The sequence below is a fragment of the Cygnus atratus genome, chromosome 2 (assembly GCF_013377495.2).
Source record: "Cygnus atratus isolate AKBS03 ecotype Queensland, Australia chromosome 2, CAtr_DNAZoo_HiC_assembly, whole genome shotgun sequence".
Lineage (NCBI taxonomy): Eukaryota > Metazoa > Chordata > Aves > Anseriformes > Anatidae > Cygnus > Cygnus atratus.
In genome coordinates, this window is record NC_066363.1 from 148,260,532 (window position 1) to 148,375,045 (window position 114,514).

Here is a 114,514-nt window from a genome sequence, read left to right on the forward strand (position 1 = left end):
GTGATCAGGAATGCATTTTGCTTGGCTGTTTCCAAAAATCCGTCCCTCAGTAAATAATAACTCTGAGTTCTTGTTCATCTGCAGATCCCGAGTAACATTTCTAAGAGAAACCTTTATCCTTGAAATTAAAAAATCACTTCTTTCACATGCTTTTCAGAAAAAGGATGTACATACACTTCACATGCAAAATTATTTCTAACCACCCACACTAACTTCAGTAACCACATATTCCAATTTCCATAACCCATTTTCTTCCCTACTCTTTCTCCTCACTGAACTGTCAAATCTTTCGTTGCATTGCAATCTCTTTTTTCCATACAATTTCCTTTAAAGAAACTCTTCTGTCTTCAGGTGCTATCAAATAAATAATCATTTCCCAAATTGATCATTGAAGCTAAAGTCTGGGCTTGCTGTTGCTGGCATTCTGCGTGTAGTTCACAGTCATATATACATGCATGCACAGACATGAAGAAAATTTGGATAACTCTGGCACTAAAATAAGAAACTCAAGGGACCTACGGTCTTGGCTTTTATATACTCCTAAGGTTATATTTGCTGCATGAGGTGGTAGATATTCTTCTATCTCACTATTAATAACCTAAAAAGAAGCCATCAAGTTGCATACTTCTATCTCACAATTTCAGCACACCCAAAACACTGTGTCCAGCACAAAGCACTGACTGCATTCATCCAGGTGACTTAAATCCCCTGTTTCCTGTTTCCCAGCCCCACGCTGGCTTCTGACATCCCAACTGAGGTACCTGGCACCAAAATCCAGGTATAGAGTTATACAGGCAGTGCATTATACATCACACACAACATCACAAAGAAGAGACATGGCCTACTCTCCTAGAAACTGAATTATTCATTTCCTTATTTAACTTTTCTATCTCCATTTCTCAATCTAAATGAAGTTCCCATAAGATCCTTAATCCACTGCAGCCGTATAAATCTGCTCAGTGAGTTACAGGAGGGAACTGGAGGAAGAGAATTTCCAAAAGTACAAATGGAAAGATCCAGCCTTCAGAGCAGCTGAACTACCTTTAAAACAGTGGGGGTTTAGGTTTTTTTTGTTGTTGTTTGTTTGTTTGTTTATTGTTTTCTCCAAAGTATCCTGCTTTAATATATTAAAGCACTTAATTATTAATACACTCTGCTACTGTTCACTTGCTTTGATTTCAGACTCACCAGGTGCTTTTGGCAAGCCCATTCCAGATCTGCCTGGATGTTCAGCCCAAGGGTGCTCTTGCGGTAGCAGCTGATTGGAAAGATTTCATCAAAGTATTTGGGGGGCCAAAAAAGATCTGGTTTTGTCATAATTCATGCATTTTCAAAAAAAAAAAAAATCTGTTGATTTTGATGGCATTTGCCCTTGAAAGAAAATAATTGGCACATTGTGAAGTTCACATATCCTATTTTGTCCTTTTGGAACAGCAGTTTTGATCTTCTTTCTCCTGAAATGGACTTTCAAAATAAAATTCAGTTAGCAACGTTATAAGAGATGGAAATTAAGACCAAACATTTTGTCTCATTTAACTGCCTTCCTGGAATTTCATTTACTGGGAAAGGATAGTTTTTCCTTTCCAGTTGGGAATGGAGAATCAGAGTTTCCTTGAAACAGAAGATCTGGTCTCCACCCATACCATTTGCCATCACATGTGCTTATAAACATGAGGAAAGGATTTTCAAATAATCAAAACCATATCAAAATAGCCCAAAGCTTCATCAGCGTAACACAGAGGAAATAGCACTGTGATTGCTGTGATCAAGTTAAGTCCCACAGTGGAGCAAGTGGATCCAAGTGGTAGGTTTTTCCCAGTGGCTTCCCCCATTAGAAGACCCTCAGACCAACCAGCAGGTCAGAAAGTAACACTTATCTTTCACAGAGTTAGGCACCAAAAAATTGATCACATCCAACAGTGGCAGAAGGAGAAAGCAACTTTTGCAAAGGGTCAGTATTGGTGAGCTTTAATGAAAGTGTGATCCAGAACCCTAAAAAATTTCTCCAAGCAGAGTGGCTGGATCAGGATCATTTCTCCTTTCATGTGATGAAACTCTAACACGTTGCATAAAGACACACTTCCAAAATTCACTTTTACCAGAATCCTGAAAGTGTAGTTCCTAGAGCCATCACAGAGGCTTTTAAACCCAGACAGTTTAGAAGGTTGGATCCACTGCACGACTAAGTTAATGGACTCATAGATACGGATAGACTTTGGATCAGGAACACAGTGCCGAAACTGTGGGCTCAATCTTCTCCTTACTCAACCAGTAAGGGCTTATCCTATTAGGTGACATATCAGATTTTTTTTTTCCATCCCCAAATAATTACAAGGAAGACAGGAAATCTCCAGTGGGAGAAAATTAATGCGTGTAAGTAGGCAGGGAACTGAGAGGGTTGTTACTACACCCAACGCAAGTGAATCACGGGAGAACACTTTGAAGAACGCCGCATTTTACAAAATAAGATTCCCGCATTTTTCTGAAGTGTTTCAGGAGGAGAAAAAAAGTGCCCGTGATGTCACCAGGCCTGCTGGGCGCTTCCAATCTGGGCTTGCTCTGCCAAGTATTCCCAGAGCGGTGATTTAATTTTGGCTGTGTCACTACTGCTATGTCAGCTGTGCTGCTGCGAAAGCAGCTCTCATGTCATTCCAGCTGGGCTGTTGCTGTCTTTCAAAATCCTCATCGTGTGTGACACTACAAATGGACAAGTCAGCAAGGTACTAGCTTGTAATAATGAATTCTAATTGCACATATGGGTAGGATCGGCAGTGCTTCGGGATGCATTAACACGGTTGGCATTTGTCGTGGGGCGTGATCTGAGGCTAACAAAACTAAATAGCAGCCTGAATAAAATGAGCTTTTTGCAAACTCATGCTAGCCAGGGATGTAGATATTTGCCTGCTCCAGACCTCGACAGAATGGCTCCATGGACAGAGGCCATCGGCAGGTACTTTGCCTGTGAGAATGGGGACTTTCTGTCCTGATGTGGATCCTCCTAATCCAAAATAAAGGTTATTTCTCTGCATTCCATTACTGCAATTAAAAACAGACCAAACAGGGCTTCTCACCATGTGATGGACATAGAAATATGCGTTTGCCAACTCCTCATTGAAGCAGAGGCACAGCAGTTTTCCCTTTGTAGTTCCAGTAGATGGAGCAGCTCCTGTCCCCACCCAGCTCCCCAGGCTCTCTGCTGCAGCTTTTTTGCTTGTTCTGAGCTTGTCCTGCTCCTGAGCTTCACAAGCAAACTGCGTGTCAGAAGGAAAACGATGAATAAATAGGTAAAAGACCAATACACATCCATGAGCCTAAAATTTCAAATGGAGAAGTAGAACCAGTGCTGGAGAGAAAGCAGTTTGACCAAAAAATTAAAATAAATAAATAAATAAATAAAAGAAGGAAGAGAAGGGCTGTGGTTGGGTGCACAGCTGTCCCATGAAAGAGTACCCTTTCATCTACTTAATACCTCTTTCCCTGCAGGGACATGTGAAAACTTAACCACTGGCTGTGCAGTAAACTGACACTTGTTTTTTTAGCTCACACAAATCACCTGACGTCATTCAGCTCCTTGGTGGGTGAAACGGAGCCGGGGTGCAAATCCCACAGAGGCAGCCCCCCCAGACCCCATCCCAGCAGCTCACGTTGCAGCCTGTCACCGCTACAGGGCTCTGGACCAGCCGGACTAGCACTCAGCCAGGCCCTACAGTCCCACCTCCATGCCACGGTGCAGACACAACCCTGAGGACCAACCTTCACGTTCCTGAAGCTCCACAAATTGGTGTCCACAAAGAAGGAACCAGAAGCTGCAACCTCCTGCTCATTCCTTCTCTCCAGTTCATGGAAACAGGAGGCAGCAGGAGGCAGAAAACACCACATGGTAAGTCAAGAGCAAGGAAATCATCCATGTTATCCTGAGAGAGGAGAGGTGGAAGATGTCTCTAAGAGAAAAAATATCAACTGGATAGCCTCCAAACTGCACTGAGGATCAAACCTCCTCGTATACACTGATCTTACACAACTGAAGTCAACAAATATTATATGATATATAAATATAATATAATATAAATATAAAATCCATTAACTAAACTGGCAGAATAAACTCTTTCCAGCCAGAAGTGAGCCACTTACATGGAAACAGTAGAGATAAATCTAAGACTGCAAACTTAACCACTGACTAAATGCAAAAGCAGGAAAGCTATGCTCTAGCTGTCTTCTGATGTAGTGAGGCACACATGTCAGTAGGACGTTTACTGGCCTGTTTTGGATAGCATACACAACGCAACTGGGAAAGAAGTGAAAATCAGAAGAGTAAGAAGTGAAACCAGTTAGAGAAATTGTCATAGGCCCATAATAAAACCAGCTAACCAACAAGGCAATAGTGAAAAAGCAACCATCAAATCTACGAGAGGCAAGCCAAAACTGATGCCATTGCAGTCAGACTTCCACATAGCTTTTTTATGATTATTTACAGGATAGCTTTATACTGTATTTCCTAAATAAATGAACTAGAAAGGCAAAACCAAGCTTGAATTGAGGCTGCGGTTGAAGATGACAAAGTGAGGCAGGGTGTCCTGGTTGAAGGAGACAGGTGATGGCTGTCAAACGATCAGTGTTAACAGAGGAAGAGCCAGTCTTGGTATAGCAAGAACCTTATTAGTATCACTGATCCTTCTTCTGCAGTCAGTGATTTCTCTGATTAGACTGGAAGGACAGTGGTTTTCCCTCCGGATAATTTCAAGAGTATTTTCCTTTCATCCATAACAGATGAAAATTTATGTACCTGGGGAGACTTCCAGATTGTCTCTGGAGCTGCATGATAACAAACCGCCACAGCCTGCTTTTGAGCTGATCCCAGATGGCAGGACTTGCCTTTTGCTCCGTGCAGATACTCACCGGAGATCTCTCACAGGTGTAAATCAGGGCAGCTCAGTGATTTCAGTTCCTGAGGAGGATTAGCTAGATCACCAGTTTTTAATCACTCTAAGATTTTAGGGCAAAGAAAATTATTTTAAATGAGTCAGAGCAAAATCTGTCATCCCTTCAGCACTGTGCATATTTCTCTCTACTCTGTAATTTCAGCTTTGGAAATTCCAGCAGTGTCAATCAGAGCAAACTGAGAGTCCCAAGGAATAATGAAATAAAACGAAATATTCAGCGTTACATCTCACACAACTTAGGAATGATTTAAACACTAAAGTGGAACTTTTACAAAACCCCGAGGAAGTTTTACATTTTGTAGTGTCAGCAAAGACAGACTAACCATCCCCCCTTCCCCTCCTCCCTCCCTCTCTCCACAAAATTCCCAGAGAGCTATAAACACCTACAATAAATCTAAGGCTTGTGACCACTTCCTAAATTGAATGTGCTGGAGGATTTTTTATGCAAATCCCAAGGTACCCCCAGCATTATTATATTTTATTATACTGCTAAAATAAGCTTTAAAACATATACATGGGACTAGGTATATTAACTTCCATAGTAGCTGTCATCTAGTAAAAAATGGTTTACAAAAGGAAAAACCTTCATTAAAAATTCTTATATTGTTGTATATTTCAATATACAAGCCAATATTGATTATTTCAACCTCAGTGTTATATGTGAGATGAAAAGGTCTCTAAAAATGATTCACTGATTTTCTAGGAGTTGTAATAAAATAAAAGTAAAAACAGGGTCCTTCATGAGAATGGACAGCTGAAAGAATAGCCACCTCCAGCCTACACAGGGCACATGGCATCACCTGAGAAAGAAGCACATAGGCGAAAAGTTTCTACTTGCTATTCTTCAGTGCACATGCATATTTTAAACAGACAAACAGGGAGATCAAAGGAAAGAGAAATGCAAAGGATACAGCTTGAAAAAACATCACCACTGTGAGAAGGTAAGAAAGCAAGCCTTAAGCAGACATGCTGGGGAAAGGGCATGCAGCTTGCAAAGGAAAGTCGCTGCCCCTTGTTGCCTGAATAATTTTCAGGAAAAAAAAAAAAAAAAGTGAATTTTGTATGTTGCTGAAAATTAAACACAACTGTCTGAGAGAGGAACTATTCCCTCCTCCGTTTCTCCTCGTCACTGCTGCAGCCTGGCATACATGCCTGGTAATGCCCACATCCCAGTGGGATCTCCATGGAGTCACTGCATCCCCACAAGCAGGAGAGTCCACAGACAAAGCTCAGACCATGAGGTCAATGCACTTGCAGGCTCAGTACATGATTGCTGTGCCCCCCATGTGCTTAGTGTTAACCCATTCCACTGAAATCAGTGGGTCTGCTCACATTTGTACTCTTATTCACAGCTCCGTTAAATATTGCATATTTGGATCCTAATTTTGAAAGTCAAAAAATGTCGTCAGTATGGTGTTATGATCACATTAGTGTAGGATGAAGGAGAAAGTGGTGTAAAAAAGTAAAAGAAGAGAGAGGAGAGGAGAGGAGAGGAGAGGAGAGGAGAGGAGAGGAGAGGAGAGGAGAGGAGAGGAGAGGAGAGGAGAGGAGAGGAGAGGAGAGGAGAGGAGAGGAGAGGAGAGGAGAGGAGAGAAACATAATGTTTAAGTCAATTATTATTCATTAACATTGAGACTGTGACAGGACTTAGAAGCAGACTATGCTGGCATTCATTGAGTGGTCAGTCTGGAGGCTCCCCCACCACAGAACACCCCAATTCAAACAAATGTCACAGTTCAAATACCCTCATGCAGACTGCACAGAGAGACTCTCTGGGAGAGGCTTTGGGAACCCACAGGACGCAAGACTAAAGCAGAAGCAATCTGCCTAAAAAGCCTCCCAGCTAATCTTGATCTGACCTATTTGTGAAAAGTCCCTGGTGGAGGCAGCTCTACAAGCTCCCCGGGCAACCCGTTTCACTGTCCTGGCAGAGCATCCCACCCACAAGCACCTAGTGCTAGGACTCTGCTAAATCTGGCTTTGGCTCCTGTCTGAGGCTCTATTTTTAATGTTAAAACAGTTATCATGCAAAAAAGATATCAGGTAAAACTGAGTAAATACACGGAGTACATCAGTTCTATTCTCAGCTCCCTTCTATTGACAAAAAGGTTGTTTATTTGCATATTAATGCCTGTTTAGATTAGAAGGTTTGTCTCTAAGAGAGAATAAGAGTTTATTTACAAAGCTATTCTCTTGTTTCCATCTCTTGAGTGCTTGTTTCATTGGAGCCACCTGGGTGTCTCTCAATCTGTTCATTAATTACCCCAAGGGGTCACCCAGACCCCATGTTTTAACCCCATGCAAAGTGCTGTGAACCATATACGGATGGGCTGGGGCTTTGGGGTCTGTTCTGTGCTAATCAAAAGTGGTGAACAGATTACAGAGCTGCATAAAAGTCACGTTTTTATGTTAAGATATAATGGTGATATATAAGGGAGTTTAGTGGGGTAGCCAAAAATTGTCCTAGGGTTGCTCTCCTGGATCAAAGCAGGGATCCATGTAGCTCACTATCCTGGTTTCCTCGTTGCTGTTTTTTAACACAGCAAGTCCCACGTACTTCAGAAGAAAGCTTTTCAAATGTTGCACAATGGTTAGATACAGATTGAACTAAACTCTGCATTAGAGCTCAGTGTTAAACCTAATTTTTAGAGATGGAACCCAAAAGAGCGAGACTTTGTAATAAACTGCAAAAATCTCAGAGCCAAAAATAAATGCTAAAATAGCTTTAATGTAGAAACTAATTTAGTAGTGATGGATAAAGATAGTATTAGCGGGAGACAGGTGAGCTCCATCTGTCCTCCTTTCTCATCTCAGATCCAGATCCAAAGAAGCATTTGCATTCCTAACTGCTCTGGAGGTACAGAAATCTCAGTGAAATCAGTAGGATCTCAGCACCCAGAGAGAAGCCAGGTACAGCTCTTACAACCTTCTTTCTCCTACACCAGTTCACAGCAGCTTTGCATCCCACTTCAGCCAGACTAGGATGAATCCTGACACAGGGTACTCACTGGATACCTAATTTTGAACCCCAGCTGTACTGACCCACTGCAGTCAGGCAGAGTCCAACTCTATATAATCACAGAACCACAGAATGGCTGAGGCTGGAAGGGACCTCTCGAGGTCATCTGGTCCAACCCCTGCTCAAGCAGGGCCACCTAGGGTATAGTCCACCTCTCTTCAAAGACCACTTGCATGGGACAAAGCTAACTGTGTATATCTTTGCATTCAAGAGCCTCCAACAGATCCTAAGGGAAAAATTATGCTCTTATTGTAGTATGTTTAACTCCAAATCTTCATCTTAGAACAGACAAATAATCATAGAAGTGGCAATTCCGAGTTCTCTGGTGAGTCACCACCAGAGAATGACTGCAGGCATCTCTCCTGTGGAAAAGATATGTCAGTAACACCATGTCATATTGAGCTCCACTAGCAAACAGCCGCTTACTTAAGTAAGATCAACGGGATGATCTCATTCATAGCTGGTCCTAAACAATAACCAGCTGTGATAAAGATTGGGAATTAGAGGTACCTAACTTTGGGGGCAGAATTGATCTCCAGAGGCAGAGGCAGGAGCTTAGCTGTCCACATGTGCACTAAAAGCGTAAATTCACGCTGCAGTCAGCTCCAGGGCTGGGTTTTGTTGGACAAATATAACTGCCTAATGTTGCTTTATATGCCCCAGGGGATCCAAGAGATCCACACAGAGCTGGATGAGATGGCACTGTACCAAGAGAAGCCTAGTTCCTCCCTGAGCAGCATCAGAGTCCAAGCATGATTTCCTAAGCTGATATCCCTAAAAGCCTTGGATCATGCTCATGCAGGCTGTTACTGACTCAGTCACCTAACACAGGCACCTGGTGCCACCAGAGATGCCTGGCTCCAGCCACGTTTCCAGAAGGGTCTCTTTGAGGTCGTACACCATATCTGCCAGCCCCTTGCAGGTGTGCTAAATGCACTGCCGCATCTGAAATGGCAATTGGTGCGTACTCACAGCCAGCAGATATCCCTGATATCCCTTTACAGCCCCTTTGTCATGATACAAATCACATCGGATGCATCTATTGCTATTTATTGAGTATACAGAGACACTCGATGATGAGCTGATACAGGCATTAGCTGTAGACATCTTCATCTGGTCAGGTGAGAAACACCCCAAGGAAAATACTTCTTCACATTACAGGTTTTTTTTCCTGGGGAATGTTATTCTTCCTTTATAAAACCAAAAAGAAAAAGTGATTTTTGCATGGCTGATTTAAACTTTAATATCCTTAACCATGAAAAAAGTTGTGAGTACCTTTAGTTCTGCAGAATGCTTTCCCGTCAGTAAATAGTGCAACAGCCCATTTCAGGAATGAAAGTCTTCAAATTTTTTATAAAATATAACATCTCAATTTACTAAATTAAGTTACAATCAAGGGTGAAAGAGTTGGAATTATTAGATCCTCTAAACTGCAGAAATAGATTAAGGGATGAACATAAATAGAATTACGTGCCTCCTTACAGCCTTTACCAATGAATATTCTATCCAATCAAAGTGAATACATGCTTGATAGGATCAAGACAAAATGAGTGGGATGGCTAATTATTGAATGGAAGTGGAACAAGTAATGACATCTCATCACTAGCTCATCAAAATGGGCATTTCAATGTTGAACTGAAACCTGTAAATAAATAATTTAAGACACTTTAACAAATTCTATATTCCAGGAAGAGAAGTTATCATAAATACCTAACGCACATTGCAAGATCCAGTTTTGATATTTTTACAAGTGGAAAGTATTTTAAGAACAGTCTTTCTGTCATGAAGAGTATCACAAAAGCAGCTCACACTCTCCTTTTCTTTATTTACTTATGTGAGTTTGGCATGGGCCTTTATACACTGCAAATGTTGTGTGTTTATGTACTCCTAAGAGGTGAAAGATAATTACTGAGGAGAATGGCAAGTTAACCATTGTTTAAATTTAATGAATAACATTAGTTTTACTGAGCAGAAAAGAACAACAACAAAATAGAGAGAGATTTGTTTTTAATTTCTAAACCAGGAAGATGCAGGTACAGTTATTTGTCCATACTAGGCCAAACAAAATTGTCTAAAAATTTGAAATCATATAACATTTTTGCTTCCAGATTTTATGTCAGATTATAGTCCACAAATTTGTCCCCTACCTGATTAGTGAGAGTAGCAAAAGGTTTCTCAATATATATAAACTTACTGCTTTCCTATAGCACAAAGGGTATTTAGGACTTTATCCTTCCTGGGGGAAAAAAAAAATACAAAGACCCTACCCTTGATTTCTGTTAAAGCTCTGGAGCAGCTCAGACATAAGACAGACATTTTAAACTACTGGAGCAAGTTCTATCAGGAGTTCTGTTTAGGAGTCCGAGCAACACATGCACAACCAGAGGCCACAGTTCAGCTGAGTGGCAATGTCCATGTTGTGACCAATTCCATCATCAGCTGGACAGCAATAGCACCCTGCTGGAAAGGACCCAAGGGTTATGGTGGACACCATTTGACTAAGAGCCAGCAATGTATTCTTCCAGGGAAAACTGCATTTTGGGTTATATTTGGAGCAGCAAGGCCAGCGCATCAAGGGAATTCATTGTCCTTAACATATTGGATTACTAGTTTTGGTTTCTGGCCCTCCAGTTGAAGAGGGATGTGGACAGCCTGGAGGGTACATACTAGTGGGCAACCTCACTACCTCAGGAGACTAGAGAACAAGACCTAGAGGGAGATGCTGAGAGACATGAGCTTCTTCAGTTTGATCAGAAAGGGTCTAAAAGATGATCTAACAGAGGTCAGCAGCTACCTGATGGTTAGTTACAGGGGTAACAGGCTTGGGAGGAGCTGGTTGGACAGTGTTTCGCTAGGCAGGTAGGCAGCATGGGTGAATACTTCCCAGAGAAGTCATGGCACCTCCATCCTTGGAGGTTTTCAAGGCTCAGCCAGACAAAGCCACAGCTGATCTATGCTAAAGTTGTCCTGCTTTGAGAGGGACTTTGGACTAGACACCTCCAGAACTTTACCCCAGTGACTTGTTCATGGCCCCTTGCTTCGATGACCACACACACAGATTGTTCTTCCAGCCTGACCCACTGCACAGTTCGACGGCTGAATGGGTCCCAGGGAGCAGGGGCAGAAGAACTTCTGAAATAAAAACTTCCCTGGATGGATCCAGGCTTCCCTCTGCACTGGGAAGGATGGTAGCTTCCCTAAAGAAACGTACAGCAAAATAAAAGCAGTACCACCGCTCTAAAGTCATTTGTCTCAATTGGTTGTGAGTAATATGAGCTGGTAATATTTGTCTTTGTTTTGGTGAGGAAGAAAAGGCAGGGGGAAGGACTGGCAATCAGAGAAACAGCTATTCTGGCATCAGTGGGAAGGCACTATATAGCTTCAATCTTTTCAGCAAATTGGTCTTCCTAGGAAAGTGCACCTAGTGACAGCTTGAAATTATGCCTTTGAAAGGGAAAAGTAACTTTAGGTATGTGAAATGAGGACGAGAACAATTAAACACTGTTCTTACCTCGTTCACACCTGCACAGAGCTCACAGAAATGTACTTTACTCTTTCCCCTTCCTTATGTGAAATGTCTCCAGATGCATATTAAAGCACAGCCTCCTCATGTGCCTGCTGCAAGATGCTGAGCAGAGAGCAAAGAAAGTTTCCAGTGTTCAAAAAACCTTGCAGTTCATATACCTGGCCCTTCTGATTCCCTACATTGTAGGGAGTGTTCCCTACATTGCTGCTTGAACATCAACGTAAGGGGAGGCAGAGTCGAATATGCAAAACACCATTCAAAACTGCACAGTCTGCCCTTGTTGTTTTGTAGATGCAGACTTCAGGTGATGATAAAACTCATCTGATCCAACTTGCAACATTGCACGAGGCTAGACATGTCCTTGCTGCTCGTGCAGCACGCCTGCTGATCCATGGTGGAGCTTTGTAATAGCCCCTGCTTTCTTTTTAGCATAGAAAAAGGAGGGATCAGCAAAGCACAGTTGCTGGAGAGTAGTAAATGCTCCGTTCTTAATCTCCCCCACGTGTATGAGAAAGTAAATGAAAGCCACGTAAAGAGAATGGGACACAGAGGACCATATTTTCAAAGTGCAGCTCTTAAGCTGTCACCCATTACAAGCCCCATGCACATTAGACCCATTTATGTCACATTTGCACTTGCAGATTGAAGGCCTCTTGTGCAATAACTGTACATTTTACACCAGTAGAGCATTGACACCTGAGGCCAACATGGTCCTGCCAGGAGCAGAGGCAGCTCTTTCACCAGAATTAAAGCAGGCCTCGGTGTTTATCAGACATGATCCCTGTGATGTGTCTGAGGTGACTTTTAATGCATCAGAAAAGCAATCCCTGCGCATGCAGTGCAAGACAGGCAGTTGTGCTGGGGAGGTGGGGTAGAAGCAGAACCATCTCTCCTGGTAGCAAACCACAGTCCTAACATGAAACTCTGGCAGCTGCTTCACAAGTTGTCGCAAATGAATTGCCACCATTTACAAGTAGGGTATTACGGTAAAATGGTTTTGATTTCAGGAATCTTTAGTATATTGGGCTGTAGTATCGGGCAGTTCAGCTGCCATTGCACAGGTGACTGAGCCATCCCTGCAAAAAAAGTGATGGGATGGGAACCATTGTAAATGTTTGAAAATAAGCAGGACACCAGAAGGACCATTGCCAGCTTGGCCCTATCCCAAAATGCCACAGGGAAACATCTTCCTGCACAAATGCACATTTCAGACACTGGAAGTGACTGAGGAAAAAATCAGAGATTTATATTGACACAAACAAGGGAAAATAAATAACAACCATAAACAGAGTTACCAGGTCTGTACATGTCCCAGATGGCAGAAGGCATAATCTATCAGCATTACAGGAAAGAGTGCCTGGAATACGGATATTTGTAGTTGAAAACTCAGAATACGGAAAAAATAGTCTTGGCCATATTTTGCCCATTAAGCTCCGTGAAGTGCTCTGGGATACGGAAATGAGTGAGAGAATCCCTGGCCAGTTTCCACCTTGGCTTCTGTCTACTGCAACCAACTTCGCAGCTAATTCCTGTGCACCCCTCGCTCCAGCAGAGCATTTACTAAATAACTTTAAGTACATAATTATCCCCCTTCCATTTAGGCATTAAACAAACACTCAAGTTTTGCTAGAGCAGGGCCCCTGGTGAGTAAGAATAAGCATGGATACAGCAGCAGCCAACAAAATCAATACCTAATTCCCTGCAGCAGGGCCCCTCGCGTGAAGGACTCTTGTCCAGCGTAGGACCGGGAGTGGAGTTTGCTCAGACACAGTGGTGGGGTCAAGTTTACCAATGGCAGATACTCCCAGTGTAGATGTTGACATCTGCTCATCACTTTAAAATCCATTTATGGAGAGAAATAATGTGCCTCTGAACCGTTCTTCACCAGATCTCTTTAGAGGTCTATCTGGCAGAGGGCACGATGCATCCTATACCCTGCTGAGCAGCATTGACTATATAGAGGCCAGTTTGGGGTAGACATGGTCTTTAAGGGATGAATCCTCTCACCTATCTGCAGAAGACAAGGGCTGACCGCCCCAGGCGCTTATGGGGAAGCTGAAACCTGGCCCAGCCATGAGGGTCAATGGGAAGCCCTGACTGGGCCCAGCAAAGCTGTGGCTGGCCCACCTCTTTCTGGGGAGCAACCTGAGCAAAAATTCCCACTTCTCATCAAAAGCTGGGCTGAAACTCAAGAGAAGCCAGACAGCTTGGTCCCAAATGGGTGTTAATCCCGTCCCTGGATGTGCAAAGCAAATGCTCCACAAGAGGGCTCCCAGATGACGGCAGTGCCTGGTAGCCACCTCTGCCCCTTGGGACTGCCCACCCAGCACTGAGGTGGAGACACCCTCCTCCTCGTCTCCTTCCCCAGTCCTTGGCCCAAAATCGGCCTCTCTCAATCCCATCTGACAGAGATATGATAAGTGGCGTCACCACGTGCCACATTTCAGCATCCACATCCTGAGAAGCTGCTGAGCTGGCCCAGTATAAATAACTTCCCACAGAGGAGACAGGGACATCCTGTGGACACTGAGTCACTGATCCTGAAATGTGCCACTCCCAAGGACACCCACACCCAAAAGTGTCCGTGAGAGAGGGCAACAAACCACCCACAGCCCCATTCACTGATGGGGGGGAGAAGCAGCCCAGTTCAATGCCAATATCCTGAGAGAGGATGCAAAAATCAGCCAAGAAAAGAAATGCCTAGCCATGGTTTTCCTACGGCACAGGGACTGCCTCTGTGATTGCCAGGGCTGCAGGCTGGAGGTGGATGAGCAGAAGTGCATCCACAGCTTGGGTGGCAACCTGACCAAAGGAGTCACCCCAGCGGGAATAGCTTGACAGCCCTAACCAGGACATATCTTTAATGTTGTCAGTGCTGTGATTTTAGTCCATCAAACTCTTGCTGAGTTCCCGCTTTCAGGTGAGTTTGTTCTGTTCTAACTCCTGTGTTGTTTTTTCTCTACTGAAGTTTTATTTTCAGCTGGTTTAACTCACTTGCAGTTTCCATCCCAGGAGTAAGACTACCATCTCCATGGGCCTGGCCATATGCCCGCTGTCAAAGCTGCAGTGCAAAGGCAGAGAGCACCACCCTCTCTCCTTTTTATTGCTGGAGAGCTGAGGTCCAAAGAGACCAGCTAGGCAGTGCCATGTGTGAAGTCTGTAGCAGGAGCAGGGGCACGACCCATTCCTCCCCAGCTTTACCCTCACAGCACCTTAGAGCAAAGACTGCAGCTCACTGGCTTTCTACTCAGCTTGCAGGGTTTTGTGGTTGCTGGTGAAAGAGCTGAATCTCCTGGTGGGAGCAATGCTGACTTGGGCTGCATTAGATTTATAGTGCTTTAATCAGATGTGGACATGGCTATGCTGTGTCCACTAGAAATAATTCCAGCCTGGTTATAAGGTCCTTCATCACGCCATGCTGAATACCCACAGTGCAGACTGCTCAGTAGATGCTGGGTTTAGATGTGATCTAGCATAGAGGCTGCTGAGATGCTGTCCTAGAGGTTCCCGTAGCTGGTGTGGGGAGGCAGCCAACTGCGTTTTCCACAGGTCAGTGCAGAATTCACTCCTCATCCCAGGCAGCTGCACACAGAGGCGATGAAAGGCTTCTGGAGAGTGAGCAGTCCTCTGACGACTTCCAGGTATCTCCCCAGTGAGCAGGGAGGCCCAAATCAAGCATCAAGAGCACATGTGAACAGCTGCCATGGGAGGAAACCGCTCGAGTTATGAGGTTTGTTTTCAATTCTTTCCCCAAACTCAGCTCCATATGTTGCTACATTTTTCCAGCCTCTGCAAAGTGATTCATGTGGCATGTTGCCTAACATTGCACAAAGTGTGCCCATACGAGGTCTCGCAAGTGCGCGGGAAGACTCTGCTCCAAGGCAGGTCCTACCTCTCCAAGGACAGATGGGACTGACATCGCTGCCCGTAATACTCCTGCCCTTCTCCAGCTAAACACGGACATCCTGTGGAGCCCGGGCATTTCCCAGCCTGCAGAGCCTCAGGGCAAACCCTGTCTGAAGTTCCTGCCCCTTCTGCATCTCTGGTCAGCCCATTGCATCTAGCTGAGGGACGGTATTGCAACCTCAGCAGCAAACTCTGTCCTCTTGGCCATAGACATCCTGCAAATAAACCTCTGGTATCTTTGGCCAAACACCATGCATGATGCTCCCACGTAGATCTCTTTGTCCAAGATTTAAAGAGCAACAGAATACAAACTGCATCTTCTATTCAGAAACGTAATTGCAAATTCTCAATTGATTTTGTGCCAAAAAGGTATATCATAAAACTCAAACAGGCTATTAATGAGAGAGACATTAGCAATAAAAACCCATATAACTCTGCACATAAAGATGAGCGATCATTATGAGAGCAGAAGACAGAGATGCAAATACTACGTGTTGTTTACTTGGGATGATTTTGCTAACATTTGGAGCTCTGGTGTAGTAACCCTTCACATAAATATTACAAGACTCCACTACGTAATTATTCCATCTTGAATGTCATCGTCTGTACTTTCTCCCAGAGTACAAGTGGTTTAGATAATTGGAGGGAGTATTTGAGACTCAGTTGCTCAGGACTGGGTTCAATTGTTTTTGCAGCAGCATGAGCATATGTTAAAGGTATGTCAACTCCAGGAGACACAGATAAACTGAATTAATTTGATCCACGCTAACACCACATCCTGGAGGGTGGAGGGAGGGCAGTACAAAGCTGGCTGAACTTGTGTCTAAGTTAAACAGTGCCTGAGCCAGTAAAAATCTGCTTTTGTTGATGAGGTGACTGGCACTGTGGACAAGGAGAGGGCTGAGGATGGTATACACCTTAAACTTCTGTGAAGCCTTTGATGTGGTCTCCCACAGTGTCCTTAACATCAGATTGGTGCAATACAGGTTGGATAAGAGGACAATAAGACGTCTCCTCTTCACATCTCCTCTAATGACCTTCACATCACCTCTAATGACCTGCGTGATGGGACTTGACTATGCAAGCTTGCAGATACCAAATCAGGGAGGGAGTGAGACGCTGGAGGGCAGGCTGCTGTTCAGGGGGGGCTGGAGAGGCTGGAAATTGGGCTGGCCAGCTGTGGGACTTGCAGATGAGGGGCCCTTCCTCAAGCTGTGTGCTCCCAAGGATTCTATCCAAGTGTTTAAACACCTCTCACACAAAGTTTTAGCTGCCTCCTGTGCCAAAGCCCTTCTGTCCCAAGCATAACATTGCTGATACTTTACCTTGGGCACTGGGAGTCTAAATGTCTTCGAGGGTCTCAGGCTGAGCTCCTTGGCCTGAGACCTTTTTGTTTCAACTGGCAGGTTCAAGAAGAAAAGAGTCAACTAAGGCCAATCCATTAAGAATAATGAATTTTGGAAAGCAAGAATTTCCTTTCAAACACAACTTGGTACGAATGAGGATGAAATTCCCCATTATCCAGCACTCCAGTCTGGCTTAGTATTCAACATGTAGCAAATCTGCCCAGTGGATAAGCTCAGAAAGACAACCATGCAGGTGCGTTCACCTTGTCCAGGCCACGGGAGCCCTTGGACAGGCTCCTTGGTGCATGCTGAACTAGGGCCAGCCCTAAGCAGTGACAGAAAAAAAGGAGGAGTGAAACAAAATGTGGGAAGAGGGAAATCAAAAGGCTGTTCTGCACATGTAAGTAGCCCTGATCCTGACTATTTTCCTACCTTGGGTAGTCATTTTGGGTATAAATTTGCAAGAAATGAGAGTTCTCACCTACCTTTTAGCAGTGATGTCTAACATTCAGGTATTCCTGGCACTCGCTCAGCCTTTGCCTTCCCTGAAGTTTCCCTGCTGAAGCTGGATTGCTCCATGTCCTGTCCATGCATGGTATTTTGTCTCCTGCCAAAATGCCCTTTGCAAATGCAGGAGGTGAGGGTAATGTCTGGTCTGGAAGTCCCCTATGGAGTTGCATACACATTTTGGGCTGTTTAGGGTTTGAGTGAAAAGAGGCTTCTCACAAGAGCACAACTCAACACCTTGGCATTTTCCAACAGCCGGGAGGACTTCTGTGAATCCCAGACTCAGGCTCCTACCCCCAACATGAATTCTCATATGGGAGGTGTGAGTTCACAGGACAGCAGGTCACCTAAAAACAAGGCTCACAGGTACACAATGATGTGGCGTTTGAGTCTTGGTGTTGAACCTGAACATTCCTGTCTTGGTACATCCACCTGTAAATAGGAACTATAGGATTCACTCCACTCTACTGAGATCTTGAGAGAGCGTGAGTCTGGAGCCTGGGGTGCTGAATTCACATGTGAGCTTCCCACCTCGCACCTATGTATGAGAGAGCAGCTCCTGCTAAGGGTATGGGGTAGTTTGGGGTGCTGAATCAGTAGTGGGAGGAAGGAAGGCAAAGTCTCCCCCTCTGCCCTCTCCAAAACACAACATTCGTTTTTCTGCAGTGCTGAGTTCTCAAAGAAACTACTTGTTTAAGGCAACAAGCTGAGGCATTTAATTACAGTGATGCCATTCATAACACGACAGTTAAGCATCTGTTGGCTTTTATAGCATAATCTTTATTCTAGACCACGAAAAAAAAATCTCTGAGTTAATTTGGGTGAAGAGCCCTGACCCCAGAGCCCAGGAACAGCAAATCTCTCCTTCCAGTAACTCAGATTTGTTGTCTCTGCACCACACACAGTTTGCATGATCATCTACAACTTTAGGAGTCCTGCAGGGTCAAAAACAAAGGAAACCACCACTACATATCAATTTTTCCTCCTCACATGTGGCAATTTTGGACATATGCTAACAGATGTTGCTATCCCAGCAACAACCTCTAGTCTAATCCAGGGTTTTCCAGACATTCTGGACTATTTGACATTCAAGATGCTTCCTTCACCCCCACCTATGGCTTGTACTGACAGGGATATTTTCTCAGTCAGCTTTTCTCAGTTTTTCAGTGGGAAATGGTAAAAAGTGCTGTGGTTCTGCAGGTTAGTTGGACCTCTTACAATGGCCTTAAAGATGGATCCAGACACAGTTTAGGAACATTGAATGGGTGCTGAGAACAAACTCTATGGACATCCACAACTCTCAAATGCCCCTGCCTCTGTTGAACACTTTCAGGAAGAAGAACTGGGCATTGGAACGGGTTTCCCAGGGAGGTGGTGGAGTCACTGTCCCTAAGGGTGTTCAAGGAAAGGTTGGGTGTGGTGCTTAGGGACATGGTTTAGTGGGTGACATTGGTGGTAGGCAGATGGTTGGACCAGATGATCTTGGAGGTCTCTTCCAACCTTAATGATTCTGCGATTCTAAGAAACACCCAATGCGTTGCACAATGAGACTGCATCAATAATGCTTTAACCAAGCCACTAACCTGAACCAGCTCTATCCCTTCATCGCCACCCCTGCAACATACCTGCAGAAAGAGTATTGTCCTTTAATAAGCAATTGTTTCCTCAACCAACTAAAATTAACTTTTGGTGAGATGCGTCTTCAAAACCAGGTATTTTTAAAAGCTTCCTGAAGGGATATGCTCAAGCTATAGAGTGATCTGAAAGTTTACAGAGGCGCAAAGAAAAGAAGAAGCCACTCCTCAGAATCCAGCAGCAAACAACAACCAGGTTGGCTGCTGCTCCCTGGAGCCAGAGTTTCACCCTCAGTAGCAGAGCAGTTCAGCAAATGCATACTCTGGGAAACATGCAATGAAAACACCAAGTCAAAGTTCAGCTATTTTGGAGTCGTTAATGGGAAAAAACAATACTTTACTATAGGAAAAAATCCCAGGAGACTTCCTCATACGCATTCATCACTCAGAACAGCTACAAGAAGCTTATTCAAACTTTCCATCCTGGCATTAATTGTAGCAGCACCTTGGAGCCCCACCAAGGAGAGCCAGGCTGCAGCGGGCACTTTGCACGTATATGATAAAGGAGACAGTCTGTTCTCTGGGAGCTGACAAACAAGCAGATAACAGAAATAAATAGATCAGCTTCAGAAGACTGAGCAGCATGGAAAGCATCAGGCAAAATTATAACACTTTGAGTAAGCTGTGAATGGATGGAAATTGCTTTCTAATTGACTTTTTTTCTGAAATGCAAACTATACTGCTCGTCTTCAAGTGGACAGAGCAGTATCACAGAAACCTTCGGTACATTCAGCACGAGCTTGACAGCTACCAATTAGACCAACCATTAACTGAACAGTTCGGGGAAGAAAAAAGGGCCAGAGCATCATGATCCTCAGTGCTATTGTGCTGATTAATGTCCCTCTATAAATTACGTCTGGGTCACCTGTACCAGTATTCTTCCCTGCTGTTTAAAGTTTCTTATTTTTCTGAGCTTAAGTTCTAAAAAAAAAAAGTATTTTCTTACTTCAATAAGACACAGAAGGCTCTCAAGCTCATGTAGTGGTGAAACTAAGCAAGTTTGGAGAAGGGAGGCCTACTTTTATGCCATTTGCTCTACTGAGATAAGGCTTGCATTCACCTTCAGAGGTCAACGAAAGCTCTCTGATGGATCTCACTGCACACAGCTTTATAAAGTAATGTGGTCCTGAGTATTAGTTGTAAAAAAAAATCTGTCATTGAGTCCTGGATTCACTTTGTCACACTGACTTCTAGACCTGTGTATGAAGCCTTGCATTCAAGTCCTCCAGCTCATGAAGAGTAGTAATGAAGAACTGGCAGCAGACTGCACTTGCACTTTCAACAAAAGCAGGTATTGTAAGAAAGAAGAAGGGAGAGGAGATGAGGAAGAAATCCACGTTCCTCTTCTTTATAATGCAGAACTCCAGAAAACAAAGGAAGAGAAGAAACCTGGGAAGGATAGGATCAATTTCAGAAGGAAAGGAGATTTCTCAGAGAAGACTGCAAGTCCTCAGAACAGTAGGAGTGAGAAGCAGGTGTGCAGCACAGAGGACCTGGGTACATCCCTCAGCTGAATACCCATCGCACAACAGGTTTAGTGAGGTGGCAACCAGAGCATTTCAGGCCATGTCCTGGGTATGGTCCCCACAAAACCCTCTGGGTCTCTTGAGAACCAGATCACAGAGCATCCCAGCAGCAGGGAGCTCAGAGTCCACACACTCTTAATACTCACCCTTTTCTACCCGGTAAGCATATCCAGAGATGCCAGCAAAGAGGTCAGAGCCTATCACCACTTGAAGTCCCACCAGATGAACGTAGCGTGCTCCAGGGCTGCTCGCTGGGGTGGTGGATGTGGTACTACAAGACTGATCCATCAGGAGAAGCCCATAAAATGCAGGAAAGGGAACTGGCATTGAGAGACTATGGATTAGCATTCGTGCCCTTATTTCTAGAGGTGCTGCAAATTTACCACCACCACAAATTTCACAGGCAACTGGCAGCTCTAAGTGCTTTCTAAAAAGCAATATATGTGATTTTTATACGCGTCTCCTGATTCAGAGCATGTGAGTTCCTCTCAACACTACATGGATGGGGAAAAGATTGCTGCCCTTTTAATGTTCTGGCAGAAAAATGGAAACCTAGATTAAAAGATATAAATCAAGTCTTTGTTAGAAACGAAATTCTTCAGTACAAAAAAAAAAAAACTTTCATTTTGGGGAAGCTGGTCACAAGGAAAGGGCATTGTTTTCTTTCTTTCTTCTTTTAAGGACATTAAAAATGGATCAAAATGAGCACACAGCCCTTCAGAAGCTCCCGGCCTGCCCACCCTCTGGGGTTCAGCTGGAAAATTGCACTTGGAAAACATCTACAAAAATGTTGGCAATTATATATCAGCTTTTCCCCAAAAGACCTCATGGGCTTCTACTATCCAAACAGATCAGATGGCTCAGAAAATCCACATCTGTACCAAGATGCCGAATGGGAAATGAGATCAAAATGTGAAACGAAGAACTTCTGATAGCTCCTTCACAAGTGACATTAAAGTCAGATGGAGGAGCAGGAGGTTCAGCTCCCCCATTTCTCCCCATTCCCCCAGTTTACAAAGCCTCAGTGGAGGGCGTGGACCAAGGGCCCCAGCCACAAAGACCCTTCCCAAGCCACCACACCAGGGAGGAACCAAGAGCTTTGGTTTCAAGAGACCATTTCTTGTGACAGTCTCAGCTGTTTTCACCACTTTAGAGATTCTTTTTCATATACAACGTCAGGGCTTGTTGGAAGGAGTGTCAAGATTAAACAGAGCACACAAGTTCCCTGCTCACACTCTTTCCCCTCTGGACAATATAAATAGGATTGCACGCTTTCTTTCTGGCAGTAACCGCTGTTATTATTTTCCTCCCTCTCTGCTGATGCTGCCAGTTGAGCATGGAAAGACACCAGAATGGAGAAAATCACCAGGAGAAAAGGCTTTTGGAGTGAAGATCGCCGTACGTCATTTAAAGAAAGTTGCTAGAATTAGCTCATTTGAATTCCTGTGTTGCTGGGAGGTGTTTGGAGGTAAACCCAAATTCATCCACGATAATAAACTCTCCATCAGGATGAATTGGGGCTTAGCTGCAGCCTTTCTGTTCCCGTTGCTGTGTTACAGCACAGAGCTCCCTGCAACCTGAGGAATCGCTGCCCACCGGGGCGTCTCCACTCGGAAACATGGGACGGCAGCTCCCACTGCACATCCTGGCTCAGGCCGGATCCCCAAAATCTATCTAGAGAGACCATTTCTGGGCTACAAAAATGAATTAGACACACGCAGCCCCTGGGCAATAGAAAATGATGTGAAGTGAGAGGATTTCTGTACGAAGAGCTGACTATTCAGATGGAAAAGCCTCATTAAAGGAGTATAAAATTTGCAACTAATCAGATCCACATAAGTATTCAGATTTGCAAAAGCCAAGACAGCCCTGAGATAAGCTTTCTATACAGTTCTCCTCTGATGTGTATCAGTGATAAAGCACTTTGAATCACCACTTTATTCCTGGAGCCAGATAACAGGCCTTACCACTGCACAAATATTTGTCTTTACCCAGTTAACAGAGGCAAAGCCATTAATGCTTGGTGCATTCCTTGTCCCTCTCTCCTTGTGCATTTTTAGGGAATGCCAACAGCAAGTGGCTGTCTTGTGGCCCAGCTGTGTTCCACCAATGTCACTATTGAACCTCACGTCAATGCCAGGGGATGCCTTGGCAAAGAGGGAACATCCCATATGTGTAAATCCTTTTAAATCCAGGCAGACACAGATGAACCATTCACACTGTACTCTCTTTATACAGAAAATGCAGGTTTCCCATGACCTATGCACATGTGACTTCTGGGTGAGTAAATTCAGAGCACAGCCAGTGCATGGAGTCAGTACGTAATGCTGCTGGGAGAGTTATCACACTATCACACTATTGCCAATGAGGTATTTGACATTTTGCTTCACTGGGACCAGGATTTCAGGCAAATTGCTCATGAAAGGTGGTAGACTGGAAGACAAAAAAAGTGCCAGCTGGACGGCCTCGGCCTACCTGTTCACTGGTAGTAAGAGAGGGTTGTAGCTCTTGCATTAAAATCACAGCTGAAATTGCTAAGCTCTCTGAGTAGAAACTGCACTGTCCCCCAACCCATGAAATTCCAAGGTTTCCCCCTGTCTCCCATGCCCTATTCAGGTACTGGTGATTTCATGTGGTGAGGAAACCACAGGCTATGCTTTGCTGATATGGTACCAATAGACCATGCTTGTTGAACATGCCGCTTGTCCTCAGACGGAAATACCACTCAAGGGTTTGGCAGGACTCAGGTCAGCTGTAGAGGGAGGTGTAACACCTTTCACACCCATCCCCATGTATTTCCAGCACACAACAATTCAGATTTGATTTCAGCTGGGGCTTCTCAGAAGACAAGTATTTCTGCGTGCAAGACCTGCTTGGACCACAGAGGAAGGTGGACTGGCTCCATTAGGCATCCGTTTTCCATTGCAGTCGTGCTGGTTTGAAATCACTTGTCTGTACTGTGGAAGCATGAGTGTTTTACCATTCGCTTCAGTAGGAATCCCTGTGCCAGAGAAGCAGATGAGGCAGTCGACCACCCCGCCCTTATCTTTGTTAATTTTACAGTACACACAAACATTGCCATATCGTCCCGACAAAGCTCCGTCTGCTGGCCCTGCGCCATCCCCTCCGCAGCGCCTCCTGTGCGGCAGCCCAGTCTCCTGGAGTTGGAGAGATGCGATCCAAATCTCTTGGCAACATTAAATCGCATTCAATTAACTTTGTTGGGGGACAAAGTTATTTTGCTCCTGATGTTTATAAGTCTGATTAGCTAGGCAATTAGGTATGGCACAACTGATGTGAGAAGACACAGCACGCTCCAGAACAGCAGAAAGAACCAATTAGCCAAAAACCCTGCCAAGTCCTCAAAAAGGCCCACAGTGGCAGCAGGTGCAGGCAACTATCTGCCTTCAGCGCCTTCTATAATGTGGTCTGCACCCATTTTGTTTCCACCTGCACAGATGCCTTCTCCAAGGCACCACAGCTTTGGTTTTGGCCCCATAGGGCATCCCCACCTTCAGAGGATGGAGGTGGACAGGTACCATGCCCTGGCTAACCATATGAGCATACATCTCCATCTGGCAGTTCCCTGTGAATAAAAGCTCATTATTGTCTCCGAAGGGATTTCTTCTGCACCTGTAACAAAGCAGGGAGGTGGTCTTCTAGGTCCTCAACCAATCGAGGAGGTGCTAGGGTGCGGTACCAGCTGGGAAGTGGTGGGTTAACACTGCAGGCCTCCCCTGTGTGTGATTTGACTTGTGCTTAGTTGCAACGCATGAATCTTTAATTACATCTATATGACATTAAAGGGAAATTAGTATAGTCAAAATTCATATTCTTTCCAGAAAGAGTAAAAAAAAATAAATAACCAAAGAGGTAGTAATTTGTTTTTACCACGCAGCAGGTGGCATTATATCCCTCATTAAATTACACAGATATGATTAATATTTATCTACATTTGAACCACTATCCATCAAATTCAGTACCCACCACACCATCCTTAGCACTGCACTTGTTTTGAAATGCATTTCATCAAAGTGGTGAGACTTAAGTAAGAGTGGTGAATAGGACCTGGACAAAGAGAGACCCTTGTGCCCCAAGGCAATACAACATTATGGATAATTTTAACACAATTTACACTTATTTTTCATCCTATTTCTGACTCCCAAAACCAGGTAGAAATAAATTCAAGGGGCTGGGGGAGAGGGATCCTTTATATTTTTTTTTTTCTGGTTTGTTTTAATATTGAAAATTGTAATTTTGAAAACAGGTGGTTCTATACAGCTCATAGCCAGCAAGATGCACCTTCACATCTTCATAAAGGTGTATGCCTTTACAAGTTGCCCTCCTGGTGTGTGTCCTCCCACTGCTTTCCCCTGTATTGCCACCCATGCATCACAGCTCCCCCCCCGCCTGCTCAGCCCTGGATGCCACACAGCTGATGGCAGCAGGATGCTAAATTTAATTTGCATCTTGTAATGCAAACGCGCCCAGAGGTTGAAGCAACAGGCAGGTTTTTATAAATCAGATTTTACATACAGTATCGTTTTTTCCCCAGCCGCTCTCAGAGTGCAGGGAAGTCAGTATTTCACAGGCAGCACTTGAGTTGAGCTTAACCACCTCTGTGGAAAAATGTCACCACAAATTTGTCACTGAACCAGGGTGACATTTAAGGTGGCTACTGTGACAAAATATTTTACACTGAGAGAGCTGCTTTTCTGAGTTTCATCAAGTTCAGAAAAGAATTTCCCTTTAGTTGTCATAAATACACTTAGCCTAGCCTGAAATTTAGCGTGTTCCCCAGCAGCTAGCTTTTCAAATCCAGTTCTCCAGAACCTCCTGGAGATATTACTAGCATGGCCTTATGGTGAAACAAAATCCTGGAGCTACTCCAGCATGCAGGGAAAATCTGTGTGCTGGGACCTAAGGGCAGAGCGTGCACTAAAAGGACATTATGAACCGCTGGTTGAGCCGTGCTAGGATAAAGGCTCCAATTTATTTCTGCAAGCACAGCAGTACTGCTTCTGTATTTCTGACGGTGATACAAGCACACTTCCCTGTGAAAGCAGGAAAATTCCTGCTGCCACTGCTAAGATACAGGCCACTCATAAATATTTACCGCGGCGCGCGGTGAGCCGAGAGCTGGGCACTCCTGCTGGGACCAGCCACGGAGACAAACGATGGCTGTGGAGCGAAGCCAGCGGGTTTACGCTCAGGAGATTCGGCTGTGCCAAAGGATTTTTTTCATGATGCTGGCAAAAGCCACAAGAGCCCCAATTCTGGTATTGATTTTTATGACCGCTCGCCCAGAGCCAAAGGCACTGGAGAGCCTCATCCCCAGCTCCCCCAGGCCCCAGCTTCACACCAGTACTTTGGGATAACCATATGGGCCGATGGTATGGGTGTGTTGTAACGCTCATCACGTTAATCTTTTAAGCATCTTGAGACCCTGGTATGGACAGCGCTACATAAGTACTGTTATTTTAAGTGTACACAGCCAAAGACCAATAAACTAATTACATCCCCCTTAGGAAAAGAGAAGATATTAATCTTCTCACATTAAATCTGTCCAGGGTAAACATTCTTCTCTCCTCCTGCTGTTAAAACATGTTGCCATAAGTGTTTAGTGCAACATCTGACCTGTTTCTCTGGAATCTTCCTAGATTAGGGTCAGGCCATTTGCACTTCAATAGTTCCAGGGCTGTACCGCAGTTTCTGGGGCTGGAACATGGCTCAGCTGTAAACACTTGCTGGAGGCTATAAAATGGCATAAACAGGCTGGGCCAGGGAATATTTTTATAGTCAGTTTTGGAAGGAGAAAATCATTGTATTTGAATCTTTTTTTTTTCACTCCTTTTTGGTTGTGAGCCTAAAATTTTATGGAGGTCTTTGAGGTCAGCTCTTCCAAAGGGCTTCAAGACAAAGCTGCAGCAAGCATTTGCCAGGTAGAGAGGTAAAGCAAACTGAAACGGCCTGACTAGTGATCCACTCAGGCTGTGTGGATGATATACCTACAAAAAGGGACAGGGGAGGAACAGATGCACCAGACCTGTCAGCCTTGTACACCAGCTCCACCATAAGGGACAGGGGAGCCTATAGCATGCTAAAGGCTGTGTGATCCTATGTCACTATGCAGATCCTGGCACAGCAGCCCCTGGATGTTACCACTATATAGGATCACCGTAATATGAAAATCTATTCTGCTGCACAGTGAGGAATTGTGCCGTTTCTCCTGGATCTTCCCCTCCCCTTTCCCAAAAATCCTCTCCTGTCACACTCAGCTTTGTTACCACTTACCATTTAATAGGCACATATTGTTTAAGTCCTCGTAGACAGCACCGTATCCACTTGGCAATGATTAAAAGAGCCAAATCAGACTGCCTGTTCACTTTCCAGCTGCCCAGAGAGGTTGCACATGGTGCCACCCATCCGCCTGCATTCCTGCACTGCCAGATATCCCCATTATTTCTGTCTGTACCATCAGTTTAAACGTGCTACATCCTAGTCCAGAGGACAGATAAAGGCACGTCCTGAAAATTCGTACTAAAGTTCAGACAAACATACAAGCTGTCTCGGTGAACTAGCTACATGTGTAAATAGCTTCCCAGAGGAGCAGACTCAGTTTAATGGTTAAAATCGGCTCCAAAATCTACAGGAAACACACACAAAAAAAAAAAAAAAAAAAAAAAAACACTACTTTGAACCGGGGGCTGTGATTCAGGTCTTTGGTTAATTGAAAATGGGTAACAGAGGCTGTGACACCTGCGGGGCAGCCTTTGGTCACTAATCCACTCCAGTTGGCCACAAAGACTTGCAACAGTTGTCACCCTTCCCGCCAGGCTCAGCAGGGAGGTGAGAGATGAATGCCCTGGGAAGCCAACCCACTCCCCCCCAGCCCTGTTATCTTCTGGATGGGGTTGGGGCAAAGCCACAGGGGAGCAGAGGTGAAGCATGCATTGCCCCCGGCCATGCAGTACCTGCTTCCCGACAGGAAATAGGGAGTTTGGCCTCCAGAGCTTTTAATCTATGGGTATAGAGGGGGGGGGGAAAACAGGGAGGGTGTAAAAAATTCCAAGGGATTGAACTAGCATCATAAACAGGTGAAAATGACTTTTCAAAGAAAGCGATGTTCTCTACGGAGAGACATATTTGGCTTCTCAAGTGGATGCCACCCCAGCCCAAGCCCTGAAGTCGGGCAGAAAGCCCCTGGGAAGGCTTCAACCCTTCAACTCCAGGGCAAATCCCCCCGGCTTGCAGCACAGAGCCCACTTTTGTTAAGGCAGAAGCTGCTTTTTGATTCCTCCTCTGAAGCATCCTGGCCTGCCTGGTCCCGCGGTGAGGTCATAACTCAGGGCTGATCACATCACAGCGCGTTGCCATGGCGATGCCTGAACTGTCACCGAAGGATGCGTGCTATGATTTCACAGCAGATGGGCTGTGAGGGAGGAAGCCCTCATTTAAATTTTAAAAATTGCTTTAGTAATTAGCAAGAGCAATGGAAAAAAAAATATATTGAAAAAGAAAAAGAAAAAAAAATCCCCGAAACTGGCAGCCTCAGCAAAGGGTAATGAATTCTGCAGGCGGGGAGGGGGGGAGTAGGGGCTGCTGCTCCCAGTTCCCCCCCTGGGGTCACTGCCCGGCTGCAAGGTGCCCCCCCCGCCTACCAGCACATTTCAAAGCACGGGGCCAGCCCCCCTTGGAAGGGAAGGCAGAGGGCTGGTGGAGGATGCTGCAGGTCTGGGGCTGGGTTAAAGCACCAAGTGCCCGGCGGAGGGGAGATGTGTCCTCCTGGGTGCACGAGTTCTTAGCAAGAAGCTGGTTCACATCCTCCCAGGGCCCTTTTTAATGCAGAAAATGAGGAGCTTGGAGTCCCAGGAATGTGCTTTTGTCCTTGCGGGGACATGGTGAAGCGTCACCCCCAAGAGGAGTGTGCAGCCCCCAGCCTCCCAGCCCAGCCACACTGACCCGTGCAGCAGCCTACGCTGGCCTGGCCCTTCATCCTCAGCATCTCTGCGGCTGAGCCCAGTTCCTCCTGTCCCCCTGCACACTGGGGACCAGCAGCAGGCCCCCTGGCCCACGGGGGACCAGCAGCAGGCCCCCCGGCACATGGGGGACCAGCAATCAAGGGGGCAGAGCAGACCAAGTCAAGCTTTCCAGCCCTGCTGCCCCTCCTCAGCAGAGGTGACCTTGATGAAGCCGAGCTCTAGGTCCCCATCCCTACAGCCACCAGGGCTCATTGCAGAGATGCTGCCATCCCCATAGCTGCAGCTCTTCCACATCACAGCTGCTCAGCAGTCTCCGGGCAGGATTAAATCTCTCCTCCGCCTGCAGCAGGCAGCACACGCAGCATCTCGGGGACCTTGGGCTGAGTCCTCGTATTTAATGGGGAGAGCAGACTTCGGTGCAGCATGTTCCTTGCTCGTTCGGTGACTAACTGTTGATCTCTCGAAGAATAAGCCAGATGGTTCCCATGATAAGTGATCAGCTCTCCTGGAGTTTTTGAAACAGAAAAAGACAGATGCCTGCGTGCCTCTTGCCAGGACCCATCTGAAAGCTCAGGCGATGAGTGCAGGCGCACCGGGAGCTTGTGTTTAGGGGATTCTCTCCATCCAGGCTCAGCAGCTGATCTTCCCCACCAGCCCTGCTGAAGGGGAAGCATCTTGCCTCCTGACAGCCTCCCCCAGCTTAAGGGCATTACAGATCATAAGGTCAGCCCTTATAATTGGATCAGATCGCAGCAGCGCTTTGCTCTTCTGCGCATTTATTTTAACATCTCATTTTGCAGACAGCACGTCTGATCGGTGCTCTCCACCTCAGCTTGTGTTTGTACAGCTCAGCGATTGAGGAAAGTGATAGGATTGACAAAGCATTTTAGCAGGGGAGAAAGCTTAATTTTGGTAGATGTTTTGCCAGGGGAAAACATATATAGGTTGGGGAATGAGTGGCAAACACAGGAGGTGAAAGAGCGCTGTTCCTCCTCACTGGTCATTGACCACAGTGCCAATGCCAGCGCCTCTCCTGCCATGAGCACAGAGAACAAGATCTCCACAAGAGAGGGAAGAAACAGCAGTGTTTATCTGCTGACCTCTTTTCAATTTGTTTTTTACCTTAATTTCTACTGCTGTCCACACCGAAAGCCTAACTCCAGCACCAATCTGTAATTAAAACACCAGCTGCGAGCCGTGGCCTCGCCGTACCTGTGTGGGTGATGAGGAGCAGGGTGGGATGGAGCCAGGAGCCAGGTGTGTGATCAGCAGCTGTAGCTGAGCCTGATTGCTCCTGCAAGCAGCTTGGGACCCCAGCCCAGAGCTGCTAAACTCCCCTGGGGGGTGGAAAATGCACCTGAAGCTCCCAGCCCACCCTCTGCTGCCGCATCCCATGCGCAAGCCTCCTCCTGGTGCCACAGCGCTAGGCCAGCAGAGACATGAGCAACGTGCAGCCGTTTCTTTCCGTGCCTCTGTTTTGGCTTCCAGAGGATGCTCGGCTCCTCCGAGGATACACACGGAGCCTCCTCGGAGCGCAGCTCTGAGCTGCACCTCCACGAGGGGGAAGGAGCTCTGTAACGCTGACTCAGCCTGCGATTTCACAGGCTTAAAACAGTCAGAAAGGAACCATCACGCTCAGTAAGACGGAAACATATGTGACAATACATATGTCAGACGCTCATCTCCTCGCCGTTAAGGGTATAGAGACACACGTATCAGCACACGGTTCATTATCTCTGACCAAGGTACTATTTCACAGGGAGGCTGCAACTTTATCTGAGGTCTTTATGGAGCAGGCGTCACCTTAAATCTAGAAAAGTGCACAGAGGAAATGAAGAGGGCACTGGATTTAAAGCAAGCCGACGTTCTGCCCTTGCTTCCCTGGGAAATTGTGCATGCACTCACGGTACTCCGTGAGCAGTGGGGCTTCCATTGTGCTAGGAACTGAAAAGAGAGGCTTTATGCAAAATAAATAAATAAAAAATACAACATATAGCGATAATAATAATGGCAAACTTCCGTTTTGCATATACTACATAAGCAATTTCCATTTCCTTACCTTGCCCTGCATCATTTTAATGTTAGGCTTCTATAAATTAATTACATTCAGAGAGTTAGCAAGAGTATTTACACCACTTTCACCAGAGATACTTCTTTTTAGTCTGATTTCCCAAAGAATTAAGACTTTTTTAATTATAAACCCTAATCACAAATACTGCTCTCCTATCCCTCAGCAAATTTTTGATCCTTTCTGTTGATTTCATTTAAATGGCAACAAAGCTGGTAAAAGGGCTGGAGGGCGTATCCTGTGAGGAGAGGCTGAGGACACTCGTGTTGTCCAGTCTGGAAAAAAGGAGGCTCAGAGGTGACCTCGCTGCTCCCTGCAGCTCCCTGAGGAGGGGCAGTGGGGAGGGAGGTGCTGGTGATGGCAGGACACGTGGGAATGGCACAAAGCTGCGCCAGGGGAGCTTCAGACTGGACATTAGGAACAATTTCTGTGCCGTGAGGGTGGTCAAACACTGGTACAGGCTTCTGAGAGAAGTGGCTGATGCCCTGTGCCTGCCAAGGTTCAAGAGGCATCTGGATAATGCCCTCATTAGCGTGCTTTGACTTCTGGCTAGCCCTGAAGAGATCAGGTAGTGGGACTAGGTGATCTTTGAAGGTCCCTTCCAACTGAGCTATTCTATTCTATTCTATTCTATTCTATTCTATTCTATTCTATTCTAATCTATTCTACTCTACTCTACTCTACTCTACTCTATCCTATCCTATCCTATCCTATGCTACATCTGACGGGGCAGGAGTCAGAGATGACCCCCCAAACCACAAGTTCCCTAAAGGAGAGCATGTAGGCAGAGGTGCCACACGGTTTGTTGGTCCCACCACTCCAGAGTCAAACAAAGGAGGAATTTGATGGCCAAACCAGATCTCTGGTTTGCTCTTCCACGTGGGAAAACGCGAAGTCGCAGAGGAGCAGGTGCCCTTAGCCTTACCCCCACAATCTCCGCAGTTGCCCTGCAGTAATGTGGAATAAACTGGCACAATTTTAAAACCCACACCCTCCTCGCCTTAAAACCGAGGAACCGTGCTCCATCCTTAATGGCTTTTCAGCTCCTAATTGCTATGACGTCATGGAGGTTTTGGGGGAGCCTCGCGAGGGCCCTGACGTAGCGCAGGGACCGCCCCGACCCGGGCTGGGGAGTGCCTTTGTCCCCAAAGCCTGCCCCCAGGCAGGCTCCCACTGGCAGCCCTCGTTTGCACTTGAAAGCCGGCGTTGACGGCAGCATCACCTAACCGGGCAAAGAGCCCTTCGCGTTTGGCAGTGAAAAAAAAAAAAAAAGAAAAAAAAAGAAAGAAAAAGAAGAAAAAAAAAAGTTAAAGAGGCCTTAAAGAAAGTGCTAATTAGGACAACCGCAAGGAGACGATTTTTCGCTTGCCTTTCCATTGATCTGCCCTGTAAAGAATATTTTACATTAACAAGTGTAGCAGTCACTAAAACGCTTTGGCTCTTCTTTGTTTTCAGTTCCTAAATCACAGAAAATTATTTAAGACTAGAAAAAAAACCGGGGGGGGGGGGGGATTTTTGCAGCAAAAATAGCTTTTTTTTTTTTTTTTTTTTTTCCGCCAAGCATTCAAAATTCGGCAATATTTCCACGGTCGAAGAGTTAAACCGCATTCGGCAGCATTTATCAGAAAGCGGAATTCCCGTTAGAAAGAACTAAATCCCCGGGGCCGAAACCCAAAGGTCAGCGAGCATCAGCAAGCCCTAGAGGTGGTCTTCGGTGCCCCCGGGGAGGTCGCCTGCGCTCGTCCCTTCCCCAGCGGCTCCCTCCTGGCGAGGAGCCGAGAAGTTAAAGCAAAGCGATGGGAGCGGAGAGAGGCAGGGATCCGTCCCGTTCTCAGCCGGAGCTCGCAGAGACTGCACTCAATCAGGCAGGCAAAAACACGCCTACTCAGCTCAGGGTATCCCCGCAAAGAAATCTCTTGACATTGCTTTGACATATTTACTTTCTCACGCGATTTTTTTTTTTTTTTTTTTTCCCAGTAGCAATAACTCCCGGCTCCTCTTCCCCGCACTCCGAGTGATGCCGGGCGGTCCCGTCCCCGCAGGAGGCTGGGGACGCCGCGGTGCCCGGGGGTGTCGCTGAGCCCTGCGGGGAGGGGGGGGGGTCCAGCCCGGCTCTGTCCCCTCTTTGGGACACGGCCGAGCCCCCCCCCCCCCCCCCCGCAGCTTCCGAGCCTCGGGGGGTCGAGGTGGGTGATGTAAATGTGAATTTAAGGGCATCTCAGCAGAGGGAGCGCACCGCAGCCAGCGTGTCCCCGAAGTTACGGGGATGCTGTGCTACTCGGTCCTGTTAGCCCGGACTTGTTGCGAGATCTGCCAGCCGGCAGCAAGCTAGGCTCGGCGAATTATTTCTTGTAATTAATACATCGTAGTCAATAGAAAATAGCCCGGGTCCTGGCTGTCTGCGTGTCTTCGGCAGAAAGGGGAAGAGACCCAAGAGTTTAACGACAGTTTTAAATGGGGGGCAGGCTTCCTGCGACGCGGCAGAGATTGCAGCATCCCTTGGAAATACCCACCACCTTCCTGCAACAAACAGCCACCGCCTGCAGCCCCCCCAGAGCCCCCCCCATCCCCAGCAGAGCCCGAAGAAATGCCTCCTGCCTCCCCAGGTGTCCCGAGGGGCAGCCTCAGGGAGGCGGCACGGCCCCATCCAGCCGCTCCAGCCCCCCGGTGCCCTCTCCACAGGGGGGGGGGGGGGGGGACCGGGAAAGGGGGGTCCTAACCCCACGGGGCGATGCTACGAGGGGGGGGGGGGGGGGTCCCGTCCTGGGGCAGAGCCCCCCACCCCCGGCGGGGTGCCACCGGCGGAACCCACGCGTGCGGCGCTGGGGGCGTGGGAAATTCGCGCGGCCGGGCCCGGGGCCGCCGGGGGGGGGGGGGGGGGGGCACGGCCCCGCTCCCAACTTTCCTCCGAGCCCAGGGACCCCGGCGGCCGCCCCGGCGGTGGTACCGTATGCAAATACGCAGGCTGACGTCAGAGATCATGTGGCTTTTGGCGTAGATCCCCGCCGATCGAGGGCTTTTTTTTTTTTTTTTCCCTTTTTTTTTTTTTCTTTCCCCTTTTTTTTTTCTTTCTCTCTCTCTCTCTTTTTTTTTTTTTCTTTTTTTTTTTTTCCCTTTTCCTTCCCTTCTCCTCTCCCTCCCTTCCCTTCTTGCCGGGGCGGTGCGTGCGGGTGCGCGTAGCGGCTGCCCGCGGGGGGCCGTGCGCCGCGGCGGGGGCGGGCGGGGGGCGCGGGGTCCCGCGGCCGCGGGCAGCCGCGGTGCGGGTGAGCGGAGCTTTCCCCGCCGCTCCCCCCGAGACACTTCGGGGACACCGCCTTGGGCTCAGGTAGGAAACTTCCCAGGCGGGGTCCCCCCCTTGCTCTCCTTCCCGAGCCCTCCTCGGCCGCCCTCCTCCTCCCTGCCCACATGCGCTTGCGGGCGCTCCCGCCCCGCTCCCTCGCACCCAACTTTTGGTCCTGGAAAAAACTGCTCCGGGAGCCGGCCCGGGGGCTGGGGGGGTGCCGGAGCCTAGAGGGGGGAGCCGGGAGGGTGCTCGGGGTGGGCTTTTAATTGATCGCTTCTTTATTTTTTAGCAATGCGGCTTCTTTCCCCCTGCCCCCCACCCCCACCCCCCCCCCACCCCTCCGGTCCTTCTCCCCGCTGTGCCTCCCGATCGCAAGTTCGGGTGAAGGGGGAAAGGAGGAGGAGGAGGAGGAGGAGGAAGGGGGGGGGGGGGGAGGAAAAAACATGTCTACGTTTGTCTATGTCGACATCAGCAACACAAAATATGGCGTCCGCTTTCGACAGGGCGTTACGTAGAGGCGAGCAGGGCGATTTTGGCGGTGCGGGGTCGCAACGGGAGCCGCTGGCTCGCGGGGTGGGGAGATGGGGGAAAAGAAAAAAAAAAAAAAAAAAAAGCGCCCGGGGGGGGGCTGCAGGCAACGGGCCAGGGGGTCCCGGGGCTGCCGCCGGGCTCCGCGCCCCGCTGCCGGAGTTGGCCGGGATTTCTTCGGCTGCGATTCGGTGGATTTGGGGGGGGGGTTGTGATTTTGTTTTGGTTTTGTTTGTGGTGTGGTTTTTTTTGTTGTTGTTTTTTTTTTTTTTTCCCCTGTCCCCTTTTTGCCGGTGAGGGGGCACCGCCAGGCCGCGGCTCGGAGCCCCCCCCCCCCCCCCCGCTCCTCCGGGGGCTGCGGCCGGGGCAGAGCCGGGGGCACGGAGCCGCCCGCCCCGCGCCGGCCGCTGCCCAAGTCCCCGCTTCGCCGGGGCGTTGAGTTCTCCCAAAACGGGATCGGGAGATTTCGGGAAACTCGGCCTTTGGCACATTGCATCCACTTTTTTTTTTTTTTTTTTTTTTTTTTCCTCAGGAGGGGGTGACTTTCTCTTTTGTTTTAGCAGCTTCCCAAAGCCTGCCCGCAACTGTCTGCTTATTAGATTTTTTTTTTCTTCCCTCTGTCTCGTCTCCGGGATGAGGGTGAAAGCAGAAGGCACGGATTTTGTCCCCTCTTTGCTAGGAATAAAACTTGGAAGCGAAGCTGGGACGTGCTGAGGAGCTCCACCTGCCTGGCTCTGGGGGTCCCTCTGCCCCCTCCTGCCGGGGGGCATCACCCTCGTCCCCCCCTCCTTGGGCTCCCCAGGCACCTCCCCAGTGGAGCATCCCCACCCTGAGGGCAGGAGCTCCTTTTAAACCCCAGGAGCTCACCAGGGCCCTGGCGGACAGAGGGAACCCAGCAAAAGTTTGTTGGGGGATTGGAAAGTGGAGAGCAGGAGGGGAAAAAGCATCCAAAGAAGCAGGGCTGGAGGAAAGAGGGGGACTTGCTGGGTGACGAGGCTCCAGCAGCTCCTGCCAGTGGTGCTGGAGCAGTGGGTGATGCTGGAGGAGCACACAGAGCCCTGCGGGGCTGCACCTCTGCCCACAGCAAAGCTGGGGGCACAGCATGAGGATGTCAGCGAGGCAGAGCCAGTACCTCCTATGTGTTTGTTGTGTCCCACCTCAATTCAGATAATGCAGGTGCCAGCATCCCAGTTCGGGAAGTTTTAGCACATCCTATAGAGGAGAAATGACAGGAACTCCAGCAAAGTCTCTTTCCAACTTGGAGCTGAAAACTAACACGTCAAATGCCTCTACGATATTATTTTCATGAAATGATTGTAAATCATTGCTGCTCTCTGCTTCATCCACTTCACCTACAAAGAGTTGTGATTATTTTAAAACCAGGGATTAAACTTCAGGCCAGTTCATCCCCTGGCTGGAGCCGGGGCAGTTTTATAGGTGCGAGGACGGGCTCGGACATCTCCAGCAGAAACCTCATGCATGTAGCCTTGCTGGGAAATGGCACATGAGCTCCCAGAGCCCGGCTGGATGCGTGGTGTGGTGGTGTTAGGAGACCGGGAGAGGAGTGATTTTGTTGTTTGAGAGGTATCTGTGACAGAAGTGCTTTGCCCGTGTAATATATTCCTGTCCCGGTGAAGCCTTTCTGATGTAGATGTGGCTTCAGCCTGTAGGATGGATGCAGTAACCCTTTGAAACACAGAATTGCAAATTGATCTCCGGGTCGGTGAAAGCCAGCTACTGGCCAGCAGGTTGGGAGAGTATAGAGGCTAAAAAAAGCCCATGCATTTTTAAAGTTGTTGGCCAGTCCTTGTTTTTCTTTAGCAGCCGCTTGTGTGTTTATCCCCTCTCAGGCTGCCACAGTGCATGTGCAGAAACGAATGGCCACAAGCTCTCCTCTGTTTTTCCTCTCTTCTTGTACCTGTGATGAACTCGGTCCCGGAAAGCGCTCACAGATGTGCGTAGCTCAAAGCGATCAGCCCAAAGTCCATGCGATTACTCCCCTTCATAAAATGACGTTTTTCCTGCCTGGCCACCACAGAAGTTCTCCCATCAGAGTTTCGTCCTGCAGCACACCTCTGCTGTAGGTGTCTGGGAGGAGGGCGCTCCTTCAGCTGCTTTCTCTGCAGGTACCACGATTTTCTTTTCTTTCCACCCCAGGGACAATCCACGATTTCGAGTCAGGGGCTGTAAAAGCAATAATCCATGGCAGGAGACATCCCAAGCTGGCAGTGTCGCGTTTTGATTCTTTTTGTCAGGGAGGTGGATTTTATGGTGTTTTAATAAAAGTCCCAAAGGAGAAAACTAGCATTAAATATAGCAAAGGTACTCACTTCTTTTTACATTTTCAAACCAGTTTCAAACTGCAGCAGACTGGAATACAGCAGATTTTGCTCGTCCTCATACAAAATGAGGCTTTTAATGCCAGGCATGACATCACTGTGCTTGTATGTGCGACATCCTCCTTTTAGCTCCGCTCTAACTAGGGTGATCCTCAGGGATATCACTTGGAGTCTCTTGCGGCTGGGGTGTTTTGACCCATATCTGAGTTATTTTTCTGTGTGTCCGCTCATCTTAAGGAACGAAAGCATCCACTGAGAATAAATAAAAGTAGTGTTTTGATTATAATTTGTTGAGAAATGGACATGGTCTCAACTGACTTCCCTGAGACTGTAGCATGGCTGTCAGCGGCAGCAAAGCTGCATTTCCTTTTTATGTGGACAGTGTAATTTGAGTTTTAACTTCCTTTCAAACATAACCATGATCCAGCAAGTGTGCTCTTTCCCTAACAGTTAGTGCAAACCGGGGGTTGTAACATGGCACAGCTCCCTGTTGGTATTCCAAGTAAGTAATGAAATTAAGCATTAAAGGCATTAACTTAAATCCATTAAATAATTCCTGGGATTCTGTCAAGGTGTGTTTGTGTGTGTCATGCCAGCTGGAACAAATGTGTGTGGTGTTAGTTTATTTTATCTCCCGTGTGAAAATTCGTAGGCCTAGAGTTTGGTAGATGTCATTGTAGGGTGATGTTGGAAGTAAGTGATAATTTGGGGGTTCTTAGGTAAAAGCTGGAAGAGCTGACCATTTCCAGAACATTGCAAATACTTTTTAATGCACGGTAGTATCTGTTAGTGTGGTGCCCCGAGGTGGGAATGATGTGAACAGGGCCCTTGAAAGATTAATCCAAGAGAGTTCAATTCCAGCATTGCTGTCCTAAGGCAGTTCAGAAATTGCCATCCCAGCCCTCCCTCCCAAAAACACCATGGCTTTACAGATCGTAAGGTTTGGGGGGGGGGGGGGGTGTTGTTGTTGTTTTGTCCTTGTTTTCTTTCTTTTGGTTTCTTTTGTGTTAGGAGAGAGACACTTCAGGTTGTTTTAAGAAACACTGTGGTTTCCAAGTTAGGACAGCACTCAGCAAGCTATTCTCTGTAACTATGAGCCCCCCAAATGGCTCTGAAACGAAAACTGAGGTCTCTGACTGCAGGAGTTGCTGTTTTATGTAAGCCAGCCAGTACCGTGAGCATGTTTGTGCAACTGGGAGGCCTGGTCCAACTGGAGCATGTAGGGTGTCCGCATGAGGTATGTGAAAGATCCTCTGTTGTTGGTTTAGGGGTTTTTTTGTTAGTGAGTAGAGGGTGAACCAATGCAGGGAAGCAGAGGAGGTTTTGGCATTGGTGAACAGGAGGGGACCTGTGGGAAGTCCTCCTGGGGATTTAATCTGGTGGGTGTGGGGAGTTGTGACAACTTTCTGCAAGGAGCCACGGCCTGTGCCAGGGTGGTGGAAGCAAGGCCTGTACAAGGAATTTGGTGTCATGCTGGTACTGATCCTCCTCATCATAGCTCCATCTCCTGCTTACATCTTTTCTTCTCTGTGACCCCTGGGCAGGCTTCCCAGCAGGGACATGATCTAGCAAAGCCGAGCCTGTTGACCATCAGCTTGCCCTTGGAGATAACTTTTGCAGACATTTCAGGTGTCATTTGCACAAGTCCATAAACCATGGGTTAAAAAGCTGTGGTCAGCACTGTTGAGCAGGGATGTGGTTGCCATCCACACAAGCTCTGAATTGATGTAGGTCTCCTCCTCAGGTTGCTTATAATCTCTTTAAGCAGGGCACCCAGGGTCTAGGTGGGCTTGAGCACTTTGGTGGGGTCAGCATCCCACAGCCATGCCAAGAATTTGCTCCTCGAATTTTCTCATCACGGGTTTATCCTCCCAAAGCCGGGCAGTGAGCTGGATGAGCTGCATAAGCACAAGATGCCCTTTTGCTTTTGATACGAGCATTTCTGCTGGTGGGACATGTGCTGCCCTGGGCTGATTCAGCATTGTGGCAAATGTCTGTGGCACTGTAGGAGCTTCTTAAGTGGTATGTGTATATATATATATATATATATAAAGTACTGCATTTCAGTGATGTGATTTATGGCATGGTCCCAGCTGGCACCAACAGCGAGGACAATTAACTTCATGTCAACAGTGGGAGGGGTGGGTTGGGAGCTTCTCCCCCTGGCTTCTGTGCCCAGGTTAGGCCATCATGGGCCTGAAGTCTTAGTTTTCCTTGCCTATTTTTCTCCCAGTCTTCCTATCCTGACCTTATTTCCCCTCTTAGATACTAAGTGCTTTTTAAACTTGCAACCTCAAGTTACCTGTGGATTTTGGCATCTCTTTTGTTGTTGTTAATTGTCTATTGTTCCCACAATTTTCTATTAAGTGCTAAAACTGCATATTTGACTTGCTGGATCCAAAAAAAAAAAAAAAAAAAAAAAGCTAAATGGAAAGAGATTTTCTTGCCTGTTTTGAGTCAATGACGGTAACTGAGGAAGCCTCAAGTTCAGAATTATTTAACCTCTTGTACAGCCTGGTGAGTAGAGGAAGAAGTCAGAAACCTGATGTGTATCTCCTACAGCAGAGCTTTATAGGGGAAAAAAAATGTGATTCCTTTCTTTTTACATGGAATCATCTTGTGGTTTTTGTTTTTAAATAGCACTCCAAAGAAGCAGGCTCTGAGCGGCTGCTAAAGGCACCATCAGAGGAGTTCAGTAAAACCCTAGTATTTCTCAAGAAGTCTGTGCCCCGTCTCTTTGCCTTCAATCTACGTGTTCCCTTTTCTCACTCTCCAAGCTTTGGAGGTCTTTTTTTTGTATCTCTCAACCTAAATTCATGCTTATTAATTTCAGTTACTTTATGTTACACTTCATTCAGACAGCAGAAGTGGGAAAATACTTGGATTTTTGTTGTTGTTGTTTGGTTGGTTTTTGTTTTGTTTTAATTTGAGGTCATAAGTTTGCTTTGTTTCGGATGCTGCAGGGTTTTGGGCACTTGGCTGGGGGATGCCAGGTCGAAGCAGACTAGGACACTGGCATCTCCCAGGTTTGCTGCCATGCTCAGGAGTGCTGCTGATTCACTCTCACAAGAAATAAAGGAGAGTCCTGATGGTTCTGGCCTGAAGTGTTTTTGACAAGATGCCTTCTCCACCCCTCTTTCTGCCTCCCACCTCTAAAGCAAATATGTTTTGTTGTGGTTTGGTTTTTTTTGTGTGTTTTTGTGTTTTTTTTTTTCCAGCATCCTCTCCAGCACGAACTGTCAGGCACTGCAGGGAGTTTTTCCTTGTCTTTTGTCTCTCCAGAAAGTGATTTATTTAAATGATATGCTCGGAGCACGCTGTCATTGCAGGCTTCAGTGCTTGTCGCCTTCCATGCCTTGTTATAGTTTCCTTGAAATCCATGGAAGATCAGCCCAAGGTGGTTAGGCAGTCCTTTATCCTGCATCTGTTCCCATGTCCCCGTCAGGCATTCCTGGGGCATCTCGTGCAGCCTGCCACGTTGACGATGCCGCTTGTCATTACTGTCGTGCGGCACTGCTAGATGTTGGGAGGAGTTGTGGCCTCACAGTTCGAGATTTTAGGGATCTCTTCCTCATCTATCGGGACAGCGTAGCCTTTTTCAAGGCTATGAGAGCCAGAAACCCTTTTACATGAGCTTTGAGTAAAGTTCCTGATCTTTCCAACCTGGGCTCAGGTACCAGCATCTTGTCAGGAAGGCACCAGCTCCACTCTGCTACTGTTTTGAGGGTTAAATTTAATTTTCTTTGAGAAGTCAGTGGTGATAAAGTGCTGAAAAAGCATCGTGTGGGGTTTCCAAGTCAGAGACAGCATCTGGGGATGCTGCATGGGAAATAGAGCACAGCCGTGCGGGGCTGGTGCTTGCTGTGGGCCTGCAGGATTTCGCAAGGAGGCTTCCAGGTGCAGAGCTGGTGATGAGCAAATCATGATCTGTGGGTAGTTTCAGAGGAAACTGCTTCCTTAGGGAGCCTCTTCTTCCCTCTGCCTGTCCGGGATCTTCTGGCCTAAGGAAGGAATAAGCTCTGCATGTGTTTTAAAGCAATTAGAGTGACAAGGAAGAGCAATGTGTTAGTTAGGAGGGAGCTGTTTTCTTCAGCTACACTTACTTGGCATCTTCTTTTTGTCTGGAGTTAATGTCCTCAAGTTTTGCCATCGCTCAAGCTCAGTTTATACAGGGCTCCTCTCCTCTGCGGATGTGCCGGAGTCCCGTCTGTGTGACCCGTGGTTATGTCAGGGGGATAGAGGTGGTTTGGGAAGCGTTCCTCGAGGCAAATACAAGTTTCAAAATCTGCAGTTAATCAGATACAGGAAAAAAATGTTAGCTTTCTGAAGCATTTTGCGTTCAAGCCTAAATGTTTTTAGACCATAGAGATGGTCTTAGCTCTCCAGCCCCATCTCTTCTCACTTAGTAGAAGATCAGAGTGCCGAGGTGGTGGATTTAAAGGTAATCTCTTGAAATCTGAACTCATTTTTTTTGCTCCACTCTAGCTCCTTTGCAAGTGGAAGTTCCTGTTCTCCCCGTAAGGCACCTGCAAGTGCCTTAAGAATGGGAGCTTTCAGCAGGGCCAGCAGCTCCAGCTCCCAGCGGTGCCAAATGCACCTTGCTGCAAAATCTCCAGGGGATGCACATATACATGCTTTTTGGGAAAATAATAATATAATAAAGTCACAAACCTCTCCTTTCATCCCCTCCCCAGTTTAGGAGGAAGTATGTTGTTCAGATCATGTTTTGCCTTTTTTTTTTTTTTTTTTCAGTATCCTCTTCCTTCCCCTCCTTTCCTTTCCCCATTCCCATAGCAGTGCAGCACATCCCTTTGGGCACAGGGTGCTGTCTGGGCAGGGTGCTCACTGCCCTCGTCCCCTACTTCCCAGGCTGTGCTTCAGGGAGCAGCAAGCTGTGAGCTGCCGGCTGGCCCGAGCTGATTTTTTCCGTAGTAAATATGAGCCAAGTTCTTTTGAAAATTCACGGTGGGGTACGGCCTGGGGCTCTTTATAATTCCACGTACCAAAAAAAGGCCACATTTCACTGTGGCACAGCATCATTCAGTGCCTGTCTTTAAATAAGCAGTCTGTTCAGTAGCTTTCTACTTCTGCGCAGGGGAAACCGTGGCAGGGAAAAAGCTTTTGTGGCACACGGTGGAGTGAGGGACCTGCTCGGTGATGTGCTATTGAATGCGAAGCACCCCCTGGAAAGTGTGCGAGCTGCATTGCAAGGAGGATATTGGGTGTTTAGTGCTAGCACTGCTGCCTCCGAAGATTGGTTGTGATGTGGTAAATAGTGTGTGGTACTTGCTGGCCAAGCTTTGGGGGCTGTTTGTGGTCTGCTTTGCTTACAGAAGGTATAGGGCAGCAGCTTGGGGATGGGAATTAGCATCTGTCTCTGCCACCTCTCTAACTTCTTTTGTATGTTTTGTGTGCAGCAGTGCAAGGTGCAGTTTGCTGCAGTGTGAAAAGGGTGTATTTGCACAGGAAGCGAGTGTGTTGATTATTGAATTCATACCTGAGCCTCCTCTCTCTGTCCATTTTCTGGGGTCACAGCTGGATCATGTACTAAAGTCTGCTGCCTTGGACCCGATGCGTCCTTCCACATCGCCTCTTGCTGGTTCAGCCCCACTGGAGGACCCTTCCTCACCTCCCTTTCACAAGGTCTGCAGGACAGAGGAAAGACCTGTGATTTGCCACAGTTTATTATGTTTTTTACAACCCACAGATACTCATCTTGAAACACTGGTCACCTTCTGCTGTGGCCCCTTGGCTTGGGTTGGGTTGGGTTACAACTTGGTGAATTTTGGGCTGGCAGTGTGATGGTCCTTGTGCCTCTGCTGTGCTTTAAAATCAGTTGAAAAGCACTCAAAAACTTGGAATCAGCAAATTTTAACACAGTATTGAAATTTTTAGAGTAGCTAGCAGAGGAAGAAAAATATCACAAATCTTGTTTTTTGGTTTTGTTTTTCGTGAAGCAGTGAGACGACTGTGGTAGAAACCCAATTAAGAAACACTTGCAATTGGGTATTTTTTCAGTCATTAACCTTTTTTGGTTTGTCAGTGATTTTAAAGTATCCGTTCTTAAATTATCTAAAACATCTGGTTCATGCCAGATGAGGAAAAGCCCAATGCACAGCTGGGTTTGGCAGGATTCTGCGCTCATGAAGTTTCATCCTTAACATGATTTAAATAGTTCAAGGTGTTAAAGTCATTAAATCAAGGTTTATAACAGCTTTCAGATGCTCCCCAGTTAAAGCAGGAAGGAATGTTACATGCTATGTGTTTTAAAAGGAAGCACTGAACGTTCTTTGCTAATTATGTACTTTTTTATTAAGTCCAAGTAGGTTGTGTGGTTTTTTTTGAGGCATGTTTGGCAAATGATAGTTTTTAATCAAATTACAGAATAAAATAATTGCTTCAAATTGAATGTAACGAACTCTTATTTTACAGGTCGTCATACAGTGAGGATCTGTTAAGGCCACCCTTGATCTGCATTGAAATTAGGCAGGCAGAGTCTTGTTTGAAGGCAAGCAAAGCCAAGGACCAGTTTTCTTAAAAACTAGAAGACATCATTCCAGGAGGTGCTTGTCCAGAAGCACAGGCTTTAGGAGAAAGCAGGGTGTTAGAGGATAGAGAAGCCTTTTGTCTGTTCAGCAGGTACCAGCAGATAGATTAGGCAAATTGTCGTTAATGGTTTGACGAAGGGCCCAATGCTGCAGCCGTGTTTGACTTCAGCACTGCTTTGCAGCTCTGTTCTGGAGGGTAGGATGAAGACTATAGCTTTGAAATTAAGCTTTCCTTTTCCTTGTCTTCTTCCTAATAAATTCTAGGCTCCTGACTGCCAGTTGTGAGTGGTACAGCCTAAACAGACGACATGCAAACTTTTGTGCTCTGTTCTGAGGCATTCGTGTAAAGTCGAGACCTTGCAAACCCCACAGTTTGTGGGCTTGCTCGTTACGGAGATGGGTCTGTGCTGTCCTTATCCACCTAGGGGTCTTCAGGGAGTCTCTGCGCTACAGACCCTTGTGGTTTTTTTGCAGGCCATTATCATTTGTTTAGCAGGAAGAGCTTCATCTGTGCCAAGCCAGTTCTGATGTGAGCTGAAATCCAGGAGACTGACTGTGGGAGCAGCAGGATTGACGTAGGCTGCTTTCCGATGGATTTGACTCTTGAGATCGGACTCAGAGACCTGCGTCCCCTTCCCTGAATGGCACTGCTCATGGGGACCCGTCCTCCTCACCCCATCTGCTTTCCTTGGCTGTAAGGCCGGAGCTGCTCCAGGCTTTGCTGGGTGAAGCTCTCTGTACGTGGAGTTAGCAAACGGGGACGGCTGAGAGACGCTCACTGTGTTCCCGTCTGGGAACACGCAGGCAAGGCGATGTCAACTCAGAGGCATGAAAGAGTAAGCAAAGCAAAAATACCTTTCCACCGAAGTCCTCGCTGTATGCAAGGCTGAAATCACAGGAGCCGTTCTTTGAAGTCAGCTGCCTAGTTGTGTTGTGAATTTGGCTTTCAAGGCACAGCTTTGAACACGTAGCTGAGGCCTTTGAAAGCCCCAAACCTCTGCTCTTTTTAGTGACATTTTTACATACATCCATCTGCAGGGCACACACATACTTGCACACACGCATTGCATGTTCCTACCTGGACATGCGTTCGGGACAGTGTTTCAGCTGGACATAGTCCTGAGTTTTTCTCCCCCCAGCAGATGTGCCTGGAGCATCGGGACAGTCAGTGCAGACTTTTTGCAGCAGTCTCCATCCCTGGGACCCACCACTGCCGGGTCCAGCACAAGGGAGCCGTCCCCTGGCTGCCACCACACGCAGACAGGCTGGGTGCAGTTCTCCTGGAGGTCTGTGTCCAGCCCCAGGGTCCTGTCCTGACGGGAAGGATCTGATGAAAGGATCAAGCCGTTCCTTTGCGCTATCACACTGTAGTGAATGGGCAAACACTTCTGTTCTCGTCTTGCCTTTGCTTCTGAGATCATCAGCAGCTGTTTCATTAACTATTAATGACCCGCTCATTAATGCTGTAAAAGGCTAGGACCAATCTCACAAATTTTCTGGACTCTTCCCCTGAAATATTTATGACTTGCTCACTATGCAGAAGGGCAAGAGCAACAGCAGAGAACATGCCTCCAAGTTTTGTTGAGCATTATTAAAGAGCTCATGAATATGAAGAAGCTGGCAGGTTCTCTCTCTTTTTTTTTTTTTCTTTTTGTTTTTTTTTTTTTGGCTTGCCAAGCTTGCACTGTGTGTCTGGCTGCAGGGGTAGGACAGACCCATAGCAGGCGCTCGCTGAAGTATCGCTGCTTCAGCTGGTCCCTTGGTGCTCCGTTACTCCAGGCAGCTTCCTATCCAGGCTGACCTACTCTTGTGTCTGGTCTTCTGCCTCCTTAGCAGAGTTTTGGCTGCTTTACTTGTGATCGGTCAGTCCTGTGGTGTTTCCTTTGCACAGTGCTTGACAAGCCCCAAGGTGTAAAAGTTACATCCAGGGGAGGTTATATTACCCTTGCTTAATAGATGGGGAAACTGAGGTGCAAAAATTGAACAATTTGTCTGGAATCAAGCAATGGAAAGCCAGAGGATGGAAATGTTTTTGCAAACTGTAATGGTATTTTTAATTGAAGTCTGGTTAGTGTGAAAGAGGGAGGATTCAGGCTAGGGAAGAGTTTGTCCCTAAACAGACAGGTGGTGAAACAAAGCCAGGAACCTCACAAGGATCACCAAGCCTCATCTGAAGCCATGGCTACAAGTCGTTCCTGGCCCACACCAAACAGAGCTCCTACGTGATCATAGAGATAAGCGCTGAGTAGTGCTTTCCCTGGGAAGGTGCCAGTTGTTTTAGCTCCCACCAGTACCAAGAAGCATGTCATTTTAATGTCTTTTCCACGTGCAGCTGCCCCTTAGAGTAAAAAGCCTCCGGTGTGTTTGGAAGATGGAGAGTATGTCAGGAATGACCAGCTTTTAGTGCTCTTCAAGCTTCTGGACTTGCAGATAGCACTGGTGTGGAGCCTGGCAGCAAGGCAGATCCGTATCAGGAGTACTCCATGGTAGAACTTTCTTGTTACTACTTTTTAGAGTGTGACTATTTTATCCCACATCATATGAAAGGACAAGGGATGCTTGGTTCTTTTCCTGGAACCATTACTTATAGCTGATGGACCAAAGTTAAAATGGATCCGGGATGGAATTTCAAAGTCCTGTCCTTCACCAGCGTCGTCTTCAAGGGTTTAGCTTAACACCTTAATTTGTACTGCTAGGACAAGGTGAAGAGCCTGCTTAGGTAGCCTGGTGGTAACTAGAAGCTCGTGGTAGCACGTGGTCATGCCATGCCCCGTATGACTGCAGCAGGCCCTGGTGGGACCCTATTGTCACATCAGACTCCGGGAACATGCCAGCAGCGTGCTGAATGCAGCTTGGTTTTGACCTCAAAACTAGCATAGTTGTCTCTTGGGAAGACTCGTGGGACTCTGCAGCTAGCATCCAGATTTTGAGTGACTCTTGTCACTCATTGAAGCAATTCCTCCACAAGCTGGAAAATGGATAGATGCAAAAATAGGGTCTCTGCACTTTTGCTGGTGCAGTTCTTCCGGGGGCAGCTGCAGTGGAGGCTGCAGAGCAGATCCTGGTCAATTTTTTTAGTTACCCATATTGCCATTACCCCTCTGTGTATAGACCTGCTCTTTTCCTTCTGAAACATCTCCGCTGTCATCCCACCCAAGGGCATAAATCTCCTAAGTTTTGGGAGCCCTTTCCTTACTTCTTCCTTGGTGGTTAGGAGGAATTATCCCAAAACAGACCCTGCTCCTCTCTCAATTTTGCATTGAATCACAGGTGAAGGATGTTGCAACATCTCTATTCCTGAGCAGAGGGAGGACCAACGTAATTCAAAACGCTGTGTCCTGTCCCTGCCAGAAGCATCAGTGATCAGGTGTCGATGATGTGAGAAAGCATGGTGATGATCAGCATTTCCAATAAGCAGAAGTTTACGGTGTCCTGTGAAATAAGCGGAAGGGGGAGGCGTCTCCAAGTGTCAGCTTTGGGATCTTGGTGTCATAACTTGAACTTAGAGAGCCGCCAGCAGCCAGAAAAATTCCAGGTGTGTCTCCTGCACAGTGCTGAGCTGCGGGTGACACTTCAAGGGAAATGTGTGTCTGTGTGCACTCTCAGGCAGATTCCTGATTTCAGCGCTTTCAGGCTGAGGACTGGACCACGCTTTGGAGGATGCTGAAACTCATCATTCATCTTCCTTTTTTTATTTTACCACTGTATTCCTGTCATGCTCCGTCAAGATGAAAACCATTGCTCGCATTTTCAAACAGTGGTGTCTGAAGTCTAGCCTTTGAAATGTCTTAGCATCGAAGTGATCACTGGAGTGCCAGTAGGTCACTGGGCCCTGTGGTTCTCCAGCATTTTTTACAAAAAAAGACCTCGTTCATTAGCTATATCCATATTTGCCTTGTGTCCCCGGGTGGGTACCCAGGTTTTGAAGTGTTACCTTAAATTGTTATGAAGCCTGATGTACATTTAGGTTGATGGGTACTCCAACCAGCAGCCACTTTGGGGCACAGTGAAGTCTTACTCAGGAAAACGTCATCAAAGCCTAAATTAAGAGGAAGAAAGGATAAAATCAGCCTCATAGCTGCAGGCTTATGGGTAGAAATGGAAGAGCTGGTCAGCTGGCTTAAATACAGTGGGTCGTGGTTAAGTCTGGGATGAAGCTGTCCTGTAGGATTTTAATCGTTCGTTGAGATGTGTTAGTTTCTCTCTGTAACAGTGAGCGTTACAGCTTCATCCTGCATGCCAAATCCTTTCCTGAAACAGTGCTAATCTGGAGTTTACAGGTCAGTGAAAACTCTCCTGTTTGGCTTTTTAATAAAACCTTGTATTTCACAGCATCAGCATCTCAACGCTTGCTTTACAGTGACTGGCAGTCGCTCCCGTGAACGGAGAGGCTCAGCGTGGAAAGGCACGAGGGCTGAATTTTATGTTTTGTAGAACACAGGTTGTAATGCATGCTGGAAAGTTAGATCGCATCTCGCTTTCTTCTGAAAATAGCTTGGGGTTAAGCCATGCCTACAGCGCAGACTTTGCCAGCAAAGCTGTACTGGCCAAAAGCGTGAAGAGGTGTGATTCCTGAGTGACACAGCCATGCTGGCACAGCCCCAAGGCAAGGCTTGCTTGCGCTGGGAAAAACCACCCTTCCTCGGCCCTGCGAGCTGGTTGTGCTGCGCTGTTGTAGAAGGTGGGCTTGTTGCAATGGCTCAGTCTACTGCATAACATTTTGACAGCACTATGTGGGTATTCGTCTGTTGCTGAAGAGCTTCTGGTGTCGTGGGGGTCTTAGTTCCTACAAAATTTTTAAAGGGATGTTTTCACATCCTCCTTAGTATCGGAGGTGAAAGGCACATCTTAATGTTGCAGGTCCTCTGCTGTCGGCTGTCTTTGTGTGGCTGGCTTTGGTGTCCCTCCACTCGCTGGGGCAGGGCACAGCAGCTGTTATTCTGGCTGTGCACGACTTAATACTGTATAACGTTGCAAGATCCAAAAATAAAAGAGGAAAAATATGCAGACGGAGGAAACAAAGCACCAGTTTACCTCTTGGACAGAGCATCTCCCTTCCCTCTTCCCAGCACAGCTTTACCCCCTGAATCCTGGAGAACAGATAACTCATTTGAGTTTTTACCACCTACTCCGTCTTTCCACAGAGTTTTAATCTTTGGCTTCCTTCAAGAGCTGATGTTGTTACACTGCTACTGCAGGTCCTTTGGTGAAGTACTGTGCCTTTCTTCCCCCCAGCATTTTAGAGTTACACATTTCTTTGCTTGAGGAAAAAAAAAAAAAAATCAAGGTCATTCTCAGCGTCATTAGGGAACCAGAGAAAAGAGCAGTTCCTCATTTTTTTTTAACCCCATCTCTTTTTTTTTTAAAATGTTGTTTTTTTTTGTTTGTTTTTTTGTTTGTTTGTTTGTTTTTTAAAAAAAGCTCCTGATAGCTGTGAGCATATTTTCCATCCATGCGTTTGTGATGCAGAAAAGTTTTCTTAGAAGAATTACGTGCAGAAGCAGCGAGGAATAAAAATGTTATGTACATTTTTCCATGGGGAATTAAAATCTCTCTTCCCATGGCCCTCACTAGGGCATTACCTTCCTGCCTGTCCTTTTCCTTCAGTGTACCCATGTCCCCACATTGCGAGTTACTATCCAAATAGCTCGGTTTCTCAGTACAATATCAGAGGCTCTGATTTCCAAACAGGTCCCTGAGGATGTGCCAATCGAGTGCGACGGATGGCAAAGGCCTCAGCAGACTTGCAAACCTCTTATTGATGTTTGTTTGTGGTTTTTAATTTACCTGTTACCTTTGGCAAAGCTAGTGCAATAACTCAGTCTGCTGGCATTACCCAGCTAAATTTCAGATCAGATAACAGTGTATTGAGATGGGATTATCAACAAGAAAACATTAAGATCCCCAACTTGGTCTCCATGGGGAACGTGGATTCTGACTTGAAACAAATATGTGGCAAGGCTGCGATTGTGGCTTGTTTTTCTCCCAGAGTAAGAATGGGAACTGTGTCATCTTTCGTTGTCTTTTCCCTGATCCAGTGAAAATCAGCATTTTTTCTTTCTGCAAAGTAGACCCAAAAATGGTTCTGCTACAGCAAATGCAGTCAAAATGCAAAGGCGCTACGGAGGAGCTGGGTCTGAAACACTGAAATGTGATTGCTCACCAGCGAGTTTCCCACATGTATATGCTGGTGCTGTTTGCAGCTGTGGAAAGCAGGGATGCTTGGCTTCCTGGGGCACTAAGTGCTCATGTTTAGCCCATCCCAACAGATCACAGGGCACAGGACCTCATTGTAATATCCTTAATCACTTCTCATTTCCCTCTTCCACCCGGAACTCACTGTTACTATAGGGATGCATACAGGCACCTCAGCACTCAAAAACAACGCTCACCATTTTTACCTGTTTATTGATTATTTTTTATTTTTCCTTGAGGCTAAACACTAAAGACAAATAAGTCAATGAGCAAAGCATTTAAATGAATATGCAGTTATTATAACTGATATCAGGGCAAAGGAATGCAAACAGGCCAGTGTGTGGCTTGATGTTTTTAGCTTCTGACCCTCCATCCAGTTTTTTATTTTGAGCACAGGAAAGGGCCAATATATGACCATATGCTTACAAAATGCTGGTTGCAAATGCATTCCAAACAATGTTGTCATAGTAATGATATGTCATGTATGTGTCACGTTTTATCACATCATGAATGTATCCGCATGACTACAAAACTTACTGTGTTTTCTTGTCCTATTCTTTGCCACAAATATTAAGAATTGTTTCCAGTATATATCTGTATCCATTCTGAATAAATTGGAAATGTGATTTCACTTTGTTCAGTACTGTTGGAAAATTCATACCCTGGAAAATTTGCAAGGGTATTGCAAGGAAAATGTTAAGCATGTGCTTAAGCATCATTGATGTTGATCAAGTTAAGTGTGCACTTAAGCCTTAGGAGCTATTGCCTCTTTCCAAGCATTGGTCTTAATGCAGGTTCTGAAAGAAGGGGAGTTGATCTCTACTTAAAAGGTTGTGAAGATGGAAGTGCACCTTGAGGGGAGCAATAATAAGCCAGAGTTGATGCAGGTAATGCTGTGAACATTATCTTGGCTGTACCTTTTCATTTTCCAAAGATAAAATCCTTTCAGCATGATCTAAAGATTCCTTCAATTTTCAAAATAAAAAATAAAAAAATCTTCCCTTGTGATTTGTTTTCCCTTATTTTTCTTGTCATGTAATCGCCTTCGTGTACTTTTAACAAGGTTTTGAAGTTAACACTACTTTGAGGCAGTGATATCTAGGCCAAAGAGGTTCGCACCTCTGTGGTGTGAGTGAGTTCTTGTGATTTTTGGGGAGGGAGGTCTTGTGATCAGGACGTGGAGGAGCAGGCAATCAAGGCTCCCAGGTCCAGATTCGATCTCTGTGGCTTTCCCTCTTGTGAGCCTTTGGCAAATGAGAGAATAATGCAGACTGCATATAATAATCTTTAAAATAGATCTCCTTTGGGGAGAGTGTGGATTAATTAACATTTCAGAGACGCTTTGAGTTCCTTTGATAGGTGTTGCAGAAATGCAAAAGTGTTGTGTTTTTTTTCTTGCTAGACGTAGGCTATCTAAAGGACAGATTTTAATGATGTTGATTTACCTCCTAAGAGTTCTTTTTCAAACGGAAGACTATTTAACTTCTTATGTATGTACCAATGTGGAGTTTTACTGCCATTGTAAGCCAAATAAAATATACAGTGCCTGAACCAAGGCTGGGTCTGGTACCTTCACTTCGTGGAGGTTCATGCTGATAATTTGCCACTAGCCTCAGGCCTCTGATAGCAATTTGCCAGATGCTATACCAAGCCTAATTTGCATCTGTATTTACATAAATGCTTTAATTAAAATTATATGCACCGAGCTGAGATAGATCAGCAGCACTGCCTGCTATTTGTTTATGTTCCCTGACAATAAAACCCTACCTTGGCTGCTGCTTACAGATCATACAACCTGACAAGGCAACTTAAGGTGTGGACTAGAAACTGGACAGATTTCTAGTTCGACTCTACTGCAAAACAAGGAGAGACCTCAATCTTCCAGAAATAAATTCCGCCTTTATTTTAGCACCAGAGGTGATTTGAACATCTTGATTCCAGCCGTCAGGTTTGGTCCAGGATGCTCTAGGTTGGGTAGTGCTGTGTAGACATGATCTGTAGCGTCTTGCAACCCATGTCTACTTTGTCACATGTGAAAAAATGTGAAACCCTCTGAGTACAGTAGAAAAATATTTTAAATACAGCTTCCGTCACGAATAAAATGTTTGCTGTTCATCTATGAGCAGAGCATTACAGAATTCTTTGTAGAGGTAAGAGCTCTAAATAAAGGTATTTCTGGGCTCAAGTAAGGTCCTGGTCCTTTCAATGGGACATGTGAAAGCTTGTGGCTGAGTTGGGATCAAGGCAGTGGAGACGCTGACTGAGGCTTTTGCTTAGACTCCACAGTTAATCTGGAAAATGCTAGCATAAAAATGCAAATAAGTCAAAGCCTGAGTTAAATTGAAACTGTACAGTTTGCATTGGGACAGCAGAGGTTGCTCTGGTGACTTGCTCTGGTCAATGTCACTGCCGCTCCACAGTTATTAGGAAATCATCACAAAGTGTCACAAAGGAGACTAATAGCAAGGCAAAGTTACTTAACTTGCTCGATACCAGGTACTTCCAAGCCACCATTTCATGTTTTGAGACATAATGTATAGATCTGAGTATCCGCAGTCTGTTTCTCAGGTGACCTGTGGCGACCACCTTGTGTAGGGTGACTTGCCATGGGACGGGTGGCTGAAACTTGCTTATTGAAGTTCATGTGCAAGAGCACAAGCATAAAAGATGGCTGTATTTGTTGCAAAGTGGCCTAAATGTCTAAATACAGAGGCCATAGGCAGGCTGGGCAGGCAGCCAGGGGTGTGAGACGTGCAGGGCAGCGAGGGGTGTCCAGGCCTGTGGCCACCAGAGATGGCAACTGGGGCCTTCTGGGGGCCATGGCAAGGCAGTGCTTTGTGCTGGGGGAACATGGGAGGTTTAACTGGGAACAATGAAGCCAAACTTCCAATCAGCCTTGCTTTATCTCGTCAGTAATAAAGGAATGAGAATACCTCCCATTTTAAGTCCGCTACCGTGGTTGGATGCTGGTAGTAACCAGGTGTTTCCAACCTAAGTGGAGCAGGAGAAGGATGGGAATGTGGCACATGGGGTTATTCTGGAGCTCGGGAGAAGAAACTTCTCCCTGTGGAAAGCATCCTGCTAGAGTAGGATATGTGTGTGGGAGGTTTTTAATTTTATGTTAATATATGCTCTGTAGCAACCTTGTTTGGCAGGGTGGCCTGGTGCTCGGCCTACCTCTCCACCATCCCTGCTGCATCGCCTGGCAAAGAAGTGACAGGAGCCCTGCTCCTTTCCTCTGCCTTGCAGAGCAAGCCCATTGCAACCCCAAAATGGTCACTGGTGGGAATCTGAGCCGATATCCCAAGTTTTTTACCTCTACTTCTCCCAGGATGATCTTAACATATTTTGCATGAAGTGGGAGCCAGGGAGCAGAGGAACACCATGTGCAGCCCAGGGTGGAGAGAAGTTTTTTTTTGAAACCACGGTATCTCTCTGATTTTAAAATTCACTACTAATGCATTGAGTTTACCAAGCACTGTAAGCCGGCCATTAATCAGCCAGCCTTGTCACAACCTGTACATATTTTAAGAATTGTGCCAACTGTTACTGCTTCAGTGATACCTAGAGATTTGGTGGAGAGAAGCCTGGCCTAATTTTTTCCGTGCAGCTAAGGAGGCGTTTTCATTTCCCTGTTTAGTGGGACTCTCCCCAACCTTCTTTTTCAAGGCATTTTCTTTGAAAGATTGCAAAGCTCAGAGCAATCAATTAATGCACAGTGGAAGGCAGAAGTCTGGGTGTAATATAGCAACAATTCTGCAATTAGACGTGTATTAAAAATTGCACTTCAGCATGGCTTGGTTGTGAGCAGAGGGGCAGCCTGTCCCAGAAGACAGTGATCCAGCCCCTTGAGCTTATTGCCAGGAGGCAAGCAGGATTTAGAGAAGCACCTCCTTGGGTGAGCCTCCTGAGCAGGAGCTGCATTCATGAGGCTCCTCAGATTGAAATGGGAGATGGTGAAGGTGGTTAGAATAAAAGTAGATGGAGCTGTAGGTGCTGGAGCAGGGTGGGGAGCACGCGGTGTGGCAGGGAGGTGCTTGGGAGAGGGAACCACCAGCCTGGTGTTGGAGTGTAGTTATTCGTGTATCAGAAACCGTAAATCTGTTAGGTTGGGTTTTGGGTTTTTTTCGTGTTACACAATTGCTGTGGTGGAAACTATTACTCATCTTTCCATCTCAACTCTCCAGACAAGGAAAACGGAGTGTAAAAATGCAACTCTGACAGAGCTTAGGGATCCATCCTGATGATCCTCTAGTGCCAGAGTGGTGTCCCAGAGCCAGGAAGGAGTTGCTCAGCTGAGTCAGATCCCTCTCAAGCTCCAAGTCATAGTGCGCGTGCAAATGTCCCCACTCACCATGTGCCTGGATCCCTGCAAAACCAGGTCTTGCCAAAGCGTGTGCCCAGCTTCCAGCAAAAGCAAGCTTGCTGATCAGGCTCTTGGGCAACATTTAGTTATTACCAGCATTGCACCACCAACAAAATATGCAAAAAGCATCTCAGAATTAAAAGGACTGCGTCCTGGAAAAGCACTTGAGAGCCAGTTCATTAGCTCTTTGTTTTTACCAGGAGTTAATTAGACTTCCCAAGTACTTTATAATTTTTTTTCAGCTGTCATCTGGAGTCGCAAGCAATTTTTTGAGTCACTGCTACTACAAACTGTGACCTGTTGCTAGGCATTGTCCTAGAAGTGCCCCTTCTCCATTTCCCACCTATTTGTGCAGATAGAGTTGATAATTCAAGATATCTGCAACAGGTCACCTCATCCTAAATCAAAATCCAGTGTTTTTGTCACCTGAGGTCAGCTCTTATTTATTATTTCTATTACAGAGCACCTCAAGACAGACATTGGGGTTGATGAGACAACATAAAGCAAAACTGAAGAGTGTGCCAAATAGTTCATAACCATGGAGCAAGACTTGACAGAGGGCAGAGAAATGGAGAGATAAATTAATGATAAAATGTGTGTGTGAGTGTTTTTCTTGTGCTTTCTCACGTCAGCTTTTCTACACATTGTCAGCTGTCTAAGTTCTGTGCATGTAACAGCAAAGATATTAAATAGTATATAATAAAAACTGAAGCAATGTGGGAAAACGGCATTTACTGAATTTAGAAATTGATCCAGATGCTCTTTTGCTATTAGACTTTTTTTTTTTAATCTACCTTTTTGATTTGGAGTCACCTAGCAAAACTAATCCTTGGCTCAGGTGGATGTTTGGCTTAAGTTCTGATACTCTTTTTTTCTTCTTTTTAAACTAAAAAAAAAAAAAAGTTTAAAAAAAATGACATGGTATTTGCACAATCAACAGAAAAGCTGACCCAGATAAAAGTGTGCAGAAATTGGTTTCATGCCCTAGAACTTTTCCTGCATGCTTTTTGATGCAATGTATCTGATCCTTCAAAAAGGAGGTAACACAGAGTGATCTCAGCAGCTTTGAAGAATTGTTCTGGAAGAATAACAAGGAGCAGCAGAGAAAGGGGTGTGCACGTGTGCTTTTTTTCTTTTTTCCCGTGTTAAATATATTGTGAGAAGGAAGGACTTAATGTCATGTTGCAGGTTATGTTGAAAGATTGGATAAATTTTGTATGAAATCCCTTTTTGTCTGATTTTTAAGTGGTGAAAGCGTTTCTCCTGAACAGCTATTCACAGTAGGATGTGAATTGCACTTTATCTTCCTTGGTTTGAACCTTTTCCTACCGGAGTGTGTGGCAAAGGCGTGTTTAAATAGTAGCTGGATTTGCTCTCAGAAATGTAATTATGCCCTGGATCCTGAGTCAGGTAGAAGGCTGTAAAAAGCATCGTCTGCTACAGACATACTCCAGCGCAAGACTCCAAATCTTAATTTGATTCAAATACAGCATTTAGATCTGTGGAAATGTATAAAAGCTCCTGCCTGAATGTATGTCTAAAAGCTCCAATGTCTGAACCTGTATTCCTTTGGCTTCCAAAAATGCCTGAGGGTGTTCGGAGGTGTGGACCTGGAGGTGTAGCAAATCAATGTTCAATACAGCCGTCACTGCCATGAGGGTGATAAGTGGATAGGACCTATTTGTGGGGCTGAAAAATTGGCGGTCTATGAGGATAAATTTTTGTTCCATCTCTTTGTATTCTCTGCTTAAAAAAAAAAAAAAGAAAAATCTAGCTGGAGGGAAAGGATGGGCCCCAAGTTACTGATTCCTAACAGAATACGCAGATGCAGTGCCCAGCCTGTGCTGGGTATTGCCCGGATGGGGGGAAAAGTCCACAAAAGCAACTGCTGCATGAGTTTTCCCAAAAGCCTTTCAGTCCTAGGGGTGAGCAGAGCCATCAGACCCTCTGAGTGCCCACCAAGCCTAGGGGAGCCACACCAGTACAGGGATTTGTGCTGCCAGAGGATGCTAGCCCTGTTAAGCTCGTCTTTCCCAGGATTTATTTTTTTCCCTCAGATGCTGCTTTTTGGTGCTTGGTGTGTGCAGGATTTCTCCTTTCCACAGCATTTCTGCAAGTGCCATCACTGGCGCTTCAGCTACAGCTTCCCAGATGTTGATACGTGCTCTTACTGAAAATAAGAGACTCAACAACACCTACTGGTGCTAGTTTTCAACAGTAGATGAAACACAAACACCGTTACTTGAAAGGAGTGAAGTGATTTCTTGCTTTATGTTTACACCCTATGCTCATTTTGTTTCTCGTACCACTTTTGCACTGACGGCTGCTGTGTTTGGCAGGAATTTGCAAACACATCGAAGCTTACAGCCAAAAGTAGGAATGGTCTAAACAGCCGGAAAAGGGAAACCCCTTCCTCTTGTATTTATTTTTATAGCAGCAAAATGTAGTTGCTGGCTGGCCTTGGTCTGTTTTTTGTTGTTGTTGTTTTGGTTTGGTTTTTTTCCCCCTTTTTTTTTTAAGTTGCCTTTCTTTTCAGCTTGGGAGTTGAGGGAAACAAAGGAGGAACGAATTAAGAGCAGGAGAAAGAGTGTCTGCTGCATGGCTGAACCTCATTTGGTGAGGAAATCAGGCTGAAACTGGAGAGACCAGGCCAAATCCAACAGTACTGGGTGGCTTTAAAATGTGTCATCCTGACGGTGAATCGAAGTGGTGAAAATAGGTAGTGATGTTTCTGGCTGCAGTCTGATTCCAATCGGTTTGTACACACAGGGAGCGATGCTGCTTGCCTGCTGTCTGCATCATTTGCCATGCATTCCTGTGGGATCCCTGCTACAGGCAATCTCGAGTGATAACCCCTGTCCTTTCCAAATCGGCACGTGTGTTTAAACCGTAAGGTCTGGCATGCGTTAGCGTAGTTTTGCTTTCTGTTCACTTCAGTTGTCTTTTCTCTGTTGATCTTTTCCTCTTTAGCACTGCCATTGTTAAAAGCTTAAATATTTGTGGAGGGTAGGAAGGAGCGTGTGGTTCTTGGCTGGGTCCCCAATGTACGACATTCTCTGTGTCTCTAAAGCAAACTCACTTGATGACACCTGGATGGATCTCAGCACCAGGGCTCGGCATCCCTTGGAGTTGAAAACTGAGTAGCAGATTGATAGCGCACAGCTCATTTGTTTAAAACTCAAATAAAAATTACTGCTGTACCTATGCTGGGCAGCAAAAGTGTCCTGCAGCAGTGCTACTGTAGCAACCACTGTGTTGGAAAACAGTTATCAGTCATGGTTTTGGCAGAGGAGAGTTGGACAACTGCTTTCCAAAGGCATTTATTACTCTGGGCGAGCCTTTACTGGCTCGTCTCAGAGGTAACTATCCAGAGGGTGGCAGTCTGAAATGGAAGGGATAAGAGGAGTAATGTGAAATAATTTGACTCTACTAAAAGCCAAATAAATTAATGATGGACTTTCTCCTGGCCAGGAAGCATTCTGCTACAGGACATCACTGAATTTTCTTACACAGACAAACATTCTTCTCTTTGCTTTAAAGCCCTTGCTGCCAATTTAAAATAGTATACGAAACTGAGATTTCTCACCCTTCAAGAAAACGCTTTGATTTGTTGAGGGAAACTAGGAACAGTTAAGAAAATAGAAAAGAAAGTAATATGTCTTTCTCTTGTGCTGACATCTTCAGCTAGGGGATGTGTTGAAAAGCGAATGTAATCGGCTTTGAGCGATGCTTTCCCATTCTTTTTCATTTGGGTTCAGTCCTTTGGTTCCCACTGAACAAAACGATGGCAAGGTGAGGTGCAAAGAGGCTGTATGACCTGAGTGGAGACACGGCATGGATCAGGAACTTGTGCTTGTGACTGTCAGGCTGCCAAGGTGGAGGGGTCCCTCGCAGGAGTCTCCTTCTCTGCCCGTGCCATGCCAGAAGCTACGTCAGCCTTCCCGCTCCCAGCCTCACCTCCGTCGCACCCGAGGAGGCTGCGGAGCCCCTGCTGTGTATCTCACCATCCCTTTCAGTGCTGGGGAAGGGCAGCCGAGTGCCCAGTGGGATAAGGACGAGGTTGCTGGGGATGAAGAGGTGCAGGGACATCCCCAGGCACCAGTCGCATGGTGTGGCACGTGGTGCATGTGCTTACAGAGACCTCCGGGCAGTTCTGTGGGGTTTTGTTTTGTGGTTTGGTGGTTGTCGTTGTTTTAACGGCTTTTTCACTGCATATTCAGTTATTTGATGGAAACTCTGGACTTTTGTTATGGGTTTGTCTTAGGGATAGGGGTGGGGATGGTTTAATTAAACTCTACGCTGAACCTTCCAGCTCTGCATTCATTATTTGCACTGCAAATAGAAAAACTGTGAGGTGGTCTGGTTTGGCCCGTGGTAGGACTTTGGCTACGCCAGGAATACTATCCATGTGTTTCCATCCCCATGTCTTTGCTCAAACTGTGCTATTCTTACATTATTTAAGCACATGTAGATCATATGGGCACACATAAGCTTTATAAAAGTGGGTAGAAGTGAAGGATCGTCATGACCATAGTCTTCCCTTTCACTGAGGGTCCCCAGACCTGGGTGAACATTCGAAGAGGAGCTCCGTGGGGGAGCAGCAGCACACAGCAGTGCCCCGCCAGCCAGCAGCTGCCGGGGAGCTCGGGACCCGCCAGGATAATGGGAATTTTCAGCACGCCGAGACAGACAACTTCCAGGAAAGCTTGTATCTGCTAATCATGCCATAATAACAGTCTGCAATCTCCAGGCTGTAAACCACCCATTTCCTACACAGCTGTGAATATTTAATTTGATAGAAGGCATTTCTATTCTAGTGCTCAAAGTAATTCGGCTCACTAAGGTTGTAATTTTTATCATGGTAGTTTTTTAGGGAAATCTAGATATAAGCTAGACGGAAAAGTTAATAAATGCCTATTGGGGTACAGACACCAGGGGGTGAGGAGCTGACTTGGACTTCGTTGTCCCATGGCCTTGATGTCTTGGGCAGGGCATGGCCAATAGATGGGGGAAGCCAAAAGCCACCAGGCAGGTGGAGGGATGAGGACTCCTCCCCATTGCATCTCTCTTACCCAACCCTTAGGACCCCCCAAGCCTGGCATTTTGGGGCAGCCAGAGATGGGAGCGTGGTGATGGGTCACCAAAGCCCCGTGGGGCTGCTTGCAGCTGGTGGAGGGTTGGCGTTGGAGGTGTGACCTGCTCCACGTTGATGCTTCGGGCAGACTGGCAGTGGGGATTAAACTACCCAGTTGGCATCTTTCAGGAAAAGAGGTTGAGGAGGAGTTTGGGTTTTATTTTTCTTCAACTCAAGTGCAGCTGGGGAAAGCAAGTGCTTTCAGGACTCCCAACTCCATTTCTCTTTGTAAAGTGTTCTTTTGCAAAATTGATAATTTCCTTAGGTTGAAAGAGTCTCAAAGGAACTTTACTGTCAAGCTGCAAAAAAGTACAGCTATTTCTCTTCTCTGCCCTAACGGCAGCTCTGGATTTACATTTTAGTTCACTAAAGATATTTCAACGATCTGTTTTTTGGGGGGAAATCTCTTGCGAACAATGAAAAATAATCCCATTTTCAGGTGGTTAGCGCTGTGATGTTTGGGTTGCAGAAACCTGCTAATGTTCGTAGAGTGACACACTTTAAAGTCTTTCTGTTTGTTTGTGGTTTTGTGTTTGTTGTCGTTGTTTTGACATGAGATGCCACTTTTTTTTTTGGAAAGCATCGAGAATGACGAAGCGGGGCTTGGGGCTGGTGGTTGGGTTGTGCCTGCTGGTTGGCAGGCGGGGAAGGAAGGAGCTGGAGTTGTCCTCCCTGGGCTGCAGGCCAAGTACAAGCACACGGAGGCGATTCCTGTGAGTCAGATGGTGCGTGGCAATTCATAAATCACCGTCACCTGTTCCGTACGGGTGCTCGCCGGGACACCACGCTGGAGCCAGCAGATACAAATCTCTCCCGTTCCTGTCCGTGACCACGCAGCTGTGTACGTGGCACACGTAGAAGGCAGCAGGTTGTGGTTCGAGGGCAGTGTGGCTACGCATGCACGGGTGCCTGTCTGTGGATGGGAGAGATCTGTTCTGCCTTCGCCTGGCCCCGTAGCTGCGACATACTTCTGCAAAATCACGTTTTTGTGGAATGAGTGCGGCTTCCCCTGACCTGAGCTGGTTTGGAGTAACGCAAGAAGCATTTCAGGAGCAGCCATTCAGGTGTAGCTGCCCGGGCAGGGGAGCTCCGGCTGAACAACATTGGGCAAGACCTCATTTCTTTGTGTTAGCAATTACCTACCGGATGCAAAAAAATATTTGGCATTTCTGTGCAAAATGTGTCGTGACTACTTCTTCCACAATCGCCTAACTCCAGACTTTCAAAAGCAGTAGCAGATCTCCCAGAACCGTGAGGCTGTTTGTAAGATCTGAGATATGTATGCGTATATATGTATATATGTATATTACCAACTCGTTTCTGAGCTGCTGTCTTAAATCATGCTCTCATAGCCACAAGGGGTAGAAACTTTTTCCGTGAATTCTGAAGAGGACTGCGTGGTGCGGCACAAGAGTGAGGGACTGGATTTAATCACCCTGGAGATTTCCTCTTGCTTTATGTTTCCTAAAGCTGGGATCCTCACAGAAACTTCGCTAGCTGAGTCTTTAGGAAAAGCACCAAAAATTGTGAGGCTCATTTTACAGTCCTAAGAAGCAATGGCACTTTATATAATGTATTTATTTCAATTGACTCTCTAACCAGAGGTTAGAAATGAGGCTACTTCGCACTACAGGCAATTTTGTTGGTGGTTGAAATCATTTTATTTGTAGGGGCGGTTTTGGTCCTGTTGGGAAGACATGGGGTCACTTTTATGCATTGGACAGAGCACTGAAAAGGCAGGATTTCAGAGAGTGGATTCAGTGTAAGATAACCAGAATAAGCCCATTAAATACAGAAACTGCTTGGCACCAGCATTGTAGCCCAGGAGGGGAGAATTGAGGGATTTTGACCCAAAGTTCTGGTGCCAAGCAGTTTCTGTCCCTTCAGCAGGTGGAGGTGTAAACATCAGTTTCTCTGTTACAATTCAGTGAAACTCGTATTTTGCCTTACTTAGAGATGGAGCAAAATGGGAAGCAGTTTCCCTTTTATCTATGAATAAACATGCAGCTTCTTCTATTCTAAGCTCTTAAAAAAACATTTTTGGTTGTGTAACAGCTCCTGGCCTCCCAGCTCCTCGACTAGCTCTGATATTCCTTCAGGAAATCAAATAGTGTCTTCCTTTGAAAAGAGCCAAAAAACACCTGACCTGCTGCTGGGAAGGAGCGAAAGACTCCCAGGTTATTTCTTTCTAATTTGCTGTCAGGTTTTCCAGCCAGACTTCCTCTGTCCAGATAACACGGAGAATGTGAAGTTTCGAACTGAAATTCCTCAGCTCGAGCTGAAGATGCAGGCGGTGCTGTGGGCACCGCTGAAGCGATCGATGAGCTGCTGTCTCGCGAGCAGGGTGTTTGGCTGGATGTACTGCTTTTGCAGCTGGATGTATTGCTTTTTTTTTTTTTTTTTTTTCAGCCTGGTCCTGTGACCACTTATTTTTCCCTCACCTTTTCTTCGCAGCCCCTCAGGCAGGGTGTTTCTCAGATGTGTGTATGCACACATGCACAGCTGCTACTGCCAAACCCTTCCCTGCCAGCTCTTGGGGGGGGGGGGGGGGAATATATAAAAAAATAAAGGAAGAAAAACCAAAGAAAGCAAACTTTAGCTTTAGGACCCAACAGGTGAGTCCCTTGAAGGAGAAGGGTGATGAGCCAGACACATTTTGTCGGAGCTCCCAGTAGCCAGAGCTGGTCCTGGCCCATGCCTGCAGCAGATGTGTCGTGGGTATTTCCAGTCCAACAGGGCAGGAGGGCAGGGCATCCCTCTGTGAGTGCTCCCCACTGTCATTTTGGCCTCAGAAATGTGGATTGTCTTTTTCCCAAGAGGCCCCCAAGGTATGTGGTGTTACTGAACGTGCTGGAGCACCAAACCTTCACATGATCTTGGTGGTCAGTGGACAGCACATTGCTGCAGTTCCTGTCAGTCAGCATTCCCAGGTCCCATCAAAAAAACTCATTGTGGGCAGAGAGTGGAAGGGTTGTTTGCTGTTTTGCTGTTTTCTCCCCATTTTTTTTCCTGACTTACAGAACTTTCCCCCTCTTTTGTAGGTATCTGAAGTTCTGCTCGCCTTCAGATGTAGAAGTACTGAATTCCCAGGATGTAAGAAACACAGTGCTGTGAGTAGCTGTTTTATTTCTATTTTCCTTTTAAGTGAGAACCCCAAGTTTGCTCAAACAGAAGGAAGCATAAAAAGAAAATTTAAAAAAAAAAAAAAAAGAAAAGACACTTTTAGAACTGTTTACAGCAAGCAACTCCAGTGCTTTGGAACCAGTTGTGTGTCTTTGGCACCTCTTTGCAACCCACAAAATATAGTCAGCATTGTATTACCACATAGGCTGAGTAATTATCTCGCTACAGATATGAACCACATGAATGCATTTAACTATGAATATGGTCAGCAGAATGGACCATTAGCACCATCTGAAGCTTGTTTGTTATTTTCAAGCCCTACCAGCCATTAAAAGACAAAACGTTGCTGGAGAGTTGAGGCAAGGAATTCCTCAGGAAGAAAGCCTGCGTGTTTTGAAAAGGGAGAAGAACATGGATTTGCTGTGAGGTGCTTCTTGAGTGTGTGTCTGTACAGCTTCCCAGCCCTGTCACCAGAACACAAAATGATCCAGTATCTAGCTCTTCCCTAATCTGGTCAAATAACTTCAGAGACACTTTTACACCACATGAGGTATCTGCAGGCTTGGCTCCCTCCCTTGCTCCAAAGCAGTTTGGCCAATCTCTTATGGAGTTGGACTCGATGATCCTTGTGGGTCCCTTCCAACTTGGGATATTCTATGATGATGAGTATATACACATATATTTAAGCAGCAGCCACACCATGGCTTTTTCCCCTGCATTGCCAAAGAAGCCGGGGCTGGTTTGCAGCTCCTGAGCTGGAAGAGCTGGGGCTGCGCAAGCCAAAACTTCCCGTGCCTCAGGGCAGCTCCTCCAGGCCGTGGGGGAACAGGGTTCGGATTTGAGTGTTTGGGTACCTCTGCTCCGGGCTTCACTGCTTTTCTGTAAGTTTTCCTAGCAGAGCAGCTGTACAGGGGTTGGGGTTTTTTGAGGTGTTTAAAAGCAGCCCAAATCCCATTCCATTTTTACCCTCTTCTGTGGTGATACAAATCTATGGTTACTTGGAAATCAGAATTTTGTTTCCATTTATATTTCAGTGGCATACAGCCTATTTTCTGTTACACCAACACAAATCTATTTGGGCTAGAGCAGAATAAAACCCCAAATTGAAGTCAGCCTGAAAAAAGAAAGGGCTTTGTTATGTTAAGAGGAAAGAAACCGAGTCCATCAGTGTTCGGAAAAAAGACGTGGTAAAAATTGCTAAATAAATACCTGGCAGGCATTCAGAAATTGGTAAGCAGAAACCCAGCAGTAGGGAATCCTGCTTCCAGCTTTTTGTGAAGGATACCAGCACAAAGTCCTTTACTGGGAGAAAAATGGCATGAGATTGTGATGGTGTTTTGGGTTTGTCCTCAGTAAGTTCTGTTGTCTGTAGTCTCCCTTTGAATCAAAAGTGTTTTCTCCCCACTCCTTGGTGTTTAAAGTGTCACATGAGGCCTGCTAATCAAGCTGTGGGGTTTATTTTTTTGTCCGTCACTTAGAAAACATTGCACAGAAGGGGCTCTGGCCTTGTTCTCTACAGCTGTGCTGGCTGCAGGGAGGTGGTGTAGGAGAATAAATTCAGCAGAAAGGTGCCACGTTACACGTTGTGTCTCACAAAGTATATCCATCCATTAGAAACGCTGTTCAAGCAACCTTCTCTTTGAGATGAGCGTTTCATTTTCTGTGAAGTAGGCAGCGTTAAAATTTGGCCTCTGCTCTGCAGGCACCTCTGAAGCCCTGACAAATCTGTGTCCTAATGCACCCATGCGGTGCTCGCTGCTGCAGAAGGAGTAAACACGGGGACCTGCCCGTGCTGTGCTCCAGCTCTTCAAAGGCAGCCCGCTGGTCCAAGGTGGATGCTGTCTGTCTTGTTAAGTCAAAGCAAAGCAGCGATGCAGGAGGCTCTGATATATCATGGCTGTGTTAAGAGGGTGAGAGATAAAACAGAAGAGCAGGCTGCTTGGAAGCTGCCCAGGTAACTCGTGTATGGTCTCAGATGGCTCTGAAATTATTGCAGTGAGAAGTAGTCATTTTTCAGCAGCGGAAGGAGACAGTAAATTCCCATTTACTTGTGTTCTAACGCTCTGGCATGTGAAAGGCTGCTTGACCAAAGCCAAGAAGAACTGGGCAGCGTGAGATGGCTGCAGCAGGGCAATGCCAAATGAGAAACAACACGTAGAAGGTAGAGGAGAAACCGGAGGTGGAACATCTGCTCTCTGCATTACTCTCCAGTGTTGTCCTGCAAAATGCTTCAGGAGCAGGCATTCAGCCTGGAGAGGTGCGATGGAGAGAGGGGAGAGCTGCTCTGCCGGGCAAGTTCCCCTCCATGGGGTTTTGTTCTTGTGGGAGAGAGAAGGGACCAAGCCCTGGGAGGATGGAGGGGGAGAGCTTTCTCCAGGTCAGATCCACTTGAGGAGAAGCATCAGCAGCTGTATCACAGTGGTGTGGCTGCTGTCTTATGCCAGGATGCTGTGGGGGGGACAAGGTGGTAACAGGGCAAGCTGCAACATTGGGCTGCTGAGACATGGCAGGTCTGGCAGGAGAGCACGAAGGGCAAAGAAGCACATTTTATGGACTGGGAAAGGTTGGAAAAGATAGCTTGGAAATCTTACCCATTTTCTGTCAGCACTCGCAGATGTGTAACTGTGAAGGAGATTCCTGTTGCAGGGGACCTTTCTCTGCCAGATGCGATTTGGCTGGATTTGGGGGACTTCAGGCTTTTTTTGGTGGTGGTGGGTTTTTTTGTTGTTCTTGTTTGTTTTGGTTTGGGTTGGTTTTGCTATTTGCAGCTTGAGCAATGAATTGACAAATACTTTCTATCAAAGCTCTGACAGCGGGGTGTCCTCTGAATACCAGCACTACGCACAGCGCTTAGGCACTGGATGGTGCCCTCGGCCCCCAGCCAGGAGAGGGTGAGGAGATTTCCTCCGTGTGACATCAAGTCCACCTCTGTCCTGCGGCCAGGGCAGGGAGGAGGACAGCTTTTCCCAAGTGCTCAGCACCTCCTGAGCTTCGCTAAGACCAGGGCTGATGCTGCCTGGCTTTCCAGCAGCCCCAACGTGGCTGTCCCTGAGGACCCAGTCCGGGAGGCATGAGGAAAGAGAAGAAAGCAGGTTTTGTTCCATTCTTCGTATTTTTTTGGTAGTGTCTCTTCTTCCTTTTCTTTTCCATTAAGCATGATGTCACTAATGACATCAGTCCAATAACTGCTTGCGGTTGTCATAGTCACAGCCTGTGACACCCAAACAAAGCAGCAGGAAACCAAGCTGCCCTACGAATGCTGTAATATTCACCACATTCCTTTTGATTAATAACTACGTGATTAGGTATTTAGTTTCCATTAGGAAAAAAAAAATAGAAAAGGAGTGGGGGGGCTAAAAGAACAAAATGAAGTCGCTGCGAAGGGGAAAGTTGTCCCTGACTCTGAGCCACGCAGCTGCACTTCTGCTTCTGGTTCCTCTTCCCCCAAATCAGCGTTGCCCTGGGACCTCGACGTTCGACTCCCTCCTGCAGCGATTCCCTTCAGCGATTCCTTCACGGTGACACCGTGGCACGGCTGAAGGCAATAGGGAAAGTCCCAGTGCCTTCAATGCGAGCAGCGTCCCCAGGGAAAAGCCTCCCAGGGCAGCAAGTGCCCGTTTGTTGTTTTGAATCTGTAAAATAAAGAGATTTGGGGTGAGGGGCAGAGCTGCTCTACACTTGCAAGGTTTCCCCTCTTCTTGGGAGTTTGCACAGTTGGCCTGAGGGTCGGAAGGCACCCGCTGCAGGACAAAACTCCACCAGTTTCTGAAAACCCTTGGCAGGAACAGATGGGGAGTGGATGCTCTGGTGGCACGATGAGAAATAGGGGGCTGGCGGGGAAGGGGCTGTTCCACCCCCTCACCGCCACCATCCACACTGCCCACACCAAGCCCCCCCTGGCCCTGGACACCCATGGAGACGTGCACACCCCCAGCATGGCTTCCCCAAAATCCGTGAGCTCGTGGCTCCCGTGCTTGGCCAGGGTCAGGAGCCAACCCCGCCAAGCCGGGGGCAGAGGCCGGCAGCGAGCGCTGCCCAGCTCCGGGGCCACAGGCACTGGCGGGGGGGGGGTGCTCATTATATAATAGCTGGAGGTTGATTAATATGCCGTGAGTCAGAAATGCTGGGGTATTTTAGCTTTCTCCAGTTGCCACGGCAACGTTATTTTAACAAATAGCTTTTTAATATTTAATTAAAACTCAGCTTTTGGCAAGCCGGGGTAGGAACTATTACAATCGCTACTACAAAGGGTTAGCCGTGGTTTTTGGTGGTTGATTTGTGTGGGTTTTTTTTTTTTTTTTCTTCCTTCCCCCCCTCCCAGAACTGTCAGTTTCGCAAAAAAACAGAACAAAACAAAAAAAATCACTGTAATTCATTAGTTGTGAGAAACGTGTGCGTGTTCCCAAGACACAAAGCAAATGTGATGCAAATCTGCAGTCGCACTTGACAACCGAAGGTTGTCGCTTCTTTGAATGCCCGGTGCCAAGCTGGCTCTGTCGGGACAGGGCGGTTTGATGGTGTTTATTAAGCGCTGCTTTGTCGCCAGACTTCCTCGCTCTACCTTTGCCTGCCGGGTGAGATCATGCCCGTTTTGTTTGCTTCCGTGCCAGGTTGGATGCTTTTTCCCTCGCCAGCTTGTAGAGGCTGGTGCTCGGGGCCAGACCGGGCTCTGGACCGCTTCCTGGTCTTTTTTTAGGTGAGCTCCTCCGCTCCCCGGTACTGCGGCGGAGACGAATGAACAGAGAACTCGGTCTCAAGAGGAAAATAAATATTTAACAGCTCTCTTTGTAAATACCTTTTATTTATAGAACGGTTGCAGGTTCTGCCGTGCTTGGTGAGCGGGGATGCTTTTTATGCAGGAATTCTGCCTTGAGGGACTCGGTGGATACTTAATGTCATTTGTGATATAATAATGAAATAAACGTGTCGGTCTCGTGGGATTCCCTCACAACCCCTATTTGCTGTGATTAATTCCAGTATTGCGCACTTCGTCTCCATTCTCATCTCATCGCTTAATCTCGTACTGAAATGTTATTTGGAAATAACACCTTTATTTCCTGGAGGGAGGGAGGGAGGGAGGGTGGGGAGGCTGTTCAGTGTTTTGACTTACGCAGAAGAGTCTGAAACTAGAGGTGCCTCCATCACGTATCACCGTCACGTCTCGCCAGGTCCCTCAGTTCCCAGAAGGCTGGCACAGGGCTGTTATCTTTCCCCCTTCCAAGTAGCATGGCTCATCTCTGAGACCTAAGGCGTTCCTTCCTATTTGTGCTGAAGGCATGCTATTGCAACAAAAATTGTAGTATTGCTGCTGTAGTCTTGCAAACAGTGCTTTGGGCAGGTCTTTGAAGCATTCTTCTGGGTTGCATCCCATATTTCTGTGCAGGCAGAGTGTCTAAGACTCTGTTTAAACCTCTCTGTCAGCTGATGGCCACCTCGAGGAGCCCAGAGGTGACCCTGGGTTGCGGTGGGAGCTGTAATTAGCACAGGGTCTCTCGATGGACAGTGGCAAGCAAGGGAGGTGACAGGGCTCGCAGCCACCCTGGTCAGCTGCTGGCTGCTGTGGGCTCTGGGGAGGAATGAGCTCTATATCCTACCGCTAAGGAACCACAACTTCCCTGCTGCAAGATCAAATTCGACTGGTTTTGTAGCAAGCATGGGTCTCAACATGGCTTGTAAAGCATCAGCCAGAGCCACTTTTGCTGGTGAATACAGGGAGGTCCCGCTGTGCCAGGGACAGCATGATGGGGAGCACAGTGCTGCCCAGGTGGAGGTGGCTGCAGAGGTGAGCAATGGGTGCTGGGGCCAGGAGCATGTGTGGGGAGCACGACCTGGGCTGCGAGTGATTCAGGGACTTCATGATGTTTCCAAGCATCGTGTTGTGCAGCAGGTCCAGCAAGTCCAATCTGCCCTGGAAAACAGCTTTTGAGGTGGGAAAAAATCAGTTTCTCTAGGAGGGAAGAAATAGAGAAGAGAAACTTCATTTTTGTTTGGGTAGATGTGTCATACAGAGTCTTCCTGAAAAGGCAGATGGGATTTGCACAGGGGATTAAAAGCTGTGCCGCAAACACAGACTGCAGTGGAAGAGTTCAACTGCTCCCCAGCAGAGCCTCAGCACCTGGGCCATGGGTGAGCTGCAGTGCAAGGTGCCATGTAGGTTTGCAATTTACACTAAGCTCGGACTGGCACGTCATTTTGGGAGGCACAGCATGACCTCCGGCAGACCAAAGCAAGACCAAGTGCCCTCCGTCCTTATGAAGGTTTAGTGTCTCTGCACACACTTTGTATTGCAAGTCAGTAATCTGGCCCAAATCCCCATCTAACCAACCCTGGAGTCTCTCCCCCTCCCCAAAACCCTCACTCCCCATGCTTAAAGCCAGCCCAAGGTTTGCTTCCTTTCCTCTCTGCTGGTTCTGGTTGATTTAAAACACACGCTGCTACCTTTATGTCTGCCTGGTAAGTGAGAACAACAAGGGATGGAGTAGAGAGCCAGGTAAATTGCAAGGAGGCAGGTGGGAAGTGACAAAAATCACAATAAACTTCCCCGGAGCTCCCTGCGCTCCCCAGGATGCAGTCCCCCCCACCTCAGCTGCCGTGGGAGGTTTTGGGTAGCGTTGTCTTCTCGGTGCCTGCTTGCTCCCTATGGGGTCTGCTGGAAATCAGAGGGAGCTGGCATCCCGAAGGCAGGAGCACTGAAATCTGCAAGTCTGCTTATGTATTGGAGAGCACGCCCTCGTCTCGCAGCCCGGCGCATGCAATGGAGGTGAGTATCACAGGGTTTGCATCCCAAGTAGCTGCCTGCGATGCAGCTGTGATACTTGCATGGGTGGTGTGTGTTCAGTCCCCATCTCGCTGCTTTCGGAGCTCGGGAGGAGCATCACGTACGCACCGAGCGCTGCGCTGGTGTCTGAGCTGTCTCAGTTCTCCCTGCCAGCGCTAGTCGTGGCTCAGGTGCAAACAAACCCGGCACGTTTCCTGTCTGTGCTCCTCAAAGCGTGCTCAGACCGGGCTGTAGCTGTGCGTGCTGCTCCCCGACACCCGGCCAGGCTCGCAAGGGACGGGTCCAGCCCCAGCTGGGTCTCAGGCGGGACAGTGAGCATGGGTGGGGAGGAAGAGCAAGGGCAGCACCCGGCAGCTTCTCCAGGAGGAGGCTCGAGGTCCTGAGGCATGGGGAAGTGTATTTGTCACCAAAGAGGTTGTTGGTTTTGTGTTTGGTTTTTTTTTTTTTAGCTTTGTTCTAAAATATTCTGTGGTCCCTATTCCTGGTGCAGCCTTATTCTCCGATGTTTGGCTTTTTTTTTTTCTGAAATAAAAGAGCCCTCTGAGTGACCATGGCCAGACCATTTCTCTGGTGTTCAAGGAGTGTGAGGAAGGAGCTGCTTCCTGCTCTGACCCTGCTTCTGGTGGAGCCGGGAGCGAAAGTTCAGAGGAATTCAGTGAGCCAGGATCAGCCCCTTCAAAAATATTTGGGCGGCACTAGGAGAAAGCACTTGTGAGCAGGTGAGAAGCAGCTTGCATCTGCCTGGGGTGGGGGAAGGCAGCACACCCTTGGTAAGGGCTGCTTTTGTAATGAGCACATGCCTTTTGGTGCGCGTTAGGGACAGAAACCTCAGCATCCTGCAGCTGCAGCGTAACGTGCAGCCCTGCCTCTTGCAGCCATACGTCGTGCGTGGGTCTGTTGCTGCAGAAGTTGTGCCGCTGCTCTTCCTAAGATCCAAAAGCGACTTCGTTCACTGTCTGTGAAAACCTGAGGGTGCGTTTCGTGCGTGTCACGAGGACGGCTGAGTATCTCTTTCCAGCCACGTCTGGCTGAGTAATTGTGTCACTTGGATCGACTCCTGACTGCGGCGTTACGCTTGGGCTAGTCCTGAGGTGGCGGGGAAGTCGGAGGGACGTGTGTTAAAAGTGGTGCAGAGCTAGCAGAGCCTACAGCACCTTGAATCATCTTGGTGGCTATCAGGTGGGTTTTGAGCCTGGGAAGCAGGCGGGGATGTGATGAAGGGAGAGGAGGGAGACGGTGACCTCCACAGAGCTGGGTTTCCAGGAGGGGCTTCGCTGTGCCTCCGGCGATGGCCGGGGTTTCCCACAGCCCCCTTCCTGCACAGGGTCTCAGTCAGGACTCGTCGGCCCCTCCTGCAGCCACCGTTTCGTGCCATGGCCGCGTTTGCAGATCCCCTTCTGCTTGGCTGCACGCTGCTTCTTGGCAACCCAGCTGCCCTCTCATCCTGCCTGCGCGTGATTTGATCGCTTCCTCAACCTGGTGGGTTTAATGGGAAGTCTTCACAGCATATAAAAAAAGTCCTAGTAGGCTTAGCTGGTGAATTACACCTGCAAATCGCAGCCCCTGTGAGCCTGTTTCTGACACCTCCCTTCTGCAATGTGTCTCTTACCTCCCAACCAGTGCGCTGCTGTGCCCATCAGGTCTCTGGACAGCAATAGATACCTATTAAAGATGTTGCTTCTCCTCCTAAAAACCTCACTGTGCTCTGTGGTGTATCCATAGCACTGGGCTCAGGTGTAGTGGCCTCCTTCGTGTCCACCTGAAGCACATGGCTGCAAATACAGTGACGGTAACCTCAATAGTGAGTTTTGAGTGATGGACAGCATCGACAGCACGACAGCTGTTGGAAAACCCCAGTCTGTTTTCCCAGCTCCTGATCCGAGTCTCCTTCACAACATCTGGAGCGTGGAGGTGACTTGATACCAACCTGGTCACTGAAACCCTCCGTTAAAGCGTGCTGCTTCTGTGGCGCTGGCAGACCCAGGAATTTCACAACCAGCAGTGGTTTCCCAACACAGCCATCCCTACCCACAGCATTGTTTCTGGTGCCTTGCCAATGTCTGCCCAGCAAAGTCTCCTGGCGTGTGATGATTGTTACAGTGTGCTCACGTTTTGTGTAATCAGAGCAATTGTTCAGCACCAGGCCCATTTCGAGGGAGAAAACACTTTCTTTTCTGCAGACCCATCAGTTGTTATCGATCAACTCATTTTCTTTTCCGGGCGGCTCTAACAGGGTTGGTCCCGCTGACACCATCTTGACTCCACTCCTTGTGCTCTCTGCCTTTCCTCCGACGTTCAGGCCTGAGATCTGCAGAGGGAGGATGGTCCGGGTGTGACAGGGATACTCAAAGGCTTCGAGTAACTAGCTGCGCTTTCCTTCTTAGATAATCTATTATCTAAGAAGGAAATTATCGAATCTATTTGAGTGAAGGAGCCCGTTGCCCTGTTTGCTTCAGCGAGACCATGCAGCACTTCGGTGTGTGTCCTGGCTTTTTCCCTGGCTCTTCCCCGTTTGCAGGAGCCTTGGCTGGGGTAGCAGTGCAGACCCAGACACCACCATGGTCAGCATATTTACAGCAGTGCTCTGTCAGACACCTGTATGCAATGCAGAGGACCTCAGTTTTTTTTCCAGGACGTTGAACTCCTGGGGGTCCCATCAAATGGTTTTGGAGACCTGGATCCTGGCCACATCTGAAAGTTAGTCTGTGGCTGCTTTGCAAATGCTGGATTTTAGTCCAGGTGATCAGAAGCCCAGCAGTGGGGGGCTGTGAATTCCTGGGAGTGAGTTTGGTGGTTTGGTTTCCATTATGATTTCGTCAAAAAGGATGACAGACAGCGTGGCTGATCCACGCACACTGCCAGCCTGTGGATCCTTTCTCACGGGGACTGCTGGGGGTGACTGGTGCTTCTTGGCCACTCCTTGCCCCAAAGCCTCTTTGGTAGAAGCTCGGTGCCAAATTGTTTTGTGGAAATTCAGCACAGCAGCAGTTGGATGGAGGTGAGCAGGTAGGAAATCTAGGAGGGTTTCCCCGCAGCAAGGGCTGAGGTCGCTGTGGTGGACACCTCTTGCCCTTTGCTCTCTGCAGGGCAGAAGCACCCTCACCTCTTTGCCTTCGTTGGGCCAAAAGGGGCTGAACAAAATCTGTCTGACTGCACGAGTGGAAATTTGTTGGGTTTAACCTTCAAGCAGAGTTGCCTGTGAGGAGCTATTAGCACAGACAGTAACGCTTGATGCCGCTTGTTGTTCCTGAGCCACCGATTGTAAAGCATCGAGCTTATTGCTCAAAATTACTATTTTTGTCGTGGTATAAATGGTTAGTAGAGAGTTTTGAGGAGTATGTGTTGACTCATGGGGACAGCAATATTTAGCACTTGCTTTTTTTTTTATTTTTTTTATCTTCAAAGCAGTTTACAGCTAATAATCCTCCTAACTCCTCTTCGAGGAAGGAAACAGTGTAAACTCTTTGGGGCAGGGATTGGCGCTTGTTTGTCTTTGTAGCACTGAAGTTGGGATTGGGGAAGAAGTGTTGGTCTGGGAAAACATTCTCACTATAAAAATCCTATCTAATTATCATACAGAGAAACCATTTTAGAAGAATAGCTCAAAAATGCTGGAGAAGATGTTGGGATCGGGACATCTCCAGTGCTAACAGTTAAATGGTATCCTGTCTTTCTCAAATTTATGAAAAGAAGTTTTATCTGTCTCGGGAGGTTTTCTTTTGTTGTTTAAAGTTCCATAAATCTACATGGGAGATCTTAAAATTGGAGGAGGAGCGTGTGACTAATTGAGGCATTTCTGAGTTAAGTTGTAACATGAAACATAAGAAAATAAAGGTTCTCTTGGCTGGTTGCATTAGTAGGATATATTTGAACCAGTGTGTTGCATGTCATTAAACATATGGTGAATCACATCTGACATACATGCCAAAAAGAGTCTGAGATAATGGGACCAAAATGTCATTCAGTATTCACATAACAGAGTAATTTCCTGGAATATAATCTACCGGGATTGTAAAATTAAATTTGAAAACGTATCCCCCTTTCTATCTTGCCCCTTGCAAAATAAAACCACCAGAAATCGTTAACCCCTTGTTTGTTCTTGCTGCAGCTTATGAATATTAAGTTTCCTATTGTGTCTTGAGAGCCTTTTTCTGCCCCAGCTTCGCCTGCCCAAGGGCAGAGTGTGTGCACATCCGTCAGCGCTGTCCCTGCGCGGCGCAGCCTGTGCTGGGTGTCTTCTGCTTTGTCCTTCGTGTCTGCCATCTGTGCTCTCCTGAAGCAGTGACCACTTTGGGTAACATGGCTGCTGCGTGTATTGTAATGGACATAAAAATGTGGTCTGGGTTTGTTTTGGCTTCACAGGATCTATTTGATTAAAAGGCGTTGCGTGTAGTTGTGCGTTGCGTGCAGTTGAGTGTACCATGAATCTATTCTGGCTGAAACAATGATGTTCTCCAGGGACCTTATGCATGTTAGGAGAAAGTATAGTCCAATTATTGCTAACCTGCCTTTATGCTAAACGTAATGCTAAACTGCATTAGGTAAACTTAAGAGATTGCTGAGGTTGTAGGGTAAGGTTTTCTGAAAGCCAGGCTCCAAATCTGCTCGGTCTGTCTCCAGTCTGTGTTTTAAGCGTTGACTCCAGCTCCTAGCAAACGTTCTCTGACTTCATCGGTGTTAGTCAGGCAACTCATTTACTGGGAGCTCTTACAGGCTCCAGTCTGTTTACACAGTCCTTATTGAATTAGGTTGGAAAAGCACTGTGGAATTTCAAAGAAAAGCAATGTGGATTCATGATCTTTCCTTTTTTGTAGTCTTTTTGGAGGAGGATGCCTGGGGTCTCTTTTCATCCACGTGTAGATGCAAATCACTGGTGAAAATGTAGTGGAGAAAAGTCTTTTATCAGCATTGTCTCGGCTGACGTGCTGAACCTTGGGAGCTGAAGTGGGCATGGGCAGCAGAGAGGGGACATGCATGTAGCTGAGTTCAGGAGAAGAGCAGGGTGCAGGGAGCTGACAGCAAAGCCATTCCTTAGTCATTCTCCCATTCCCTTCTCTCCGGGGCCTTTGTAGCCCCTGGCTGCTGCCTCTTCCTTTCTCTCCTCCTTTCCCCTTGTCCAACCCGAAAAAGACAGCTGAGGTGCAACCCAACGCCTGCTGTTTTCATTATTACTTACAAATCACCCTTTTTCCCCTCTGGAAAACCCTGGGCTATCATCCATGCCGTGATATACATGCATACACACACAAAGATAAACTTACAGCCCACCAGGATGAAATCTGTAGTAAAATCTTACATGTAACATCATCAAAGCTCTGGTTTAGGCAGGGCAGATGGAGCTGCCCTGCTGACCTAATGCCCATTAAAAAAAAAATAATCTGTAGCAGGTGTCAATGGGCTGCTTTCTTTTTCTTTCTTTCCCTTTCTTATCATTTCTGTGCTTTCTCTTTATAAGAACTTCAGTGCCACATTAAAGAGATTACAGGTTCTTTTCATCTTTACCTTTTTTCCCAAAATTTTATTTCTTCCCTGCAAGCCTCAGGGGTTTTTGTTGTTTTATTATTATTATTTTTTTTTTATTTTAAAGCGAGTGATTTATAGCTCTCCTACCTACTGGGAAAGATTGACCCGCTACTGAGCATCTTCAGACAGCCCTTCTTTTGGGTCACTTGGGACTGGAAGCAAACAGAGGTCTGGATTCAAAGGTGTTTCTTTCCTGGTGGTACTTACTCCCTACAAAAACAACAATGGCATGTGCTGTTCTTGTATAGTTTGATAGATATCGTGTGTGTATGTGCCTGCATGTTGAAATTGGACGTGGAGGAAAGACTTATTTTTCACTAATAGATTTCTTGCTTTAGATCTGGTAAAAAATCTCATATCATTCCTTTCCCCTCTTTCTCTCCTAGTATGCTTTTGGTGTTTTTTTTTTGCTGTGTGTGTTTTGGGGATTGTTTTTTTATGCAAGCCTCAGACTGTGCTTTGATTCTTCTGAAACATCAGCCTTGGATCCCATCTGAAGCTCCTTTTGGTGGGTTAAATGTTTTGTGGCTCTCCTCAGTTTCCTGCCCCTGTCTCTGTCTGCACGTCTGGAGCAGGAGGCAGAGGAGGGACGTCTTCCACAGCCCCAGCTTGTTGTGTGCCTGATGGGCCGCGTGGGCCATGCCCTTGCTCAGCTTTTGAAGCACTGAAAAAGTATCTTCGGGTAGTCTGGAAAAGGAGAGTTTTCAGTTCCTGCCATCTGATACCAACTCTAAATTGTTTCATCTTCAAAGGAAGAAACTTGAAGTGCCAGGGTGGCTGTTTTTCATCCTTCCTAAAGGATGAATCTGACAGCACCAAATTTCCTTGGCTGAGTCTATACTGGTCCAAAAACACCGACCTCAGCAGTCAGGCTGATTTATTCCACAAAAGGAGTAAAATCTGTCCTGTTCTTGTTTAAATTCAATTTTGAAAGAATGAGATCTGGAATTAAAAACAAATGATGAGAAGAAAACAGAGCATCCTTTTTTCACTCACCTTCCTAGATCTAATATTAAGGCTCCTCTCCTCACTCACTCACGCAACAACAGCTAAGACAAAAGTCCCATGGACATAGCCCCTGAACTCTTTTATTTAGTGCCGCCTCTTGTCATTAGAAAACAGCTAGAGATGCCATGTCTGAGCCTTGGCAAGTGACAAAAGAGGCAAGCAAAGATTTAGGTGCCAGCTCCGTTCTGCAGATGGCTCAGGTTCTGGTGACCTGCCTCCTTTTGCCTGTCCCTTCTTGGCCTGGCGTGGTTTGGGTGCAGTTAACCGATGTGAACTGGTGTGTGTTTGAAGAGGTTTGGGAACGGATTTCAGCAGCCAGATCCAATTTCTCAGCAGTGTTGTGTGCAATTGTGTGCAATTGTGTTATGTTTTGTCATATTCGCTTTATTTTAATAAGTGTTATGAGAGGACTCGTCTGTGATTGAGTGAGGATTTTCCATTACATTTCTGTAGCCTTTTCATGCTCCGTGGCTGTCGTTCCCATTTTGCAGTACCTCGCCTGGGATAACTTCTCTTTGGAGCTGAAATCTTCCAAAGGGAGAGCAGAGGCACAGCTCACCCAGTCCCGGGCCTGTGTGAGTGGGAAGCGGCTTTAAGGCTTCTTGTTTGTTCCCTCTCTCCTCTGATATTTACCCTTTAATTTACTGTTGTGAGGCCACAGGAGATACCAGGGGAATTGAATGCATCAGGTCATAGAGGGCACAATAGCTTCCCAAGGCAGGAGCACCCTCCCTCCTCAGGGACTTGGCAGTATTGCTAAAGGCCACACAGATCAGGAGCTCTGTGAGGAGTTTGTCCTGTTCCTTCTGACTGAGCTTTTTAACCCCCTTTGTGTTTTCGTGGGGGTGGAGAAGGCAAACGGCATCAGAGAGGAAGCAGGTCATAGAATCATTGAGTGGTTTGGGTTGGAAGGGACCTTAAAGATCATCTGGTTCCAACCCCCCTGCCGTGGGCCAGGACACCTCCCACCAGCCCAGGTTGCCCAAAGCCCCATCCAGCCTGGCCTTGAACACTGCCAGGGATGGGGCATCCACAATTTCTTTGGGTAGCCTCTTCAGCATCTCTTCTATGAGACAAAGAAATGATGAAGAGAAAAGGAACTTTATGAAGAAAAGATAAAAAGTAATTCAAGAATTCACCGGGGGAGAGAGGGTCCTCTTTCATGTGAGTAACATGCAGTAAGCCTTGATCTAATCCCCTGAACATCACAGAAGTCTTAAGACAGCAGTTGCTTTAGGAAATGTTTTTGACCAAGTGTTTCAGTGCCAGAAGGCAGCTGACCTGCGGGAGCTGAACCTTTTTACATAAATGCATGTTTCAACGATGCTTTTGTCAGGAAAGTTGCCTGAAGCCCATATTGGCTTTGAGAGAGAGAATGGTTTGAACACTCCTTGGAGATGTGGTTTCAGGTCTCTGCCATCCCCAGCCTTAACCGCTGGACTATTGTCTCTTCCCACCTTATTTGGATTTTGGGGTTGGGTGATTTCAGATAACAACATCAGCTCTTGCTTTTGTTCAGCTGTGGAACGTAGTTTTTCCTAAACCTCAGAAACTGTTGTGCAACTAAACTTTCACATAAAGCCTCAGGAGAAATAACCCTGGATGGCTCCAGCCTGGGTAATCGGAGCACTTAAGGTAGAGTCTTGCAGGTGATAAGATAGAGAGGGAATGCTGTTGGAAAGAAGGAAGGGGGATGAAGTCCTTTGGAATCGGCTTGAGTGTCAACTTTGGATCCTGAGCGGTTCAAAAAGGATCACAAAGGATTTGGCTACATGGCTAGATTGAAGAATATCCAAAGATGAGGCGTGCCTGGAGGTCTTAGCTCCCACAGATGTCTGGGGGTGCTGAATTTCTGAAGTATTCATTAAAGAGCTGGGGAGGGGGGGTTGTTTCAGAGGAAAAGTTGTGGTTGCGAAGGCGAGTTTGCAGGCGCAGCCCGTGTTTAATTGTGCTGCAGCAACGGCAGGTCGGTGCTAGCAGAAGACAGGGTGCAACCTCCAGTGATGCCTATCGGAGGCAGCGAGGGAGCTCACAAGCAGCCTGCTCGCAGGCTTGGCTGCCCACACCACCGGCCGTGTCCTCAGCCAAGGGACATCCCCCAGCGAGCTCCTTGCTGTGGCATGTGGAGACCATCGGGGAACATGGCCCAGTTGCCTTAATTCTGCTCCTTCCTGGTGCGGAGAACATTTTTGGGGCTGCAAAGGTAATTTTCTGTGACATTTGGAAAACAAAATACACTGAACGTGCTTTACAAAACAGGCAAACCAACCAACCTGCAAATGACCAAGTGGCTGGTTAATGGTTTGAGCCAAGGTTGCTTTCTTGGGTGTCTTAGTGGTAGGATCACCAGGCTGGACTTGGCCAGTGGAGGTTTTTAGCACACTCTTTCCCTGCCCTCCTTCATTTTGCAGCGAGGTCCATGCAGAAAAGCACACTCGGAGCTGGTGGGTTGCCATGGCAAGAGCTGCCACATCGCACGGAGCTCATAGCAGGGTTTTTGTTGGTTATTTGTTTTAAAGAGAGAGAAATTTTCACAAACGTTGTAAAACTGGGAGACGAACTAAATTAACGCAAGCTGGTCACAAAATCAGCGGTTCTTGAAATCATGCAGTTAAGAATCTTTCTTTTTTTTCTTTCTTTCCTCCCTTGGAAGGAGCGCACGTGTTTTGGCAAACAAATCCCGAATATTAGTGTCCCGCTGGATGTCGGTGACTGGTTGGTTGGAGCCTATTTTGCAGCACACAGGAAAGGGGGGAGGAGTGTTTGCTGAAGTCAGCGGGGATGAGCGCATGTTCTGGTCGCTGTGCTGCAGACCTGTTTCTGGCCATTTTCGTGCTTTTCGCGCTTCGTGGCCCTGGCAGGCAGCACCACGGATTAGTAACATACTTTGTCGGAGGAGATGTGAGTTCGAACTTCTCGCAAAACTTCGCTCTTAGCATGCATGGGCTGAGTGGAGATTATTTCTGTGCCAGCACCACACGATCCCTCTGAAATTTTGGGGTTCTTCTGGCACGGGCGCTTCATGAGCCGTTGCTTTCTGTGCTCGTTGTGCTCAGGGTTTTGCAGGATTTCCAGCTCAGTTTGGCTGGAGAGGCAGCCAAATGACAGGTTATTTCGGAAACAATGAGACTTAGCACTTCTGTCATCCCGTCCCTCCGTGCGGACGGGACCAGAGCCTGCATCCCGCACAGGGCATGGGCACAGGTTAACACTTTCCTTCTGATTTCTCTTTCGCCTTTTTTTGAAAAATTCAGCAAGAAGATAATCCATGAGACCGGCAGGCAAGGGAGAGCTTCGGGGTTTGAAGCAGGAGGGGGAGGTGGGCTGGGAAAGAGCACGAATCATAGAAAATAAGGAGAAAACTGAAGTAATGAGGTTTATGGGATGTTACAAACTCAAGCTCAGGTCTTGCTTTTCTTCTGTTGACCTAGATAGCAGCAAGAGTAGCCGCCTTCTGAGTTGATTCCTATTTTCGTGCTTCTGCCTTCGTATGGCTTCTTTGCGTTGCATTCTGATGTCGTCTCGTTTGGAGAATAGTGATTAGATTTTTTTGCTTTTGGGGGAGAATCAATTATGTATAAGAAAGTACTTGAAAATCATTCCTTCGGATACTTTTTAATGGAGCGAAATTGCTCAATGGAAGATTTCTGACATACCAAAAGGCAACGTGAAATAACTGATTGACCTTGTAAGAGGCAACTAAGACATGTTCCCCTAGGGAGATATTTTTTATGTGTATAAACCAGCCTTGGCTTTTTCAACCAAGATCCCTCCTACTCACCAGAACGGGAGGAGAAGAAACCCAGTTTCAAAAAAAAAAAGAAAGGATTTAGACAAATATTGCTCAGTAAGACCACTGTTGTAACGAGCAGTTCTCTTCTGCATTTCTGAGGTATTGCTCAAGAGCCATTGTTACAGTTTGTTCATCTGGACATGCTATGAAGTAGCCGGAGGGGGATCCAGGGAGACAAAAAGGCTGATGCTTGTAATGACTCCGGCTCTGTGCAGGAAGCAGTGAGTATGCCCGAATTAAAAACGTGTGGGAGGAGACAGGAGGAGGTAACTGTCAAGTACACTTCGTTGTGTTTTAAGGTGTCCTGATGGCAAACGCTTACACTGGTAAGAAAGAAATGAATGGAAGGTTTTGCCAATTCTTCTTGTTGTCGTTGGCAGTTTATTCTTTGGCATGGTAATAATCTGTCTGGGTGAAACATTGTCGCTCTGTGGTTTGGGAGTGTAAGGGGCATTCCAGGCAGATGCCAAAGCATCTGAACTTTGTGTGTTCCAAATCAGACTCGGTTTTGGAAATGGGAACTGGTTTGTTCTGCATCCCGTGATGTTTTAAATGAGAAATGGAAAAAGCAAAATGTGCCCTTCTTTGTGGCTCTCTCTGTGGCAAAAGTCTGCAAAGGTGTGGATCAGGCTAGTCTGCTCATACTTTAGGTGTGTCACTTAGCTGTTTTTAGTACGTGGTCAGATCTTATGAAACTTCATTTACTTCCAAAGATGCTTTTCACTCTCTTCTGCTTTTTTCAAAAAGAAGCACTGTTTCTTTCAAACTGGGATATTAAATAATTTGCGAGTGATCCAGTAATCATCTCTTCTGTGTATTTCATGGGTGAAATGAAAATACGGAGACACTCCGTCCTGCCAAGTTCCACTCTTCTCCAGCAGCAGCCGCTCAGTCTGTGCTCACCCTCCATCCCCTGCCCCACCACTGGCATCTTTTCCTGGAGCTCCCAGGTGCTGGCAGCTCCCATCCACAGCCCAGGCACCTTTCTTGCAAGAGACATGGCAGGGAAAGGTGGGACAGGCTGGATTCAAAGCCCTGCTCCAGCCCTGCTGTGCTGACATACACACACAGGCTGGCAGATTTAGAGCAAACGGAGAGATGTGGCGCGGAGGAATAATGTTACATCACATCTATCTGCCACGTTTCTGGCCTCGAGGACAAGAATGTACCTGGAAATCAGAGAGCCTTATGCTGGTGGTCTTGCAGCATCCAGGTAGCAAAAGTCCTGCAAAGAAGCTGTAGGCAGAGCTCCGACACTCTCAGATCTGCTATCTGTGCTCCTAGTCAGGTTGGAGTTTGCAGGAATTCGTGCCCCAGAAAGCAGTGACTGGCTCCCCTCTGTCTCCTCTGTCCCGCAGTACTCGCTGTGGGAAGAAGGAGGTAACGTTGCGGTAGCGGGGGAGTGCTTCTGGCCCAGCCATGGAAACCCGACAGTGTGTGACAAGGGGGAAGGATTGCATTGTGCACCCAGGTCCTGGCATGAACAAAGGTCCTTTGTGGCCCTGCCAAATTCTCCCAACAGCAAAGCTGTCACTGTGTGCAGAGGGCAACGGCTCTGCCCTGTGACAAATCGGAGAAGCAAAGGGTGATGTGATGAGGAAAAGGGAGCTCATTTGGTCCGAGATCCTCGGGGCAAAATGCATTTGTTTGCCATCCTGCCTAATAGGCGCCAGGAGGGACGCTTAGTAACCTGCACACACCCACCTGAAATCTCAGCGTAGGGCAGAGCAAGACAGGCCTTTTCCCCATAAGCCAGCATGGTTTAGAAAGGCTTTTTAACTCTGTGCGTTTGGGTTTTCTTTAAAAAAGTTGTATGTATAATCTGTGATTATCCTAAGGAAGGTAAATATTTATATTTAATATTAGGGTATTAGTTGCATATTAGTTGGATGACAGAAGTTAGAACAGCAGTACAGAACAATAATGTGTTATTTCGTGAATAACTTTATCTCCAAACTACTATTAATTTCAGACTTTAGATGGTGTGGACATCAGGACCATCAGTGATGGTTCTGCTGGCTTCTGCTGATGGATAACGAATACTTGGTGGCTTTGGTCTTGTATGAGATGCCTTAAATACCCAGAAGGCTGGGAAAATGTTTTGTGACTTGCAGTGGAAGGGACGCATGCAGATGTTTCCAAGGGTCTTGTCAGACTTGCTGTTTATTGTTTCTTTGCCTTTTCTGCTGAACATGTGGTAGGTCTTCTGCTTCTGCCATACCATCCATAGGATTATATAAAGCAAAGTGTTTTATATGGGTATGAGGTCTGGGTGCTTACTAAGAAAAAGAGTGATAATTAAATACACCTTGAAAACAAAATGATTAAATAAAAATTGAAGCCTATAAGGGAAAAATGATGTGCAGAGGTGATCTAAACAGTAATTGCAGGAGCCCTTTCAATTGCCCTTGACTGAAAGGCATGTGGGAAGTGTGGGTAAACTCAGAGCAGCTTTGGGACAGGACTTCCAGAGCCTTCAGAGCCCGCAAGAAATAACAAATATATTGGCAGTACCCACAGGCTTTGGATGAGAGGGGGTTGTTATGAGAAGGTCTTCAACACATGGAAAACCTCCCTAAAATACTGAATTTTCCAGAATTTAGGCATATATATATTTATTATATATTTATTTATATGTTTTAAATATATATCAAGGCAGGAGAATTATTGAGCTGTAGCATTCAAGCAAAGGAAGACCAGGAGGAATTGGTGCAGCTTTGCTAGCAATGTATGTTGCTGCAGCTGCAGAGGAAGGTAACTTCGAGCTTCTGTAAGGACAGAGGGATGTCAGAAGCAGAGGGGCTTCTCTGCAGCCTACGTGCAGAGACAGGCTTCTCTGCAGCCTGGCCTGATGAGTGATTTCTAAGGGAAGGCAGATAGTTCGGGCCTTTGATCTTCAGACTTATGCTTTTTGCAGAGAGTTGTGGCGGGTTTCCGTCTTCAGCGTTTGTTCACTAGGACCTAAACTAAGAGTCCCAGCTCCTTCTGCACTGGCTGTTAAATATTTTTAACTCGTGAGCCAGGAGGATAATCTGAATTTATGGGAGGATGGAGCAGTAGCCTGGAGCACAGACCACCTGGATATAATTTCCAGCCCTGCAGACTTCCCATGTGACTGTGGTGGGTAGGGCATGATTTTTCGCACTGTCTTTACTCCATCCCATTTGGCAGCAGCAAGCTGTAAATTGGCTTGGCCATTTAATGAAGCCTCAGCCACGATCTCTCCATGCCTTAATTGCCCATCTGAGCAATGGGGATAACGGCACTGCCTTAATTCACAGCCCTGCTGTGAGGATAGGTGCCTCAACAGCCATAAAGCCTTCAGATGCTGGGCTGCTGGGATCCTCTGAACACCGTTGGTCATTAACTACCTAAGGCGGGCTCCTACATGAGGAGAAAGGCCCTAAAAAATCTACCTGTTTTACATACTCAGTGGACATCATGTGATTGCTGTCGGAGAAGAAAAGGCTCTGAATGGGGAACTACATTTTTCATGGTGTGAGGCAAGGCCGCTCTTGAACTTTAAACAAGTAGAGCACAAGAAAATGTAATTTAAAATGTGACAGGATGAGAGTTTTTTACACCCAGATACTCAGAAAGGCCCTCAGCAGAACCATCAGCACCAGGGCTGGACGGAGACAAGGAGGTCAGGTGGATGAATGCAGAGCACTGCGTAGGCCGGTGCTTCTTTTAAGCACCTAAATCCTCATAACCAGCAGCCATCGACTTTCTTGTGAATGGGGATGTAGAGATGTGACCTGCTGGTTTTACACCTAGCATGGGCAAGCATGGGGGTCTGCAACACGCTGTCTGACCCGGCCGTGGCATGGGTGGTGGGGTCTGTCTGCACCCCCAGACCAACACGTGGCATTTCAATGTGGGGTTTTGCCTCAGGTTTGCTTCCTCAGTTCATCAGGGTATTGAACCACGTGAGTTAGGCCAAAGGCTGACTCTTCATCTGCTTAAAATTGGAGCTGTCTTGAAGTGGCTGGGGCATCACGTTTGTCTGATATCCCCCGTTCACCTGGGGGACGCTGAGTGTCCAGGTATCTGAAGACCTGGCTCGCAGTTTTTGGGGTGGTTCGGTTTTGAAGGTGTGTTGAAGTTCCTGCTTCTGGGAATCTTAAGGTGAACATTTTTGTACATTGCTGTGCAAGCCTTTGGTGTGGTGGGCCCCCAGGCACTGCTTCATACCCCAAGCCCTGCTTTGTGATAGTTTATGGCACCGTAGCTCAGGCCTTTCCATTCAGATGGAGAATATTTTTAGGTATTATAATTGTAAGCCAGACCTAATGTTTTTAAATGGGAAAATACTGTGTTCTGAAGCTTTTCTTGGTGGTTCTAACGTTCAGACTTCATAGGCAGTGTCAATCTGAATGACAAGAAGTGATAGCCATTGAATTCAGCGGAGCGTAGATGAGTGGAAAGGGAAGTGGGGGCAGGAGGGAAGAACAGGAGGGTCTGGGGAGCAAGGTTAAAACCATGCTGTGGGAGGGAGATGTTACACCAGTCTGTTTGTGGTGTTTTCTCCTCTGATCTGTACTCCTCATCTGGGAACATGAAGATACACAGAGAAGCCCTTGGGGGTGGGGGGAAAGGGAAGAGGTGCAGTGACTCACCAGCGTTGTAAATCACAACCATCTGCGTTTTTCTACCACATCTTGAATGAGTCAAAGGGGGAGGTGTGCAGCTATAGACACGCAGGTTACTAATGTTTTGTGTTAATTGTTGAGCTCCTTCCTCTCTTTTGGGAACTCCGTAGACTCCTCCAGTGCTGCTGCTGTGTTGGATGAGGCTGATGCAAGGGATGCTCCCCGTGTCGGACAAATAGTGTTGGCCACACATCCTGTAAGTCTGCCTGTATTGCCTCTGTTGTTCAGACTCAGCACTCTGGTTGCCTGGATTTCTTCTCCTTTTCCTCTCCCTCAAATCTAAACCCTGCTGAGAAGCGGTCACCAGTCGTCTCCTGCCCTCAGCCTGTGTTCCTTCCCCTCCATCAGGTCGTCTGGGCACTTTTCGCTTGGTGTTTCATGCTGTGATGTGTGCTGCCTGTGTCAGGAGGAGAGAGATTTAGGGGCTGCTTGTAGAGAAATTAAGTTGGGTTTTGTTGTGTTTTTTTTTTGAGAAAGTTAGAGCTTATTTCTGTCCTGAAGCCACGCAAGAAGAACACCCAGTATGCACATGTGATTTTTGTTTGCCCTATGCAGCTCAAAAGTGTTTGTGAGGGCCTTAATTTTACTTGAAAAACTTGCTGCTCAGCTGACTAAAGGATGGGTGCTATGGTTCCCAGGGCAGGAAAAACTGCTGAGGGAAACGAGCAGTGTGAGAAGTCCTGAAGCAGGAAAACTTCTGTGCTATTGCTTAAGTTTTGCAAGTGTGTAAAGAAGGCAAATGCCTTGATTCTGTAATCACCCACCTTCTTCTTCTTTGCAGGCATTTAACTGATAGTGTCCCTATAATAACCATAAGTCTGAACAGAGAGAATAAATAATAATAATTGAAATATATAGGAATGTATCAATATATAAAGCTGTACCCTGCCTAGGTGGAGGATCACAGGAAGGAAGAAGGGGACCAGACATTGCTGTTAAAACGTGGTTTATTTTTCCCAACAAATGGGAAATGATTTCTAGAAGTCACTAGAGGAAAGAGCACCACTTTTAACCCTCCTAGGAATTGTTCACTCCTTAAAGGCATACCTAAAAATAAAATAAAATAAAATAAAATAAAATAACTCACTGAATATTCAAACAAAACAAACTGGTTTTAATGTGTAAAATCAAATGTGGCTACATCCAGGTTTTGGCCATGTAGTTGAAGATACTGTGTACAGATAATTTTTGTTTTGTGTCTGTGAATCTCTTGTCATCCCACCACATGGTTCTACATAAAAGCTCAATATGAAGAATTATTTAAATCCAGCGACTTTAATCCACTCCAGTGATGAGGATTCAGTGAGCTGCACAGACAAGTAATTAAACTAATTAGAATGAATGTTTTTATAGTGTTTCTATTTCTCTCTTAAGAAATCTGTTGGTCTTTATTTCTCTCTGATGAACATGCAAGTACCCACCCTAGGAGTAAACATGCTGCTGATTAGAGGAGATAATTTTGACATGGTGCGTGACTAATCTCTGGAACTCGCTGCCCCTGAAAGCCATCGATGGAGGGTGTTGGGAAGAGGCTTAACCCCCGTGCAGGTATTGAACAACTGCTGATGCATCCACTAGTGTTTTGGGGGGGGGTGATTCATGTATCCTCTTGCTTGGAGGAGGTCACACTGCATTTTTCCCTCCCCAGCGGGAGAGTGAGGCCCCAGGAGAACACCCACCAGCACCTTCTGAGTTTTGAGCATGGGCAGCTGCAGACACCACAGGGATTTTGGAATCCTTCCTTCCACATGCGGGAAGCAAGGGATGTCCTCTCCCCTGCTATTAGAGAGCACCAGCAAGATGTGTGTTCAGTAGGACCCCAGGGCAGATGCGTCTTGCAGAAGCACACACCTTGAGGGAAACAAGTTCATAATCAGTGGGAGGCACGGCCCTTGTGTGCCAGTGGTGGTTGCCCACATGCCCCATTTGGTCTTCAAGCTGTAGGTTGCCAACCCATTTTCCAGAGGAGATGGCAGTGGCCAGGAAGCGAGGAAACCTGGATGTTGCCCCCATCTCCAACACAGGTGCAAGACCTGGGCACATCACTGGTGCTCGCCTGCTTCTCCCGGGCCTGTCCCATCCCCTCAGGAGCTGGAGAGGGACAATTCCTGTGGGGCCTGAGGGAAAGCAGCCATTGCTACTATACAAGTATTGAATCAGTCTGTAAGGTGGTGCTTTTCATTCTGGGTAGGTTATTCTATCACTTTCCTAGTCCTCATTTTAGCCACTAAACTTAAACCTGCATTTGAAATAGGGAATTTAAAAAAAAAACAAAAAACAGTGATTGCAGATGAGTACTTAAAATAGAAAATTCACAGCGCAAAATGTTCAACTTGCCCATTTCTGGGAGGGGGTTGGCCACTTGTGTTCATACAACCAGCAGCACAGAAAACCCGTAGCTTTTACCATGCCTTTGGCTTTGCAATGGTGTGAATGAGAACGTTTTAGTTCAAAGAATATACCATGAGCAATATACTCTGAAATACGTCTAGTGTGCGATGCTGGCTAACATAGCTCACTCCAGTAAAGCCTGTTGAGCTTTTTTTCACAACACTTGTGTTTTCCAGAATAAATTTCTCCCTCTCTTTCCTTCACACCGCGATCACGTAGACCCTGAGCTGTAAATGCAAAGAGGCAGCATTCATGTGGATTGGCTTCAGCACACCATTCTCTGGGGTTTTCTACCACTCTTAGCACCTTTTGAGCACTGCATTCCATCCCACCCTCAACTCATCCCCACCACCACCACCCATCGGTGTTTTATGTGTGTATTTTTGCCTCTTGGTGGCCGTGCTGCAGGCGTGGATTCTCCCAGGCATGGCTGCTCCTGCCCTGCTTCGCAGAGGCGTTGGCACCCAGCTTCACGAGTCATGTTGATGCGGGTCAGGAGTCTTGGGGGCACTTTGCTTTGCTATTCGCGTGTGAAAGGTGTGAGCAGCTGATTCTTAAAGCAAAGAAAAAAATATGCTTTGCTTCTTCCATGCAGAAAAAAATTCATGGCCAGCACGCGCCAGGCCATCATGACGTGCCTCAAACATCTGCATGGTTATTTTCTAATTAGAAATGTCTCCATCAACATATGTGAATTAAAAATCTACAGCATTTTCAAATTTATTTTTTCATGTCCCAAAAAACTATTGCTGTGGCAATCTGTATACCTCCCCATTAATTTTGCTTTATTCAGCTTACAAAGAACAGCAAGGGAGTCAGAGCTCTTGGCTTCTCTCACTTAAACGTTGTTTAAAAGCTCAACTCTGCAGTTCAGAAACCTTCCTTTCTTTCTGTGGTTTTCCCTTTGTAAATCATTGCAGTCCCAATCCATCATGTAGGAATTATTTGCCCTGGTTTGCTTCTGCTTATTCTCCTGCATATAATTAAGCAATGTTTTTAACTGTGTTATCACAGTGGAGAGCAACAGCATTTTTGCTGTGCTAGCTGATGTGCATTTTGATATTGCTGCAGCAGCTGCATGCTAAAAACAGTTGTAAGGAAGGAAAAACATCACCCAAGGCATGTTCGTCTTTGCACCATGAAATGTATCTCTCACCTCTCATCCTTGCATTTGTAGGAGAATAATATTGCCACAACACTAATGAATATGAGTTTGCCCTCTTTGATAGGGAGCAGGAGAGCAGTTCTGCTTTACTGTGCATCTTTGCACCGCAGCTACCTCCATCGGTGAGGGATAAATGGTCATAGGGGAGTTACAGGGTCATCCAGCAATAGCAGTTCTTGCACAGAACCAAGCTGTGGGCGTGATCTTGGTTGGAGTCAAGTGTTTTTTGATTTGCTGTGTGATAAAGCAGGGCAACATCCCGAAACCTAGGGACAGAAAGACTTGTGACCAAAAAGTCCTTTCCAGGTAGCACCTGCGGTTGCTGCACTGTCACTCCTGCTGTGTCCCCAAGCTGGGGAGGGGGAATGGGAGAGCTGCAAGGAGTAGTTGGTACCTTTGTGATAGCGAACATCATGTTCAGACATGGGTTTTTGTTTGCTTTTGGCTGCAGCCAGATGCTGGCATAGGGCAGAGCAAGTTATCCAGTGAGATGAAAAATAGAGGAGTCTGTTGGCAAATCACACTAGCGTCACTACAGTTTGTTTGGTTACAAAAAAAAAAAAAAAAAAGTATATCTGTGAAAAGCAAAGATCCATTTGCACTGGGTGGGGGTTTCAACCCCTTCGGGGTCTCTGTTGCATCCATTTCATTGAGTCCTGAGTCCTCTGCACTGGAAGTGAGATACAGTGTGAAGTAGTGGCATTTCTGGTGTGCCTTTCCGTTTCTGCAGCAGTTAAGGTTCTATCTCGTTTTTGGATTTGACATTGCTTATGTTTGGGATAGCTTTCGGACAAAGTTTCCCAAACTTCCTCATGTTTTTGGGGACCCTGCCACCAAAGCCCGGGGGGAAGAGTCCTGCGACAGGGAGTTCAGCCTCTACTTGAATATTTGCTTTTTTTCCTTTTAATTTGTTGGGAGGTAGTATAACACTGGCTATGGACACAAACAAAAAATGGGAGAAAGTGAAAAGATGGCAAAATTCAGCACAAGAAAGGTTTGTGATTTATTTTTCCAGCCCTTTGCTTGAACTGTGCTGTTTGTAAAGCCAGTCCACACGAGCAGTTCTAGTCAGCTTAGTACCACTGGCACAGACTGCCCTGGAGTTTTATTTTTAACAGCTCTGAACTGCTAAGTGTGCTAGGATAGTTACAGCTTTACCAGCATAAAAGTGTTTTCACTGCCCAAACTTACTTCGCTTGAGAAACCTATGGAGGCAGGAATTATCCTTTGCTGCTGGAAGGTGGCATTGCTACCCAAGCAAACATTTTCCAGGGACAGCCAGACCTAAAGACATGGTTTATTTTCCCTGCGTAGTTCTCTGCAGTTTCCCAGCCTGGGAGCCAGCAAGCAGCGAGGAATCCTGGCATTTCCCTGGTCATGCACCAAGTCACCAAATGAGTTGCCACTTTGTTCTCCTGCATGATGCTCCAGAGCCATTTGAACAGGGCTTTGAAAGATCAGAGGACTGTGGCTGGGTTAGTTCGTTAGCTCTTGGAAATTAAACAAAACCAGGCTGGGGCCTCTCTCATAACTGCCACGATGCACTTTTGAGCAGAGATGCTGAAAAGAACACATTGCTTCTGACCTGCGTGCTCCCGTCCTGATTGCTCTGCAGAAGCAAAGCAAATCGAAAGCTCCTGTTACTGCAGACGGGCTCTGTGGTTTGGTTTGGACCTGGTTCACGGAGGCAGCTGTCTGCTTGGAGGCGAGCGCTTTTGTTTTTAACCTGGCTGCCTTTGGCTGCTTTGTGCATCTGCTCGTTTAAAAATAAAAAATAAGCATAACAAATCTTTTTTTTCTGCCATTTTTCCCCCTTGCAGCATGGCAAGCCCAGCAGGAGATGAGGCAGGTCAGCTGCAGGGGTGAGGGCTGCCTTCTCCCACATGCCTGGGCACTCGCTGCTCGCAGGGCAGCTGCCACCAGCACCTCTGCACCCCATGCATGGTGGTGACAGCATCTAAAATGGGGGCCAGTGGTCCTAGGTCCCATCCATAATAAAACAAAAACAGCAAACGAGGCTGGCTTTAGCGACAGAGATCGTGTTATGTGCCAGGAGAAGTCTGTACCCAGTGCAGCCCTGTTTGTCTGGCACTCGATGTGAATTTGTCCCTTGGAACAAGCTGAACAGGGGCTTGGTGAAGTGTGACTTGTGTTGCCATCTCAACATGCTGCTTGCTAAGCCTTGGTTGTTGCTGAGGGGTGTCACCAAATTCGGGGAGTCGCTGCTAGCTGGAGGACCAGCCACCTGCAGGTAAAAGCCAGTGGTTTGTGCAGTCAGGTTTGTGTGTTCCCCTGCCCATCTCACAGAGATGTGGCATGGGTGGTCTATATTCATTGTGAGGAGTGACCGGGAGCTCCAGGGCAAGAGAAATGCCTTAGCAACTTTATATTTATCCTGAGTGAGGCACTTACCAAGGTCCTGGAGGAGCAGTGGCTTGGAGGTCCCAATAAACTCCTCATACACGCAGTTGCTGGGCCTTGCTTTCCTCCCCCTGTTTTGGGACAAAGGGACAAAGAGGCTCCCTCGCTGGTTGTGGTCTCCCACAAAAAAAAAAAAAAAAGCACATCTTGGGTTGAAACTCATTTTTTTTTTTACTGACCTCCTCCAAAAAGCCGCATTTGACTTGGGGTTGGTTTCTATAGTGTGCAGGGATTCTTGTGTGGCAGAAAAACTGTTCAATGTGTAGAGTTAGCACAAAGCAGCAGTTAGAAATACAGAAAAACACCGTGAAATAGAACGTAGGAAAAGAAGGGATATGTAAAAGTATCTAGTAAAATTGTAGCGGACAGAATTTTTTATCCATCCACCCACTTATACATGTTTCGGAGATACCTTGGCCCACGTTCTGTATCAGAGCAGCCGTGCCTGGGGCTGATCCTTGCATCCTTGTGAGAGGTGGGAGTTTGGCACAGCAACCCGATGTGGCAGAGAGCTTGCCGTGCTTCCAGAGAATGGGGAATTCAAGACATTTAGCCTGACTTTTAAGAAACGTTTGATTGATCCAAAGTAGTAACCTAGATGTTTCTCTTTCTACAGCCTTTCTTTCCCATCCCATTCCTTTATCTTTTTGTTCTTAGCTCTTTCTTCCTTTTTGGGGGAGAGGGGGATTGATATTCAGTGAAATATAAGTAAGCCTTTCTCTGTCTTTGATGTCTTTTCATTTTCTTCCTTTTGTTGATGTTGCCACATGAATTTTGCAGAAGGTCACACATCAGAAAAGGAGCAGACCGTTAAGTGAAGCTGTGTGGCCAGGGAGGGAGAGCAGCAGAGGAGTATCGGGGAGCTGTGGCTCCATCCTCATCCCCACCAGCCTTTCCCAGGGTGCTGCGTTGCACCTCCCTTCCCTCATCTACAAGCATCGGTGTCAAGAGTGCAGTGGGATCTGCAGGGCAGTGTGAGGTGACCCCATTACCTTCACCCCGTTTCCAGCAGCAGCCTGGCTTAGGCAGCCGATTGTACCCCCTTCTCTCACCTTTTGACCCATTTCAACCAGGTTTGATATAGCAAAGAAGCTTCTGGGATAATTAATGCTCTGCAAGCTTCATTAAAAATGGTTGGCCAGGAAGATGGGTGTTCAGACAGTTGTGTGTTTGTGTCTAACTTCTGATCCCATCTGCAGTGGGACACAGCAAGTGACAGACCACAGACAAAATACTCTGTGGGAGGATGATTGTGAAGGGAAATAGAGGGAAATTTTGAAGGAATATGTGGAAATAACAGACAATATTCAGAGTAATCCAGTTTAAAGGTCAGTCAGCACAAATCTGCAGAAAACCAGGCATCATTTGTTCCACTGTTCATCTGCTTGCTTATTATTAAAAGGGAGACAGGAAAAAAAAAAAGCAACAGAGATGGCGGAAACCCAAGGCATGGGTGGCTCGGAGGTGCTGATGCCTTGAGGAATGATAATGACAGTGTTGATGATCCCAGGTCAGAGGGAGATGTCACCATGTCATCCTGACCAAGGTAAATGCTTAAGGCATGGCCATAGAATCACAGAATCATTAGGGTTGGAAAAGACCTCCAAGATCACCTGGTCCAACCATCCCCCTACCACCAATGTCACCCACTAAACCACGTCCCTAAGCCCCACGTCCAACCTTTCCTTGAACACCCTCAGGGACGGTGACTCCACCACCTCCCTGGGCAACCCGTCCCAATGCCTGACTGCTCTTTCTGAGAAGAAATGTCTCCTCATTTCCAACCTGACCCTCCCCTGGCACAACTTGAGGCCATTCCCTCTGGTCCTATCACTGGTTACCTGTGAGAAGAGGCCGACCCCCAGCTCCCCACACCTTCCTTTCAGGTAGATCATGCTGCAGACAGACCAATCCATGCTTCACTGAGCTGAGTGAAAATGTGCCATTTCCCAGAGCTTAAATGCACCCTCAAGCATCAACCCGATGCTGCAGCGCTTCACCAAATTGGAGCAAGGGTGCAGGAGCACCCCCAGTCTTGGTCGGGCCTTTGGTGGTGGCCGTGAGCATGAAGCACCGCGCGTGTAGGCCGAGGCAGCTGCAGTGTAACTAATAGCATCTCTGGACAGCCTCTCCTCCATCCTGCATCTTTGCCATTCCACAGCTTATGTTTCAGCAGAACCTTACCTGCGAAAGTGCTTCATGAAGTGATGTACAGAGAAGCACGCTGGGTTTTGGGGAAATGGAGCTGGAAGCTGCCATCCCTGTGCTTATCCGCAGACAAAGCTGCTTCCTCTGTCAGTACATCACTTTAGGTTTCCGTAAATACAGTAGGGGTATGATCTGCGATGGGCAGACTAGCAGGAATATGCTCTAGAGGCTTTCAAAGTACTGATAAATTGCAAACAGAGCTAAGCAGTTAGCATCTGCATGAGCAGAAATTGTTTCTGGCTCTCATGCCAATGCAGAGGTGAAAAGAGCAGGCTCATGGGCAGCAGTGAGGTGGTCTGAAACTGCCCGCTGGTGTTGGATGTGCCCAGGGGAACTGCAGTGGGATTTATCTCATTTGATTTTCACTTTGGTGATTCTGCTAGGTGCCAGTCACTGCTCATCATTTACAAGCTTTACAAAAAGGTCTGCATTTTTTTTAGAGATAAGATCTCTAATTCAGATTCTCCATTTAATGTGCTTCTACAAAAATCAACACAGGTCCTACCCACATTCCATCCTCCTCAAGTCTGTAAACTCTGGTGCCCCCCACGTCCCATTCCACGGACTCCTTGATGTCAAACGATGAGTTTCCCATCAGGTCTGGAAGCGTTACAAACCCAGAGCCCGTCTGATCAAGAAGAGTAGCAAAATTAAAGTCAAGAATTGATTAGAAAAGGCATTTCATGAAATAGGAAAGAGACTTTTTTTTTTTTCCTCTTGAAACTGTTATAACAATGGAATTCCACTCCCCCCACACACACACCCCTGATGAGCATGGGTAGATTATAACACAGCTGGTGTAGTTTTTCTTTTTTTGTGGTTGTGCTGACTGATGTTGACTTCAGATCCTTTTAAAATGCATATGTTTTTATGGAATTCTTACATTTGAGAACTTCCAAAACCACTTCACCACGTGAATCGTGTTTTTAAAGTGGATTTTTTTTTTAATTCTGTAGGCAGTTAAGTGCACAGATCAGGACTCAATGGGAATGTCAGCAGGGTCACAAGAAGGGACCCTGTTTAAAAGGGATCTAAGGATGCCTGTGACCTCTGTTAGCTGCCTTTATCAATATTCAGTGAAAAGTGGTAGTTTAAGGAAACTTTTGTTCCAGAAGAGACTTGATAGGCCTCCACAGATCTGCTGCAGTTTCTTTGAACCCACCTCTCATCAAAATACAGACCTTTGAAAATGTTGACTTGCATTAAATATTCTTTCTGCCTTTACTTTTAAAAGCAAGGCAGTCCCTATAGCTTTATTTAGAAATCACCCATCATTAGTAACCACAATCATTTAGCAGACATATTTACAAGGTAAGTGACAGTGGGAAGTAATTAAGTTTAATATAAATCGCACTCAATTTCAGATCTGCATGCTTCAAAATAATAATTAATAGAAACTGCAGCTTCTATAAAAAGGTACAGTATTTATAGCAGTGTCTTCTTTCTTTTCCAGCTAAATGCATTGACTCTAGTGGAGATTAAAATCCCGTCTGTTCATCTTCCTTGTTTCAAAGTCATTTTCTACCTGTGGTGCACTTCATTGTGAATTATCCACTGCTTTTATTCTTTGTGGGCAGATTTTGCCTCTTAAGTTGATGGGGAGAGTAGCAGGGGAAGAGTTTAGCATTGTCCAAAACGGTATTTTAAATGTATATATCTTGAGCTGTGGCTTTCTGCTCAATCCACGTTTTACAGATCAGTGCCTAATGGTGTGTGCTTTGTTTCACAGGTGTCATGCAGCTGATGGGTCTGCTGTCGGAGGTGATGGTCACAGCCAGGGCTGAAATCCTTGATTAAACAAAACAGTCAAGTAATCTGGGAAGGTTGGAGCCATTTGCAAGATCTTTTGAGTTTATTGCTCACCCTGCCAAAAAAAAAAAAAAAGTAACCATTTGGGACCACAGCCTGCTGCAAACGGCTGCCATGGCTAGCAAAAGAAAGTCAACAACTCCCTGTATGGTGCGAACTTCTGAAGTGGTGGAACAGGAAGTCACGGAGCGCGTAGAAACTCCTAAAGAGAAGGGGGCTGGCACACCGCAGCAGGACGCTAAAAAAACTTGGCCTTCAGAAAGCTCGGTAAAAGATTGTGAAGTGGTCGAGGCAAAGCCCCCAGCTGAAAATCAGTCTAAGAAACCCCAGGGCGGTTATGAGTGTAAATACTGCCCTTACTCTACACAAAACTTAAATGAATTTACAGAGCATGTTGACACTCAGCATCCAAATGTCATTCTCAACCCCCTGTATGTCTGTGCCGAATGCAATTTCACAACCAAAAAATATGATTCTTTATCTGACCACAACACAAAATACCACCCGGGAGAGAGTAACTTTAAACTGAAATTAATTAAACGGAATAACCAGACTGTTTTAGAGCAGTCCATTGAGACCACCACTAACGATGTCACTGTCACGAGCAGTGGGCTAGAAAATGCAGAGTGTGAGGATTCGCTTCATGGGGGAATTAGTGTGAGTAAAACACCGATGATGAAGTTGGGAAAGCCTAAAGGGGAAACCAAGAAGGGTCCCAAAAAGCCAGAAGAGGGAGTTACGGAAAACCACGTGGATGGTGCTCTCCCCCGCATCATAACTGAAGCCACTGAAGCTATTGCTTGTATAAACGGAGACCTCCTCCATGACGTGTTAGCTCATGTTATGCCCTCTGTACAGCTACCACCAAATATTAACCTTGTCCCCAAGGTCCCGGTACCTCTGAATAGTACCAAATACAACTCTGCACTGGACACTAACGCAACCATGATCAACTCCTTTAATAAATTCCCTTACCCAACGCAAGCAGAATTGTCATGGTTGACAGCAGCCTCAAAACATCCAGAAGAACAGATCCGAATCTGGTTTGCTACGCAACGTTTGAAGCATGGCATCAGTTGGTCTCCCGAAGAAGTGGAGGAGGCGAGAAAGAAGATGTTCAACGGTACTATCCAGGCAGTTCCCCAAACCATCACCGTCCTGCCAGCTCCTTTAGCAACGGCAAAAATCCCCCCTCCCATCATCCAAACAGCTTTGCCCTGTCAGATACTGGGCCAGACTGGTCTGGTTTTAACCCCTGTGTCAAACGGTTCAGCAGTTTCCTGTTCACCAATTACGCTTGCTGTTGCCCCAAACCAGGGACAAAAGAGGACAATACAGACCCTAGCAAGTGTTCCGGAGGCCAAACGTCCTCACGTAGTTCAGGTGCCCGAGAGTCCTGCCAAGCTGACTGCCGTACCGCTGACGCCAGCCAGCGAGCGAAAAAAGACGAAGGAGCAGATAGCAGAGCTGAAGGCCAGCTTCATAGCAAGCCAGTTTCCCGACGACACAGAAGTCTACCGGCTGATAGAGGCAACGGGTCTCTCCCGGAGTGAGATCAAGAAGTGGTTCAGCGACCACAGGTATCGAAGTCAGAGGGGCATTGTGCACGTCACCGGCGATGCTTTAGGGAAAGATCAAATAGCACCTTCACTGGGTCGGCATGGCCGCTCATTCCACCCATATGCAGATTTTGCACCCCAGAAGTTCAAAGAGAAAACCCAAGAGCAGCTTAGGGCCCTTGAGGAGAGCTTCCTACGATGCTCTTTTCCGACCCAAGGAGAATTGGACAGGCTTCGAGTGGAGACTAAGCTGAGCAGGAGGGAGATTGATTCGTGGTTCTCTGAGCGGAGAAAGATAAGGGACAGCATGGAGCAAGCTGTCTTGGACTCAATGGGATCATACAGAAAAATTAAAGAACAAGGAACTCCCAACGGTGCAATAAGCCAAGCAGAACTGCTGAATAGCTCCCAGCTCCCCGGTGCTTTGTCTGGGTCCTCTGCCACATTTAAGAAAACCCAGGAGCAGATTCATCTACTGAAAAGCACATTTGCAAGAACTCAGTGGCCATCACCCCAGGAGTATGACCAGTTAGCATCTCAGACTGGGCTCACAAGAACTGAAATAGTTCGCTGGTTCAAGGAAAACCGGTCTTCGTTAAGAACGGGGTCGCTTAAATGGATTGACCAGTACCAGCAGCAGTACGCTGTTGATGGCCATCACGAGCAAAACCAGAAAAAGGGATCAAAACTCACTGAGAGTCCAAAGAATGGTAACGAGGTGTCTCGGCAGCATTACCAGGAGCATAAAAAGCTGAACGAAGAGAACGCGGGGAAAATGGTGGTGAGAGCAAAAAGGGACTGCGAGCCATTGAAAGACTCTTTGTTGGGGAACCAAGCGGAGGGTGCGGAGAGGCTGGAGTGCAACAGCCACGACGGCCACGGCAGCGAGGAGAACGAGGAGCCGGCCGAGGTCAACTGGGTGGAGGTGACAGTGGGCGAGGACGACGCCGCATCGGACTGTACGGACAGCTGGAGCCAGGCGGCGCCCGAAGGCCAGGCGGAGCTGGCGGACTTTGACTCTGAAAGTATATCTGGAGACAATGCCCACGTATAGACAGGTAATGCTGGTGGTGCCCTGCTTCTCTGGGCCGGCCTCAGGCCCGGTGTGCTTCCAGCATCCCCTAGCCCCTTTTCGGTGCAAATCCCAAAAAGCCTGTCCCTGCCGGATCCTGGTGCCTGCTGGATGCCTGAGCACAAGGGAGAGCTGTTCTGGTTGTAAATTGAAGCAGTTGCTTGCTAGGGAGGGGTTAGTGCTGTGCGCCAGGTTTCTCTTTTCGTTTTGGGTCAACTCCCGTTTAAGGGCATTATTTTACTTTTTATTTTTTTTGCAGTAAGTGCTTAAGTCCTGAACTTCTGCCTTTAAATGACCCTTGTAACCTGTGCAGAGCCTGATGTAAAACACACCAGTGGAGCCATGCAAAGAAATAATAGGTGATACTAGTTCCCAATAGCCCTTTTGCTAACAGATCACTGATCTCCCACGGACAGAGGCCGCAGCGCCTGGTTTTGCACCTCGGGTCCTTCCTTTGCGGCAGAATAAAAGCTCTCTGCGGGAAGGGCCCGGGCCAGCGATGCTGCTTTATGCAACAGCAAACAAAAAATGCTGTGGGGCCTCAAGCGGCTCATGTAAATGTGCTCTCTTCCTCTTGCAGGTGAGAACTGTCTCCAGCCTTGCTTTGTTCTGCTTGCTCACTGTAGAGGCTTAGGAAATGCTCCAGACTAAGCTGTGTGGGTGTTTTAGCAGCTCTTCTTCACAGGATCCTGAATTTAAAAGCAAGCTGCAGGGTCTTTTCTTAAGGGGGCTGGGGAGTTATGTGAGCTTTCACAACATGAGAGGATGTGTTGTTTGGAGACCTGAGGCCTGTTTCTGATCACAGTTACGCAGGTGTAAATCTGGAGCAAGTTCTGTCAGGGTTTCTTGACTTGCGTGTGGAGTTCCCCAGAGCCTTTAACATTCTGCGCATGGTACAGCCGAGATCAGAGCCCGTCTTTCCTGAGCTGGAGTCTCTTTATGCTACAACTTACCCAACAGAAAGCACAGCACCACGCACTAACAAACAATTAGAGAACTTGGATTTTAGAAAGAATTAATGCACCTCTGATGTCTAATAAGTGTAATATGCTAAAATATTAAAAAGAAAAAAAAAGAAATACAAAAGCCAGGACTAGAGGAAGTCCCTACCCTTGCACTAAGGACGTTTGCTATTGCAGCTGGCAGGACTCAGGTTGAACTGCTTTGTGTTGCAGAAGTGCAGGTTTTTGCTTAGCAATCTGTGCTGGCCAGCCTAGAGCCCTCCAGTTTCTCCTTGTGCTGCATGTATATGCAAAAGTCTGCTAGACACTCTGAGTTTAAAAAGGGTTTCCAACCCTGCAGTGGTTGCATTTTGAACTACAGTTTGGGCGTTCAAGAGATGTCACTGTGTCCGTACCACGAAGTATGTTAAAGCTCCAGGCTGCGATACAAAACTATCCTGGGCTGTGCTTGCAGAAGCCGCTGGCTGGGGGTGTGAGGAGCAGGTTGTGGCAAACACAGAGACTGGAGGAAGACGGGCTGGGGACATCACCTGGAGCTGCTGTGGCTGCTGCAGAGGCACACAGGGGTGCCACAGCTCTGCAGCCACATAGGAAACCAGACCCAGGATCTGGTCAAATGAGCAATGTAAAAGTGCACCATGGGATTTATATTTTTCTGTCAGGGTTTGTCATTCCAGATCATTTTGCAGTTCCAGCTACAAACAGTTACCCTAATGTAACCGAGGGGAGGGAGCAGGCTGTGGGCAAGGAGGGGGAATGGGGGGCAGATAGCAGGGAGGGGGACCTGGCACCACTTTCTCACAAATCTCTTGTGCTGTGAGACCGAGCCCTGCCTCAGCCCTCTTCCCAAGGGACAGGTTGGTGCCTGCATTGCAGTGCTAGCAGGATAAATTGGGGTGAAACTTCTGCCATCATGCCCTGCTGCTGCCCTCGAAGCTCCACAGCTTTGGAGGTGCTCGAGGGTCATCGGAGAGGAACTGTAATAGGAACTTCACTCTCAGATAAACTTTCACCAGTTTATCCTTTTTGTGAGGACCTTCCAAGGGCCTGCTGTAAAATACACCAGCTGAGAAAAGATGCACCAGAGCAGGGCTTTCCCTGCAATTCCGGAGGATCAGACGACCATTTTGTCCTCCAGACTTTGCCTATTTCTCAGCATCCCAACCTGGCGACTTGACAAAAGCCCAAAGCCTTTCTCTCTTTTGTTTCACATCGTCTTCCCGGCACATCTCAGCCCAGAGGTGCCAGTGCCTGGGTGGGAGGCGCTGTCACAGCCGTGGTGACATGAAAGCCAGGAGCTTTATCCCCTGCACTGATGGGACCTGTGGAAAAATCCCAGCTTCTTTTTCCTTCAGGATAAACTGTCGCTCTCATTTTTGTGAAGGCTGGCTATCTTGTGTGATTTTGAACTGAAACTTCGGAGTTGAACTAGCAAGGTGTTACCCGAGGTGACACCCAGGGTATGACTCAAAAGCAAAGACCGTGTGAGACCTGACGGTGAGCTTGTTTCTGCGTGTTCTCATGTAAAAGTCTGATTCTTCCTAACACCAGAGCCCTCGGTACCTTCGAGCGGCCGTGTCACCATCCTGGCTGCACACAGGAGGCGCTGCCAAGCGCTGAATTGCTGACAAGGGACTTTTCCTCCTCTTGGCTCTTGCACAGCTGCAGTCGTGGTGTGAAACTTCCACTGCTGCACTTCACTTCGTGCAGAAACGTGCTCCTTTGATATTCACGCTGTTGCTATTTTCTCAGCCTGACATGAGCGCTTTAAAGTCAACAGTTTTCTGCGCTCAGTCTCTGTACTTCTGTTGTGCAGCTTCTGCAAAACTTGAAGTGCTGCAGAACTGCTCAGATCCCTCTTTGCCTCCCCCAGGTAGTTTTATAAGTTCCTGAAACCATTAGGGAGTATTTGTATTACAGCCTCGATGGACCTGGTGCCTGAGAAAATGTTTTCTTCAAAACTGATGCATTTTCAGTTGCTTCTGCTGGACTTTCACGGCCTCCTGGCCATACCATCCACAGGCTAATGCGGTCTCTGTTATAAAGCCTGCTTCTGCCTAGCTGAAGCTTTTGCCAAAACCGGATGAATTCCGCTTAGCAGAGTCAGGTTTCCTGAACACTCCCTCAAGACTTGTCCCCATAAGGCACCTTCGGGATGCTGAGTGGCTGCTGCAAGGTGTGCTGAAGCCCTCACTAAAAATGCCCCGGATGCTGCTGACGAAGCTTTGCATCCCTCGTGTATCGATCGGCACAGCCTTAGCTCCCTGTCCATCCGTGGCGAGATTCCTGCCTTCCGACAGCGTGGGTCAAAACCAGGTCTCTTGTCACCACTTGCGCAAGCCTGACGAACAGAAATCCGCCTCGAATTAAACACAGCACATCACGGCTCAGCCCCGGGAGCAGGAGCAGAGCATGCCGGAGCGGCTGGCAGCCTCTGCTGGCTTTCTTCACAGCATTATCTCCCCGGGGGGTTTTCCCAAGATTTCCTCAGACCAGAGCTTTTGTCTTTTCTCAGAAATGTACTTTTTTTTTCCCCCACCACCACTTTCTCCACCGAAAACTTTCTGATTCAGGGTTGCTCTCACAACCTCCATTTCAGGCCCAGAGGCCTTCTACCGAGGTAGAAGATGCTCTCGAGGGCCACGAACACTCCCCGGGGTCGCTGTGATGCCCTTCCACAGCCCAGGGAGCTCTGCCGAGCTGTGCTGAAGGCCAAGATCTGGGAGCTGCACACCAGAAGGCCCCAGAGAAGCCAGGCCTTGCTCGCTGCATGGTGCTGAGCATCAGCAGCAGTCTGGGCCCTCCCGGTGCCCTCAGCTCCTTTCACACCACGGTGGGAGCTGAGATCAGTCGGATGCTGGTGGCCCAGCACATTCCTCAGTGTCTGAAAGCTACCAGCACCGGGGTTTCCCTTCCTTTCTGTTCGAGTTCTCATTTTTCTTGTGGTTTGGTGCTCTATCCATGAAGCTGGCTGCAGCGCCTGCTGCCGACGGTGGGCTCCACGGCCCCCGTCCTGAAGGCAGTGTGGGACTTCCCAGCGGTTTTTGCAGAACTGAAGCATTTTAGGGACTCGCCGTTTCCCCTAAAACCATTAAGCTGTGTTGGAGACCCAGCAACGAAGGACTTCAGAGGGAGAAGCAAAACCCAAAGCAGCAATTACAAAGTTGCAGTGCTTTAGAAGGCACAGAGGGGTTGTCTGAGTAAAGGCTGCAGGGACAAGGAGGATTTTTTTTTTTTTCCTTTTGTGTTGGCACAAACCCACGCTCTTTTGCTGGGCTGGGCCGCTTTGCTTTCTGAGGTGCAGATGCCAGACAGAGCTCAGTGCCTCTGTGGGAAATGACAGAGCTAGTAGCAACGTTCGTAAAAGGTGTGAAATAAGGGTTGCGGTGAGCACTGGTGCAGGAGAAACCACCCCGTGCTGCCGCCTGCAGCTGCAGCCTGAGTCGGTGCTCACACTTCCTGCACTCTCACACTTTACTCATGGGGAAAACCACGCTGGAAGTCATCCCTGTCGGGCTGACATCCCTTGCCATCTCCCTGTAGGAGCGCCCTCGCCCTGTGTCCCCATCTGTTCATAGGGCCGTGTGTAGGCAGGCAGCTGTTCGAGGGCTGGTTTCGAGTTTGTATAATTCTTTTCTAAATTCATGCCATATAATGAGAGGGTTTGCTGGGGAAGAAAGGTCCGAAGTCTCCTTGCCTTTAGCTCCATCTCTCCTGTGGTCACAAAGCAGCTGCCCCCAGCCCTCGGGTGTCACCCACGAGCCGGTGCAGGCTCTGCCTGCGGTGTTTGCAGCAGCGAGCGATCGGTAAGAGTCAAGGCTGGGCTGTTTGCCCCCATCAGCGGTCTGTAGGGGGGTATTAGCTGGGTGTTGGGCACAACAAAACGAATCTGGCACCCTGCTGCAGCATCAGTGATAGGGACAGGCTTCAGGGGATGGTTAATACCAAATGCAGTGCCACGGCAGCTGCAGGGATGTAAATCGGGTGCTGCGTTAATCAACAGCCCAAGTGTCTGTTCGTGGTGTCTTTAAAAGTAATATGTTTCTTCTTTAATTTTTGCAGGGGTACTCATCAGCTGCACTGTCCTGACAATGAAGGGGAATTCTGCCTGAAAATAGAACAGAAGTCTATTTTCCTGCCTGGGGTGAGATAGCGTGTTGCGACTCCAAGTCTCAAACCGTGCTCGCGGAGGCACAGTGAGAAATACTCTTGTGGAGCACCGTCATGGGGTTGTTTATAGTGCCAAAGTCCTACTACTGCATTGAAAAGGAAAAGGAAGAAAGAAAAAAGGGTCCTTGTACATAGGGTTCTCCTTCGCTTTTCTCCCACCCACTTTCCTGCCCATCCTCTTCCTGTACTGGAACAGATTTGTACGACGTGGAAATTTTGTTAACTTTTTAATAGGTGCGAGTTATTCTTGCATATAATGCCATGGCAAAATTTTAGGGTTGGTTTTGGGGGAGGGAGGTGTCTTTTGTGGGGAGGGGGGAGAGGAGATTTTTTTTCCGAATCACTGAATCACAAAACAGCTGAGGTTGGCAGGGCCCCCTGGGGTCCACCTGGTCCCCCCCTGCTCAAGCAGGGACGCCCAGAGCAGGGTGCCCAGGGCCACGTCCAGGTGGCTTTTGAAGATCTCCAAGGGAGACCCTACAACCTCTCAGAAGTGTTTGAAGAAAGATTTGCAATTTTTGGAATCTCTTTGGTGCCGATCGACATCCGATCCCAGATTCCCACCCCAGCAGCCGTTTACATTTCAGCCCACGCAATGCAGTTTGGGTTTGGGGAGGGGAGGGGCGGTCTGCCTTGGTTGGGGCTTTGGTTTTTTTTTCCCTGTTGTTTTGACTTTTTTGTTTTGTTTTATGGCCATCTTCTACTGGTTGAAATATTTAAATCTCTGCTTTCCTGTGCTCCTATGAAGCAAGTCTTCTCCAGCTCCTGTACTTCACTTTCCACAAACGAGGCCAGACCGTGGGTCTCTGACGATCTTTGCTACAATGCCTTTTTTTTTTTTTTTTTCCTGTTTGTTTGGTTTTAGCACTTTTTGTTTGAACACGCAACCCCCGGAGGGGTTGGAGTGAGAAAATGAAGATGCTTCGTAATCTGAACTTGTTTGCGTTTCTTGGGCTGGTACAAGGATGGACAGCATAAACACGAGCCTGTCCGCCAGCTTTAGATGTTGCAGCGCACAACAGAAATTTCTGATTAACCCTTGCCACTAAATTTTTAGATCAGTTCTAGATTCCTGAGTGCACTTTTTTTCAAGTACTGCTCATTTTCCTTTGTGCGGGGTGTCTGTATGTGCGGGTGTGAGGAGGAAGAAGAGGAGGGAGAGCAGGAGCGTGCGTGCGGGTGCTGGAGCGGGTGCAGGAGCCGGCCGCTCGGTTACTCGGACCAGCTGCGTTTTGAAACCTTACCCATATTTCAGTACACTGCACAAACACAATGCTAGGGAGTTTGAATAAATCCAATTTTTCTAACTTGTTGCTCATTTGTTGTAACTCAATAAAACAAAAGCTAGACATTTTGGTAACCTTTTTCTTGTCTCTCTCTTTTTTTTTTTTTATCTTCTTAATTAAAAACAAAGATCGGCCGCCGCCAGCTCCACGTTGTGCAGAGGAGCTCAGGGGCTTCAGAGCTGCGATTAGGGTTGGAACTGGTTTTGCAGTAATCGGCTTGGCAAACACTAACCAGATTAAAATGAACAGCTCAGTCCACTACTGATTTTTATTTTCCTGGTGTCAGACAGTTGTACGCCACGTGAGTGGGTCGGATAGTGCCTGGGAATGGGGAACCAAGCCCCTGCCCCATGCATGGGGCATGCATGGATTTAGGGGTACCTTTATATTGGTTGCCCTTACAACCTGAATGAATGAAGGAAGGAACAAATGAAAGAAACCTTCCCCATGAAATTTAAACATCAAGGGAAGTTTACAGTAAGTAGTGAGGAGGACTCGGTGACTTTTCTTACAATAAAGCTGTCCAGGACATTGCTGAAAGGGGCTGAACCAGCACCCATCTCCCTTTGGGGCACTGCAGTGGCTGCACTCACCCTGATCCTACACCAAAATCTGATGGCAAAAGGTACAGAAACCAGCCCAGCTGCTCCGCCAGCACCTGCAGCCTGCTGGTGAGCACGCACATGGGCTGTGCCATTGACCATGACGGCGCACGAGGCTGCATGGGGCGATCCTGCCTTCATGGAGCCAGATATCCCGTGTAGCCCCTTCTGTCCCTGCCCCTGCATGGGCTGTCGGATGGCTGGATGTGTGTGTCAGGAGGCAACGCGTCTGATGGCTTTCCTCCAGGGCTGCAAACTTGTAGCTGAAGCTAATTGCCACTTCTGCCTGCTTTGCTTACATGAAAGGATGCTAATATTTTAATTGCCCTTGTGCACAGTTTTTAACAGCCACTTGGCAGCTTAATATTCCAGTTTGTGTCTCTTCTGGCTGATGTGCGTGTAAGTATGTGTGTCTGGAGTGCTGACCTACTTTGTTTAACTAGCAGCGCTCCCGCAGCTCTCGGGAGTTTTCGGCAGAACAAGACCCACCTGGGTTGCCTGTATTTGCACAGCACCAGCCGCCATGGGATTGGGGACTGGGGCTCAGTAGGATCACTGCAATTCAACCAGAACAATAGCGGCAGCCCTGGAGTTTGTTATTGCAGAGATAATAAAGTCAAAGCTCTCCCAGAGCAAACAAACATGCTTGCAGAAGAGCGGCAGAGCTTTGCCAGCCCCGGCCGGGAGCGCCGGCCGCATGGCCATGGGTTGAGGATGGGGGCAAGCCTCCAAATGCCAGGGTTCCTCCTGGAAAACCGATCCCATTTCCTTTTTACGCAAAGCACCCCAGTGCCACACAAAGGTTGCTTTGGGGGGATGCCTGAGCAAGTTTGCAGAGAGGGCACTGCGAGCAGGCTTTGCTGTAATTAATAACGACACGATGACTGAAGCTCTAGGAGAGGCCAAGTGGCGAGGCACAATCAGGACATTGTTCGTGCTCCTCTGTGATCAGGGACGGCCTTGGGCACGGGGTTTCACTGCGCATGGATGAGAACAGGCTGCTGATGCTGACTTTCCCCATGCACAGCTCTGCCTCCCCTCTCCCCAGCCTGTCTAGGGCAGGCACTTGTGCAATGCTTCTTTTAAAAAATATTGCTTGGGGGAAAAAAAAAAAATCCATCACTCAGAAGCCAGGAACTTGAATTAGGTGGCCTGTGCTTTTCTAATTTAGTCTGCTTGTGCATGGACAAGAGAATGGTTTTTGGTTACATGCACACATGGCTTTCCCTGCCTGGTCCATAAGATGATCAGTAAATGAGACACCATTTGCTTCTTGCTGTCGTTATTCAGGCCTTGCTTAGAAAAATAGATTTCTTTGTTTTATTTTATTATTTTTTTCTATAACTGATGTCTCAGCAGCTCAGGACTCCACCACCATTATAGAGCTTCCACAATAACTCACAGCAGTGTGACTGGGCCTTGATCCCTCTTGTAGTGGGGAAGCTGAAGCACAGACATTTCCAGGTCCTCCTAGTACTAGAACATGATTGAAAACAGCCAAGGACTGCAGGTGTTTTTGCTGGGCTTGGCCTTTTCTAGCCCTTTTAGTGTATAACATGAGGTTACCACTGATTCTGGCTGCACCTCAAGCTCTCACCTTGCCTGCAAAACAAATCCTAGACATTCACATCCAGCACCCGAGAAGCATCTCACCAAAGGATGAGCTGCCATGAGTTTGATGCCAAACTGCCACCACTGCCAAGTGGAAGGTGTGAAGACCGGAGTCCACTTCCTTCTTGGCATTGCTTCCTCACCAGCAGCCCTGCTGTTCTGACTGGGCAGGAGGACCAAAAACAGCCAAATTTCATCTTCTGCACCGGCCCTCAGCAAGGCAGTCACCAGACAGCTCTGCCTGAGGAAACCAGAAGCCAAATTTGAATATTTTGGGGATGTTGGCAGGAGTCCATGGGACAATGGTGGCCAGACTGCATGAAGAGCCCATAGGGAATTGGCCACACAAAACCCCCTGTCAACACATGCCACAAAATCCCTAGCAATCCACTATATGCTCAGCCATATAACATACAGGAACTTGTTGTTGCTACCAGTGGCTTATAATTTGATCAAATTTGGGTGCATTTTCCTAGGGGTGATGAAAAGCAGCACTGGTACAGGCCCTTTTCCTCCTAATGTCCTTTCCCTGAAGGACACTAGAGCTTTCCTAAATCAACGCCCCCAGAAGTTTTTCATGGGAGCAGAATTTATTACTCTGATTTTATGGAAGTAATTGAGGGCTTTTTGGCTGAAGTCTTCCATGTGTCAAAATTAATTAATTAACAAACACTTGATCTACAGACTGGCAGGGAAATTCCCATCTCAGAGTTACCAGCAGCCAGTTTTCTTGCTGGAAGGAGCACGGATCAGGTGCTGTGAACATCTCCTTTGCGACAATGCAGAAACCCACCCAGAGCAACCCCACACTGCCCTTCCCCGTTCTGCTCGCTGCGGTGCCAAACACATGGCATCCTCCAACCCCTGTTTGCCCTGCTCCCTGAGGAATTACATTTTCCCCTATTTTTGCAGACTGTGTGCATATATTTGCTAAATACGTTGTGAATTCACCCAAGCATAACAACGCCAGTTTTAAATTTTGCCCTGAATCTGAACACTGGTTAGATTTCAAACACTCATAGACTGGATTTTGTAGTTTTTGGAAGTTCTGCCTAGGAATTGATGAAGATAACACCTCTCACCTCATGCTTGCCTTCAGCCGAGGGCCACCCTTGGGCAGCCACCAAAGCTCCGCTGACACACGCAGCAAGGCTGCCATGTGCCACCAGGCATCACTGGCCCCAGCAATCGCTTGTGACACGTTTTGTTGGCACACGTCATGCAGGAGAGCTCAGGAAACACAGTCCCATCTGCTACCCACAGAGTCAAGAACTTCAGAGGGAGGAAAGTTTCAGAGGAGAAATCTCAGCCTATAAGTCTCTCTGCAGCCTAAATTATATTGCTTTTCACAAATCCGTTACTTACATATAAAAAACTCATTTTGCGACCAAGTTGTTGCAGGGGCTGTCCCAATGCCTGACTGCTCTTTCTGAGAAGAAATGTCTCCTCATTTCCAACCTGAACCTCCCCTGGCGCAACTTGAGGCCATTCCCTCTGGTCCTATCACTGGTTACCTGTGGGAAGAGGCCGACCCCCAGCTCCCCACACCTTCCTTTCAGGCAGTTGCAGAGAGCAATGAGGTCTGCCCTGAGCCTCCTCTTCTCCAGACCAAACACCCCCAGCTCCCTCAGCCGCTCCTCACAGGACTTGTGCTCCAGGCCCTTCACCAGCTTCGTAGCCCTGCTCTGGGCACGCTCCAGGGCCTCCATGTCCTTCTTGTACCAAGGGGCCCAAAGCTGAACACAGCACTCAAGGTGTGGCCTCACCAGAGCAGAGTACAGGGGGACAATCACCTCCCTGGTCCTGCTGGCTACAAGTAGCAAAAAGAGACACTGGCACCTGGGAGAGACATAATAAATTACAGACACATACAGCAACATTATAGAAGTCAGTTTGGTATCTGGATAGCAAGGAAAGTGTACACCAGTGATGGAAAGGAAACTTTTTTAGTCTCCTGAACAGAAAGAGGCCTAAGACCATGTTGATCAGTGAAATGAAGGACTTCAGTCGTCATTTGACTGGTAACTAATGGAAAGCTACAAATGGGGCCTACAGGCCTTGAATGAAATTCTGAAAATATTCATAGTACAGCAGGAAAAGGAAACAGTGGCACAAGCTCCAGTGATGATGGAGATGAGGGGGGAAATCACCAGCCCCAAGCGCCCAGCTTAACTGCAGGAAGCCACAGCAGGTTTTTCACCGTGTTGTTACTGCCATCAGACTCGCTGCTCCAAAACGGTAGCTCTAAAGTATTACAGTCCTCATCATTTAAGCACCCTGTGAAATACACACCAAGAGCAAACTGGCTCAGGCAAAGTAAATGGGATATCTGTGAAACTTCCTAATGCACAAAATCATCTTCTCCATACATGAACACGATGGCAAGCTGGACGTACTTGAGCTTGCCTCCTGCCTCAGCACACTCCCAAAACACACACTGAACAGCCGTGCCATGTCTTGTCACCTGTTAAACCTTTTATTTTCCGCCCCAATAGGTGGATATTCCCTTGTTCCTATTAATCAGCCAGGGTTTCACACACACTCAGGTGGGTGAAATGTGGATGTAGCTGTAGACAGACAACTCTTGGATGGTCTGTTGTCTACATCCCTGCTCCCAAGGCACTTCTGCACATCTTCCTTCACTGGAGTTGGCTGTAGCTCCAATCTGTGATCCACATCATCTGCTGCCTCACCCAATGGGTCATGTTTGCCCCTCGGAGATTTAGGTTCAGCTCCCCCAAGTCCACCTCCAGCTGAGCAGAGGATGCTGAGCAGGGAAGCTGGCTCTGGAAAGCCAGGGAGGCCTGCTGGAATTAAGATTAGCACTCAGTTTGATCAGGTGATGCCATTATTTGTGACACATGCAGAGATGGAGTGCACAGAGGTGTTGAGCAAGGTGGGCAGTGCTAAGAGGGGGCACACCTGGAGCAGCAGCAGCAGAAAGAGGATGCCAGGATGGTTCTGGCACCACGATAGCTATGGAGAACATACCCTGAGCTGGAGAAGCCCAGCTCCAAACCTTTTCTCCAGCCCAGCTTCAGCTACCACCAGGCTTGAACCAAAGCTGGAGGCAGAAACATGGGCAGGGAGCACCCAGGTTGAGGCCCATGGGGTTTTGCTGCACACTGCTGCCAGAGCCCAGGTGAACAGCCCAGAGCCAGGAGCCCCAGCCAACCCCTGCCCCAGCACCTCAGCAGCAGTGTGCTGCAAGGCTCCCTAGCAGGGATTTAAACAAAAGGAATTTTAATCTTTTTTTTTTTTTTTAATGAATGCCAGTGTTTGAAGAGGGAGCAGGGGGGAGAGGATGGAAATTTTAACATGAAGCCGCACGCTGAAGGTCACAGAAAGGCAAGGCAGACATTGTCTTCAATAATACTAAAAGGAAGACCAACCCTGCTGTGTCAGTGGAAAAAAAAAAAAAAATACTTATTTTGATTGGAAAGAAGGTTTCTCCATGCCCAGTTGTGGTGCAGCATTGCACAACGGAGACTGCTGTGGCTGGGAGCAAGGAGAATTAATTACTTTGCTTTCTGAAGCATGTGCGGCTCTGCTCCGCCGTGCCAACTTCAGGAACGATAAGCACTCACCCAAAGAGCATGGGGATTTTTTTTTCCCTGGTGTGAGTTTTGCCGGGCTAAATCACAGGAGGCTGCTGAGGTTTTTGCTTTGTTTTCTTCACACTTGGCCTAAGCTTGAACCTGGGGAGCACCAATTTTGTGTTGGCCGAGGGAAGGGAACTGGACTGAGCGCCCACGTTCGCAGGGAGGCGTGGTGGTGTAATTGCGTTAGGCAGCAGCCCGTAGCGCTGGCTGCCGTCATGATGGCAGATGACAGCACCTCGTCACAGACAGGGTCGTGACAAATGCAAATTTCTCTCCGGCCCACCTACTCTCTCTGTGGTTTTTGCTTTCAAGGGCATTCCAGCATCTGAACAAAGCCAGAACGCATCTCTCCCCAAGCGAGCAGGCAGTGGGGCGGTGGCACTGAAGGATGGCTCCAGCGCTTTGTCCTCAGCTGTGCCGTGGCAAGTCGTGTTGCAGAACGGGCTTATTGATGGCGTGCCTGGCCTTTCAGGGCTTTGAATTGTTTCCTTGAGTCTCTCGCTCACGTTTTTCATTTAGAAGGAGATTTTTTATACAAGCGACTTGGGAACTGAAGTCATACAGGTTGCTGAAGCTTTCCTCCTCTGCTCGCAAATAACTTCCAGGTGTCCCTTGGCAGGAGAAAAATGGTTTCACCCAGTGACAGCACCACCCACCACTTCAGGATAACTGCAGATGCTGCCGCACTGACCTTCAACAAGCAAAATCACACTGTGTGTACATTTTCACTGTAGTGTTGACGCCCCTTCGAAAAAGAGCAATTCCCACCTCTCCCAAAGCCACTGCTCATGGCCATCTGCGGCCTCAGCATGCCAGAACTGCAGCTCCTAGCTCTGCTCTTCATCCCAGTTCTGTGACAAAAGCTGCTGACTTACCTACACTGTTGCAAAAGAACCAAAGGATGCAGGCATGGGGTGGTTTTTACATCAACAGCTCCTGCCGACTCGTTAACAGACTCTTGCAGCAACACTCAGCGAGCCTCCTCCTAGCTCTCAGAAGTGGTAGAGCCAAAACTGATGTCTCCTCAGCAACCTGCACTCACGTTCTTAGTTCACGCTTAAAAAAAAAAAAAGAAAGCTGTTACAAGCATAAGATTAAATAGAAGAGCTATTCAGAGCTTATCAGGCTTTCACCATCCATTTCTTGATGAAAGCTAGAACTGCCCTACTTCCCATGCCTTGCAGAACTGATTTTAATTTGCTCCTGAACGACAGCCATCAGTACCTAAACAAGCCAAGACACAAACTCTTGGGCAAGGAAGATCAGCACTTTTCTGAAATTATATTCTCCCTGAATTATCAGATGCAAGTAATGATTTCTCTATTGGCACTTCTGCTTGTTCACCACTAGATTAATGCTTCAAATAGGATCCAGACTACACGATTCTTAAAACCATCACCTCCCAGGTTCCAAAACAGATATACAGGGACTGGGGAGGACTATACAGATGTACAGGGACTGCCCACATCCTATCTGGTGCTGCTGCTATTCAAAGATAGATTACACCAATATACTTCTTGTTCCCATTTCACCTGCATTCACCAGCTCTTTAGCAGGGTTGCAGTACCAGTCCGTAACTGTTTTCTAGCATACCCATAGTAAAGCTGAAGCCTGACACACAGTGGCATTGTCGGAAATAAATGCAAGTCCACAGAACTGCCCTCATTTGGGCAAGAGCTTGAAAATTTAAGTTGCTCCTCTGGAAGAGGGAAAAATTAAAGCTATATAGGCAAGATGGGTATTGAATGAGGAAGTGTCCACCCTACTGATTCGGTCCACAGGCAAATATAGCTAGAGTCAAAAAAAAGACAATAGCAGCAATACAACAAGGTATGCATCCAGCACAAGTGACCTTGGCAGTGGCAATAACACCGAGGGGAAGGCCACCAACACGAAGGACATCCTGCTTCATGCCTGAGGGCACTTCCACAGCAGGGCGCTCCTCCCCAGCCATGTGCCTACCCACTCCTACCCCACAGAAGCTCCCCCAGCAAATTAGCAGGAATAAGCCGCTCTCCACTTGTTAAAACAAAAAAACAACCCATATAAATGGAACTGAATTCCCTCTGGCTTTCCAGCTATGGAGGCATCAAGACTTGGATACCCTGCCCTGAGGTCAGAGGTGTTACCTTGACAATTATACGGGCACAATTGCTTTCCTGCTCTCCTTTTTCCTGGGTTCCTCCTACTTTCCTTCCCCGTCAGCAACATGCCCACACATCCCCTTCAATATATTTTGTTTTTTTCCCTTTTTGAGCTGTGCAGCTAGGGGTCATTATTAATCACGCTGGTTTCCATTCTCCATTTCCCTGCTCATTGTCCCGTGCCGCTTGTTGAGAACCTTATCTTTATTAGCTGCTCTTATCACGACTCGATTACACATTACCAGAAACACTCCTTACTCAGCAGGATTTCCTCGGGATTGCATTGCTTTCGGCTTCAGAAAGCAGCTCTGTGGAGCAAGCCACTCCACCACAGCCAGCCCAGGAAGTTATTGATCTAATTTAAGATGCACAAGGGGACATGAAAAGCTGGAGGATGACTTTGAGGAACCGGCAGGAGCAGATTTAGAGGACAAAACATTTCTAGAGGGGAGGAAATGCATTAGCTTATGTTGTTTGCATTGGCATTCAATTATAGAGTAATTATTTGGCCTCGGTGAGCTGTGCTCTAATGGCAGCCACAGAGTTAAGCTCCTGCAGCACGGGGATTGCATCCAGCTAAAATGTCCCCCATCCACATAGTTACTCAACCAAATAACACAGCTGTACAGCTATTGTACCTGTCTGCTTCCAAGAAATCAGGCTGATACGGTTCTTAGAGATTTACTAGACCTTCAAGCACCACATCACCACACCACGTACTCTACTGATAGGGGATTTTTCCCCTTCAATTCTACTATCGCACTGCCCAGGGAAGTTAAAAGGCATCAACTCCTATCAATTTCTCTTTCTGCATCCTTCCAATCCCCCTCCCCAAGCACGTTGCACAGAATAAATGGTTTGAAAGGGCAGAGCGAGTGCAAGGGCAGGGGGAAATGCATTGACAGAGATGAGAAAAAGTTTTCCCTAATGGATGTCTTTCTGAACCACAGAACCCCATGCCATGGTGAAGGCAACACTGTCCAAGGACTCCACGGCCTGGTGAAACCTCCCGGTGCCAGACACAGGGTAGGGACAGGCAGCCCAGGCAAGACGTGGGCAGAGCTGGGTTTGTTTGATTGCTTCCCCTCCCGCTTGGGCAGAATGGCACCGCCATACCATTGGCACAGCCCTTTGGATCCCAAATCTCAGCCTACACACAGCTTCTAGGGCTGTCTCAGGAACGAGGAGAAGGTCTGGAGAATTCATTAGACATCCAGTTAACAGAGCTGGAAAAAAGGGGCACAAGAGTTCTGGAAAAGCAGGAACAAGCTCCAAGAGCATATATAGAATTTGAGGACAATTTTTCTGACTCTTGCTACTTACTTTCATCAGACCATGTGAGGGACGGAGTTAGTGATAGCTGAAAAAGAGATGACTGTGAGCAAGGGAAGAGGTATTAAACTGGTTCTTCCCTGGAGAGGAAAAATAAAGGTGACTAGTCATTTATTGCCTGCACAACAGCCACCAGAAGAAGCAAGAGAAGATTATAAATTGCCGTAAAACCAGTATTGCTCCTGGGCCCGTGATTTTAGTATCAAGACTCAGCTTCTGAAAATGGTTTGAAGCTCTTCTTTGTATACGCTGGCTGTCATGGTAGGCAATGGATGAAGAGTTCCCGTTACAACCTGCTCAGGCTTTGTAAATTGATGCGGATTCGCATTTTGCAGGTGGAGCTGGTGATTGATCTGGTGATTCCTGTGAGAGCTCTTCCCCGGCACTGCAGAACACAGGCTTGGAGAAAGCACAGGGAGCGGGTGCAGGTTCGGTGGAGGAAGGCTGAGAGTACATCCCCTGTTCTTCCTCAAGTGCTCTGCTGGAACATTACATTTGGACCAAATTCTTTGAGTGCGGTTTCAGATCACCAAGAGGGAAGGAAGATTTGAATGAAGTAATGCTGTTCTCACTAAAACATACAGGAAAACTAAAAAGCAGATTACAACTACCCCAACAAGAGCAGCAGACATGTTGGGAAGCTTCCACCAGGAACGCAGAAAACCCCCTAGTCCTCTCCCCTCTCACGGGTGCAAAACGAACTTTTTACTTAATCACCTGCTAGACTTGTTAACAGCACCAACACTGCGCGATGCCAGTCAAGTCTCAATGAAGACAACTACTCCCAAAGAGCCCTTCCATTTGAAGTAGGTGAGGTCTTTTTGACTTGAAAATAAGCTAAGGGGTCTGTCAATACAACAACTTGAAACCTAGAGGGAAGCATCTCTGCAAAGAAGCTTTCTACATTTAACTAACCACTGTAAGGTGATGTGAACCCCAAAGGGTGAAGAAATTTACCAGACAGCTTGGCAAGCCTACAGGTTGGTGCAAGCAGCATCCTTACACCGCTGGTTACAATGGTTATTAATACAGGGATCTGCTTCATGCAGGGATCTACCCACTGTCCTTTAATCCATAGCCAGCTCAGGGACTAAGCACCTTTCTTTTAAGAAGTGAATGCAAACATTCCCGTGCAAGAGGACAGCTTGCAGTGTCTTTGTTTCTAAATGCTGCCTCCTGTTGCCATGACCTCCATCATGAGGGACCCCCACCTAACAGGTAGTGGTCTAGAGAAACTTGGCCTTAGGAGCCAATCTGAGCTAACTAACTTCTGCTCACGTGTTATAATCACTCCTCCTAGATCATGTTCCAGGTGATAAAAGGGTGCGGCACTGCTGCAAACAGAACTCCCTTCATCACCAAAAAAAGTGTACCTGAAAAATATTACGTCCTTTCATCTTTTCAATCTTAAAAAGCAGCACATTGTCATCTTTTAGATGTAAGTACTTCTGCTTAATATGCACATCTTACGTAATTAATTTTATTAATAAAACCACAACGGTAGACTAAATACCAAATTTCGAGTCACACTGTTAGTATCATCCCTGGCAAAGTAAGAATCTAGGGATGCAAACCAAGAAAAGCTATTTACTACTGCATGCAACAACAGCTCCAAAACATCTCCACCAAAATTAGTGCCCTGTCATACCATGGCAAGTACAAATTGATCAATCATCCTAATCCTAGCACAGAGAAGAATATGAATCACGTACCTTTTAAGTATGAAGAGCAGAAGTGAAGATATTAGGTGACCTGTCAGATCAGAAGCTTGAGACTAAATTAACGTGCACCTCTTCAGCTCGCTGCCTTAACTTACCAAGGCAATGTGCCTACCTCCCTGATAAGGTACAGAGACATACAAACACAGAAACAACCTTACACTAAACTGCAAACAATATGCTACTCTGCAAGTTAAAGCCCCTCAGTTTTCCTCACGTGGCACTCAGACGACAAGACGGGTCAAAGCAACAGGTCATTTCTCAGTCAGACACTGGCTACACCCCACTACCAAGCTATCAGAGAATAGCTGTTGACAAGACAGAGTGATCGGAAAGAAAGATGAAGCGTTCCAGAACCAGCCATTTGATTTCATATTCCTGGCTCTCCCACTGACCATTTATGCAGCTTGAGCAAAATCAAAAGCAAGCACTTGTCACTTTGCTGTATCTGGTGTATTTAGCACGGACTGAGACTTTCCAGCTTAAAAGAGCGCAACAAATTCACGTACCACCTCAGGTACCGAGTCCGTGGTCTTCTTTGGCACCTCCATAGTAACAAACAGAAAAAGTGCAGTCAGATGAATGATGAGGACCACTAGAGTCATTCGGACGGTGCTAAATCTGTCTCCAAATCAGCTGAGATAACAGACCCTCAAAAATTCTGGCAGCTGTGCCTACCTGGCTGGACAGAGAGGGTGCTGCAGAATACCAAGGTAGCTACTGGGAAATTAACTGATC

At 47.1% G+C, this 114,514-nt stretch overlaps 1 protein-coding gene across 8 annotated transcripts; it reads left to right on the forward strand.

Moving 5' to 3' along the window:
• Positions 1–33,662: 33,662 nt before the first annotated feature.
• ZHX2 (zinc fingers and homeoboxes 2) lies at positions 33,663–102,845 on the forward strand. Of its 8 annotated transcripts, none has more exons than XM_035556265.2 (7): positions 33,667–33,779; positions 36,116–36,391; positions 61,889–61,957; positions 83,835–83,920; positions 85,139–85,272; positions 93,639–96,335; positions 101,374–102,845. In XM_035556265.2, the coding sequence occupies exon 6, from the start codon at positions 93,833–93,835 to the stop codon at positions 96,329–96,331; it is 2,499 nt and encodes an 832-aa protein (XP_035412158.1). In that variant the 5' UTR covers positions 33,667–33,779; positions 36,116–36,391; positions 61,889–61,957; positions 83,835–83,920; positions 85,139–85,272; positions 93,639–93,832; the 3' UTR covers positions 96,332–96,335; positions 101,374–102,845. The 8 variants fall into 8 exon arrangements, with proteins under 8 accessions (XP_035412156.1, XP_035412163.1, XP_035412160.1 ...); XM_050709052.1 differs by lacking the exon at positions 33,667–33,779 and adding an exon at positions 34,202–34,275; XM_035556266.2 differs by lacking the exon at positions 33,667–33,779 and adding an exon at positions 35,183–36,013.
• Positions 102,846–114,514: the final 11,669 nt, after the last annotated feature.

Bases quoted from the DNA above. Each gene is read 5' to 3' on its own strand.
- ZHX2 (XM_035556263.2), top strand. From the start codon at position 93,833: ATGGCTAGCAAAAGAAAGTCAACAACTCCCTGTATGGTGCGAACTTCT.